The sequence below is a fragment of the Polypterus senegalus genome, chromosome 16, assembly GCF_016835505.1.
Source record: "Polypterus senegalus isolate Bchr_013 chromosome 16, ASM1683550v1, whole genome shotgun sequence".
NCBI lineage: Eukaryota > Metazoa > Chordata > Cladistia > Polypteriformes > Polypteridae > Polypterus > Polypterus senegalus.
Window position 1 is genome coordinate 4,224,878 of NC_053169.1, and position 114,053 is coordinate 4,338,930.

General features: G+C 44.8%; 1 protein-coding gene across 5 annotated transcripts; it reads right to left on the bottom strand.

Moving 5' to 3' along the window:
- Positions 1–7,430: 7,430 nt before the first annotated feature.
- myom2b (myomesin 2b) lies at positions 7,431–107,409 on the bottom strand. 5 transcript variants are annotated; one of them, XM_039738746.1, is made up of 39 exons: positions 107,307–107,409; positions 89,530–89,663; positions 88,716–88,853; positions 85,918–86,053; positions 82,292–82,449; positions 77,866–77,958; positions 73,781–73,869; positions 73,644–73,694; positions 72,913–73,077; positions 70,856–71,017; positions 70,562–70,703; positions 69,175–69,374; positions 68,129–68,182; positions 67,662–67,789; positions 65,502–65,685; positions 65,243–65,260; positions 62,012–62,186; positions 61,802–61,923; positions 55,998–56,015; positions 54,178–54,365; positions 51,093–51,219; positions 48,055–48,233; positions 47,612–47,726; positions 46,094–46,250; positions 42,083–42,189; positions 40,939–40,983; positions 39,336–39,472; positions 37,022–37,166; positions 36,876–36,935; positions 36,102–36,169; positions 35,895–36,008; positions 34,631–34,718; positions 26,235–26,273; positions 25,542–25,647; positions 22,020–22,183; positions 21,634–21,670; positions 21,341–21,363; positions 20,055–20,110; positions 7,431–8,166 (listed from the first exon to the last, which is right to left on the bottom strand). In XM_039738746.1, the coding sequence occupies exons 2-39, from the start codon at positions 89,640–89,642 to the stop codon at positions 7,795–7,797; spliced, it is 4,473 nt and encodes a 1,490-aa protein (XP_039594680.1). In that variant the 5' UTR covers positions 89,643–89,663; positions 107,307–107,409; the 3' UTR covers positions 7,431–7,794. The 5 variants fall into 5 exon arrangements, with proteins under 5 accessions (XP_039594680.1, XP_039594679.1, XP_039594681.1 ...); XM_039738745.1 differs by lacking the exon at positions 107,307–107,409 and adding an exon at positions 106,594–106,700; XM_039738747.1 differs by lacking the exons at positions 65,243–65,260; positions 107,307–107,409 and adding an exon at positions 106,594–106,700.
- Between the last annotated feature and the right edge of the window lie 6,644 nt (positions 107,410–114,053).

The following is a 114,053-nucleotide window of genomic DNA, read 5'->3' on the forward strand; positions in this document are numbered from 1 at the left end:
GTGACGAGAAGTTGCAAAGCTCTTTTATGAGGTCCGACGAGTTAAATTTGCCAGTATTCTGCATTATGGTCAAAGTACTAAATATTCAGGAACCAGATGGCCTGTCCAGTGTGTCATCAACCCTGGGAAGCAGGTGAGTGTCTTTAACAGTAACTGCACTAAGGTGTTTATAATAAATATAAAATCTGTGGGTACCATCCTGTTTCCTAACTAATTCGACTGGAGCAGACCATGGACTGTGAGTCTCTTCATTAAAATTAAGTTCCAGAAGCTTCTCCATTTCCTGCTTCAACAGAGCCTGCATTGCAGGGGAAACTCCACATGGACATAATTTGATTGGCTTAGCATCACCAGTATGTATCCTGTGGGTGGTCTGGTTTGTTCTACCACAGCTGACATTTAGTCCTCAATACCAGCTTCTAGCAGTTTCCCTCTGAAGTGTATCGTCTGGTGTGGAAAAATGTCCTCGCCCTGTGGAAGGTGTGTGATGGCTGTCTGAAGAGTGTCTGTCTCTGGTAGTGTGACACAATGGGTGACGAGTCTATTGTGTCAGTAGAGGTATCCTGGGGATGGGGACGGAGCTCTGTCGACATAACTGGAGATAGAGGAGTGTGTTGCAGCATGTGCTCCACACTCACCTGAGCTTCGAGTGATGACCAGTGCAGCAGGTAAGATCTGTCATTCCACAGGTATGAGATGTGCTCCTTATTCCTTTACTTTACGTTTAAGGTCAGTAAACTGCTGTGGCCAGTTTCTCACCAGTACAGTGATTAATAGACTGCGGTAAGTCACGTAAGTCAGTCCGGGGATCATTAAGAGCAGCAACTCAGTCAGTTACAGGATCAGCAGCAGGGCCGTCTGCTTTGACTTGTGTGACAGTCACCGGCGTGACATTTGAGGGTCCAGCTATGCTGAGAGCCAGCCGAGCACGCTCACACTGCCTTCCTACTTTACGAGGCTGAGGTCGGCTACATATTCACAGCTCCTTATTCAATTCCAGCCAGCTACTTCTGACAATTTGTGCCAACTTTGTCAAGCTTTTCTTGTCCTAATGTGGGTACCTGAGTCAAAAGGACTGGCAATGTTGGCACAGTACTATATCTAATAAATGGGATTTATTGTGATGTTAAGACTTAAGTGCAGCATTTGACTCCATTGACCGTTCGATTTTACTGCACAGGCTAGAAAATGATGTTGGGCTTACAGGCAGTGACTGAGCTCGCCTGGTTTAGTTCTTATTTATCAAATCGATTCCAATACGTACAGAAATGTGCTGACGGGACTCCATCATTATACACAGAAGTTCAATATGGTGTCCCGCAGGGCTCAGTACTCGGACCTTCACTGTTTTCACTTCACAGGCTTCCACTGGGATCTCTCATTAGGAAACATCATGTTAATTTTCACTCGTATGCCGATGACGCCCAGTTATACCTTTCTGTTAGATCAAATGAAGTTTCTCCGATGTTGTCTTTAATTAGTGGTGTTAGTGAACGACTTGTCTTTAAACACCGATAAGACAGAGATGTTAATTGTTGGAGGGAGTGACGCTGGTCACAACGATATTCTGTCATCATTTAACTCAGTTGGAATCCCCATTCATTTTACTGAATCAGCCCGAAATCTCAGAGTTCTCTTTGACTCTAGCAGGTCATTTAATGCGCATATTACAAAGTTGTCCAAATCAGATTTCTTCTTCTATCTTAAAAATGTTGGGAAATTAAAGTGCTTTCTAAATAAACAGAATTGTGAGAAATGAAAATACAAATACATAACTCCAGTCCACACGTCTTTACACTGGCTTCCGGTTAAGTTTAGGGCCGATTTCAGCATATAAAGCCTTAAATGGCTTACTTGTCTGAACTTATCATGGCTTACAAACCTGAGCTCACATTAAGATCTCAAGATGTCGGTCTGCTTAGGATCCCAAGGGTTAATAAAATAACAACTTTTAGTTACAGGGCTCCTAAACTGTGGACTTGTCTGCCTGCTACTATAAGAGATGCCCCTTCGGTCTCCGCTTTCAAATCTCACTACTTCAGTTCAGCACACCCTGACTAGAGCTGCTGATTTACTGTGCAGACTGTCATTACTAAAATATAAGTAACACGATAGTTTGAATTTGTTACTAACCCTCACCTATTCTGTTCCTCAAATGTGCCATTTGGTGCCACGGCCCACCTGCCAAGTTGTTTTGCCTGCCTAAGATAAAGTCGTCTCTGATGGAGGATCATAGGAATCGTCAGGTAGAGGGGTCCTGTCATTGGATTGGCTGGCCCAGATGTGGAATGGCCAATTTGGAGAGGCAGCTTGATGGCTGAGGTCTCCAAGACTCTAAACAAATCCAAATCATATTATGGGATATCATCTACCGTTAAATTCTGTTACGTACTTGTAATGTTTTTATTTTTATACTGTATTGAGGATTTGTTCTGTTCTGTGTATTGTATTGTATTGACCCCTCTTTCTTTTTGACACCCACTGCACGCCCAGCCTACCTGGAATGGGGTCTCTCTTTCAACTGCCTTTCCTGAGGGTTTTCTTGTCTTCTTAGAGAGTCGAGGCTGGTGGGCTGTCAAGAGGCAGGGCCTGTTGAAGCTCATTGCGGCACTTCTTGTGTAATTTTGGGCTCTACAACAAGAAATTGTATCGTATTGTATATTTGAATGGCATTGTAAAGGATTTAAAAGTGTTGGGCTGCCCCAGTTGTCACACTTTTCTAAAAGGATAGATGGGATTTTATAAAAATGCAGTGACTTAACTCAAATACTGTATTCTACATTTTTTCACAAACAGCACATTAATTGTTGGCTGACATTTTCATGATTTACAAACATTTTACTATTTCAACACAAGGCTGAGTCTCAATACTTTAGCAAAGCCAGCTTTATTCAGCTTGAAACAGGAACAGCACGGTTTATTTATTGCACCCTCGTATACACAGACACAACAATCAGACAGAGTCATGGCCGGGTTAGTGGCCAAGTAATATTGTCCCCTGCATTTTTAATGTTCCTTGCATCACCCATCGACGGCAGGTAATTACAGCACGACCACGATCGGCTCAGATTGGCTTTTGCGGCGGTTCCACAGGCAACTGATAGGCTGCCTTCCACAGACGGGGCGGTCGTGCTTTGGGTTGCTGTGTCCTAAAAGAGCTTAGAAACCTTCCAATATATCAACACAAATATGTTATATGATGTATAAACACAGAGTTCTAGTTTGTCTCTGACAGGAAAATTAATGGAAGGAATTATTAAGGATAAGATTGAGCAACACCTGGCAAGGCCAGGACAGGAGTATCAGCGTGGGGTCAGTAGAGGGAGGTCGTGTTTTACTAAAAGGCTGGAATTCCATGACGAGGCAACAAAAGGATACGATCAAAGTGGAGCAGCTGATATTATTGATGTGGACTTTCAGAAAGTATTTGATGAGGTGCCACATGAGAGGTGGGCATCAAGTTAAAAGAAGTGGCAGTTCAGGGTGATGTTTTTAGATGGGTGCAGAATTGGCTCAGACACAGGAAGCAGAGGGTGATGGTGTGAGGAACCTGATCAGAACTGGCCGATGTTAAGAGTGGTGACCAGCAGGGGGCAGTGCTGGGGAAGCTGCTGCTATTTTTAATATCTATAAATGATTTAGATAGGAATATAAAGGTAAAAGCTGGTGAAGTTTGCAGATGATACCAAGATAGGTGGATTAGCAGATAATTTGGAATCCGTTATATCATCACAGAGGGACAGGCTTGGGCAGATTTATGGCAGAAGAAATTTAATGTCAGTAAATGTAAAGAATTTCACATAGGAAGTAAAAATGTGAGGTTTGAATACGCAATGGGCGGTCGGAAAATCGAGAGTCCACCTTATGAGAAGGATTTGGGAGTCGTAGTGGACTCTGAGCTATCAACTTCCAGACAGTGTGCAGAAGCCATTAAGAAGGCTAACAGACTGTCTGGTTATATAGCGCCTTGATGTGTGGAGTACAAGTCACAGGAGGTGACGCTCATCTTTATAACACACTGCTGAGGCCTCATCTGGGGTCCCGGGTGCAGTTTTGGTCTCCAGGCTAGAAAAAGGACATAACAGCACAAGAGAAGTTCCAGAGAAGAGCGACTAGGCTGAGTACGGGCTACAGGGGATGAGTTATGAGAGAAGATTAAAAGAGCTGAGCCTTTATAGTTTAAGCAAAAGAAGATTAAGAGGTGACCTGACTGAAGTGTTTAAAATGATGAAGTGAATTAGTCCAGTGGATTGATTTTAAAATGAGTTCATCAAGAACACGGGGACACACTTGGAAACTTGTGAAGGGTAAATTTCGCACAAACATTAGGAAGCTTTTCTTTACACAAAGAACGATAGACACTTGGAATAAGCGACCAACTAGTGTGGTAGACAGTAAGACGTTAGGGACTTTCAAAACTCAACTTGATGTTTTCTTGGAGGAAACAAGTGGACAGGACTGGCGAGCTTTGTTTGGCTGAATGGCCTGTCCTCGTCTCGAGTGTTCGAATGTTCTTGTATGTCACAGAAATGTCTCCATATCTTTACAGTTGTGAATGTAAAAGGCTCTAAACTCTCGTCCTTTTGTTGTTCATCGTCACCGTCTTTGTTGTCTTCTAACTTTGTAACTGTGCCCATAGCATCTTTATGCTCCACATCTAGTACTGAAAACTAGGGGGTTGGTGGCAGGACTGGCACGCCAGCCACTGTAAAAACACAGTAGACAAGACTCCTTTCTGCTCTCCACGGGAGTAGCTCTGCTGCAGCCACCCATAGGAGGTCTGCTCACATTATGAAAGTGATGGGGAAAGCCCTCAGGAGCCCCATCTCCAGAAGAGTCAAAACTGCCAGAGAGCCAATGGGAATCGGAACTGATGTGGCGCTGAGGTGTCGCCCGCTGCACGACAGTTCTTGGGTCTAAATTTGAGATGGTCCAAGTGGAACTTCTTGTCTCTCCAGCATGACGATCATCTTCCTTTGCTGTTAGAGGACCTGTGTAAACTCCGCATTTCAGTGGCGGCACTTTCTGAAGTGTGTAGACCAGGGACTGGCCAGATCTCTGTAGGTGGGTACACCTTTTATTGGTCTGGTCGGTCTGATGGCTGTCATAATCTGGGAGTAGCTGTGGCAGATCGGCTCCTTCCGATGGTGTCTGATGTCACTCCTTTCAATGAGCGTATTATTAGACTCAGATTAAGGATCTATCTGGGTGCCTGGTCTGTTGTCTCACTGTCTGCACCGACTATGGTGAATGTGAGGGAGACATTTTATTCACAACTTCACTCGGTGGTTGATGGTTGCCCATGAGGTGACACTCCTCCGGTTATGGGTAACTTCAATATGACCACAGGCACTGACAGGGCTGGCTATGAGGATTGTGTCAGTCCCCATGAGTCTGGTGACCATGGTGAAAGTGGCTCCATGTTCCTTGACTTTGCAATAGGACAGGGGCTGTGGTTTGCTGGACCCTGGTTCCAGTACCCTGAGCTGAATCACTGGACTTGGTACTCCAATAGGGTGGTGCGATGAAGGAGATTGATCACATCCTGGTGGGCACATCAGGTCTGAAGATCCAGCTTAGGTCCAGTAGGCTATCACCTACTAGGAGAATGAGGCTGGGCTTGGCCAGTTTGTGCATGCAGTTTGTGTAAGGAACTTACAGACTTGAGTGTGACTGCCAATCTTATTCTTCACATGATGTAGGAGGACCCTCATGACAAGACCCTGAAGGTTGCTGAGGGCTGTGTTGGTGTTACTGGTGTTCCCAGAAGGAGGTGTTTCATCTCATAGGGCACTCTGGATATCATCAAGAGGAGTTGCAGCGCATGGCTTGATGGCACTTCTGGTCTGTACCGGGAACTGTGAAGGACATCTGTGAGGGCTCTCAGGGCGTTTGTTAGAGGAATCCATGAGCAAGTGACACGCCATCTGTGATCCAGCGACCCACATCCTGCTTACAGGGGAATTGAAGCATTACGTATATCTGAATCTGTTCTTCAGTGAGTCACAGCCAGGATAGTTGGTGGAACGGTCCTTACGGATGACACTGCAGTTGTGACCTGCTGGGCTGGCTACTTTGACCAGCTGCTTAAAGCTGATCCCCTGCTAGGACGTTGGATATTTCTGGGTCCACGGTTCTTGAAGCTGATCCTCCAATGACCTGTGAACCCCCCAGTCTCACTGCAATCACCCTTCCCTTTCCAGATAAGGACATCAGGTCCTGTTTTCCAGTCAGTTTGGATGATGCTAGTCTCCCAAATGGAAGTAAAGATTGCTTGCAATGCCAGGAGGACAGCTTGACCACCAGCCTGGAGAAGTTCACCCTGGATACCACAGATCCCTGCAGCCTTCCCTACCCTCAGCTGGATCACCACCTGTACCATCTCAGAGACTTGAAAACATGACCTGAAGACTGTTGACTTCAGTGTGAACTCATGAGAAGAGACAGCAGGAGGTTGCTAAGCCTGGAGACATCACCATTGCCAAAGAGAAGACAACCCAAATATGGTCAGACAGCAGTGAGAGGAGGAAAGCTGAGGTAGGAACCACCAGCCTTCAAGTGTAGCTGATGTGCCATCACAGAATGAAGAGGAGGTATTGGCTTGTTCAGCCACAGCCGATTCTGCTCCATACCCAAATGAGCCTCAGCTGGGTGAATTCATTGTCTACTTAGACAGACAGAGCCATCATGATAAAAGTCTTGTGATGACTTACCTGAACAAGCCACCAAGGAGCTATCCTTCCATGAGAGGTTGCAGGTTTATTTCTGACACCATAATATAAATGGTGCCCTACCACTGCCCGTTGTCAGACACACAAGGACACCTCTAAAATAATGAAACATGGCGGCCGTTGACCGTCGACCCGTCACCCGCTCTTCTACTTCTCTCCCTGATCCTTTGGTCTGCACACTCCTCTTTGTCATCATCTAAACCACTCTGTCTTTTGGAGCCTGTCATCCCTGTGCCCTCGCTGTCCCCCTGGGGTCTACCTGAAGTCTTCCTTCTCACTCCCACAAGTCAAGTTACGGTATGAAGCTGCCCGTCTAATTTTGATGAGACATTACGTAATTAAGAGCACGTCTTTCTTTATTTCCTTAAACCTATAACATTTTGGAGCGGCAGGACATTGGTGTCACTGACGATGATCCATTTAGCGCAGTATCAATGTTCTCCCGAGTTTATTACGCTTCACATCTGGAGGATATGAAATTGTTAGGCACGTCTTGTGTTGAAGCTGTCATGTGCCACCGATTTTTGGTCTCCTTGGTCTCATTATAATTAGATGGTACAGATGCCAAAGGAAGATGAAGGTGGAGGTGGTTTGGAACAGTGTGGGCCACCAAGTCTCATCTTCTGCTATTGAGCGGACTCATGCCAAAGATGGAGCTCCAGAATTCAAGATGGGAACAAAACATGCAGAGACAAGAAGAGTGATCTCTAGACTTTATTAGCACCAAGCAAAAAGGAAACGGGACAAACAACCTGTTTAATGGAGTCATCCATGACTTAAGCAGGTGGCAACACAGGATTTTCTACAAAGCGGCAAACACCTTAAGACTCGCTTCTCTACTAAAGTGCGGCATTCAAACTTTGGCAGCTTCGCCTTGTGCCATATCTCAGCAGGATGCACTATGAACTAACGCGGCCGTATGGCGGACACCAGTGGTTCGCTTTTTCATTACACATAATAAAGACATGGCGGGGCACAATTTTCTTAAAGGATCATTAGACTTTTCATGGATGTCTCTCCAGAAAATGACATCCAGTTAAATCGACTTTGCTCTCATCGTTGCTTATCTCCTGCCAGCTCTGCCCATCCTCGGGGGTTCAGGCTGCTTGGCAGCGGTCTTAGCAGCCGGGGCTGGGGCCGGGGCTGGAGCTGGAGTAGGCTTGGGCATCTGGCCCAGTTTCGGAGGGGGCATTTCTTCTCCGTACTTGTACACACTTACAGTGACGTCCACCGTCTCCCCACCATATTTGTTCCTGACATTGATGCCATATTTTCCAGAATCTTCTGTTGACACTCCCTTAATGGTAAGGCTGGCGTATTTGCCCTGTTCCAGAGACACGACAAAGTGATCGTTCAACTCAATCTCCTTGTCATTCTTGTACCAGACGACTTCAGGCGCGGGGTCTCCACACACAGTGCAGGTCAGACTGAGGGTCTGGAAAAAAATTAAAATGGGTAAGCATACGGATCAATCATTGTGTAAATTACTGACACCAAACGTTTACAGTGTCGCCACAAACTCTCAGGGTCCGCAGTGTTGTGGAATGACCCACTCAAACCTTAGAAGTTCCTTAGGGGACATTTCAGAATCCTCAATCTCCAGAACCAGACAAGGAAAAAAGTGAAAGTTTATTCAAATCGCAATACAAGTGACATCGGCGTGAAGACACCTTCAAAGGTAACGTGTCTCGTATGCGGACTTGGAGCAGTTTACTGGATTTCATTTGAAACTGATACATTTGGCATTTTTGCCCTTCAGTCTTCACCCGATAACCTATTATGTCAAAGTGGACAGTTGTCATCATCTTTATGAAAACTCAAAACCTAGAATTATTGAGACTCTTTGCTGTGGGACCACAAACTGAGCTTGGGTACCTCCTATTTGCTTTAACTGTCCCTGAGATGTTCCTAGAACTTGACTGGAGGCCACTTGTGGCAAACTGAATTGACAGGACATCATTCAGAAAGGCACACATGGACCTCTGTAGAGAAGGACTGTCAGGAGAAAAACCAAACCATAGAGTCCAAGGGACATTCTGAAGACCTCTGTGATCAGTTTGTGATGAAGGCAAGGGGAGCAAACCATTTGTACAGCCTGGAGTGTTTCCAGGTGCACAGTGGCCTGTGAAATAGAAAAGATTGAAACCACTAGGACTTGTTCTAGAGTCAGCTGTCGGGCCAAACAGAGTAACCAGGCAAGACAGGCCTTGGTCAGGGAGTTGACCAAACCCAATGGTCACTCTTATCAAGCTTCAGAGGTCCTCTGCTGAGATGGAACAACCTGTCGGAAAGATGGCCATCTCAGGAGCACTCAATCAGTCAGGAAGACCAGCTTGATGGAAGCCATGCTTGAGTAAAAGGCATTGGAGTTTAAAGGACTCTGAGAGAATGAGGAAAAAGATTCTGTGGTCTGATGAGACTAAAATTGAACTCTCGGATTCCAGTGAAGACCAGAAACTGCGCATCACCTGCCCAACACCACCCATACACTGAAGCATGAGGGTGGCAGTGTCACGCTATGAGGGCAGGGAGACTGGTCAGAAGGGAGCGAAGGACAAACGCAGCCAAATGCAGAGAGGCTTCAGAGTGCAGGCCACCTCGGACTGGAGTGACAGATCCACTGGACTAATTCCCTTCATAATTTGAAAGACTTCAATCGTGTCACCTCTCGATCTCCTTTTTGCTTAAACAGTAAAGGCTCAGCTCTTGTAATGTCCCCTCACAACTCATCCTCTGCAGCCCTGGACTCAGCCTTGTTGCTCTTCTCCCAACCTTTATTAAGCCACAAATAAAGTAATAAGATCCTTTTGCAGCAAGAGAGGAATACGTATGCATTTCTTTCTGCATTATTAGTGGGTGGCACTGGTGACTGATTGGTCCCCTCGTTGAGAGGCGCCCTCCTCAGACGGTGTTTTGTGTTCACGAGATGCCGGCCATCGTACGACTCCAAGTGTACTGAAATAAATAAGATGTTTGTATCCTTTGACCCGTTGGTTTCAGCCTTTCAGTTTAGGAAGACGAGTCTCCACTATTTAGCCCGCCAGGCTCTTGTAATTTGCATTCCCAGGACATGCTGTGGTTCACCTTGACACTAAGAATTATGGGTGGTGATTTGGACTGTGTGGACTGGCACTATAAAAGCATGATAAGATATAAAAAGAAAAAAAAAGCTTCTGTTTCCCTCAACCCACCTGACAGGCAGACCCGACCATCCAGTCTGTCATTTTATTAAATCTTACTGGTACTTCCTCCCACAAATTAGTTAGTTTAATAAGCAACTCGCAGCGCTTCAGGGGGCATGTGCAGCTCTGCCCAGTGAATTTCCTGCCCTGCACCACATGCGGCCCAGCATGTTCAAGCTGCATTCTGAACTGAATGAAGGAGGTTTGTGAATTTTTATTTCATCGTGCTGTAGTGTGTCATACATGGCAGTCACAGGAGTGCCTCATGGGTGACGCGTTGGCAAAAACACAGCAGAGGAAGAACGAGTGTGAAGCCCTGCCATCATGCACTGCCATTTCAATTAAAATGGAGGAATGAAACCCTAGAAGGTGACTGGCATCACTTCTGGCATTAACAGCACCAGCTCCACCACAGCCAGCTCCCATGATGCTTACACCGCCGAGGTCACCGCTCATTACCAGACCTGCTTTTGGAGAGGACAGACCACCACCTCAAAAACTCAGGAAATAGGAACCATGACTTCATATGTGGCTTTTGGAATTGTGTCCTGTCACCTTAAATGTAGTTTTGTTCCTTATTCTCTGTGGGTGGAGCTGCAATAGGCGGGCCACCCTGACATCACCACCCCCGAGCCCTCCCTCTGGCTATTTATGTCCACTGAGAAGGCTCAGGATTTGGGAATCATGTGTTTGTTGGAGTGTTTTTGTAAGTGTCGCTGTTTCTTACAGGACTTTCAGTATATTTTTAAGGGGCGGCACAGTGGCGCAGTGGGTAGTGCTGCTGAATCACAGTTAGGAGACCCGGGTTCACTTCCTGGGTCATCCCTGCATGGAGTTTGCATGTTCTCCCCATGTCTGCGTGGGTTTCCTCCCACAGTCCAAAGACATGCAGGTCAGGTGGATTGGGGATTCTAAATTGTCCCTTGTGTGGGTGTGTGTGCCCTGTGGTGGGCTGGCACCCTGCCCAGGGTTTGTTTTCTGCCTTGCGGCCTGTGTTGGCTGAGATTGGCTCCAGCAGACCCCCGTGACCCAGTAGTTAGGATGTAGCGGATTGGATAAATGGATGGAATGGATTCTAATATCTCAATATCATACTTGGACATGTTTACTGTGGGACTGCTTGTTATGTAATTCCTTTGTGCTTCTTTTTGCTCTTTTAGGCCTTTCTTTATATTTTGCTATTTTTGTTATTACATCTGTCATTTATAAAGTTTTTTTGTTTGCTCTTTTTACCACAAGCTAAGGGTTTATGGTCATCCCTCCTCTTGCGGGGCTTTTGTTACATATTGGTGATATTCATTTGCTGTTTTGCCAGCTCTCTTATTTTTGGGCCAGTTGCCACTGAAGCCAGCAGGTAACTTTAGGGTCTTGGCTGAGTTAAGGTGAGGCTCTTAGAAGATCTTGGCCTTCTTGAGTAGCAGTTTTTGGAGGCCTCACACCTATTCTGGCTCAGTGGAGAACTCCATATCGTGACACTGGTACTAAAAAGCCCTGTCACCAGTCTGTGAGAGACATTCATATCAGAATTTCATTCCACATCTGACAATAAACTTGAACTTGATTTTAAAAAGTGAACTCAATGGAAGCGAAATGAAGTGGGCTGCCAGCTGCTCCCAGAATTTAACATTAACAATCGGCACTAAGGAGAGTCGGAGAAGCAAACTACGACATTCCTATTGGAATTTCAAGAGAGACACCCGAATCCTTCAGAGATCACAAGATGAAGTATTCGATGTAAATGAGGGCCTCCTTTGGGTGGAAATGGCCTGAGGGAGCCCAAACGTTTGTCATTTAAAAAGACCCCTTGGTGTCACTTTTGAGTCCATTTTTTTTAAATAAATCATGGATGTGTTTTGACTTTTTTTGAAAAAGTAGGACTAGACAAGAAAGTTAGAGTGTAATTAAAGTGTGAACTGGAAATGTACACCTGTGCCACGGAGCAATACGCCACACACAAACATCTGGGGAAATTAAGGAGGTGCGCATCACCGGCCAAAAAATTCTTACAATCCTCCCCGGAGTTGACAGAAGCCAGCAACTGTCACATTCGGTTTAATTCAGCCAGCCTGCCGACGGAGCTTGGAGGAGCGAGCCTGACGGGACTCAAAAGGCACAGTGCAGTGTGTCCTGCATAATCTGCATTCCTAAAGCCAACGCCTGACCTTCCGAGGCACATGCATGGAAATGCAGCATCTGGAGAAGGGAGCGAGAGGAAAATGAAAAGTCCTTTGGTACTCGCAGGGCTGCCGGGTTGGTGAGGCGTGTGTTCCAATTTGTCGTAATTGCGAGGGTTAGCAGTTGCTTGCTTGCTTGTCGCAGATGAATACACCAGGCAATTAATAATTTATGGAGTTTTTCAAATGTCTTTTAATAACCGCATCTAACATAGAAAGAGGGACCCCGCAATTCAGCTAATGAACACAATAATCTGTTTGAGGATATTAAAAATCTGTAGACGTGCACTGCGTCTGAAAACGGGTTGTTCTGTTTAGGAGTTGGGCATCTGAATTGTAATACTGACTCGAAACTGTGGCTGACGGGGATATTCATGTGAATGCTGAGGCGCCGTACACGGGGCATAGAAATGGTTGAGTGGTCGACAGCTCCTTTGTCGCGTTTTGTTTAATTCTTTTCTGTTATATTTAAGTCAATTCAATTTATTTTTGTGTAAAGCCCTTTACTGAGCGTAGGCACAGAGCGCTGTAACAAGTTCACCGCTAAAATGCGATTACAAACTTTACAATCAGGCAGGAAAACGAGGTTTGAAACTAATTAACATAGACAGTGCCCAGCACTGCCTGTCCATTAATTGATTATTGAATTGAGATGGCCAGTTGACAACAGAAGAGCGGAAAACAAAAACTCAGTCAACCTCTTGGGGGCCAAGAGTAGGCAAAGTCAGAAACACGCAGTGCTGGCGACCCAGTAGAGTTCATGCCAGGCTCTCTAACGTGATGAAAGACTCTGTTGTATATATAGCGCCTTTAGAAAGCAGCCACCGTCACGTTTTGTGTTGTTGCAGCTTTGTCTGAAAATCATTTCAGTTCATTAACTCTCCTCATGAAGCCAACACTTCAGTACCCCCAAAAAACAGGAGTTTAGGAATTTTCGCTAATTTATTAAAAACAAAAACTGACCTAACCCACTGGCACACCTCAGCCCCTTTGGCAGCCACTCTAGCCCCGAGTCTCCATGGGTCTGACGTGACAAGCTTCACACGCATGGAGTAGGGAATTGTCTGCCATTCTTCTCTGAAGATCTCCTGAAGATCAGCCATGTTGGATGTAGACCCATAGGTGGACAGCTGTTCTCAGGTCTCTCTTGAAACATTCAAGTCTGGGCTCTGGCTGGGCCACTCGAGGACATTCCCAGAGTTGTCCCTAAGCCACTCTTGTGCTGTCTTTACTTTACTTTGTCCTGATGAAAAGTGATCCTTTAGCCAAACCAGGGGTCAAGATAGCTCTGAGCAGGTCCTCATGAGGACTCTCTCTGTACTTTTCTCTTTCTAACTTTCCCTCAAACCTAACTAGTCTCCCTGTCCTTCCTGATGAAGATCAACCCCACAGCACAATGAAGTCATTACTATGCTTCACCGCCTGGCGCTGCCCCATTTCCTCCAGATGGGACACTTAGAACTGAGGCCAAACAGTTTAATCTTGGTTTCATCAGGCTAAAGAGTCTTATTTGTAAGATTTTTTTTTGTAAATTCCAGGTGCGCCCTCGTGTGTCTTTTACTGAGGAGACGCTTCTGTCTGGCCACTCTGCCAAGTTCAGACTGATGGAGTGTCGCAGTGATAGTAGACCATCCAGACGTTTCTGCAATCTCCACACCGGTTCTCTGGAGCTCAGCTATAGTGACCATCACGTTTTCTCCCCAGTCGTTCCAGTAAAAGTCAGAGTTGTTCCAAACTCTTTCCATTTAAGAATTATGGAGGCCACTGCGCTCTTGAAAACGTGATGGTGGATGACCTGTTCTGTAGAGCAGATGGTGTGGCTACACCTGAGCCAAATTTTAAGTGTCATAGCAAAGGCTCTGAACACTCGTATCAGTGGATGTTTCTGAGTTTCAATTTTTATACATTTGCAAAATCTCCTAAAATCCTGTTTTCGCTTTGTCATTTGGAGGTATCAAATGTTGATTGGTGAGGAAAGGAATTAAATGATTTTAGCACAGGACTGTGAAATAACAGGATGTATAAAATGTGAAGTAGTTGAAAATTGCACAGATACACTGCTGGGAGTGTGCGCTGAGTGACAGGACGTATACTGTGTATATAATGAATACACACAAATATATTGTAACGGGCGGGTGGCCAAGACCAGGGGAAAGGAACTTGCACAGGGCAGTACCTCCTCCGGGACAATAGAGGGCAGCCCCCCAGCTTACTGTGGTGCCACAGGTATGGAACATGGAAGCTCAACCCTGCTAGGGCCTGTGGTCACCATAGAACAGCTGAGCCCTCCTCTGCACCTGTAAGTACGGCCAGAAGGAGATGGCGGAACACCAGGAACACTTCTGGGTGCCCTATAAAGGGAGGTGGAGGACAAAGCTTGCGGGAGGAGTAGTGGAGGTGGACAAGAGACAGAAAACAGAGAAAGGAAGAAAGTCTTTAGAGTCACTGTGCTTATTGTACTGTGCTGCATAGGTGGGAAACGAGACGAAAGCGATTCCCACAGCTGAATTAACGTGTGTTGTGCTGAACTTGCATCCTGGTGTCTGTTGTGTTGGGTGTTTGGGGAGCTTCACGCCCCCTGGTGTCCACAATATATATATATATATATATATATATACATATGGGAGACAGCTAAAGGGCTCCAAAGAAGGTCATTCCCAGTTGGACCAGGGGAGGCAGAGTGCACTGACCCTTTCTCCTTTTTCCCCACAGATTAAATGAATGAAATTCCGCCTTTAGTGACACTTCTGGTTTCACCCCTGAAGACGTCACTTCCTCCTTATGCTTTTAAAACCCACCCTGTCTGTACCAAAGTTCAGTTCTGCTTTGAACTCTTGTCTATAAAGACCACTACAGTCGACCCTCGATATACGACCGGCCTGACATGGGAACAACTTGGTTTACGACCAAAATTTTTGTTTTGAATTCCGACCAATGTCTTGTGTTACGACCCGAATGCGGTCACGTGTATCCGCTTGTGCGATTCTAAACAAACAGCCGAGAGCGTTCGCAAGCGCCAGTCAGAGCCCAGATACATGTGTTTGTGGACGTAATTTCGGTCTGTGCAGTGATTTGTATAATTTATTTCGATAATTGCTAAGGAAGGAAGAGAAGGTAACGAAGGTAAAGAAAGCGATCACAATCAAAATGAAGAAGGAAATTGTGTGGAAATATGAGAGTGGTGTTCGTGTGACCGATCTCGCTAATATGAGCAGCATGTCGAAATCCACCAACTCGACAATTTTACGAAGAAAAGATTTTTATAAGGAAGCTCCTTCCAAACAATAACCATCATCCATTTCATTCTCCTTCTCCTCCCTTCCTGCAAGCCAAAGATGTCAACTTAAATGGTGAGCACAGTATGACATTGTGTTTCTGGTAGGCTACGCACTTTTTATAACATTTTGATTAGTACATTAGAAATATTATTGGTGTTTTAGGTAAATTCTGCACATTATACAGCCCTTTTTTATTATGAAAAGGTTAAGTACGTGTTGCTGTGGGAGGTTCAGAACATATTATGGGTATTTCCATTGTTTCTTATGGGAAAAATAGTCTTGACTTGCAACCAACTTGAGTTACAGCGAGCCCTCGCGAACAAATTGAGTTTGTAAGTCAAGGGTCCACTGTATTTTACAACCCCTTCTTCAATTTTGCAGCCATTTCAAAGTATACTGCAGGCTGCCCCAGACCTCTATTTGTGTCAAGGCTTGGTTATTTCTCACAAATATATATATATATATATATATATATACTACATACTACTATATAATTATATACTAGAGTCAGCTCTGTTTAAGTGCATGGCCGTGCGTACCCTTAATAGGAGTGCAACATGTCAGTCCTGAGATCTGACCGTTCAGGTACTCCACCTACTAGCCTAGTCAAACACAATAAAACATTCATAAAAACAGACTACGGTGAAGAACAGAGTGGATACCCGTACACACACACACACCACACACACTTTAACTGTTCACATGTCCATGAACTGTACCTGTACGTCCCCAGCCTTCCCTACTCTTTTTCGTTTTCTGTCTGGATTGCCGTTGTTCTGCCAGTCTTGCAATTTCGATTCCTTATTCTTGTAAATCCGAGAAGTCTGGCTAGGATGAACGGCATAATGTTTCGCGACAGAGACCTGACTCTCCTTGTTGTCAAGTCTGTATAAGACTTCGACACATTCAGCCAGAGACAACGATTTTTGCACACAGGTAGACGAAGTTGACGCCATAGTCAGAAGTCACAACAGCTAACTTATCACAGTTGAGTTGTAAGGCTGATCCGTAATGTCATTCGTTGCTGACAGACTTTTGTTTAACGCATTGGCAGTTCTGAGACGACATTTCCACGTACATAAGAACACGCTGCTAAACGGACTACAGTGTACACCTAGTTAACTGCACTGTACACTCAGTACAGTAACGGGATTGGCCGGTCACAATCGATATCGCTGTTTGACTAGTGGATGTGAACAGGCCATGCAGTGAATGTGGCTGAAGAGAACAGCAATGGGATCAATAACGTACGTGCGCTTAAGCGGATTGTGTGCTTATCTGAAGTTATTGCCCGTTTACTTGACTTTATACAAATAGAAAGTGTGTAAGTTACGTGTGGCTAAGCGCAGCGTGCGCTCAACCGACATGCACTTAAGTGGAGTCGACTGTATTTAATGCTATAAATGAACATTTCTATTGTGGTGGATGGCCGGCCATTTATCCCGGCCAATACCCCCAAGCCACCAGGTGGAGCCCTCCTTGCAGTATGGCGGTCCCCAGAAGACCAGCAGGGCATCATGGACAATGGAGTTTTTATACGCAGCCCTGCTGGATGCCGTGGGGGCCACTAGGGGATGCTGCAGGGAGGAATAATGGATATTTTCCCTACGGCCCGGAAGCACACGTGGACAAGAGGAATGACGGGCTTCCGGGGTGAAGAAAAGAACTTGTACCTGACCCGGTAGTGACTGAGAGTCACATGGACTGGGGATTAGGAACACTTCCGGGTCAGGAGATATAAAAGGACTGTGGGAGCTCCCAGACGGTGAACTGAGCTGGATGGAAGGGTGGCAACGCGTCTGGGAGCTGGAGGATTGGTTTATTGAGTAATTGTGTGAGTTTATAGGAGTTTAGTGGAGGAGAGGGTGTTCTGTACACTGTGGAGATTTAATAAAGTCAATATGAGGACTTTTACCTGGTGTTTGGAGTCGTGGGCCGGGGTTCAAGGGAGTGAGAGCGCCCCCTATCTACCACACTATGTATATATGAATACATTTCAACACTGGCTCTTGTTCCAGTGGTTCAGTCACATGAATCCCCCCGTCCACCTCCTGCCTGGGGTCTCCTGGTGAACTTCGCGGCCCGTTCTCGGATGGTGAAGCAGTTTTCTCCTCCTAGATGGCAGCTGATTGGTGGTATTTTGCCTAAAAGTTTTTTTTGGTGTCCTCATTTTCCATTCATTTCATCAAATATTCAGGGATGTCTTTCAGCTTCTCCAGGGAGTCGTTCCCTTTTTGACAACACAGAGTCGTCTTTCCGCCAGTGGGCTTTTCATCAGCAAAGTTTACAGAAATGCAGAATTCACAGCGGAGGTCCATGGCAGCTCTGAAATGTTTTCTTCATTTGTTAATGGAAATTCTTCTGGATGCGTCCGGGTCTCTGATCTTTGTTCTCAGCTGAGGGGAACTGGCATCCCCTTGACGTGAAGTTTTTCACAACTAAAATTTGTTTTGGGCCCCGAGTTCGGATTCTTTTTTCTTGATTTTGTTGTTGCGTTTTTCTTGTGCTCTTTTGCCGTCAGATCTTTGGATCGTAATTAGTGATGAATGAAGCGGCTGAGGTTTGAGTCACATTGAGATTTGTGAAACTGACAGTAAAGTTGGTTCTTCAGGTGATTTCCCAGTTGCAAAGCCCACATCTCAGTAAGACGAGTTTTCTGGGCTTTTAAAGTTGTTTTTTTTAATTTGCTTTCACTCGTTGTTGAATATCAATAAGGACCGAGCACGGCAAGGGGGCTGAATGCTTTCCATAGGCGGTGTCATTACACGCCATTATTGCTGTCAATTGAATAGTCGAGCCACCTTCACAAAAAAGATGAGATATCCAAAAATGTGATAAGTGACTCTTTGAAGGAACTAAACAACACAACAAATCCCCCCGACTTTCAAATCGGTTCACTCGGCCTTTAGACAGGCTTGAATGTTACTCCACACCGACATTTTCTAATTTGGTTTCTTTTCTGTTGTTCTTGTGTGATCAGATTTTTTACTTACAGTAAAATAAAGCATCGACACAACACTCGACAGACTAGAAAACGAAAAAAAGAGCCCAGACTAGTAGTTAATGTCAGACTAAGAGTGGGCCACCAGTGTGCCCCCCAGAAGCCATTGTAGTGGGAAAGGAGGAGAAGACAAGCTGAGACTTGGAGGGCCAGCCTTCCATCAAATGGGACGCACTCATCCATCTGTTGAATGGCAGTAAGGGGGCAACGATCTGAGATGGGCAAAGTTAAGAAAAGTAGATGCCCACTGATTAGGACAACGTGGGGCTCCTACTGACTCAAAACCATTGCCAGCCTGGCTGCCATAAAGAAAAGCTTTTATTGGGCAGGTGAGATGTAAGCACAGAAAAATCCAGAAGAATGAAATTATGTAAAATGAAAGGTACACAATATGGCCAACAGAACATGGACCCCTGTGGTGAAGTGTGGCCAGGGTCCGAGGCAGTGCACAGTTTTCAAAGACAGTGGGTGGAGATGTGCATTGGCAGGAAGCTGAGCAGCTCTACAGGGCTTAATGGAGACCCCAAAAAGTGGCTTCTGGTTTATTATTTGGGTATGTAGATGTGAGGTTTGAATACACAATGGGAGGTCTGAAAATTGAAAGTCCACCTTATGAGGGGGATTTAGGGGTCGCAGTGGACTCTAAGCTATCGACTGACAGACAGTGTTCAGCAGCCATTGAAGAAGGCTAAAAGAATGTCAGGTTATATAGCGCCTTGACAAGTCACAGGAGGGTCTGCTCAGCCTTTATAACACACTGGTGAGGCCTCATCTGGAGTCCTGGGTGCAGTTTGGGTCTCCAGGCTACAAAAAGGACATAACAGCACAAGAGAAGGACCAGAGAAGAGCGACTACAGAGGATGAGTTATGAGGAAGATTAAAAGAGCTGAGCCTTTACAGTTTAAGGAAAAGAAGATGAAGAGGAGACCTGACTGAAGTTTATAAAATTATGAAGGGAATTAGTGCAGTGGATCGAGATGGTGACTTTAAAAAGAGTTCATCAAGAACACGGGGACACATATAAAGGTCACAATATGAGAAGGACTTAGGAGTCATAATGGACTCTAAGCTATTGATTCTAGTCAGTGTTCAGAAGCCATGAAGAAGGCTAAAAGAATGTCAGGTTATATAGCGCCTTGACAAGTCACAGGAGGGTCTGCTCAGGCTTTATAACACACTGGTGAGGCCTCATCTGGAGTCCTGGGTGCAGTTTGGGTCCCCAGGCTACAAAAAGGACATCACAGCACAAGAGAAGGTCCAGAGAAGAGCGACTAGGCTGATATCAGGGCTACAGGGGATGAGTTATGAGCTGAGCCTTTACAGGAGACAAAGAGGAGACCTGACTGAAGTGTTTAAAATGATGAAGGGTATTAGTGCAGTGGATCGAGACGGTGACTTTAAAAAGAGTTCATCAAGAACACGGGGACACAGTTGGAAACTTGTGAAGGGCGAATATTAGGATGAGAACCACAGACACACGGAATAAGTGACCGAGTATTGTGGTGGACAGGAGGACTTTAGGGACCTTCAAAACTCGACTTGATGTTTCTTAAATGAATTAAGTGGACAGGACTGGCGAGCTTCGTTGGGCTGAATGGCTCCTTTTTGTCTAAATCATTGTAACATTTCTAATTTAAACCAGTAGACGTTGCAGATATTTCCACTCTGACAATATTTAAAAGTCTTACCTTGTTTTCCATAATTGTGACCACATCAGGCAGGCCGCCAATGACTTTACCACGATCTGTGAATGATAGAACAGACGACGGTTATTATGGCACCCAGTGCACAGCATCAATCTGTTTCTATTGCTGCCTACTGGGCCCACCAACAGGAAGGCATTACTATGATGGTGGTACAGTGAGCCAGTGGTGGTCCTGCTGCCTCTAAATAAGGAGACCAGGGTTTGTGCCCCAGGTGGTCTCTGTGAGGAGTTTGCATGTTCTCCCCGTGTCTGCATGGGTTTGATTTGAGTGCTCCAGTCTCCCCCCACAGTCCAAAGGCATGCTGGTCGAGTGGAGTGGATTGGCGATGGATGCTAAACTGGTCTGTGTGTGCATGTCCAGTGATGGTCTCGCACCCTGAGCAGGTGTTGTCCCTGCCTTAGGCCCAGTGCTTGCTGGTTAGAAAGATGGATGGAACTTATTTAGAATTTATTAAGCAAGCACTTTTAAATAAAGCAACTTTGCATAAATCCATAAAGACTTGTAGAATACAGCGAAGGAATGAGCGACTCAGATCACTCAAGAGTGGAAGCCAAAGGAAAAGGTTGGAGTCAGGCGCCACCATAATTGGCCTGAAAGGTGCAGTAGGTGAGGGGCTTTGAAACGCTGGCATGCCAGACGTGCTGCCCAAGGGCAGTGGTCTTAAAAGTTATTAGCTGAGTCACCTGGCGTTGAAAAAGTGGACATTTTTTGTTTGAATCAAAGACCTGCAACTCCCCATCATTCATTGGTCAACTTCAATCGCATAGCATTGTGGGGATTACAACGTCCTCCATGAAAATATGATTCAAATTTTTTCTCGGCCACCACTACAAAGTACATGAGATAAATAATATTTAAATAGAGTGTCATTTACAGGTGGAGTAAGGTGTCAACACTGGACTTCCAAGGCAGCATCGACCAAAATATCAGTAAAACAAAATGCCATTAGGTAACAAAAAAAAAAAACACCAAAACTTTGAAAACTTCATGGGAACAAAATAATAACACAGAAATGATCTATGATATTCAAACCCCTTGAAAATGCAAAAATGATTAAATGTGAAATAATCATAACGCCCTTCAAGCCAGTCAGCAGGACAGAAACATACAATGGCCTGGCATCACATGTGTATGTGGAAAAACACACGGCGACCGTACACGTCTGGAGATGGCAGGTCACCATGTGGGAGTGGGGCGTCAGGGTCAGGTGAGCGTTAGGGACCACCAGACACAAATCAATAGAAGAAAATCACAGGGAATCTACTTACTCTTTTCAGCGAATGCAGCCTGCCTGAAAATAATAAAGCATAAAATAAAAACACAAATTCAGATAAGATAAAGCTGATTAAATCACTTTGATTAACAGAATTCTTGATGAAAAGCTTATAACGGCAAAGTTAATACATAATAATAGGAATGACGAGGACAGTAGGAATGAGAATAAAGTAGTAACAACAATAGTAGCACAATGAATACCACTACTACCAATAAGATTATTAATAAACTCATTTGCATAAGTACTCTGAAGAAAAGTAAGGAAAGTATAACACATGACACTCACTTCAGTCTCTGGAACTCTGCGTAGGCGTCAGCATAGGCTGAAAGGCATAAAGAAATTCAACATGTCACCGGGCAAGAAAGGGAAAATTCATAAAGTTCACGTGCATCTGCTCTGGTTTATGTTTTTTTTTTTTTTTGTATCTTCTGCAAAAAGCAAAAATTTCCCCTGGTAACATATAAAGTTTTTTTTTTCTATCTATCTATCTATCTATCATATAGTGCCTATCTATCTATCTATTATATAGTGCCTTTCATATCTATCTATCTATCATATAGCGCCTTTCATATCTATCTATCTATCTATCTATTATATAGTGCCTTTCACATCTATCTATCTATCTATCTATTGAGTGTGGCACTGCTGTGATGAAGACGGTGAGAGGTTACCTTGTCCAGACAGATCAATCGTCCGCTTGTATGACTGCTTGCCATCCAGGATTTCGATGGTGTATTTTCCTTTTTCTCGGTCTGTTGGCTCACAGATCTGTAACCAGACCATCTCTGTTGTGCCGCCAACTCTCATCTTCTCAGAGGAGGAAATCTTTGATTCCCTAAAGTAAGCAAACAGATGGGGACATTTCAGTGATGAGCACAAATGTGCAGGATACGTCACCTGAATTTCTTGGTCATTTGTCCCCTCCATACCCAGCAGGACATGTGCACACTGGTGAGCCCTGCTGTGCTGCCTGACATCTCCAGGAGCCTGAGCAGGTTTCCATTTTTGCCACATGGCTGTTATCTACACCTATTATCTGTATGTCTTTGACAGGCCGGAGAGAGTGGTGACCTTACAGCAGTTGTTCTCAAATTCTGCTCCACGGACCACTGGTCAGGTTGTTCTTGGGCTTGAGTTTGGGTTCTTTAGTCATTTCTGTTAGAAGAATGTTCTTGGTGATGAAGTTGAATAAAAATGAGCCTGAAGTCGCCCTGCTCTGGCCATGGAGGATCTGTCTGACTGTATTGCAGATGATACCATCCTTTTCTTGTACACAATTCCTTCTCACTCTGATTCTGTATGGCTGTGGTGACTGAGGCTTTTCTTTCAAAGTGTCTTCCAGCTCAAAGTCTCTCTCTCCTGTCCAGCCTAACCCCTTTACCACACAGGACTTGATGGAGACCTCAGGAGCCAACCCCTGGCATCAGCAATGCCTTGATTCCACCTTGAAGACTTTGAAATGTGCGCCTAGCAAGGTTTGAATGTTAGTCTTGTAATGCAGGCGGGCAGAGTCAAGCACTTGGTAGACACTGTGTGCCACTCAGGCCTGAGAGAAGATACCAGGTGACAGGTGAAGTCCTTTGGGTAAAACCAGCAAAAGGGAGCCAGCATGGTAGCTGATACTGTAGAGTAGCACTATGAATTAGAAAGCAACACAGAAAGAGTCCGAGGGGCAATGCCAATGTGACAGAGTTCAGTGTTTGCCGAGTTTTATCTTTGTCTTTCTTAAGGCACCTTCCAAAGACCATAACAGCAGGAAGAGAGCAGGCCCTTAAATGGAGGAGGTCTTTCCAATAAACAACCCTGTCCAGGCCGACTAATTCACTTCACAGCTGCAGTATTTTCACATGAATGCATGTAGAAAAAGAAATGTGTTAATCGTAACATGGAATTCTGCCGTAATAAATGGCTGTGCGCCACAGGTGGTCCTCCGTATCTTTGACTTTGACAAAGTGGTCCTTAGTCCAGAATACTCTGAGAATCGTTGCCTAAGGACACTGAAGATCTACCTTGCAGTTTAAGACCTCTGGGCAGAGAACTTAGTACTTAACTTTTTATAAAATGCCAGAACAATATGTCTGTGAATATTTATACAGAGACATGTGTAATGGACGACCGGCAGTTCAAACCAGCCGGGACGCCCCTGGAATTAGAAGGATAGGGGAACGCAGTTGCTTGCCAACACTGCTTCCCTCAAAACACTAGATGGCAGCTTCCCTGGAGTGCAGTGGTAGCCTGGATTCCCGCAGGGCACTATGGGACATGGAGTTCGGACACTCAGCCCCGCTGGGTGCCGTGGGTGCCGCCAGGAGGAGCTGTCAAAGGACCTGAGGACATATTCTCTCATTGGAGCCCAGAAGTACGAGGTAGTTACGAGGACAGAAGCTCCAAAGTACTTCCGGGCTGAAGAAAATCCCTGTTCTTTATTAGACCAAGGAAGTGCCAGCCAGTCACGCGGTCGGAAGGACAGAAGCACTTCCGGGTCAAAGACTATTTCAAGGCGGAGTGGTGGCTCTGAGGCTACGGATCTGTACTGGCAATTAGAAGGTTGCCGGTTCGAATGCCGTAAATGCCAAAAAGGGACTCTGCTCTGATGGGCCCTTAACCTGCAATTGCTGAGCACTTTGATTAGTGAGAAAAGAGCTACATAAATTCAAAGAATTATATTATTATTATTATTATTAAAGGACTGATGGGAGCCGGAGTTGGGAGGGAGTGTGACAGCTTTCTGGGAGGTAGAGGAGAGTATTGTGTTTAGTTATTGTGAGTTTATTGGTGATTAATGTGGCTGGGGTGCTTTGGAGGCACAATCTATTACAAAAAGGAGAAATGAAATTGCGTTAAACCTGTGTCCAGTGTGTTTGTCTGTTGGGGAAAAGGTGAGAAATAGTGAGCAATAGTGCCACCAAGCGTCCACTCATTGACGCCTGTTATAGGCCTGAAGCCCCTCTTTTCATGAAGTTCATATCTTAACCCTGCTTAACCTCCCTGATGTAAACCCCAACCATCTCTCCAGTTTGGAATTCTATGTAAAAAACGGTTAACCCCGATTTTCTCTTGGGTTAAGTCTAACTAATGCTTGGGACAGTATCTTGGTCCCATCTAATGGCTCAAATAACGTCCTACTGCAAAATAAATCATGAATCATTGCTACTCTATGGTAAGTCATCAATATTCATGAGTGGGGTGGAGCCATCAACCAAAACACACAAGGGCATATTAACATAAAGCAGTTTAAAACAAACTAAAGCTGAGGCATTAGTTGAATCAAGCGATAGTGACGACAGTGTCAATGACAGTCATCAGACGTTGACAAAGATAGTAAAACGTGAATAAGGCGCTATATGACTGAACCACCTGGTGAATTCGGCTGCGTGTAGCTTCAGCATGGCAAAAACACAAAATGACTGCAATGAAGTTAAAGGACAAGACAGATGTCAGCCCCTAAGCACCGGCCACACTGTTGATGTTGTGTCAGGAGGAATGTGGAGGTCACTAAGACTTGGGCTGTGGAAGCCCACAATAACACAATGGGTGGTGTCCATTGTGTGAATCAGTCACTGACATTCTGCACTCACATGATAGTGTGCAAATACACTTCTACTGTCCCATCTGTGACATCGGACTGTGCGTTGGTGACCGTAGCGATACATGTCACCTGGAGGATGTGCACCAAAGTGGACCCAGGACAGGCCTTTCCTACTGGACTTATGTTGATGTTTTGGTATTCACGTGGTTCTCTTACATATTCTAAGATTTTTTTCTTGTTGAAAAAAAAAATCAACTGTTTTGGCTCCTTTTTATGGAGGTAAACACGACGCTCAGGAGGCTACGCATTCAATGAAACCCCTGGGTTGGCACACCAGCTGACTCTCTGAGATAAGAAAAATGCAAGAATCCCACTCAAGTTATTGTTAAATCTCCAATCTTAGCAGAACACAATAACGAAAGATTAAATGAGTGTTATGCAAATTACAAAATGCCCAGGAAGGGTGTAACTACAAGGCTCTGATAACAAGGGCAATACCACCCGTGAGCGTGAGAGGGCGCCATCAGTAATGCATTCTCATAACGTCCGGGAATGCGTCTGCTTTGTTAACTGAGGTATAAAACGGTGAGATGGACTACATGGTCATGAACATCCACACCTCGTACCAGTCACTGTCACACCCAGTGTAGTCATTGTCACCTACTTGTGATACCAGAGGGTGCGCATCTCCTCCGTGTAGTACTTCATGCTGCACTGCAGCCGGATTCCTTCTGGAGTGCACTGGATCTTCAGCTCGGAGGCTGTAGAACCTGGAAGATGAATTTCTGAGGTTGGTATCTGCGGGTTCTTTTAGGCCCCGAGGGCTCCTCTTTACAATTTCCTTCAGATCCTCTCTAACATGAAGATGAACTGCTCGATGGCCTCTTTCTATGTGTCATTTAGTGGCCACATCTACTTCATATGAAGACATTCATCTGTTTTCTTTATTTATTTGACATTCTGTGAGGCACTCACTGTCCAGTCTAAAGTGACCAGTTTGGACCCTGAAGTGGTGTAACTAGAATTTGAATGGCACTCGTCTAAGAAAAGCAGGAGGTCCTCCCTTAGGTGAAATAAACTCAATTTAAAAAATGACCACAACTTGAGGAAACACATTGAGCATATCAGCTACATGAAAAGTCAGCAGTTGTGGTTACGCTTTATGGAGTTGTGGGAAGGAGAACATCAGTAGTCTTTTCATTTTGATGTCAAGTGCACAGGCACATTAAAGATAAAGCCATATCTTCACGGTGGGCCCCCCAGCCCCATGGACCCCCCATCTGCACTACCTATGGTTACATCATTGGGACAGTGAAGTCAGTGATATGCAGTGAAGAAGATACAATGGAGGACTTACCAGCTACCCTGCTGATGCCGTTAATGATATCTTCAAACACTGAAACAACAGGAGAACACAGAGTGAGAATGAATGACGATGGCTCACCGCACACGTGGCTTTTGTCCCCTTACATGTCACACTTAACCAGCATGCAGAAACAAATACACAAGAGCTTTCTATTATCCAGGCTGTTTCTGGTTACTGGGCCTTCTTGTTTGGATCTGCCCACAGCAGTAGACTCAAGACAAGAACTGGCAATGCTGAGGGTGCCACCACTTCACTGGGCACTCACCAAATCACACTCTCAACCAATCAAGCAGACCATGGAGGAAAGTTCAGGTCTCATAAGATTCTTACCTGCACTTATCCCATAGACAAGCGGCAGTAGTAAAAGACGAACAAACGACGATGAACACCAGACATGGAAGGTGCACTCATGGACAGGCCAAGGAGTAAAGACGAGCCAACAATTGGTGTGGAATTGAGTTCACGGTCTTATAAAATACATAAAGTGGAATTCCTGGTGCTCAGTCCCAGTCTGGATGTGATTTCCTGAGCTAATTCTGTAGCATCTGTCTGTTAGGGTTTACTATTTCAATAAAGTTCTCTAGTACAACAGCGATCGTCATCACTCTGGGATTCTGTCATGTGTAGACATTTTGTGAGAGGTGCGTTGTGGTTGTTCTGGTAGTTTGGTGCTCACTTTGTCCACTCTGATACCATCTTGGCGATTGCAACCCTAAAGATGCATCAGAGACAGAAGTGATATTCACAGTCACAGAGCTGGCAAATCGTCAGCCTCGTCCACAAGAAACAGGAAAGGGCGGGTGCAGGGTAACAGGAAGTGCTGAGTTACTTCAGAGAAAAACAGTAAAGTGCATAAGAGTTTGCTTTGGGGCGGAAAATGTGTTACATTTGATAAAAGCACAGATCACCTTATACTGCAACTACTGAAAAACTATGAATTCTGGGTGTTGTAAAATTTGGTGGCGATTTTTTCTGAGCTCTTTTCACTAAGATTCTTCCTACTGTCGGTTGTTCAAGTCACTGAGTCCAATTCTTGTGTTTATTTGTTTGTAGGATTGAGTTTTTTTGGTAGCTGAAAATATTTGCATCTTTCCACCCTTTTTTTGTTGCAGTGGGTGTCACCATTTCTGGATTCCCATGGCCAGTTGTTAGGGGGATGCAATCCCAGAAGTCACGCAGTGCAACACTTTATGACCCGGCATTGCAGATCCATCTGTTAAGGTAGCAAACTAACAAAATGACTGGCAATAGTAACCAGAAGAAGAGACGAGATGCAGTCAAACCCAATGAGAGCAGAGAAGTCAAGCACACCATGACTAATGTCAAAACACACAATAAGACAAGCGAAGGGTGAAAGAACTGAACGAATTAACAGGAATTTTAAATTATCTGGGCAAACACAAGTTTCTGTTTGGTATCCATTGGCTTGGATAAGAAGTGAAACAGTAAAACCGACTACCTGCTGCACCGTCAAGTCTGACTTGTGTCATTCTGCTTAAGAGTCATATAAGACTTGGTAATCATTAACAAATATTTTTTTCCGCTAATTAAAAATGAATACTTTTTAGATAAAATTAATAATGACAAGGTAAAGAACTCCCAGCTGTTAGTAGCGTGTGGCATCCCTAGTAGAATTACCGGCATTTATCAAAATGGTTCTCCTTCTTTACCATCCAGTCACCCTGGAACGTCATAACTACAAAATGGGACGAGCTGCGGGATGAAACGGTTTTCAGATTTGCAGTCAGCAAGTGAAATTTGTTACAGAACAGGGGAAGGAATCCCAGTAGCAAAATGCTTGTTGACCAGTGTCTGCAGACCTGAAAACGCCCAATGACGGTGAGAAATGCACCATCTGAACTAGGAGGGGACAGAATGATTATTAGCAAATGGGCCAATGTGACGCCATTTTCAAACACGTTTGAGGGCAAACAATGAAAGCCTTCTCGCGAGTGAGTGCTTACTGGTTCTACTGATCTTCACGGTTAACGACTACGGCTTTGGGTTTGGTAAACGACAGGGTGGACTTTAGGTGACTCAATCTCAGCCACGTTTTAGACGTTTCATCTCCTGCTTACAGCCGTTCACTCCCACTGCTCTTGTTGTGTAAGGTACAACAACAAAAACGCACAAGCGTGAACAACGGAGCAAATACCTTGGTTTTCTAATCTCTTTTTAGTGAGTCTGGAAAGACGTGATTATGAAATCACTTGCAAAAGGAATTTTAGCATCACTTTCACAAAACTCGCAGTGAAATGAAATGCGCGGCTGCTGAGTGACCCTGTGAGCCGCGGATGCTCAGTGTTGTCGTAGCTCGGTCTCTGAATTATGTGAAATATTTTGCAAGTTCTGAGCTCTGTTCTCTCTTTTGTGAATTGTTCTTTTCAATATCGTCAGGTCGACTTGTTCAGGTATCTTCTTTCATGAGGTAATTGGCCTTCACTGAGTTTGTATGTTATGATCCGTTTCTGGTAGTTGTTGTCTTTTTCCTTTTCTGTTTTATGGTGGGACGTATGGGTGCTGCAGCTGCCCCTCCAGTGCTTTGCTGAAGGATTTGAAATTCCTGGTTTTTATTATTATTATTATTATTATTATTATACGATTTTATTCAACTTGCCTTCTCTATTTGTCTGGGTCAAATTTTGCAATCCATTTTTTACCCTCTTTTTCTGATCTGATTCCCTTCAGACTACACATGCATGTTGATCTCTGGTGACAATGCGATATTTCATCAATTTTTACCCAGGATTTGTACATTAATTATGTCAAATTCAAATTTCTCATTTCCTTATACTATGCTTTTAATGATTAGGATATAGCGCTTTTAGCCGACACACATATATATGAGGGCAGCACGGTGGCACAGTAGGTAGCGCTGCTGGGAGTAATTATATTTTTAGATTAGATTAAATTAAATTCAATTTTCTCAGTAAGGAGACCTGTCTGGGTTCACTTCCCGGGTCCACCCTGCGTGGAGTTTGCATGTCCTTCCCGTGTCTGTGTGGGTTTAGTCCAAAGACATGCAGGTTAAGTGCATTGGTGATCCTAACTTGTCCCTAGTGTGTGCTTGCTGTGTGGGTGTGCCCTGTGGTGAGCTGGCGCCCTGCCCGGGGTTTGTTTCCTGCCTTGCGCCCTGTGTTGGCTGGGATTGGCTCCAGCAGACCCCAGTGACCCTGTAGTTAGGATATAGCGGGTTGGAAAATGACTGACTGACATATTTATGAAAAATTTGCAGTGTTGGTCAAGTGGTTAGCATGTTGGAGTTTTGATCAAAAGGTTGAAGGTTTAAGACCAATGTAGACAAATGAATTTAAAAACTAGGACCATTTAAAGAGTTAATTGTCTTTACAAAAGCTATTCTAACAGCAAACTGTTAATGGCTTAATACGAAGGGCATATCAAGATCTCCGTTGGTGTCTCATGTTATCCCCTGAAGATGGACTTCATTACCTTTCTTGGATACGTCTTTCTGTCAACAGTAATTTGGCCGATGGCAGACCAGCCGCTGTTAGCGTTTGTAGATAATCTTCATGATATTGTAAGTTGATGTTTTCATCATCACCACCAACTGTTTCAGCAGAGTCTATTGATACACATTTAACCAATCTGACGTGTAACCAATCAACAGTTTTCCTGTTAATTTGTTTGACTTCATCGTTTCTCGGTGCTAGGATTGCGTGTGTCCTCATTTCTCCTGTTGATAACCCTTCTGGATGAAATTCTTCAATAAGATTTGGGCATAACACGTCTTCCTTAATTGGGAACTTAAAGGGAGGAAAACATAAAAATGTATAAGAGCTGAGAGAGCAGGAAGTGTGTCTGTCAAAAACAGTCACACCAATGAGACGTGAGAGGGCCGTGGGGGCGGGACTTGAAGAAATCTCATGGCCAAAGTCTCGTCTCGCGGGACTTGAAATTATCTCTGAAAAAGTCGCATCTCAGGATTTCCTTTTATAATAGAGAGAAATAATTTGATTAAATGATATTGAAGTTTTGTCTAATTACTTCAATCTGACCGTTAAGCAGCACTGGCCACGCGGTTAGAGTGTTGGACATCCAATCAAACAGTCAAAGGTTCGAGACTAATGCACAAAAACTAATTTTTTTAAATTTTACCAATTCTTTCATCATTTATATAGAAATTTGGCGATATACTCGTTTCACTGATTTAGCTGTGTTGGGCTTTTCAAAGAATAATTAAAGGTTCGATTCTCCGGCAGACAAACACACATTTAAAGTACTTCACACGTCTGAGGCTAGGATTTTCTGAAATGAGAAATAAATGTGAAGGACTGTTACACTTGTTTCACTTCAAGATCAGAGGTTCAAGGTTTTCTAAAGTGCTAAGGACTGCGTGGCATTAGGCTGGCTAAAAATATACTAAAAAAAGATTCTCAATTGACACAATTTTATTCAAAAATGCACTAAAAAGTAAACAAATATTTTATTCTAGTATTAAGATTTTGTTGGTCATATGGGATGAAAAATACAATTGTGGGGCACCCTTAAAGGAATTCATTGAATTAAGCAGTTATATGGGACGGCACGGTGGCGCAGTGGGTAGCGCTGCCGCCTCACAGTTAGGACACCCGTCTGGGTTCACTTCCTGGGTTTGCATGTCCTCCCCGTGTCTGCGTGGGTTTCCTTCCACAGTCCACAGACATGCAGGTGAGGTGGATTGGTGATCCTAAATTGTCCTTGGTGTGTGCCAGGTGTGTGTGTGCCCTGTGGTGGGCTGGCACCCTGTGTTGGCTGGGATTGGCTCCAGTAGACCCCCATGACCCTGCAGTTAGGATACAGCGGGTTGGATAATAGATGGATGGATGGAGTTCTAATTATGTGATCTTTGGCTCTCTTTGTGATTCCCCACTTCCGGCTTCTTCTTTGGTTTCTCCTTTCTGGGTTTTGGTATCTCTGGTTTCAGGTTTAAAATGTCTGCAGTTTAGACTTTGGCTTTTTGAGTTGTTTAGGATTCTTTGGGCTAATTTGCATATTTGTTTGTAATTTTCCTGAATTTAACCCTTTGAATTGTGATTGTTTAACTTCAGTTTCTGGTTATTTGAATTTTTGGAGATGTGTGAATTCCTCCTGATGCTCTTTCTTTAATTTATTGTTAGAGAGGCGGTGGGTCCAGGCATGCATGAGGGTATTTATGATGTTAGCTGGTGGAGAGTGATACGCGTCTACCACTTTATTTCCATGTAGAGTTGTCATACTTTCTAATAACTGCACAGAATCAGTCGGGATGTGTGCGTGTAATGACAACAAGTGATTTCATTTGTATTTATCTTATATTACCCATTTGTTATACGATTAAAAATGACGTTCCTTGAGTTGTAAAGTTTAGCATTTCTGTTAGATGAATGTATGCCTCAGTGCTATGTACAGCAATACTTAAATATTCATATTATGACGCCCATATAGCGCTTTACTTGAGACGTCTTGCTGGTCTTTTATTGGTCGGCTTTGCGCCTTCAGCTGTCAAACCGCAGACCCATTCGTGAATCACACCGCCATCTAGCGGACCTTCAGTGTAAGTTACTAATGGCGTGCGCTCTGAAGAATTCCTTCTGAACGCTTGGACGTCACGTCAGGTTTGTTTCCAGCTCCTGCTGATTCACCAGTAAGAGAAACGACATACCGCTCGACTCGTCTTGACCTCCAGCTACGCAACACGTCGAGCTGTTTGGGGCTCCCTCTTTGTTTTTGTCCATCTAGACCCAAAATTCCCTCGTTTTTAGGCCAACGCATTTTGAGCAGGAAATAACACCCTTAGGATAAAAAGTAAAGCAGTCGGTGTCTTCAGCAAAAACGAGCAGAAGGACTTCAAGTTGTGCAGGCCACATCAACCCACCCCAGGGGGTCACCTCCGAATGGGCCAGTAATATTGGCATGTGGAGTGTCGTTTGTATGTTGTCTTCAGGCTGCTGATCATGAATATGATCGTATGTTTGATATTTAATTCCTTTCTGGTGGTCGTAGCCCTCTAAAAGTCACTCCCAGAAAATTATAAATGACACATTTCAAACACAGGCATGTGGGGTATTGCTTTAAAGGTCACAGACTCCAAATATGATGCGATTTTTAATTCTTTACTAGGGACCTTGCCCCCTGTGGACCTCCATCAGACTGTGACAAATGACAAAATTCTAATACAACTGACCTGAACCATTTAAAGAATGGTGGCTCAGTGGTGGCACTGCTGCTTCACAGTAAGGAGACCAGGGGGTCCTCCCTAAATGGGGTTTGCATGTTCTCCCCGTGTCTGGGTGGGTTTCCTCCCACTGTCCCAAGACGTGCACATTATGTGCATTGGCCCCAGTGAGTGTGTGTGTGAGTGTGTGTGTGTGTGCTCACCCTGCGATGGACTGGCGCCCTGTCCGGGGATTGTGCCCTGTGCCAGCTGGGTTAGGCTCCAGCAGACCCTGTTCAGGACAGAGCAGGCTATAAAGTGGTTGCCATTGAAACATATTTGAAGTATGTAACACAACTCTTCTTGTTTATCGTGCGCGTCTGTCTCATGAAGTGTGTCATTGCATAACTTAACGCAATTCAGATGTCTGTTAATTTGTTTTGATTTATTTAGAGGCCTGTGAGGACATCACAACGCTACCCTCCCGGACATCAAGAATACTTTTAGGATTCAACCACCTAATGGATATGGAGACAGACCGTTATGACATGATGGGACGCAGCGGAGATAACATCCATTCACAACCCGCTATATCCTAACTACAGGTCTGCTGGAGCAAATCCCAGCCAACACAGGGCGCAAGGCAGGAAACAAACCCCGGGCAGAGCGCCAACCCACCGCAGGGCACACACCCACACCAAGCACACACCAGGGACAATTTAAGACCACCAATACACCTGACCTGCATGTCTTTGGACTGTGGGAGGAACGGAGACAACATGCCAGACAAATGTCTAAAGCACAAATCGAGCCTTCCTTTTGTCAAACTGAAAACAGAAAGTGAACTGACAGTCAAAGTAACGGAGTTGGAGTCAAAGGGAAAGCAAAGGTCGAAACTGGGAGGAGCAAAAACATTTAAAAAATCGGGAATGCTCTCCCATCGACTTCCTCATAGACGCAGATATGGGGATGGATATTTGAGGAGTAAACCGCATGATTATGATTATATTTTTATATTATGTACATTATAGAACTATACACAAAAATCAAAGCAATTCTCTCTCTACATATCTAAAATCCAACGTCTGTCTGTCTGCTTTTCACGAGAGAACTTCTTAACGGGTTGCCTTCGGGTTTTTTCTCTATAATTTACTTGAACATTCCCGTTGATTTTCAGAGTATCAGAGTCGCTTGCGGTACCGATTTATTTCCGCTCATCCGAGAGACACGCCCGCCGAGGGGCGGGAGGGGGCGTGGCCCTGCTTACTCACGCACCATCCTGGGGGCGTGTACCTTACATCCACTTAGCTGGCGCACGAGAGGATTACTTTACGGATTTAAATGGGTTTTTATTTTAGAAGTTACTTGAACATTCCGGTTGATTTTGCGATTTCTCTCATCGCGCTAAGAATCAGAGTTCACTTGCAAATCCGCGCGAATCCGAGACAAAGGGAAGGCGGACGAAGGGAAGGCGGAAGCGTGACGTCAGGCGTGGAGAGCTGGGCGGGGCCTCCTCACTGTCCTGTTTCACTTCTACGCGGGCGGAAGTGCGGGAGGCGGCTAGTTAATAATATACTGAACACTTACTATAAAAGTAAAGTTAAATAAATCGAACTCTGCAGCTGCATGAATGCAAAAAATCGAGAATGTGTTCAGGTAAAGCAGCACTTCAGGTTACCGGAAATAGCTCAAAAGCTGCTAGAAATCTACGTTTTGTACCGAATGCTTGTATGCAAAATTTGGTTGACCAAAGTGAAAACGTCCTCAGGTTATCGCGTTTACACACACACAGACCTAATTCTAAAAATGGTATTTTCGGACTCAGGGGGTCTAAAACGTTGAGATTCATCAAAATCTCGAAATTGAATTTTTAGAGGATTCCAATTCTTCACAAAGTAAAAAGGAAAAATTCAAACTCAGCAAAATGTCATCTAGAGTTCTTCCAGCAGAGAATCTGAAAAGCAAAGAAAACGCAAGCAACGCCTGAGTAGCGATGGGATGCGAGGACGGCCCTTTCATTCCATACCACCGATGACGTCACCTAGTGGGGTCGTTACCAACACACAAACACAGCCAATCAAGGCGCTCACTGAACATGGCCTTGAAAATGGTGGGGTTTGCTGGGTCGTTCACTCCATCCACGTCAGTTAGCTCGCCGACCCACTCATTCAATGCTGTGAGGTCCTCACGTCAGCGGCCAGCAGACTGTGTTGTAAATCTCAGCTAATGTCAAATATCAATCAAGCAATCTTACCTGCACCAGAGACATCAAAGATGGATATGTCCTGCCCTCGGTCATCAGCAATAGTTGCTTTGTAAATTCCCTGATCCTTCTTTGAAAACTGAAATGAAAGATCATGAAACAATGAGCACTGAAGGAGTTCTTTTATTTTCTAAACCTGCTTCATCCTGACAAGGGTCTCCTGGTCCAGACCAGCCCTGCAGGAGGCAGCGTTCTCTTGTAGAGCCTACACACTCCATCAGTCACCGCGATGAGAAGCCGTGTGCAATCAGACTACAGAAGACTTGAGGAGGACAAGGTGGTGGTCTTCTGACGTGCTAAAGAGCCTCAGAGACCATTCAGGGGGAGGACGTACAGACTGAACTGGTCTGACAATACGGCGGCGGTGGACAAGAAGGGCTTCCTGAGGAGACTCGGGTCTATTGATGCGCGCAATGAGTTGCTGGAGATGTTTGACAAATCCATGATAGCCAGTTGTCTCCTGGAGAAGCACCATCAGTTCAAACATCTCAAACTGCCTGAACAAACTCACCAGGAACACCGGCTCCATCACAGGACTGACTCTGGACAAATTGGAAGCGGTTGTGGAAAACAGAAAGGTGGCAAACTTGGATGGCATCCTGAAAAGTGCCCACCATCCCCTCCAGGAGGCGCTCTCTTGGAGCACATTAAGCCACAGGTTTATTCCACCTTTTGGGATCTTTTCTCAATGCGTCCCAGACTAAATGGTCACAGTCTGAGTTCATTTTGCTATTTGTGCATTTATTCATTTATTTATTTATTTGTTTGTTTGTTATTAATACATTTATTTAGCAGATGGCAAGCATGGGCTGGTTCAAGGTTTCTTATTTTGCCCAGAGGCCAAGAGGAAAGACAAGGCAGTCCCAGTCACAGCCAGGAGACTGACTGGCACAAGGTGCCAACACCGCAGTGTATATGTTGGCATCCTGGAGGGGATTGACACTTTGACAGAAGGGCAGGGGAGGCAACCTGCTTGGCCTATTTGCTTGCCCAACACACTAGAGGGCAGCATTCCTGGGCTATGGTAGCCATACGGACACCCGCAGGGCATGCTGGGAACTGTAGTGATACGGGTTGTAGGTGTGATTTCCTCCCTTCATTGAAAGACCGGATGCTAAGTTGATCAGCCACTCTTGTTTGAGCCCCGTGTCTGTGTAGGCGCCCAACATGGCTGGGTCTGATTTCTTTCGTTGCTCCCAATGGCTCTGATTAGAGAGGACAGCTTGTTCACGAAGTGGATGATGAAGCGGCTTACCTGGCAAATGGGCAACTTGCAGGTTCCGTTCTGTAAGTTCACAGGCTCCTCGGGTATGATTTGCACATTGTCCTTATACCAGTGAAACATCGACTCTTTCTTAACGTTTGCCACCTGAAAGCAGAGAACAAATAAAATAAAAAAGGACACTTCAGGTGTAGGCGTACTGGACATTTCAGAGTGGTGGCACCTGTGGGCCTTTCGTACCTTGCAAACCAGCATGACTGTGCAGTCTTCTTCCACGTGCCAGAAGATGTATTCCAAGAAATGAGGTCCTAAAAAGGAATAAAAACAAAACAAAGGATAACATGAAATGGAGCAGGCGAGGTGGGTCTGCACGTTCAGTTCACGTCTTCTGCGTTCTGCCAGGTTATGTACACGTGCCCTGTGACACATGGGTGTCCCTTCCAAGAAGGATTCTTGTTTGGCAGCCTTCACTGGTGACTTAGATACGAAAAACATGATTTGGACGAGGGGCTCCTGACAGTCAGGAGGCTGGAAATGTTAAATAAAGTGAGAGCCTGAGACCACCCGGGCTACAAACTGGCTAAAGTGAAACGGCGACACCTCGGGTTGACAAGTTTGAGGTGAAAAAAGAGGAGCAACGATAACACAGACTGAACACGCAGACGACACAACTGTACGGCTTTCTTAACAAAATGAGTAAGATAAGAAAACAGGGCAAAAAAAAGGATTCTCCTTACAGGCCAACAAATCCCAATGCACCACCGTAAGACAAATCCAATAAAGTGGAATACCAAGAAGAGCAAAACTCCATATGCCCGCTCCACTGCTGAGCCTTATAAAGGCAGAAGGAGGAGACCGCAGCAGTGATGTCAGAGTGGCTCCGCCTCCTGGGGCTCCACCCACACAGTGCACCCTACAGATTGCCCATTGGTCGCTGTGTCCATCCCTTTATTGTCTTGACCCACTTGTGGGCATCCAAAATACAAAATAAGGACTTTGAGGAAAATGGAATACCTTGTTTCCGGAGATATTCCCTCCTTTGGAATTCCGCTTCCTCCAAGGCTGCTTTGAAAACTGAAAAAAAAGACAGAAATGAAGCTCACATCAGGACAGAGTCCTACACGCGGCCCTAAAGTCCCCATGCAGGCCTGCAGTCTTACCGTCTCCGATCAGAACCAGAGATGACTGGTTCTTGGCTTTGCCATCTTGGATCTGAACTGTGTAGGTGCCCTCGCTGTGAGCCGTGAACTTGTCCATAACCATCTCGATAATGCCAGTGGAGTGGTCGCATTTAATCTTATGACTCTGCGGATACACACAGTATCACCTGTTTTCAAAATTACACAATTGCACCTTTCATTTTTAATTTTATGTTTTGCCAAAGCTACATCATACATCATGAACAGAAGTCTGGACAAGATCAAGTGCGCTCACACAATCAGTGATGAGCAAAACTGGCCAGTTTCCATTTACACAAAGTTCTGTGAAACCAAACGTAAAATTAGTTTTGCAGGAAGAGTTTTGCGATGGTGACATGTGAAACTTACTAAAAATGTTTTTTGGAGGTGTGAAAGACTCGCTTTGGGGGCTGAAAATTGCGCTCCCTAAAGCTGTGTTCGCGTGTTTGTGTTCACCTGCATAATGCGTGTAAAGCCGGAGCCACGTTACTTGAATTGTGGTTGGCGGGGATGTCAGACTTGATGACTAATTTGCTGATCTCTTCGCCTGAGATATGGCAGAGCCTGACATAAAACACGGCAGGGCGGTGGTGCGGACCTGGTGGTGCAGTAACGACGATTGACCGCTCTAGCCTGTCACCCGTTCTCTCCTTGACCCACTGCAAGTCAGTGAAGGAGGCAGTAAACAAGGCTCTCTGCGCCATCTTGTAACATTTACACTCACTAGCTACTTACTGTATACCGGGATCCTATTTGTGGATTTCAGTTCTGCGCTGAACTCAATCAGAGCAGATTTTCTGTGATCTGCAGTTACAGACATGGAAAAAAGTGTATGAGGGCGCAAAACCAGGCCAGGACTTCCACTGGCCAGCCCAGAAGAGACTCACCTCTTGGTAGCGAGACCCCAAACTTGTATCTGCAGGCTCTGGCCTGCTCAGGCCTAGTAATGGAGAGCTTGCTTTTAAAGTCCCAAATATTACAAATGTCTCAAACTGGGAGAGAAACCATAAAACTAAGGGGGGGCAACAAATCTTTATTAAATAAGAATGTATTAATAAAGGGAGTAAAATAAGGAAAAAGGGATTTGTCTAAAAGTCAATCTCAATCAAGTAAATCTCCATACACAGTCCCAGGGTGTGACAAGTGGCAGTTTCGCTTTCCAATCAGCCAATAGCGTGCTGCCTGATGGAGGAGACGGTGGCCATGCAAAGCCTTTACAAGTACGGCGAGTTCAGCTATGATCTCAGCCCCCTTATCGTTCTTTTGTCCATTCTACTGCGGTACATAAAACACGAGGCATCAGAAACACCAGCCGCTCTTCTTTATGCCTCGTCGCTTCATTCACTTCTGGCTGAGTGCTCACTGGATCTCGGCTCCTGCACGCAGTGTCCATGTTCTCCCCGTGTCTGCGTTGGTTTCCTTCCACAGTCCGAAGACATGCAGGTCAGGTGGATTGGCGATCCTAAAATTGTGTGGGTGTGTGTGCCCTGCAGTGGGCTGGCGCCATGCCCAGGGATTTGTTCCTGCCTTGTGCCCTGAGTTGGCTGCAGCAGACCCCCATGACCCTGTGTTAGGATATAGCGGGTTGGACAATGACTGACGGACTTTTAAATTGAATTAATATGTCAGCTATCTATCTGACAGACTTTTCTCGTTTATTCTGTACCTCTACCTCATGAAGTTATTCGTTCCGTTTCTTTGCTAACTAAAAAGATTACAATATGCCAGCTTTCGAGGCAACTCAGGCCCTTTCTTCAGGCGAGACGTAAGACAGAAACTGAAGTGTTCTGTGTTTCTATCCACACCAATTAATTTTTTACATTTAAGATTTTTCATTTAAAGATTTCCCATTGTTGTTTCTTGTCCTAGTGTGTGGCTATAAACACAGGAAACTTCAGTTTCTGTCTTACGTCTCGCCTGAAGAAGGCGCCTGAGTTGCCTCGAAAGCTGGCATATTGTAATCTTTTTAGTTAGCCAATAAAAGGGGTCACTTTGCTTGGCTTTTCTCTACATTCATAATGGCTAACACGGTACAGCACCCAAGTTCTGTTTCTTTTGAACAGCATTAGGGGGGCTTATGTTAATTCTGACTTTTTTCCATTTGTTTGATTATTTTGTGTTCGTTTTTGTTGTTTTGCTTCCACATAAAGCTACAAATTGAGAATACGAACGTCACCGCGATCCCTGGCTGACACTGCACACGTCTAACAGCCGGTCGACTGACTGGCCCAACGGTGCCACAGACGGGAAGCCAGAAGATGGCCAGGGATGCCCTGAAGTAGCAGAAAGAACTCACCTCACTGTTCGACACCTCCAAGTCATTGATAATGAAACGATAATTAGCGGCAGAAGACAACTTCTCAGCCTGCAGCCAGAAGCGAACTTGTCCTCGTTCAAAAATCTCATAGGACAGTTCGGTTTTGAGAGGAATCACTTAAAAGAAAAGAAGAAAAGTAACACGTGAATAAGTGGATGGAGCTGGAAGGTGCCCTGCAGTATATGAGGAGAGCAAAGGGTCTATGAAGCAAAGTTCAGGTAAGAAAGTCACAACACAGCAAGCACACGTATTATGAAAGGAACCAAGAACAATAAAGGGAGTCAGAGTCTCACTGTCGTCCTGCCCTCATTGTTGTAGCAAAACGAGAGTAGAAATAAGTCACGGAAATAAACGACAAACTGCTGCAAAGAGAGCACACTGGCCACTCAGAGCCTGAGTTTGAGCCCCTCATGGCCAGACCACCAGTGTGACAGTCAGTGGGCTCCAATCAGATTCACTTGTAGCGACTGTTTGCATTGCCTGCATATCCTTCTTTTTCTTCTTCTTCTTCTTCTTCTTTCGGCTGCTCCTGTTAGGGGTCACCACAGTGGATCATCTTCTTCCATCTCTTCCTGTCCTCTGTATCCTGCTCTGTCACCCCCATCATCACCTGCATGTCCTCTCTCACCACATCCATAAACCTTCTCTTAGGCCTTTCTCTTCTAATCTTACCTGGCAGCTCTATCCTTAGCACCCTTCTCCCAGTATACCCAGCATCACTCCTCCGCACATGTCCAGACCAACCCCATCTCGCCTCTCTGACTCTGAGCTGACCCTCTAATGTCCTCATTTCTAATCTGTCTGTCCATCCTCGTCACACCCAATGCAAACCTTAACATCTTTAACTCAGTGCCACCGTCTCCAGCCCGTATGACGTAGCTGGTCTCACTACCGTCCCGGTCACTCTTGCTGAGACCCGTCTGTCACCAGTCACCCCTGACACTCTTCTCCATCCTGCCTGCACTCTCTTCTTCACTTCTCTTCCACAATCCCCGTTACTCTGCACTGTTGATCCCAAGTATTTAAACTCCTCCACCTCCCCTCATCCTCACCATGCCACTGACCTCCCTCTCATGTATTCTGTCCTGGTGGTCCTACTGGCCTTCATTCCTCTCCTCTCATATCTCCACCACTCCAGGGGTCTCCCCACCCTGCTCCCTACTCTCACCCCAGGGTTACATTGCCACATTGCCTTCCTGGTTATCTGAGCATGTCTATTTGTCGTTTAATGTTTAACTCCAGTACTCCCAGTGAGTGACAGTAAGGACTGTGAACAACGCAGCGCCCGTGATGGCGTTAGAGACAATGGCGTTCATTGCCTTTCACTGCTGCTAGGGGTGTCAAATGCCTACAAGTCACAAAGTGTTAATGGGACTCGAGACAGTGGGGACCAAGCAACTGGAAGTGTGTGAAATTTAACGATCACAGTGTTGACCTGAAATGGGCAGACAACTCCTAACAGCAAAAAGACAACACACTGGCCAAGGCAAGGCAGAGGAATGCAATGCAATGTCCCATCAGCCACGCGGCTGGCGAGTGTTCAGCGGCACAAAGACGCAGGTCAGCCATTCCATTTACTTACAGGGGTTTCTTATCTCGTGGCTGAGGGCCATCAGTTTTTCCAGTTCTAAAGAGACAAAAAAAGAGAAGGATTGAAGGCATTAATTAACAATCCAGTGGAACAAGCACAGCATGGGCTGCCGCTCTCCAACAGGAAGGTCCTGCACCAGCTGGTAAGCCCTCACTTGGATTTGTCCGTCATGACTCACAAATGTCACACTTAGGACCACAGGGCTCGGGACTGAACCCCTGATAAAGAAGCTCGTGTCTGACTCCAGCTTGTCCAAGTTGCCTTCACCGCACACAGCAGGTCCATTTTGTTTCTTACAGCACCATTCAGGGTCAATGAACCTCCATGAGATCGAACAACGCCAGGTCAACCCACTGCCCATTTCTGTACCCAGCAAGTGAAGGCCCAAGATGGGAGTCCTTGGAGCAGACTTTGTGTTTTACAGTCCAGGCCAAGTTTTAAATTGTGTTTAGGAAACATCAAAGTATGGATATGAAACTTTCTGTGAGAAAACGGAAGACCAGGAGATGAAAACTGTAGGCACAGGAGGACGGGACGCGTTTTCTTCTGAATGTTCCTTATTATATTTCCAAGGTTTTGAAGACCAAGGAATTCATTGACTGCTTGTATTTTATTTTGTTTTTTTTTTTTAACGTGTTTTCTAAGATGCTGAAAACGAGTCACAGTTATGTGAAAAAGTAAGTGCACCCCATGGACAATGCGGACTTTTTCAAGATATTTAAAAGGGCAAACATCAGATCTTCGTGAAGGTCTACAGATAAAGTTGGGTTTAATATTTAAAAAGACAAGAGAAAGGGGGACAACCAGATAAGAAAAAGATGAAGGTGCTTTACTGGAGCAAATGATGCATCGACTTGTAATTACGCTCATAATCTAAATGAGCAAAAGTGCAGATGTGCCATGTGGAAAACGTTAGGGCGCCCCTCCACTCAGCAGGGCTTCACATCCATCAAATTAGAATCAGCAGTGAGAAAAGCACTAGATAAATGTAAAGAACAATTATTATTGGGCTTATGTGTTGTGTTTGATTGTCTCTTCAGTAACATCAGATGCGATAAGAACAGCAGATGATCACGTTTGTCGGCCTTCAGCCATCAGACATGTTTGCTGCGTCCCGAGGGATCTGCTCACTCACCTTTCTCTTCGAGCACATAGCTGGCTGACACACCTTCGGTGTCGGTGACGGCCACAGAGTACGTCCCCAGGTCCTCCTTATCAGGGCATTTGAAAATGATTTTAGATCTGAAAGAAATGACAGAAGAGTCACCCTGAAATATCAGAAGGTTGGCACCCTACTCGTCCCCTGCCAGTCTGAGGGTTTTCATATTTTATGGAGGAAGACATTTCACCACCCACACTTGATTCTGACAGCTATTAAAAGGGAAAATAAAATGTTTTGACAGCATATATTAGTAAACTATTATGAAATGTAATCCCAGGCTAAGATTATAACGCTAATTACGAGTACTAACACAACGTGAAGGGTGTGCCCGTAATGCTAAACGTGTGGCTGCATCGGGCAGTGACAGAGACAGAGATCTGCTTCTGCTCTCACACCGGCAAGCTGATGTGATGGAGACGAACTTCTCAGTGCAGCGCCAGACCACTCTGGGGGCTCACCGTGCGGAGATGTTTAGGAGTTTACAAGGGGAAGGCCATTGAAGCCCACTTTTAATGATTCATCGCATGAAAGACCAAAGAGAACCTCCGCTTGGGACATTGGAGGAAAAGTGTGAGGTTGATCTGGTCTTTGCAGTCCAATGGTAAAGGACGCCCGCAGCCATCTTTCGTTAACGGTTGTTGCAGTTTTAAGCACCGTTTTCTGTCCTTGCAAAGCTTTTTGTTTTCTCCAAAAGAAAAAAATGCAAAAGGTTATACTGCAGCTTACTGCGGTGGGCTGGCGCCCTGCCTGCCCGGGGTTTGTTTCCTGCCTTGTGCCCTGTGTTGGCTGGGATTGGCTCCAGCAGACCCCCATGACCCTGTAGTTAGGATAGATGGTCATAGCTTACTTGGCTTTACGTTCTCAGCAGCTAGATAGAACTTCTCCATAAATGGCACACTGTGGTTTTGGGTCATCTTCACGTCCAGTCCACGTAAAGCCATAGGTGAGGTCTTTAGGGTCATACGTTTAACTTTAATTGGGGGTCCTAGTGGTTTCTGCACAGCCTTTTCCAGCATGTGGCCCACTCCCAGATTCACTCCTAACAGCAAACTTGGCCATTTCTGAGACTTTCACTGTTGCATTTGTGATACAGGCTGTCAGAAAATGATCTCCTAATAAAGTGTATGATGGCACATGTAGAATTATCAAACGAGGTGATTTCGAATCTGCATCTTCAAAGTTTCTTTTATTAAAGTAACATTTAGTCATTCACATAATGCCAGAGCCAGCTTGTGAGGATGCAACTTCAAACGTTTACGCCGGACATCGAGTCCCGTCGAGCGGGGCGTCTGTAACTCTCGTGATGAATTCCTGACGACTTGTGTGGACTGCGAACAAAAGCCCCTCAAATGCGCTTGATGTTGCAGAGAAACTGGAGATTGAGGGAAATGGAAATGGAAATGTAAGTGGAAATGAATCATCTGAATGTGAGACAACTCCGGACCGGCCCTACCGAGGAACGCCACTAGGGGGCAACAAGAGGAAACCGGACAGTCGTTTATGGTGTTGCCATCCTGCACAGATTAAGATATTTGTTTGAATTAAATGGGCTTTGACCAGTTGGCACCCTCACTAATTTACGACTCTCTCTGCCTTATCACTCGCCCTGCTACAACATGCTATCAAATGTCACCTCTTTCTTCAGACGCTCGAGGCCACCCTGCTCCTTTCTTGTACTCCACACTTGCAGTTTCCTTAAACTTCTCATTCCAGACATGCAGATGTGCCTGTTGGCCAGTAAGATGAGTAAAACGTGTGCTACTACCTGCCACCTCACGGGGGTACAAGGGGGTTTTACTTTTAAGAACAACTGACATGCCGTGTTGTTGTGCTTTGGGTTTGGATTATTATAACAAAACCACGCGTGACTAAAGGTAATATGGCTCTCTGGACAATGGGACAGCATTGGCATTTCTACACTTGGTGGTGCCGTTTAATAATAGACAGATATCATACAGATAGTCTTTGGAGACCCTGCAGGAGTGTCTGGTGAAGTGCTTTTTAGAACATCAGGACACTCTGGACAAGGACAGGCCATTCAGCCCCACAAACCCGCCAGTCCTCTCCACTTATTTCTTTCAAAAAAACATCAAGTCGAAGTTTGAAAGTCCCTAAAGTCCTGATGTCCACCACACTACTTGGTCGCTTATTCCAAGTGTCTATCGTTCTTTGTGTAAAGAAACACTTCCTAATGTTTGTGCGAAATTTACCCTTAACAAGTTTCCAGCTGTGTCCCCGTGTTCTTGATGAACTCGTTTTAAAGTCATCGTCTCGATCCACTGGACTAATTCCCTTCATAATTTTAAACACTTCATTCAGGTCTCCTCTCCATCTCTTTTAAAGGGTCAGCTCTTCTAATCTTTCCTCATAACTCATCCCCTGTAGCTCCCCATAATCAGCCTCGTCGCTCTTCTCTGGACCTTCTCTGGTGCTGTTATGTCTTTTTGTGGCCTGGAGACCCAAACTGCCCCCAGGACTCCAGATGAGGCCTCACCAGTGTGTTATAAAGCTGAGCAGAACCTCCTGTGACTTGTACTCCACACGTCAAGGCGCTATATAACCTGACATTCTGTTAGCCTTCTTAATGGCTTCTGAACACTGTCTGGATGTCGATAGCTTAGAGTCCACTACGACTCCTAAATCCTTCTCATAAGGTGGACTCTCGATTTTCCGACCGCCCATTGTGTATTCAAACCTCACATTTTTACTTCCTATGTGTAATTCTTTACATTTACTGACATTAAATTTCATTGTCCACAGATCTGCCCAAGCCTGTCTGTTGTCCAAGTCCTTCTGTGATGATATAACGGATTTAAAATGATCTTCTAATTCTCCTATCTTGGTGTCATCTGTAAATGTAACCAGCTTGTTCCTTATACTCCTATCTAAATCAATTATAGATATTAACAATAGCAGCATTCCCAACACTGCCCCCTGCTGGTCACCACTCTTAATGTCACCAAATTCTGATGAGGTTCCTCACACCATCACCCTCTACTTCCTGTGCCTGAGCCAGTTCTGCACCCATCTACACACCACACCCTGAACTGCCACTTCTTTTAGTTTGATGCCCACCCTCTCATGTGGCACCTCATCAAATGCTTTCTGAAATTCCACTTCAAAAATCTCCTCTGCTCCACTTTGATCGTATCCATTTGTTTTTGAATTCCAGCCTGTTAGTGAAACACGACCTCCCTCGTCTGACCCCACGCGGACTCTTCTGTCCTTGCCAGGTGTTGCTCAATTTTCTCCTTCATAATTCCTTCCATTCATTTTCCTGTGGCGCCCGTTAAGCTTACTGGCCTGCAGTTGCTCTGATCTGCCCGCTCACCCTTTTTATATAACGGGATGATATTTGCCATTTGCCAGTCCTTCAGAATCTCTCCAGTGCGCAGTGACCTCCTAATAATATGTGTTAAGGTGCTTTATATCTGCACTCGCTCGCCTCCTGTAGCTCTCTGTGGTAAATCTTGTCTGGTCCTGGTGATTTGTTTCATTTCAGCTTATTTAATCTCCGCTGCTCTTCTCTCTCTACGATTTCCAAATCCCTCAGTACCTCCTTAGTAGTCCACTTCTGCTTGTAAAGTGAAGGATTTAAAAATGAGACGTGTACAAATGCATCGGCCTAGCTTTTATATTTCGTTTTTTAAACCTGCCACCCCGATGTGACCCTCTGCTGATGGGGTCAACATCACCCCCGATAGTTCGAGGACCCCTGCTCTAGGGTTTCCAGTTTGCTCCAAAGCATTCCGTCACATAGACTGGAAACACTAAGTTGGACCCCCTCTGTGTGTGGATGGCCCATAGTGGACCACTTGGGCTTCACCCCCTTTGAAAGTTTGGATTTGTGTCGTAATGTAGAACCAGGAAAAGAGATCAACACCAAGAAGAAGCACCACAGCCGAAAGGGCCTCTGTGTGTTCATTTCACTGCCGAAGGTGGGCACACATAAAGGAAATGGCTACCACTAGGGGGCACACTCACTTGTCGCCGCTCGTTTCAATGCTGACCCTGGTGAAATCAGTAACCTCTTCATAGGACTTGCACCAAACAAACTCAGAAATGTCCGTCATTTCCTGACACTCAAATGTCAAGTAGATATTCCCTTCTTCATCAACACCACTTGAAATTTCCTTGGTTCCTAAAAAAATAAATAATTGTATTATTATTTTAAGAGATAATGAATTCCTTAAGTAGTAAAAAAAAAAAAACGGAGGCCTGACAGTATGGCTTCACTGTGCCTTGATGACCCAACGGTGTCTCAGCACAATCAAGTGTCCCGTCATCAACCATCAAGACTGTAAGAAGCCCATCATCTTCTCTCTGGCATTAAATAATCTCACGCGAATGCCTCCATGAGACTCTATGAAAATTGTCACACATGCGCACCAGAGGGTCACCTTCCTAGCCCACCTAAGATATGCAGTACCACTCTGGGGTGAGAGGGGGCACTGACACTATGAGTCTTGTCTCCTTTTTCATGCACAGTGCAGAGAAACTGGCCATTGAAGGAAACGCAAATGTAAATGACTCATTTGAACCTGAGAGCTTGACGGTCAGCGACAACTCCAGACCTGCCCTGCCTAGGAACGCCACTAGAGGGCAATAGGAGGAAATCAGACAGTTGTTTATGGCATTGCCATCCTGCAATTCTAAAGCTATGTTTTAAATGTTTGGGTTGAATTAAATGGGGTTTGACCAGTTGGCACCCCAACTAATTTGCTCAATTTGCTCTGCCTTATCACTCGCTATCAGATGTCACCTGAACTCTCGGGCCACGTCCCTTTGCCTTTTAATTCGATTCCAGCTTTGTTATTGCGGGCAGATCTCATGAAAAGCGCGAGTCACACTCATAGCAGAAAAGGACATGCAAGGAAATCCAAACCAGGAATTCATAAAATAAACAGCCAACACTTTGAGAAGGTTATTATTATTTTTTTTTATCCAAACACAATGGAATACGCATTGCCCGGGTATACAATGTGTTGGGCTAATGATGTCATACGGGACCAGCACCTTGACAGGAGGGTCACAAATGGTGATGCGTATCGGAAAAGAAAATGTCGACACAGAAACTAAAATAAATCTTTCTGTTTGCGCAGAGAATAACCTCAACCCTGAGGGACTTCATAGAGAAAAATACAATTTGCAAAAGGAAAAAAATGTGAAATAAAGCAGAATAATAGCAGCATGTCCATAAACCAAAGCATCAGCTGGTAAAAACATCCAATAAAAGAGGGAAGACGTGAAGAAAAGTGAAGGAGGCTGAAGCAGCCCAGTGCGGCCCCGGCGGCCTTAAATAGAGAGGGGCGGGGCTAACCGCTGCTGCATCATGAGGCCCCGCCCCCACACTCAACAAATTTCTATTCATTGGTTACTAAACAAAATATGCAAAATAATAAAATGCAAATTCAGAACCCCAGGGATTGCTATAACACAATACAATGAGCTCAGTGAAAGGCGCTATACAAAAGTAAAATGAACGAGCAGAAGGGAGCACACCTGGCCTCTCCTGGACAAAGATGGGCTCAGAGACTTCAGATGCTTTGCCTGACCCTGCTGCATTCACTGCCCGCACTCGGAAGACGTACGGCTTGGCTTCTTCCAGATTTGTAACCTTCAAAAGACAAAATCAATACGTCTTATGAAAGGACCATCAGAAGGGGCATCACAAGGTAAGAACGATGATTCAGAGAAAATCCTAAAGTGAAATCTAAAATGACGTGTTACTACACAAAACTACGAACAAGTCACCCTGACCAGATTTTAAAAGATAGCCTTTCAAATTATGCTTAAAAGTCTCTATTGTTGTAGAGCAGGGTGTCAAATTCAATTGTATTGAGAGTGCAATTTTGGTTTGGGACCCCCTAGAAAATTAATTTGATGATTGCACCCTAAGTAATGGCAGGTACTCGTAATCGATGGACTCATCGTCTTGTGTTTACCTTCAGGTAGCGATGTGACGTCGCCTTGTTGTTCACGGTGGTCCACTCCTCTTTTCCAGCCTCACAAATATCCACATAGTACCCAGACACTGGACTGCTTCCGGAGTAAACTGGAGCTTTCCACTGGATCACCAGAGACGTGTTTCTGATCTCACTAAACGTCAAATCGTATGTCGGCCCTGTTGATGGCAAACAGTAACAGCTGACATTTCATTATTTTAAGCCCACAATCGCTTGTACAGTTTGTCTGGAAGCAAAATCAATTTGTAAAAAAAGACAGAAAAGCAGTTCAAGGCGTTCCTTAGAGGTATGGCTGTCAGGAAGCGAGGCGGAAAGCAGCAGTCACGGCGTCTGCATCTGCCAAAAGTGAGAGAACAAGAAAAAAACACGTGTAGTGAACCCCTGTGGGCTTAGTGAGGCACTCGCTGGGAATGAAAGATTGATGGGCTGATGGATAATAATGGAAAATAGGAAATGGAGACATCAGGACATGAAATAGAAACTGAAAGAGAAAGAACAATGAATGTCAGTCACGGGGCTTTGTAGTCCTTAACAAGCTGGCATAGGCGGGGCCACCGCTAACCACGCCCACCAGCACCTTTACTGTTTTCAAGGCACAGCAGAAAGCGACTCGTCACTTCTCACAACCAATGAAGGAAGAAAACAGAATAATAGACAAAATAATATTAAATACGACTTCCAGCTTTACTGAGACCCTTGAGCTCGCCTTCGTCCGGCTTGTTAACTTTTGATTGTGCAACTGATTTGTTTTAGTGTCAGTTGTTAACAATTAAAGAAGACAGAAGTGTGAATGGTGATTAGCACAAGCAAGTCAGAACTTCACTGTTCTCTGAACACAGGACATCTATCTATCTATCTATCTATCTATCATATAGTGCCTCTCACATCTATCTATCTATCATTATATAGTGCCTTTCACTCTATCTATCTATCTATCATATAGTGCCTTTCACTTATCTATCTATCTATCTATCTATCTATCTAGTAGTGCCTTTCACTTATCTTTCTATCTATCTATCTATCATTATATAGTGCCTTTCACTCTATCTATCTATCTATCTATTATATAGTGCCTTTCACTCTATCTATCTATCTATCTATCATATAGTGCCTTTCACTTATCTATCTATCTATCTATCTATCTATCATATAGTGCCTCTCACATCTATCTATCTATCATTATATAGTGCCTTTCACTCTATCTATCTATCTATCATTATATAGTGCCTTTCACTCTATCTATCTATCTATCATTATATAGTGCCTTTCACTCTATCTATCTATCTATCTATTATATAGTGCCTTTCACTTATCTATCTATCTATCTATCTATCATATAGTGCCTTTCACTTATCTATCTATCTATCTATCATATAGTGCCTTTCACTTATCTATCTATCTATCTACAGTATCTATCATATAGTGCCTTTCAAATCTCTCTATCCTGCACTCTGTACATGTGACTATGACTCTATACTTATGAAAAATGACCCCATAAATATTCTGATGTTGCTAACTTTACTTTGGAGGAAGACTTTGAAGAATGATGTGATAATTTACGGTGATGCGGCACTGATGTTAGGCCTCGGCTCTGTGATGCGGGTCACATTTGCACGGCGTGCGCCACGTCTCCATACGGTTCTGTCATTTTGCTTTACGGCAGGTCATCCTATTTTGTTTTTCCCTTCTCTGTGTTAACACCCTGTAAATGGTGCCCACTGCCCGCAGGGTAAAGACTTACTTGCAACAGGGACCCTCAGGTGCTGAAGTCATTTGGGCCGCAGTTACCTGAGAGGACTACACAAGACCCCCAGGGGCTGCTCTAATGTTGTCTTTTGGCGCTGCTTTATTTTTTTTTTTTTTTGTTGAAATGTTAACTGGTTTTTTTTTTTGTTTGTTTGTTTTCTTATTTTAGTTTTTAGTTCTTTAGTCTTTAGTTTTAGAGCTTTACAGTATTGGATTTGCTAGTTTTGAGTTTGGTAGACTCCATCCATCCATCCATCCCTTATCCATCCCGCTATATCCTAACTACAGGGTCACAGGGGTCTGCTGGAGCCAATCCCAGCCAACACAGGGTGCAAGGCAGGAAACAAACCCCAGGCAGGGCGCCAGGCCACCGCAGGGCACGGTTTGGTAGACTCCCTGCACTCTATTTTTGTTCTTTTAATTCTAAACTTTACTTTTTCTTATTTTATTTCTTGTGACCTGGGGTTAGACTAAGGTCACCATCCCTCTTGCATGTGGTAACTTCAGGAGGCTGGCATCAGGATTGGCATCCTAGTGTAAAAATGTCTACTCTGATAACTTGTTGAACCAGCAGGGATGGAAGAAGAGAAAGAGAGAAGAATTTCTTTTTCTATTTTTTGTCACTTGTTGATAAGTTTTTGAATTATTTTTGAAACTGATTTAGTTTACTATATAATACAATGGTACTGTTTGTACGTGTATGTGCGTGTCTGGCCCAGCCATTCAATCTAATTGGTCAGTTTGTCTTTGGTGAGATGATCGACACAAGACATGCTGGGCAGGAGATGCTGAGACACACAAGGAGCAATAAAGGAGGAATGCTGAGAGTCGCCTTCAAAGTCAGGAGGCATTCACTTGAATCACAGTGGGTTATGGAGGCCCGTCTACCGTCGGCGCCAGTCAAACAGCGGGCAGTCTGAGAGGCAGGCTTTACAGGACCGTGTTTGAGAAGGGGTTCAGACACACAAGAATACTGAAGAAAGGCATAGGAGGAAATGTTGGGGGTACATGTAGGCCAAGAGATATCAAATCCCCCTTATTTTTAAATGTGTTAGACAGGAAACGTGGCCCAGTGATTCAATTCAACTTTGATTTTGGGAAGGGTTAGGGTGAGGGCTGCCTTACAGATTTGGCCTTCCTGTTTAGAGAAGGTTGGGATCAGACCCTGCAAAGCACAACTCTGAAAGCAAATAGATGTTGCTATCCATGGGTGAGATTGGGGCAATGGCCGGCACAGTCAGGGTAAAACACTCAGCCACACATGTACACACCTGGCTCGGGCATCGACCAGGCCTCACACTTGAAGTGCTCGCTTGTCTCGGAGGACATTCCCAGCCCGGTGACGTTGGCAGCTCTGATGAGGAATTCATAGATGGAGCCCTCTTGTAGGTTTTCCACCTGTAAAAGACAAGACAATCGTCACACTTTGTCTTCCTACCGTGGTGGGTGCTGATGCCCTAACCCTAACCCAAAATGTAAAGGAGAGCCGCTGACTCAAAGCGAACAGCACACTCGGCACAGCGGCAGCCACATGTTGGAGCTCATTTACACTGTCGTCCTCCAGCATGATGGGCGCTGTATGCAGTGAAGGTGTGGACTGTCATAGTTCAGTAGGTTGGGTTCCTTCAAGAATAATCAGAGATCAGGTTGTACTGATGTCCTGGGCCACAAGGAGGCAGCGTCTTATGATGGACAAGGAGCTTTCAGAGTAACCCTTGACTCTTGGTAAGGAATGGACAGTGTGCTGATTAAGAACCTGGAATCCTCGCTAGACATTCTTGTTGATTCATATTTTGAAAGCTTAAACCTCATGGAATATCACCAAATGTGGATCTAAGAAATATTCGTCATATCTGCCTGGGTCTCTTAACACAGAAGAACAACATAAGAAAGGGCAGAGCAGACTCTTCTCTTCTTAGGAGACTTCCTTCAGTGTGGGTGATGTCACCTTTTACACGTTCTACAGCTCAGTGACGGACAGTGTGGTGTGCTCTGCTGGTAACGTCACTTCAAGAGAGGACCACCGAGGTAGGCTCAGTTTTGGGACGTCTTCTAAACCCACTGGAAGGAAGTGGTGGAGCAGAGACAAATGAAGACTAAAAGGAGTGCCATCAAGAATGACTCAGCTCATCCACTCTCTGACAGACCAACATGGAGGACTTTCAGCCAGACAATATACGTGTCTATTATATAGTGCCTTTTCTGTCTCTCTAACTGAAGGGGATCACGTCACCATTTTGTGGCTTTAGTATTACGTTAGTAAGTTGCTGCTCCAAAGAGGCCCAACATGCCACATCGTGAAGGCTCCCCTAGAAGACTCAAAATGTTGCTGGAGCTCCTTGTCCGAGATTACGGACTGAACAACATTAGTCTTGCACTTTCAGTGCCTTATTTTTCTGGGTAACAATTCACAATATCCCTCTTCTTCTATTCCTATTCACTTCACAGTTTTATCGTCTTGGTTTTGCTGATAATCCTGTCCTTTTCTTAATTCTCGTTTAGACTTCATTAACGGTTTTGTCCTCTGGTTTTCGGTCACAGGGTTTCTTAACTTTTAGATATCGACTGTCGTCACAGTTTGTCAAAAACGCGCCCATCTCCTGCTCCGCTCAAACACTCTTGTGTGTTGCTCACAATTTAAATCGTCAGAAGAGGTTGGCTAGAGCCAGGGCCGTCTTAATGTATGGGCAATGTATGGGCACTCTGGGCAGTTGCTTATCTATGCTGAGTGGTTATGTAAGGGGGAGTGGGGGGGGTCCCAATGCCCTGCTTTGCCCAGGGGCCTATAATGCTGGCTAAAGCTACAAACGCAGGTTGACCAGGCCCTTGTGCATGTGGTCTACACTGTGGTCCAGCTGGATACTCACTGAGGTCCAGTCTTAGGAGATAATATTATGAAATGACGTTTGGGTCTGTGTTTGGGTCTTTTCGATCGGGTAAAGACCACTCTATTTTGATGTTTTAAATATCAAAGAATCCAATTTCATTATCAGAATTCTGATTCAGTATTTCCTTTTGATTTTGAAATGGGCCAGACGCCATTTTGTGACATGTTGCCAAACTGTTGCTAGGGTGCAGCAGTGGTTGCTGGTTTGGGGGGCTTTGGCGTTTACAACCTCCCAGAACAGGTTCAAAGGCTGTCAATTACTGTACAGCAGCTCCTCATCTCATTTTCCAGAGGGAAGTGTCGCTCCTTTGTGTCAAACGTTGATTATTTCGAAACCTTTTTCTTGTGTTTTGTGTTGTCACCTTCTGCTTTGATTTTAGACCCTGATTTTCACTTTTCCTTGAGTTTCTTTTTTCTCCCAGTTTTGACGCGTTCCCCACTTTGACTATGTCCCTCTCCCAGTTTCTAAAATCTTCTGTGCTTTCAACCGCAGCACAATAGATAAGGCCCAGGTGGTCCAGTCAGACACTCGTCCTTCAGATGAATTCCTCATGCTGGTTGCTCATTGATTTAAACTCTTATTTCTAAGCCTTTCAATGATCTGCCAGTAGGTGGTCCTTCACAATATTTCATCACAGAGGAGTGTTAAGCCCACCATGTTTAACACAGAACTCACTTCCACTTCTTCTTGTGCATTTCTGCTAAGCGTACCGGGGGCCTGGGCCTAGTGGCCCCTCAGTCCTGTGCTCCATTTCCTTGTGTGTTTCTGGGAAAGTCGATTCACCTGCCGAAAGCACCACAAAGACCTGCCTTTTCCATTTGGGTCCAGGCTGCCTGGGGTGAGGCCGACTAGTGCTATGCTGGTGTGTTTGTGCTGCTGTTCTGAGGTCTAACAATTGTGTGTCACTATATCTTGACAATAACAAATTCAATGTATCCAATCACTACAATGGGGAAGGAACTGCAGGCTTGATTCTCCCTTCACTTTGTGACTAATGACTTCAGTGGTGCCCTTCAGTGTTGAAAGATTACAGAACCCTTGTCAGTGTCCTGCCAATCAGCTAAGAGCACCACATGATAAGGCTTCGCTCACAGGAAGTGGTGTGACTAGAATTTAATGGACCCTTGTGCATAAAAATAAAGGATGACCCAACATGTGACATTAAGTAAGCTGCATGAAGGATTAATAGTCATAATTAAACATTATGGGGTGGTGGGAATGATGACACCAGTAACCATTTTATCCCAATGTAGACACACTTGTTAATAATAAGGACTTGGAGTCACTGTGGGCCCACCAGTCCTATGTCTCGTCTGCTCTGCCTAGAGCTGTGCCATCGGTCATAGGGACTCAGTATATGTCCTCCTGGACACGTCCATTAGGCTGCATATGACGTTTCACAGTGCAGAATGGCCTGTCTACCTACTCGCTAAACACTCTGCTCTACAAATACATCACTTGGGCTCACCTTGTAGATCCGCTCTGTGATCGCTTCGATGTTGGTCTCCTTCCAGCGCAGCTGAGACGCCTCACGTTGATCGATGTAATAAGCGTTGACGGAGGCGCCCCCAGAGAAGCGTGGGTGTTTCCAGCCCAGCGTCATGGACTTCCCATCACAGTCCAGCAGTGTGATGCCATAGGGTGAAGATGGGCTTGCTTCAGGGAAACACAACAAAAAGAATCAGCCTTCAAATTTCTAATACTCAAAAGGTCATTAGAGTAAAAAATGACAGAAGTGCACTGCCTTTCAGCCTGATACATCTAATATTAACTGCCAGTTAACAGTTCATCTGAAATTAGGGTAAGTGGGGCAATGCCACCTCATCCTCAAAAGAGGGCACTGATGCGCAAACATTCTTCCCGAGATCGCCGGCTACCACATACCCAGGACAAAGGTTTAAGAAGAGAAGCAGATCTTGTAAGTGCTGCCCTTTAAGGTCTTCATCATCTCTCACACACACACAGCCCACCACCTTCCACATCACTTCTCAAGGTAACTCGTCCCCTTCTGACAATGTCTCTCTCTCTCTCTCTCAGGCTCCACCCCTTGACAATGTCTCTTTCTCTCTCTCTCTCAGGCTCCACCCCTTGACAATGTCTCTCTCTCTCAGGCTCCACCCCTTGACAATGTCTCTCTCTCTCTCTCAGGCTCCACCCCTTGACAATGTCTCTCTCTCTCAGGCTCCACCCCTTGACAATGTCTCTCTCTCTCTCTCTCAGGCTCCACCCCTTCACCCATTGACAATGTATCTCTCTCTGTCTCTCCCTCTCAGGCTCCACCCCTTGACAATGTCTCTCTCTCTCTCTCTCAGGCTCCACCCCTTGACAATGTCTCTCTCTCTCTCTCTCAGGCTCCACCCCTTGACAATGTCTCTCTCTCTCTCTCAGGCTCCACCCCTTGACAATGTCTCTCTCTCTCAGGCCCCACCCCTTGACAATGTCTCTCTCTCTCTCTCTCTCTAACTCTCTCTCAGGCTCCGCCTCTCTAGCAGTATTTTTCCAGGTCTTAGGACCCACCAGAACTTTCATCCTAACAGCATCACCAGCCAGTACAGTTTCAAAGCCAGTTTTACAAAAGTCTGCTTCATGTCTGGGCTGCAGTTACCTGAGAGGACTACTGAAGACACCTGCCTGCCTGCCTACCAGGACCTCCTGGCTGTGGCACCAACTTTCTTAGGCCGCTCTTGCAGGCCTTGAGAGAAGATGGACAGTTTTGAGTCTTTGTTTTGGGGTCCCGTTTATTTTTTTTTTTAATTTGCACTTTGACTTTGCAGTTTCTTTGGTGGATTTCTCTTTTTCCAATTTTTGTTATTTATAATTTTTAGAAAATGAGAATTTTAGAATTTCTCTGTCTGAATTCTTTTGAGCCTTATTCTTATTTGTTTTTTGGTTGTTTTAGTCTATCAGGATCACAACATATTTCAATTCAAATTGAAGGCAGACTGTAAATGGAGGGGGTCTGGGCTGGGGTTCAAACCCAGGGGCGGCAGTGCCAGACACCGCTTCACAATTCTGTACACAATTAGAGGTTCATTTTGTTTTCACTGGTCTTACTAGCTTCTCCCAATCATTGTAAAACATAACTGTAAAGAAATGACACTTTATATCTGAGTGGCTAGAAGACATTTGGTGAATTGTGACAAGCCAGCATCCAGTGAACATGCCAAGGTGGTGGGCAGCAGAGGCCTGTGCGGTGGGGACCAGTGGCTGCACTATGTGATGTGAGACCAGTGCTGTGGGTTCATCAGACGCACCACCACGAGCAGAAGCAGGGAACGCAATACTTACTGTGGGGGATTCCTCCACCTGCAGGGTACAATCAGACAGAATTAGAAACCTCGTCCTCTACTTGGACAGCCATGTGACACTTACACTTTTGACAGGTGACTTCACTTCATTCATGGCCATGTCGTGACTGCTGACATTTTCTATACAACTCCAGGGAACTACAAATGGCTCAGAGAAGCTTCAGTGACCTGCTGACCTGCCTCTCCTCACTCGTGTGATGGCTGTCCACGGTACTCTGCATGATAGTCTGATACGGTGTAGAGCTGTTGAAACATTTCTGTGTGTCACACATGTGCACAAGGGAGGCAGCTAAAGGGCTTGAATGCGGGTAATTCCATGCTGGACCAGGGGGTGGCGGAGTGCACTGACCCTTTATCTCTTTCTTCTGCAGACCAACTACGTGAAGTTCCACCTGGACCTGATGACACCTCACTTCTGGTTCTGCTCATACCCCACAGTTTCCGATGACCTCACTTCCTCTGGCTGTCTTTAAATCCGCCATCTTGTTCTTACCCTTTGGTTGGACTGTATTTTGAACACACGATCCTCGGCTTACTTGAGGCCAACCTTCAAGAATACGGCGAGGGTACCCCAAACCTTTCTGTTGTGCGCTTTGCTTCATTTCACGCAGTGTATAATTCACATTATAATCCAAGGTTAGAATGAATGGTCAAAGGCCAGACAAGATGTGTCCATCCCTAAGGACCAGGATGTAGTATGGACAGACACTCTCGACTTGACAAGATATGCCGTTCAGCAGACACCTTAGTGATTAAAGCTTTCAGACCAAGCCATCCATCATCAGCACAGCCACTCAGTTATCTGCCAGTAACACCGAGGGGTCTGGAGCCCCTCATGACCTTAATGAGTCGAGCGCCATCGTTAGAGAGGGGGTAGGGTGGCGACTGACTGGGTGACCCACTACCATTACAAACAAATGGCATCTCGCGACCCACCAGCTTCACACAGAGGACCACAGACACGTGGAGTATGTCACCAAACAGTGTGGTTGACAGTAGGACTTTAAGGACTTTCAGAACTCAACTTGATGTTATTGTGGAGGAGTTACGTCATTGGGCCAAAATGTCCAGATTGTTGTAATGACTACTGATGAAGTAAAGAACATCAAGATGGCGTGGCTGCAGACTCATGGGTGTGCTGATTGGGTTACACCATAAGCACGGCAGGTCACTGGGCCACCGGTGTACAGCTTCATGGACACGCAGTCTCAGCCACAGCAAAACGTTTCAAAGCCTTTCCTGTACGGACCTCGCGGTCATCCCAAGAACTTTAAATGCAGCCAATCAAGTGCTCCTTGTAGAACTGTTAGGACTTATAAGTACAATCACCCCACTGTAAACTTGCACTACAGTTATAATATCTCACAACCTGGGCCACTTTATGAAGCGTATTTACATATGATGACGAGATCATTTTTAAGGTGAAATGCAGCAAAATATGTTTATTATATTATACAGATAAAACTTGAACTTCATTTAAATAATCTATATTCTTCACTGGGAGTGTCGTGAAGGATAGAATAATTAAACATGTACTACGAAGATATTTCAATGTTCTTTAAACGTTTTGAAGAATCGGCGCTAAGCTTACAGATGGCTTAACTTCCATTACTGAGCTGATTGTGTGGCGATCGGTTACTTGGGAAAGAAAAGCAAGGACTGCAGTGACGGCTACGCCAATATATATTGAATATAAAACAGAAAGAGAAAATAACAACACAGCTAAAAACGCAGCGACAAATTTCGACAAAAGATAAATGCTTGTCATGAGCACGAGGCTCATGAAACTCGTGTTTAATAACGTGCTTTAGCTCCTATCATCATGAAAATGACATCACGTATACATCTCAGTATTTGAGTTATTCAGAGAGCTGTAATATCACAAATGTCATGGACTCTGTGACCAGTTGGAGGAAGAGAGCCGGTTTAAGAAGCAAGTAGTGATTCACACACACAGAGCACATACGAGTAGAAGATCAAATACAAAACAAAGCATTTAACATGCGACTTTAATTACGATGTGATTTGAGAAACTGGTTAATTAAACGATTTTAAAATGAAGTTTATGATGTTCTACTAAATGACAAAATAAACTACGTGATTAAAGTGAAAATGTCGAGATTGAAGTTGACATTTCGTACTTTTCCCCACCGTGTGCCTTTTTCTCTGTACCCTAATAAGCTGTCATGTGACACTCAGACAGTGGGCTACAACTCTTCTTTTCACGGCGACTTTGATATGTGACTTCTTTTTATTTCCGGCACTGTGCGATTTTGTGAATGTGAGCTTTCAAGTTTCTCCAACACGCTATGTCACTCGATCAACTTCCTTTTGTTGATTATTCCTCGGTTTATTTGAACAAATTGTATGTTTTTCCTTTGCCTCCACTTGGTATTCGCTGAAATTCTTATATTTTCCCCGTGCTTTTCCCATTGTCTTTTCACAGAAGGCTGCGCTTAAGGGCGATTTATATTGATTTGCATATTCAAAGAGGCGTAATTCTGGGAGGAGTTAGGGCGTTACAAAATGCGCGTGCACGAGAGTTAGTTTTCACGCTGATCGGGATTTATGTAGCGGAAGAACGTGGAAGTTGGAGTGCGCACAGATTCCTGCATCTGGATTTTTCTGTGCGTAAGCACATTTTCAGCTTTTGTGCTCACGCCATGTTAGAGTGCGAGTTCTACGCACGCCGTTATACGTGAGGCCCCAGGTTTGTTAGGTTTGTTTTAATGCTAATTATTAAGATTCTTTTGTGAATTGAAGGCCTCTGTTTGCCAGCTGATATAAATAGCCCAGTGCTTGTGTAAGTCACGTGGTTTATTTGCTCCAATCATGCTCACTGTTGGGCGGCACGGTGGCGCAGTGGGTAGCGCTGCTGCCTCGCAGTTAGGAGACCCGTCTGGGTTCGCTTCCCGGGTCCTCCCTGCGTGGAGTTTGCATGTCCTCCCCGTGTCTGCGCGGGTTTCCTCCCACAATCCAAAGACATGCAGGTTGGGTGGACTGGCGATTCTAAATTGGCCCTAGTGTGTGATTGGTGTGTGGGTGTGTTTGTGTGTGTCCTGCAGTGCGTTGGCACCCTGCCCAGGATTGGTTCCTGCCTTGTGCCCTGTGTTGGCTGGGATAGGCTCCAGCAGACCCCTGTGACCCTATTCGGATTCAGCGGGTTAGAAAATGGATGGATGGATGGATGTTCACTGTTATCTGTGACTCTCCCTCATTAATATTCTGACAGGATGTGTGAGCGTCGTCCTCGAGCTTTCCAGGTGGTGCGTTTCTGCGCAGGTTTGACGTCAAAGTCAAGTCAATAGCTCCGGGACGACCTCTTCTAGGACGACGTTAAGAGAAGCAAACCCGTTACGATCTGAGAGAAGTCGCCGGCCGTTTGTAATGGAGGACTGTCTTGCCGTGAGTTGCCCAGTTCTGGTTCTCTCTGATGCAGGCTCACACTTTCCAGGGCTTCATTTCTTGTACACGGAGCTACAACTTGAACACATTCGCTGATTTCACATCACTGCATCCGCAACGTGGCCAGAAATGTCCCAGAAGAGCGTGTGAGCCAGTGGTTATAGAGATAATGGTGTGTTTCTGAGGGGAGGATGTCTAATCTCAATGGACGACAAGAGTCTTGGCGCCCGCCACTCCGCTAGCACACTGATAAGATGACAATGTGAAGCAGGCCGGGTATGCAGGGCCTGCATAAGTCAGGAAATCTGGCAAAGCTCTCACGGAAAGTATTTCACTGCTGAAGTCTTTCCACTCGACTTCAGTGAAAGATGTCAGAGGGTGAGGTGGGGCTCACAAGAATGCCAGCCATTGGCTCGTTTATGTGGTAAAGGCCCAGCTGCCCTCCATTCCTGTCCAAGAACACTTAACTGGGGGGCCGGTAATCACAAGGCCGCCTGCCATTCAAGTCATGTTCTCTCATTTCTTCTGCCAAATGTCGACTCGCCAAATCGCAGGTCAGGGGCTCGTCTGCTCCTCCCGATTTGAACACACAGGACTCCCCGAGTTTCAGTCCTGGCTTTGTTTGTCTGTTTTGTTGTTTGTGGTCCTGTTGATTTATTTCTTTCTCTTGGTGGTCTTTTTTGCTTTGCGCCTTCCTCAACCCTAACCCGTCACCTGTGGGGGAGGAGCGAAAGCTTTAGGTTCGTCAAAAATTCCGATCTCCGGTTTTCTACGGACCTCAGTGTTTTAGGATCCCCTGATACCTGTAAGAGCAGCCTGGCCGGGACCACCCGGGATTGGAAGAACTGGGGGAAAGCAGCTACTTGTGGACACTGACGCTAGATGGCAGCTCCCCTGGAGTGCAGCGGTGCCCCAGATTCCCACAGGGCATCCTGGGACTTGGAGTTCGGTAGCTCAGCCTTGTTGGGTGCCATAGAAGGACTTGGGGAGTCAGGCTTCCATTAGACTAGGAAGTCACGAGGACGGAGGACCCTGCTTAAAGAACTTGAATTCTCCATCTGACCCGGAAGAATGGCAGGTCATGTAGGAGGAAGAACAGAAGCTCTTCCAGGTCGAGGACCCAGCAGGTGAACCGGAGTCGGGTGGATGGTAGGCGAAGCTTGCTGGGAAGTGTGGAGGAGACAGACAGGCAGAGAGGGAATTGTCTTTATTGTTGTATTCCTTGCCTGTTTTTTGTGGCTGTGGTGCTTGGAGGGCTTTGTTTAAGGAAGAAGAAGAAGAATTCAAAATACTTCTTGGTGCTCTCACCCTGCGTCCTGCGTGTCTGTCTGTTGGGTTTAAGGGGCAACAGTGCCACCTAGCGTCCACATACTGAAAAGATCGATATCTCGATGATGGGTGTCTGTGTGTGTCGCAGTGTCTTAGGACGGTCAACAGCTAAAATGGCGGAATGGAAAAGTAGCAAACTCGAAACTTCAGCCTGTTATGAGATGACGACAAGCTGATGGGTTTGTGAGCGAAATCGTGCAAGAGAAAGAGATCCCTCAAATACAGTAATTGTGTAATTAATTATGACTTCTTCTCATCAACTGCTATCGTAAGGACCTCTTATGACCAGAAAGATCAGCGTCAGAGTGGTAAATAATTACTGAAATGTTACAGAACAGCTCGGGGAACTTGGTCCTTAGGGTGCAAAGCCTACTGACGTTCACGTCCAAATCTTTTGTTCTGTACTTTCTGCCCTTAATAATGTCATTGACAAAGGTCACGACCTTCGAGGACACACCCTTAACTCCGCACTAGCGACAGAAGTGCAAACAAACAAACAAACAAACAAACAAACATGTTGGCGAAAACAAATAATTTAAAGAACCGAAATGAAGCCGTCAATGCAGAAGCCCAGAAATATTCACAAAGGATAAAGACAAGACGAAGGGGGCGGCTGTTTAAACCCACCGCTCCAATTACCAGCAGGCGGCGAACCCAGGGGGCCGCGCTCCCCAAGGACAGGAAAGGTTACCTTGGCAACCAGACGAAGCTGCGGTGCACGCAAGGCACACGAGACAAAAGAAATAAAATTCAAAAATATAATGGGGCTCAGATGAGAGGGGGAGAAGGGATGGACGTTCATCCTTGATGTCAGAATCCTGATGGTTGGGATGACGCGACACGACAAGACAAACCACGGAGGGAAAAATAAAAACATTTGCTGAAATAAAATTGAAAATAAAATGGAGATTCCGAAACGTAATCCTAATAATTAAAGACTGCTAGAGACAAAGATACCACTGAAAAACGAAGGATCTGAAAAACAACCGACTGAGTGTGTCACATGGTGTCCCAATAAACCCGACGCTGACCGTCACTTGGGAGACTTACTGAGCGCCGCGTGCACCAAGATGGCCGTCGACTCCTGGGAATTCTCGCTGAAGCCCACGTCATTGACCGCCTTCACTCGGAAGATGTACTTCTGGCCGGTGGTCAGTCCGTGAACCACAAACCTGCAAGGAAAGAAACCTTTGAGGGTTAACAGGCGAGTCAAGCGTTGGTCACACTGGCGTCAGAACAAAGACAGAAAGAAGTGCCCACCGGGTGTATTTGACCGGCTTGTGATTGCACGACTCCCACTTATTGGAGCCCACCAAGCTGGAGTCGATGTAATAACCAATGAGGCCTTCTGCTTGCTTGGGGGGGTCCCACTGGACGACCACCGATGTTTTCGTGTTCCTGGTGGCCAGAATACGGCCGGGAGCTGAAGGAATACCTGAAGAGATGGGAGAAGGGACAGCGTTACTGGGCAAAATCCGGAATGAGTGATTAAAGTGGGGAGCCAAAAATATAAGAAAGAAAGCTGTGAGGTGTGCGTGAGGGGGCGAGACATCGTGTCTCTCATTTGTCGTTATTAGGACACTTTGAAATTGAGTCGTTTAGAATTCAAAAAATAACAACTCAAATGAAGAAAACTGCTGTCTGAACGCAGCCTGCCCGGCATCACTTGTTTAATCCACACTCTGTCATCGGCTGAACTCAGTCAGGGGTTCACTAAACCAGAAAGATCAAATGGGGGCGCCTCTGACAGAGGGAGAGAAAGAAAGAAAGAAAGAAAGAAAGAAAGAAAGAAAGAAAATGAGAAGGGAATGAATACAGGGAGCACAAGAAAGAGAGAAAGAAAGAAACAAACAAACAAAATGAAAGGAGGGACAAGTAAAGGGAGCACATAAAGAAAGAAAGAAAGAAAGAAAGAAAGAAAGAAAGAAAGAGCGCAGCGCAGGCAGCCACACAGGAATTCAACTGAACTTCATTTGGATGCTAAACAGCAGCAGAAAGTCATTCAGCAGGATGGCCGGACGCTTCAGTGGACAACGGAAGGCGCAGGTCAATAAATAAATAGAGGAATACATAAATAATACAAGAGAAGAACAATTAGAGGGGCAATTGACACTGAGATGAACATCGGGTGACAGAGTTGAGCAGAAACATGTCAAGAAAACACAAGTGAGGTGAGGGTGACAGAGCAGCAAATGACCCTGACATGTTAAAGGAATGAAGAACTAATGAGAAGACAAAAGAAAGAAAAGGATAGACAGACAGACAGACAGATGTGAAAAGCGCCATATGGAGCCATGAAGTCACTATATAAGACAAATAAGTTTAAATGGCACTGAAGAACAGAGAGATGGGACAGGCGCTATACTGTATGCAAGATAGCAGGTTAAATGTTAAAAAAGTGCTGTACAATAAATAATGTGGAACAGTGCTGTATAACGAGGAGCGAGAGAGAGAGAGAGGAGGTAAGGCACTATATAGCAGATGTGAAGGCATTAAACAAAATAGATTCATGGAAATGGCTAGAAAATAGATGAGAAAAGTATTTAATAAGAGACAGATGAGTACTGTATAGTAGATGAATATGCAAGGCACTATATTAAAGAGTGATAGATCAGGGAGGGGCGGCATGGTGGCACAGTGGCACTGCTGCCTCGCAGTTAGGAGACCCTTAAGGGTTCGCTTCCCGGGTCCTCCCTGCGTGGAGTTTGCACGTTCTCCCCGTGTCTGCGTGGGTTTCCTCCCACAGTCCAAAGACATGCAGGTTAGGTACATTGGCGATTCTAAATTGTCCGTAGTGTGTGCTTGGTGTGTGGGTGTGTGTGTCCTGTGGTGGGCTGGCACCCTGCCTGGGGTTTGTTTCCTGCCTTGCACCCTGTGTTGACTGGGATTGGCTCCAGCAGACCCCCGTGACCCTGTGGTTAGGATATAGCAGGTTGGATAATGGATGGATGGATAGATGAGGGAGACTTTATTAGATAGATAGATAGATAGATAGATAGATAGATAGATAGATAGATAGATAGATAGATAGATAGATAGATAGATAGATAGATAGTGGAAGAGGAAATATATTGTGCGGCAGTGCCACCCACTTACCCGCTGTGACCCGTTATCATTATAAAGAACAGGAACTCGTGACCCATTGGCAGCTACCCGGAGCTTGAGAAGCAGTGCATTAGATGGGCGTCGGAGGCCCCTTATAATACAGACAGATAATCCTGTGCGTTGGAAGACGCTACATAGGAGATGTGCAGGCAGGACTGGAGGGAGAGACATCTCCCATATCATATTTCTCACATTTTTAATTTGCATGCCACTATCTTGTATCTATGTGTGTCAGTGTGTATATAAGATTCAGATAGGCAGATGTGAAAGGCACTATATAAAAGGCGATAAATACATACCTGGAGGCAGTTTATGTTTTCTTCGTGTTCCCAGTCTGAAGCAGAATGGCCTGCTAAAGCCCCGCTGTAGTCAGGTGTGTAAGTCACCCTTAGAAAATGTCCAATGCCGATGTCTACTTTGGGTTCAAATCTTTTACATGGCATATTTTTCATGCCTCTGCCCCTTTTACACATTTTGTTGAAGGTTGTTAGTGATGTGAAATTACAAAAGCATGCATTGTGATGGGGGACGGGGGTCCCAGACTGAGTCCAGCTCTCAGCACTTCCTAATCCAGGTGTCCATTGCTGCCATCACTTCTATTTGTGTCACTGGATGGCATCCCCTTGCCCCTTATCATTCCTTCTGGACATGCCAGCAGTGTGTGTTTTGCCCTTTGTGTGTGTTTTATGATGGTGTCCTCCTGAATTCTCTTTGATATTTAATTATTTTTAAGGCAGCCATCCTTGTGGTCCTGGCATAGAACAACAATGGACATTGAACTATAGTGTGTGCTGCCACCCAGTGGCCATAGAAATGTACTGAGACAGCATAGGATGTAAATGAATGAGCAACAGCCTGGCATATTCAGATTAACCCTAAAGCTACCAACCACACAAACTGCTCTCCTGTGCCTTTGGGGTAGAGCAGACTGTGAAAAGGCGCTATATAAAGAAAAGTGTGCTGTTAGCTGTAGAAAACTGGAGGACACCAAACAAGCTAAAAACTGAGTGTCACATAACTTATATATATATGTGTGTGTCTGTCTGTCTGTCCCCACCAAATGCTGCACAGTTTCCCTATGTGTATGGGCGGCGGGGCACCATGGGTAATGTTTTATTCTGAAATGTAGTTGGGGCGCCCACCCCGGGCACTGCCAGGCACCCCTGCTAGTTAAAATCTAAAAGAGAAATTGAAATCTTCAACAGAGTTAAGAGTGAGTGGGGCAGAGTAACCAGTCTGTGGCCAGCCTGTGATGAACTGATGGGCTTCTGCGGGCCCCCCAGGACTGAGTTTGAGGCCCCCCATTTACACGTGATATTAAGGTGAGGTCACTTCAGTCAGTGAACAAAAGCGCTGAGTGAGTAAACAAAAAAAGAGACATTTTACCGGATGAAAGTGCTTGTCCTATAAAAGAATAAGCAAAGAAATGCGTTTATTAAAGTCTAAACTCACAGGATGGGGTGCTGCTTGTTTGTCTGATTTTTTCAATGTATTTTTTTTATATTGTTAAAATCACTAATTTGCTCTCTGATTAGGCCCAAGACCCACTGATCCCTTCCATAGCAGGCTGGCTCCCCCAACACAGGCCTTCAAGCATCCCAGAAAGACAAAGAAAGAACCGGAGAAGTAAGTCGGCAGATCTTACCGTAGACTTCCTGCGCCTGAATGGGCTGGGTGGCCTCCGACGGCTCGCTCATGCCATGCTTGTTCGCAGAGAGCACACGGAACTGATAGCTCTTGCCTTCTGCCAGGTCAAAGACGGCGTAGCGCGGGGATCGGACCGGAATCTGCGTGTTGACTCGCTGCCAGTTACCACTGCCAACCATGCACTGTGAGAGACAAAATGGAGGGCACAGAAGTTAAGACTGCAAGCCCACGTGAGCTCCCTATAAAAGGTGCAGCATGAAGGATTGATTCATTGATTGATTCATTGATTGATTCATTGATTGATTCATTGATTGATTCATTGATTGATTGCAAGTCTCCCCACAGTTTACACCCGAGTGTAACCCGTTAGCCTCGGTGCTTTGAAAGGCGCCAGTAAATAAAAACTGACTGAGAGATACAGCGGATTCATAAAGCATTCAGACCATTGACTTTCTGCCCAGTTTATTGTGCAGCTCTGCTACCAGCTAAGACAGGTTTGAAAGCCTGGTCATCCATAGAGGCCTCAGCATTCATGTCTGCAGTGCACTGGTATACGCCATTTGAGATGGGGTTTGTAAAGGCACCGTTTGTGATGCGCCATCTGTTGGAATGACAGAGACATAGCAACTGGACAGACACACAGAGAGAAACACAGACGTTTTATTAAGGTGGATGGACACATTGGCCATTTTTGAACACATAATGGCAAAGTCAAAATGTTTTAACAAATGTACAAAAAATTCAAATTCCCTCGTTCAAAGTATTCCAACTCTTAATTCCCTACTTTGTACTGTAGAAGCCCCTTTGGCAGCCTGACTAAGTCTCAACAAGCTTTGCACCCCTCGATATTCCTTTTCTTCTTTCAGATCCTGCCAAGTTCCGTTGGACTGGATGGGAGGCGTCTGTCAGCTGCCATCTTTGGGTCTCTCCACCGGGGTGTAAGTCACTGCCTTGGCCGGGCCACACAAGGACACTCAGAGACTTGTCCTGAAGCCACATCAGCAGTGTCCTGGCTGCGTGCTTGAGTTCACTGAACTGTCGTCCCAGTCTGAGGTGACGGGCACACTGGAGCAGGTCTTCTTCAAGAATGTCTCTGTATTTGTCTGCATTCACCCATCCTTCATTTCTGACCTGTCTCTATGCCCCTGCACCCCCATGGCATTACCCGGCCACCACCATGCTTCACTGTAGGGATGGCATTAGGCAGGTGATGAACAGTTCCGGGTCTTCTCCAGACAGAATGCTTGGAATTTACCCAAAGGGTTCAGTTTTCCGTCTGAACAGGCCAGGGAGTCTTTGTCCTCAGGCTCACAGAGTCCTTTAAACTCTCACATGCCTTTCACTCAAGAGTGGCGTCCATCAAGTCACTCTACCACAAGTGCCCGATCGATGGAGTGCTGCTGAGAAGGTCGTCTCTCCGACAGGTTCTCCCATCTCCACATTAAGTTCTTGGTCACCGCCCTGATCAAGGCTCTCCTTGCCCAGTGACTCCAGGAAGGGTTTTCCATTTTGTAAGCATTGAGGCCGCCACTGTGCTCCTGAGAACACTCCAAGCTTTAGAAATGCTTTGAGCCCCTTGTCCTGACCTGATTGTGGAGATCAACAGAGAGCTCCTTGGACGTCACGGACTGGTGGTCGACCTGAGAAGTCATGTGATTGTGGGACGTTACATACACAGGTACACGTGTGCCTGTCTAAATGACGTCCAGTCAGTTCAGGTGACCACAGGTGGACTCCAATCAAACATCTCAGTGGGAGTCTAAGCAAAGAGGATGGACCTGAGCACAGCTTGGAGGGTCTGAGTACTTCTAGGAAGGAGACATTGATTTTGACTAAACGTGCAAACCTTTCTGAGAGCCTCAGTGGGTCACTTTGTTATTGGTTCTAAAATGAAATCGACGAGACAGTAAAGGGAGCAGAAAGGAAGAAAGAATTTCTGAATCCCCTGGATATAAAGTAAGGACCAATTGACTGCAAACTGCAAATCTCTCCTCAGTTTACACTCCGGTCATTTCTCCATACTCCAGCGCGTCATTGTTAAGACTGAAGCTGATGGACTGTAAATGGCCACCACAGTTTGTTCGTCACTCTCACCCTCCCCACTTACTTGCCCACTAGCTCCATGTTTTGCTCCCAAACGGCCCCAAAATGAAGGTACCTTTTCCACAAAGTATGTTAATGGCTCTCGTCCTCGGGGAGATGGTGGATCCCAGCTGAGAACAACGAACGTCTTGCTGGTCTCTGAAACGTGAACGTTGGTGGGGGGCCCAGGAATCTTAACGTCACCTGTGGGAGTAACACGGCAGTTATTGATCTGCACGTTTAATTAAAGGGTCTGAATGTCTGTAACGCCTGACTGTGGACGAGGAGTTTGACAGACAGAAAACTACAAAGTGTAAGTAATGAAGAGCTGACTCCGACTACAGCGCCCTCCAGAGGTTCCTGCCTGAAGTGACACGTCACACAAACAGAGTGAGCTCCAAACGTCGTGTCCTCTTCCTGTTCTCATTCCTTCCATGCGCTCACTTTTTAAACATTTTTCATATTTAAACCATGGGACCCTCTGCTATGGCTGCTCTTAATTATCAAATTTCTTTTCTAATAATAAGAAGTAAAATGACTCACCTTCCAGATCATCTTGATAAATGACAATCTGCTTTCCTCTTTCCAGATGGATGACTGAAAAGAAACAAAAAATAAAATGACAAATTAGCGTCCATTCAGACTGCACGTTAAGCAGACAGAGCCACGTATTCAAAATCTGTTTTTTTAGGCTGCTAAGGGTGAGGCCTGCTTACTGGAATCCAAACCTTTTGTGTGTGTGGGTTTTATTTTTGGATGGTTTTCTGAGGTTAGCACTTCATTTCCCAACTTTTTGGAATCCCAACAACAGAGGAGGACTGGAGATTATTAGGTGGCAGGCCGCTGGTCAAGAGGAGAGGCCAACCAAAGAGCAGCAAACCTCTGGGGCAAGCGCAGTGCCATTTAGGTGAAAGGCATAATGAGATTAAATTCATCCACCATCAATACAATACAATACAATTTAATTGTTGTATAGTAGCCCAAAATCACACAAGGAGTGCCGCAATGGGCTTTAACAGACCCTGCCTCTTGGCAGCCCCCCAGCCTCGACTCTCAAAGACGACAAGAAAAAACCCTTGAAGGGGGGAAAAAAAATGGAAGAAGCTTCCAGAAAGGGAGTTCATAGAGAGACCCCTTACCAGGTAGGCTGGGCGTGCAGTGGGTGTCATAAAGAAAATGGGGGTCAATACAATACAATACACAGAACAGAACAGAACAGAACAAATCCTCAATACAGTATAAAAATAAAACATGTTAGAAGTACAGAGTAGAATTCAACAGTAGATGATATCCCATAATATGATTTGGATTTGTTTAGAGTCCTGGAGACCTCATCCATCAAGCTGACTCCCCCATTTGGACATTCCACAGCTGAAATAGCGCTAATCCGATGAAAGGACCCCTCTTTCCCACTCCTCCGTTCATCTTATGAGTTTCTAACACGTTACTATTAAAGTAGCTGGAAACTGTTTCACAATTCTTTCCTCTGATGCTGACATCGCTCTGACATTTTTCTCTGTATTCTACACACAAGGCCACCAGGACCCTCTAAAGCTGTAAGACCCCCCCAGTCAGCTCCCATTACACACCCTGTAGTCTTTCCAAGTCAGCAGGGTCCAGAGCAGCAACTGCCTCTGAAACCCTTGAAGGTCGGCTGATTCCCGACTTGTTCACGGCTCTCACACGGAAACTGTAGGAGCGGCCTTCAAATAAACCATGGACGGGGTATTTGCAGATTTTCACCGGTGAATCGTTGCACTGAATCCAGTTCTCAGTTCCAACTTCACACCTGCAATGATTAATAGAAGCAATAAGGACTTTATATAGAAACTTGGCGGTTTGCCCCCTGCTCACTTCGCTTGCCAACCCCACCCGGCCTGCACTTCATGCCAGTCACTTCATGTCTCTGCTGCTCGCGTTGTGAAGAACGGGGCTGAACGCACCCCAAGGAGACGCGGTCGCTCCTCCCAAACCCCCTCTTAAGCGGAGACGCAATGGGACACAAATACCGTTTTTTTTTTTACCTCCTCTTTGCTCGATCAGCTGCTGCTGTGCTGCGTGATCTTCATCTCACACAGAGCTTCAAAAATGTAAAAGCCTCTACAGCAGTTGTCCTACTCTTTGTCTTTTATTTCCGGCCCCGGGTGTTTGGTTAAATCTCTTGGCACACAGTCTCGTCTCGCGGGATGTTAGTTCTTTACATTTTTTAGTTCATAATTTAAAAACGGACTAAGAATCTGAAAGTTAAAGTTCGATAAATTATGAAACGAATGATACCAAATATATACAGTGGGTACAGAAAGTATTCAGACCCCCTTTAATTTTTCACTCTTTGTTTTATTGCAGCCAATCATTTAAATTAATTTTTTCCCTCATTAATGTACACACAGCACCCCATATTGACAGACAAAGAAAAAGAAATTTGAAAATTGTTGAAGATTTATTAAAAAAGACAAACTGAAATCTCACCTGGTCCTAAGTATTCAGACCCTTTGAACTCTCAGTATTTAGTAGAAGCCCCCTTTTGAGCTCATACAGCCAGGAGTCTTTGATCTCTGGGCTACGACTAATGAAGATTGAAACAGCAGCATACATCTTGATGAATAAAATTTGTCTGATGTGCGATTTTGTAATTGCAAAATATGAAACACTACAATAAACAACCAAAATAAATCTAAAAACCCTGAAAGACAACTGAATAATACAAATCATTTTGTTCCTCTGCAAATTCAGTTTTCTTTTGCTCATCACCAGCTACGACCCTTGCCAGTTTTTGGCTGCTCCTCTTTGTAGGTCCCTAACAATTATCCATTTCTTGGCCTATTTGGACCTGACCTTCCCTCAAATATCCACCAACCTGCTTAACATTTGTCCAGAATTCCTGGGCGGTGGGCGCCTAACCCTCACTGCAGAAGGCACCCCTTGAGCTGGACTGGAAATGCCAAGAGGTTGCCATGAAAACCCAACACGACTTACCTGTCAACAAAGTAGCCGATGACGGGGCTCTCACTGGTGGTGTTTGGAGGCTTCCAAGACACAATCACGTAATCCTTATTGGCGTCATGAATTTTAATATCCATGGGGGCCCCTGGAGCACCGACCACTGTGGCAGCAGCATCTGCAAGGCATCAGTAAGAGAAGATCAACAGTGGTCCTCGTTTAGGATGTGGGACATGTGGTGGCATGGGTCCTCAGTGCCATTTAGGTCAAGATGAAGGAGGGGCCGATGGTAGCACTCTGTAGCCCCCCACAGAACTTTGATGAACTCACCTCTCACAAAGATGTAGGCCCGGTGTTCAGTAACTCCACCCTTGGTGACCATGCGCAGGGAGTAGAGACCCTCGTCGTCCTTATTGAGATGAGTCAGCGTCAGACGAGCCACTCCTGCGCCGTACTTAATTTCTGCCCATTTAGATTCTCTGATGCGTACATCTGAGAAAAAAGAGACAACCAATTAGACCTGGAAGACAGACGGCTTCACTCAGCACTGATGTCACATCTCTGTTGGGGGGCCACATTTATACACCCGTCCAATTCTGTTAGGATGCATGTTGCATGTTTGCTGTTAATCCAATAAACTTCATGTCACTCCTGAACTACTGCTGTGTCCATAAGGCATGTCGGATATTAAAAGGAAGTTCAGCCAATGAGAAACAAAAATCCAAGGAATTAAGAGGGGTTCCCTAACTTTGTCATATCACTGTAAATTAATTTTTTAAAAATACATACGATCATATGTGAAAAAGAATGTTTTGTCAATCTTTTGTATAACTACAGTACATTTGGTGGCTTCATTTGTGGTTCCAGTTGTTTGACTAAAATAAGTAGTTTGTTTCTCAGACACAGAAACTGCCTTTTTTAAACAGAGCTTTTAAACATGGACTATATAATAGATAGATAGATAGATAGATAGATAGATAGATAGATAGATAGATAGATAGATAGATAGATAGATAGATAGATAGATAGATAGATAGATAGATGAAAGGCGCTATATGATAGATAGATAGATAGATAGATAGATAGATAGATAGATAGATAGATAGATAGATAGATAGATATGAAAGGCGCTATATGATAGATAGATAGATAGATAGATAGATAGATAGATAGATAGATAGATAGATATGAAAGGCACTATAAGATAGATAGATAGATAGATAGATAGATAGGAGTGGATATGTGAAAGGCGCTATATAATAGATAGATAGATACTTTATTACACACGACACTTTTCACAGCGTAACGCACACACCGTACAGTCCTTTTGTTGTACAAATCCCTCTTCATTCATTCATCCCAGAGTCTTGAAATGACAGAACATCAGGTTTTTGTCTTTTATAACTAATTTCAGGGCAGTTTAGAGGTTTCTTTTATTGTATCACGGCCTGCACTGAACACTTGGTTTCCATTTCCATGTCAGTCACATATACTAAACGTAGGTGAGGGTGCGAACGCATGCCCTGTAATTAATTTTTTTTTCTTTTACTGTATTTCAGTTCAATCAGAGTGCCATTGAAAGTCTTGCTGTAGGTCGCCGACCCCTCTTATTACCTTTTAATTCAAACCAAGCTGAGAGTTCTGGCCCCAGTGGCTTGTGGGTAGTCGTGTGACAGACCGACAGGCCGACAGCCCTTAGCATTTTCTATACCGTACATTGTACGAGACGGCTGGCAGCTCAACCTGATCGGGATGCCCCGGATATGGAAGGATGTGGGAAGGCAGCTTTTTTAGGGCACTGCCTCCCTCAAGACGCAAGGGAGAGGCTCCCCTGATTTACCGCGCTTCCCCCAAACCCCCACAGGGCATCCTGGGACTTGGAGTTCAGTATCTCAGCCCTGCTGGGTGCCATGGGTGCTGCCAGGGGGTGATGTGAATATACAGGAGGTGAGGTTTTCGCCCAGTCTGGAAGTGCTGGCAGGCCACATGAGTGGAGGCCCAGACGTACTTTCGAGTTGGCCAAAGGGGACTGGACTGACCTGACAGAAGCGAGTCGGGAAGAGGTGGCCACGCTTACTGGGAGGTGCGGAGGAGAAAGAGAAAGAAAAGGAATCGTCTGCGTGTTTTGCGGTGCTTTATCGCCTATTTACTTGTGGCTGTGGTGGCTGAAGAGCTCTGTGGAAAAAACCAACAAACAAATAAACAAATTCCTGGTGCTCTGAACTCGAGTCGTCAGTGTTTGTCCATTGGGTTAGAGGAGCGACGGTGCCCTCTAGTGTCCGCAAAACGTAAAGATTTCCTCCACGCAATGCCAAGTTGATTTCTGAGAGGACATCAGCCCACAAGCCCAGATTCCACCATTGATTAGATAGCACATCAGGACTTACCATCCCGGAACCACTGAGCGTCCGGCTGCAGGTTAGCCAGATTTGGACTGATGATCATTTTGCAGATCAGGGTGAGTGTTTCTCCTTCACTTCCAAAAGTCACGTCAAAGGCCTCCATAAAGTCGATGTCGATTTTCGTGTAGGCAATTGGTGGCAGCATAGGAACTAAGGAAGAAAAAAAGCAGATGAGCACCGACTGAGTTAGGCTGAGCTGTCCTTGGAGATGCCAAGATGGACTACACGGCTACCACGTGGGCGTCATTTTAGGGAGCTTACTGTATTGTCAGGTGTAATTCATCCTTGCCTGTGTTAATAATCAACATGTAAAACATTATGTGTCACTGATGGCATTCATGACTGCATCACCATGTGGTAACTGGACTCTGCTGTCGATGGTCCACCTGGCCAGCAGCTACATCAGCCAGTTACAGGTTTAGGGGGTCACCAGGGTCCCGTTTACAGAGGCCAGTGCAACTCTTCTTTGCGTCTGCTAATCACCATCTGCCACTGATGCCCTCTAGTGCCCCTGGCTGGCAGCTCCACTGACCTCAAGCATTTGAAGTCTGTCACTAATACCCCTCGCCACATCGCCCCCTAGTGCCCGTTATTTCTTTACAGGGTCATCAGTACAAGTGTGCTAACTGGCCCACCTCACATCGGTTCACTGGCGCTGTTTCTTCATCTGGACCAAACAGAAATCTCGACCGCATGAGGAATAAAGACGCACTTACGCTGGACAGGCAGCAGCACGGAGTGATAAGGCTCTTCTTCCCCTCTGTATCCTGTTAAGAGTAATGGGGGCAAATCTGAGCAGGAAAGCACAATTCTGAACTCACATTCTGCGTTTACAGGAGCACAAATGGCCTACTTTTTACAATCACCGCAGCGTTGGTGGAGGCCTGGCCGTGGACGTTGGTGGCGACAGCAGTGTATTGAGCCGTGTCGTGAATCGAGCACCTAGGAGGAAAAGACGATTTGTTACACACAGCATGTGAAGGAGGTGACACACGTCAACGTCACAGCAGCAGCAAAAGTGGACAGGAGACCACCTGGCAGGGACGGGTGACCCCCAGTGGTGCATCTGGGAGGACACAACCTGCGTGATCCTAACTGAGGTGCTCACATTGTACAGCCATATACATGTATAGAGTGCAACGTCAAAGAAATAATGAAATAAATCGTAGGACTGGAAATCACTGACTCTCTGCGTGACCCCAAGTGAGCCCAGGCAGGAAAGAAAGAAAGAAAGAAAGAAAGAAAGAAAGAAAGAAAGAAAGAGGATTGTAGAACTGCAAGTGTCTAACAAGTTGAAACAAACAAGAATATACATCTTATATAGTGCCTTTCACAAAAAACGTAACACGAAAGGAAGACTTTAGAAAGTTCAGTGTCCAAAAATATAATAAGTGGATCGATCAACACCTTTTGTAGTGCCTTTCAAATGCGTGAGCATGGGAGGCAGTCGGGGGCTTCACTGGGGGTCAGACTCGGAGTCAAGGACTGACGAGCAGAACTGCACTAATGCCTTGTCTTCCTTCTTCCACAGACCACCAGAAGGAAAGCCCAGCGAAGACCCCGCACACTTCCGCTGTTGTGACACGCCCTCATTTCCGCCTGAGTCCCCGCCCCTTCCTGTCCTGCACCAATAACCCTCCTGAGCAGTCCCAGTTTTGACTACTCAGTCTCGAAGTTCATTTTGTTTGCTGCCAACATTATACGGGGTGGTGCCCCCAAATTTTCATCTGTTCTCTCACAATAAAGTACCGTACAGCAGTGGTTTGCAAATTGTGGGGCGGACCCCCCTAGCGGGGCACGAAGTAACAAAAAGGGGGGTGCAAAGATGTGAAAAAATGAAAACAAGAATCAAAAATATGAAAAATCCATCTGTTGAAACCAAAAGAAATGAACTTAAACTGCATTCTGATACTAGAAAAAGAAATAGAGAGTTAGAGAAATGTCGATAAAAGTTAAGTAGGTAAAATAAAATACGCATCTATGATATATCATTAATTAAAAAAGAACAAATCAGTATTAGTGGGCTCCGTTCAAAAAACGTTAGGGGGGCGCAATTAAAACTGCTATAAAAACTCGGGTCGCAAATACTTAAAGGTTGAGAAACGTTGGACTACAGAAAGAGAGAAAGAGGAAGACAAACTGTTAGAAGTGTCAGTGTTTAAAAAGGAAACTGAATGAATCTGAATCTTATAGAGTGCTTTCAACAATAAAGGGAATAAGACCGACTGTACAAGTACAAGTGTCTGGAAATGGACAATAAACGTATTCACTGCCATTTTATATAGTGCCTTTCACAATGACTAGAGTAATGAAGAGTTGTAAAGAAAGATTGCAGAAATGGCAGTGTGTAATCTACTTCTTATATAGTGCCTTTCAGATCATGTGGCATAAATACTGTAGATGGAATAAGAAAGACTCAGTGAGGAACTGATCACGTAATTAATAAAAATATCAATCTCTATTTTATAGAGCGCATTTCACTAGTTATGCAAATAAAGAAAGAATGTTGCAGTGACAGTTTTAAAAAATGGAATAATGTGTCAAACTTATATAGCGCCCTTCACCACTAAGGTCACTGAAGGCCTGACAGTCTTGAATTCCCACTTCATATCCCCTCCAGTCTTTGATTTCTCTGATGTCCAGTCGTGTGTCTTTGTGTCCTCGGTGTGTCTGGACAGCCTCGTTATAAAGAAAACAAAGCTGCACATAAAATACCGCAATGGAATCCAAGGAAACACATAAGGATGTCATAGGCCAGGTGTCACCTGCGGGATGTCTGAAGTCTCTTCAAGTCTCCAGTTGACAGCCTGGTAATGTCTGACCGTCTTGTGGGCGCAGCTGTTCTTACACTAGGAGGGCTGAACGTGTTCATCTGATGTTCTCTAATTCATTTTTTTTAAATGAGGTTATTTTTGCATAGCAAAGTTCAAAATGTCATCGAGTACCGGGAATGGAGTTTGGTGGGCTTGAGGATGTGCCGTTAGGTTGGCAGAGGTGAATATAAACCATTAAAGAGCTTCCTATGTCATAAAAATAAATAGTTAGGGGAGGAAAAAAAAGGGCAAGTCCTCCTGCTGTCACCCTGACAAGGTGACAGCCAAGATATTCTGAGGGGCTTCAAGTGGCCTTGGATCAGATGACATGCAGCTCAGCAGTTTGGCATGGACAGCTGGCGACATCCAAAGATGAAGGCCTTGATTCTCCCTCTTTTGTATTACCAGTGAGTACATAATTTACAAATAATTAATTATATAAATATATCATCATATTTCTTTAATCAGTGTCAGTCTGATGAATGTCAGGCTTCTAATCCCAGAAGTGCCAAGTGCAATGTGGGAGCCAATGCTGGGCGCTGGCACACTGACACAAAGGGCCAGCAGAGAAATGCCAATGAACCTAAAAAAGGGACTGCGGTAGACGTGCTGAATACACACCACTGGCTCAGTGTCCATGTGGAGTCGGCGTGTACCTCCAATGATTAGATAGATAGATATGTGAAAGGCGCTATATGATAGATAGATAGATAGATAGATAGATAGATAGATAGATAGATAGATAGATAGATAGATAGATAGATAGATAGATAGATAGATGTGAGAGGCAATATATAACAGATGGGCACTGTATAGTCATCTTCTCTCTGGTGCTGTGCCCACTACACAGAGGCCAGTCTGTCGTACAGCGTGTGTTAAATTGCTGACATGCCCTCCCTGAGGTCTATTGGGCCCACTGCCATGCCAATACCAGTGCCAGTGCCAATGCCAGTGGGCAGCTTGAGCCTGTCTGCTCTTTAGGCCTCTAACCAGGCGGATAATTCATGAGCGCTCATTACTGTGCCTGGCACTTTGCATGAGACTCCAGCTGCTTCCATGAAGACCCGCCACTGTGCATTTAATTACTCTGCCACACTTTGATTTTTTCTCACAGTTCACAACTGTTGCTGCATCAGAAGATTCCAGTGGACTGGGTTGGCATGCAGTGTGACATTGCGGCTGAAGAGAGGAGTGGACATTTTAGCGATCCCTCTTTCTAGCCCGACAGTCACTGTGTACTTTTCATCGCACTGACACGGACTTCTGATGTGCGACTTGTCGGTGTTCCTGTGAGATGCTGTTGTAGGTCACACAGTATGAAGCACTTATGTGAAGGACATTGTGCCCTGTCTGCCATGGTCTTTCATTCTCTTTCCTCCTTACCCCCAGAGGTGTTGTTGGCTAGTGTGGTAGCACTGTTGTCTTGCCGTAAGTAGACCAGGGTTCGTGTCCCGGGTCCTCCATGTGTGGAGTTTGCATGTTCTCCCCGTGTCTGGTGGGTTTCCTCCCACAGTCCCACATGCAGTGTTTGTGGATTGGCAGTGCTGAATTGTCCCTTTAAACTGTGTAAGCGTGTTCGCCCTGTGATGCACTGGCACCCTATCCTGGGTTTGTTCCTGCCTTGTGCCATGTGCTGGTTGTGATGGGCTCCAGCCCCCAATGACCCTTCCCAGAGTTAAGCTGGCTTAGAAAATGGCATCGCATTGATGGCCGTTCTGGGGCAGATCTACCATCAGAGAATCTCAAGTGTGCGCTCAGGGGCCCGTGATGCCAAAGGGCATTTGTATCAGTTGCGGTAAATGACCAGGTGTCTGAACGCTGCATTGTTAAAAGTACAACCAACTCTCTGTGAGGGAGCTAAGTCACCCGGGGCCTGTGGGGGTCTTAACTGGGCTTTGTGGGTGCTCTGCATGTGACATTTGGGGGTGTTGCTGTTATTCAGCTAACTTAAACTGACTTCATTCAAATTGAGGAAGGAGGCTTTATACAATTTCCATTTCTATTACGACTGACTTAAATATCTTGGGTGTCACATTAAGAAAGATTTGAATAGAAACGAGCTGCAGACAGGACAGCATGTGGGACGGTGACTTGTGAATGCCAGCCCCAAGAAAGCCACATTTACCTGTAGATTAAGAGGCTATGAACTCCATATTTGCTCTCAATCCTGTACTTCCCAGGTTCACTTGTCTGATCGATTATAACGTCATCTTTAAACCTAAAAACAAAAAAAACATAAAATTAGTCAAAGTGACGTCAGGCTGTCCTCCTCACCCAAACTGAAAGCTCCCGATGACACTGCAGGTCCAAGGATGTGGAAGGCCTCACTTTAATTATTATACAGTGTCACACAAGTGTGCCTTGGGGACAGCTTAAAGGCTCAAGTGGTGGTATTCCTCGCCAATCCACAGGGTGGCGCTGTATTCCAATGCCTCTTCTCTTCCTCCCTCTGCAGACCGGATGATTGACAGCCTCGTCACCTCTGAGGTCACTTCTGGTGCCCACCCACCTTGACCCTGCCATCTTGGATAGTCCAGTCAGAGGCTTGTGTCCTTTTTATTATTTTTTGCCTTTACAGTTTATGGGGCCGCTGTGTCAGCCCAAATCTTTGTCTTTGTCTTGTTCTCTTTTACAACAGTCATTAAAGGATTCTGTAAAGTTCTTTCAGGTGACACTGCTATGGTTCAGGTAAACTTTGGCTTCTGGTCTCTGTTTTCTTTTTATTTAGTTTATTCAATTTGGTTTTTTTCAATGCACTCTAAATGCTCTTTGTTATTTTAACTTCATGTATTTTGGGGTCTTACCTGACTAATTTACTGTCCGCTGAACCCGAGGGGGGAGAGCCCCCTGACGCTGTAGCTGAAGGACCCAATAGGAGGCCAGTGCTGAATGAAGGCCAGGGGTGTTGTGCCTCATCCAGGTTGTATAAATTGGCTTAAGTATATTTTACGGTTTTCTGTTCATTTTTCTGTTCTTGAATTTTGATTTTGTTTGTATGTCATTTCTGTTAATATTTTATTTATTATTAATAACTAGCTAACATAACTGAAATACCCGGCGTGCCTGGGAGGAAAATAAAGTGTTTTTTTTTTAATCGTTTGGGAAAAATATAATAAAAAAACTTTAAAAATAAAACTAAATTAACAAACAATGAAGACTCACTAATGTGTTCTGCTTGCGGCCTTGTATCTGTTATGTATGTCATCACCCAGTGGGCACTCAATTTAATCTCAAAAGCAACAGGGCGCGCGGTGGTGGCGCTCAAACATAACGAGTGCTGGCAGTCACCTCCAGTTCGCCCTCTGGTGGCCGTTCATAGAAGACCGCATGATCAAGAGAAAGGAGGGGGTTACGGCTGATGTCACCCTACAGTATTTTTAGTCGACCAATGAGAAACGTGTAGCAAGTTTCATGAAAATCGCTCCAGCCGTTCGGACGTGATACTGGAACATGAACACACACACACACACACAGTCATACACTCATATGAAAAAGTCTGGGAAGCCCTCTTGATTCTTTGGATTTTTGTTTCTCATTGGCTGAGCTTTCAAAGTAGCGACTTTCTTTTAATATACAACATGTCTTATGGACACAGTAGGATTTCAGCAGTGACACGAAGTTTATTGGATTAACAGAAAATATGAAATATGCATCATCACAAAATTAGACAGGCCCCCCAACAGAGATGTGACATCAATACTCAGTTGAGCCTCCTTTGACCCTCCAGATGTTGTCCTCCTGTAGCCTGTGACGAGTGTCTGGACTCTGATGTTGGTATTTCTGACTCCATTCTTCATACAGAATCTCTCCAGTTCAGTTCAATTGATGGACAGCCTGCTGCAAATCATCCCATAGATTGTCGATGATATTCAAGTCAGGGGACTGTGACGGCCATTCCAGAACATTGGACTTCTCCTCTGCATGAATGCCTTTGTAGATTTCCAACTGTGTTTTGGCTCATCGTCTTGTTGAATATCCAACCCCTGCGTTAGTAACTTCAACTTTGTGACTGATGCTTGAACATTATCCTGAAGAACTGGTTGATATTGGGTTGAATTCATCCGACCCTCGACTTTAACAAGGGCCCCAGTCCCTGAACTGGCCACACAGCCCACCCACAGCATGATGGGACCTCCACCACATATGACAGGAGGTAGCAGGTGTTTGTCTTGGAATGCGGTGTTCTTCTTCCGCCATGCAAAGCGCTTTTTGTTCGGACCAAATAACTCCATTTGTGTCTCATCAGTCCAAAGCACTTTGTTCTTAATGAGTCTGCTTGTCTAAATGAGCATTTGATACAACAAGCGACTCTGTTTGCGGCGTGAGTGCAGTAAGGGCTTCTCTCTCATCACCCTGCCATACTGATGTTCTGAATTGTAGAACGATATACAGATACGCCATCTGCAGCGAGATGTTCTTGAGGTCTTTGGAGGTGATCTGTGGTTGTCTGTCACCATTCTCACAATCCTGCCTCTTCATGTGCCGCTCTTTTATTTTTCTTGGCCTGCCAGACCTGCTGAGTTGGTTTAACATCAACTGTGCCTGTGGCCTTCCATTTCCTGATTCCATTCCTTACAGTTGAACCTGACAGTTTAAACCTCTGAGATGGCTTTTTGTGTCCTTCCCTAAACCAGGAGACTCCACAATCTTTGTTTTCAGATCTTTGAGAGTTGCTTTGAGGATCCCATGCTGTCTGTCGCTCTTCAGAGGAGAGTCAAAGGGAAGGAAGCACAACTTGCAGTTGACCACCTTAAATACCTTTGACCACTCGTGCCTGGACACTCCTGTCTATGAAGTTCAAGGCTTGACGAGCTCATCCAACATTGAGCAGTGACAGGCATTCAGATCAGCACAATGACAAGGGGACCCACATTTGTGCACAGCCACTTTTTCACATTTGGTTTCATTTCACACAACTAAATGCTGCGTCACTAAACATCTTTGTTCGTGAAAACCCGCAGTACTCGTAGGAAATGAAAGACGTACCACTGTTACCTTTATTGTTGAAAGGAGAGTCATTTATTAGCAGGCTGAGAGGGGTCCCAAACTTTTTCATATGACTGCACCTTGACTATTATATATTCTGACCCGACATTTGCGCTATAGACATATGAGCCCCGACAAAATAGCGCCGATTAAAACACGCCATTAAAATCGTGCCGACAAAATCACACAAGTTTCATTAAATATGAATTACTAGTTTAAAGCACTAGGTTGTTGTACCGTGTTAGCCATTATGAATGTAGAGAAAAGCCAAGCAAAATGACCCCTTTTATTGGCTAACTAAAAAGATTACAATATGCAAGCATTCAAAGCAACTCAGGCCCCTTCTTCAGGCGAGATGTAACCTGAAGAAGGCGCCTGAGTTGCCTCGAAAGCTTGCATATTGTAATCTTTTTAGTTAGCCAATAAAAGGGGTCATTTTGCTTGGCTTTTCTCTAGTTTAAAGCATAAATAATAATGTTTATTTTAGAAGTCAATGTTATGAGACGCGGCATGTCATCAGCACGGCACGTAGATGGTCCTTAAGATCACGCCCTGCATATGTAGGAAGAATTGCAGCAAGACGTCTTGATAGTTGAGCGTATTTAGACTGCTGGTAATTCTGCTTTGTATACGACGCGTTATGCCAACCCTCGACCGAGTTATTTGTTTGCGGCATGCCATCAGCAGTTATAACAGTTATAATCTATCACATACTGTGTACATAATGCGCACGTACGTGTCCCACTCTCTTGGCCTGTCTCGCTATCTTGTCGTGGCGATTTTGACGGTGTGCATTGGTCGAAAACCAGTTAGCAGGTTTGTCGGCGCTCATTTGTCTATCGCGCTTTTGTCGGTGAACCATTATATATAGATATATATATAGAGAGATTTTCACACTGTGCATTTCTTCTTTGTCACCTGCCCTGTCACCTGCCCTGTTCCCTTGATGTGGAGCCTAAGGGGGTGTGGCCTCCCTGGCACCACAGCTGAAGATCCGCCCACGACCTGTGCTTGGCAGCCTCAGTCCACAGAGTGCCACTGGGTTTCGTGGACTTCAGATGTCTGTCAGCTCTAATTGGAATTTTTTGCTTTCCTTGATTATTAATATTGAATTAACGGACCGTCAGCTGGCTTTGTTTTCATTGGGTTGCATTTTTAGGCCCACCCTTTTGTTGTATTTTTTATTGTTTTATTTTGCCACCTGGGCAGTCACATTTTACAGGGCAGTGTGAGAAGCCTCAGGCCCAGCAGCCCAGCATCTTCTATGGGCAGACCCGTGCCGAGGGGCTGTGCTGGACTTGCACCCACCTCTTTGATGGAGGGTGGCTGCTGCACATCTGACACTATGGACTCACACCATAAACCTTTTTAAAATGCACAGCTCACTTATCACAACTTGGTGGTGAACACCAGAGGACGGGATACGTGGCGTTTTAACCAAAGTTGTCATGTCAGCCGTTCGAGAGCTGGTGATACTTTGGACAGCACAGGCCTTTGGCGAAGCATTCAGAGCCGCCAGGTGTCGCCGCTTGTGTCACTTTACTTTCCCCCGTCGGCCCACTCACCACTTAACAATGGGGCTGGGGTATCCCTCCACTGTGCAGAAGAGTCGTACGGGCGTCTTCTCCCAGACCGTGTGGGACCTCAGGCGGACGAGGAAATCGGGGGCGCGGCTCATCGATTCCTCATGAATGCGTCTCTCCAGGGCCATCCGCTCTTCCACCTCATCAGGGAAGACGAAAGCAAAGCAAAACAGAGAAAAATTGAAAAGAAACGTACAAAAATGTGAATTGAAAAGCACACAAAGACAAAGATGACCTGCCTTTACTTACACACGGGACGTAAGAGACACAAGTAGAAGGCTAGAGCTAAAAGAGGGTTTGGGGGTCGAGACTGGAAAGTGGTGACAGAAGGAGCTGGTCTGACACAAACAGAACCCTCCACCCGGCCCATGTCTAACGTCTGTGTGCTTTGTAATGGCGGCTGCCAACATTTTAAATTACTCATGGAGAACAGAGATAGCAAAGCTTATAATACAATGAGCTACAAAAATGAACAATGGCAAATAGTATAAAAGCCACACGTCAGGCATCCCGTCGAATGCTCACAATGTCCAAGACGCTTGAGTTTTTAGCACAAAGGACCGTTGAAGTGATTCTTTCAGACAATCAGAGTAGTGCATGAACTGGACGTCCATTCAAACAGGTTCAGATGTTGAGACGAAGGCTCACTCTGCCTCTCATTCGTCGGTGAAGCATCCCGCCAATAAAAAGGTGGCCAAGTAACAGCCGGCCAGTGAGCCTTCACTCCTAAACACACGGGCTCTTTAATGACGCTGACTGGGCTGTTATCTGCTACTGGTATTTTAGTGAACGTGTGTTTCCATACGAGAATAACGACTGACCCTGCAAGACTATGGTGACGGGAACTTTTCAGATTAAAGTGATGTTGCAAACTGGTGTCCAGCAGGGGGCAGCTCAGATACAGTACATAAACAATCTGGACATAATCCAGGAGATTTTACTAGGGGCCGTCACCCCCCCATCCCCCCATTGCTCACCTCGCTCGCCAACCCCAATCCCCCCGGCCCGCGTTACACGCCAGCCACTTTGCGTCTCTGCCGCCCGTGTTGTGAAGTGGGGGGCTGAACGCACCCCAAGGAGATGCAGTCACTCCTCCGACACCCCCTCTTAAACGGTGACACAATGGGACACAAATACCATTGTTTTTTTACCTCCTCTTTGCTCGATCACCTGCTGGCTTGCTGTGATCTTCATCTCGCCCGGCGCACTTCTGTCATATCACCTCTGTCCGTATATTCGATCTCTTTTCACTTTTCCCTTTTCGTCTATCGCATTGAATTTTGATTTCGTGTTTGGAATTCCATCGTGACAACGCCACGTATAACCGCCCGTGAGTGAATATCGTTTCTTTCTCTCTACAAGAAACGTGTCTGACAATAGCATTCACACAAATGAGAAATGATTGAACCGCGTGCGTGGTTATGTGGCCAGGACGTTTCCAAATCTCTGCATAAGCTCTTGTCTCGCGGGGCTTTGTAATTTTCTCTCCAGGGATTTAATCTTTTATTTCTGGTGGATACGCATCTTCATTGGGAAGAAACACGACTTTTCCCTGATAGAAACACGAATTAGACGATCTACAAGTCTCCGACTTTTAAATCCAAACAATATATTTGATCTCTTTTCACTGTTCCATTATTTCACATACATTATTAATAATTTCCGATTGTTTGAACTAATGTGATCTTTACTATCCTTTTTTTGGAGATTTTCAAATTTTTGTACTTCCATTATCTCTAACCTGCTCTGCATGTGTACCACGCCAACGTTTTTGAATTCTTTACGACATTCTACTTGGTCATCTACTCTTTGTCTTTTATTTCCGGCCCCAGGCCTGGTTAAATCTCTTGGCACAAAGACTCGTCTCGCGGGACGTGAAAGTGTCTCACTGAGAAAGTCACGTCTCGTATTCTTCCAAGATTTTCTTTTATAATAGAGAGATATAATTTATTGGATTAGGAATTTGTTAGTTTTTGTATACCCCTTGGGGTCGGAGTGCAGGGTCAGCCATTGTGCAGCACCCCTGGAGCAACTGAAGGTTAAGGGTCTCACTCAAGGGCCCACCTGAGTAGGAGCTCTTTAGGCAGGGATGGGGATTCAAAGTGGCAACCTCTCGGATAGCAGCGCACGTCAAATGTGCAGATGATACCAAACTTTATGAAGGAGAATCAGATAAACTGGTACAGTGGGACGTGGGCAGCATACAGACTCGGGCAGATTTGTGGCTGTTGTACACAAAGGAAGTAAAAATGTGAGGTCTGAATACACAATAGGTGGTCTGAACGTTGACCTGACATGATCACCTTACAGACAGTGTTCACAAGGGGCTAAGAAGGCTAACAGAACGTTTGGTTATATAGCGCCTTGATGTGTGGAGTGTGGGTCCAGGGAGGTCATCCTTAAGTTATATTAGATAGATAGATAGATAGATAGATAGATAGATAGATAGATAGATAGATAGATAGATAGATAGATAGATAGATAGATAGATAGATAGATAGATAGATAGATAGATACTTTATTAATCCCAAGGTGAAATTCCTATACTCCAGCAGCAGCATACTGATAAAGAACAATATTAAATTAAAGAGTGATAACAATGAAGGTATAACAGACAATAACTTTGTATAATGTTAACGTTTACCCCCCCGGGAGTCACATAGTGTGGGGTCTCCTCAGTCTGTCAGGGGAGCAGGATGGTGACAGCAATCTGTCACTGAAGCTGCTCCTCTGTCTGGAGATGATCCTGTTCAGTGGATTCTCCATGATTGACAGGAGTCTGCTCAGCGCCCGTCGCTCAGGTGAAGCCCCACTCGCGGTACTGCGTCCAGTTTTGTTCTCATCATTACAGAAAAGACATAACAGCACTAGAGAAAGTCCAGAATAGAGTGACTACGCTGATTCTAGGACTTCAGGGAATGAATTATGAGGAAAGATTGAAGGAGCTGACAGAAAGTTGGAGAGATATAATTGAATGGTTAAAAAAATATTAAGAGAATTGGTAAAGCGGGTCCCTATTGTTACTTTAAAACAAACAATCTCTAAAACAAAGAGTTGGGGACACACAGACTGAAAACGTGCTTAGGGCAGATTTTGCACTAATGTTCTAAACTTTTTCTTCACACATCGAACCACAGACACTTGAACTAAGTGACCAGGTCATATGGTGTTATGCAGGACTTTAGAGACCTTCAAAACTCGACTTGATGTTATTTTGGACAATCTCTGAAAAGGATGGACAAGCCTGTTGGGCTGAATGGCCTGATCTCGTTGTGATTGCTCAAATATTCCGTCAAGCTGTTATTGGTCATGAACACTCAGCTGCATTGTGACTCATTATTATCAGAGTTGTGGTTGTCCTCCATCACAAGTGACTAATTAAATCTCTCAAATAGCATCAGGTTTCATTTTCTCGTTACTTCCTGAAAAGGACAATCCCATTACTGACGACTTTACTTCTGCCTCACTCTGATCTCCGTTACACTCCACCGGAGTTCAACACACAGCATGTTGTAGGAAGTTCCATTTGCAATTTTGTGGCTCTGTGGTGCCGCATCTCCGCCCTGGCACAGGGCTCCTCCTTTACCCATCAATTGAATTCGACTCACCATCCTCTGAACAGCCAGCTTGTCCACTTGCTGGCGTGTTGCCTCTCTCGCCTCATGGACTTCTGCCTCCAAAGAAGCCAGTTCATTGCCAAAGTGCACCACCCTGCGCTGGTACTCCTCTTGTTCTGCAGCAGACCTGTAGGAATCCATGCAAATTGTCAATTCCGATGGCACACATTATCATTAAAATGGCCCAAGCATTTCAGATCAGAAAAGAATTAACAAAAATAATAAGCTGTGACCACACTCTGGCCTGGTGATACTGGGCGTAGGGGTCGCATGTATTGTGGCTCAGACAGGGCACAGTTTATTAAACAGACTTTTGGATTTCATAATTCATAATGTGTTTGGTTCTCTTGTGTGTCAAATCTTGGATCTTATTTTGCTTTGGCATTATTGATTAATTAAGTATGCCAGTATGTGTGCGTTTGTGCTAATGTACTCCTGTCTAGTTATGTGCCCTGTCCCCTTCAGACAGAGCATCGTGACAATCAGCAGCGTTGAGCAGTTTGCTTCAAGTGTAGTGAGTACTGATGTTCTTTTTTTGTGTTTTTTCCCAGATATTTTTACTATTTGTGTGATTTACGGATTGGATTTGTTTGCTTTAGGTTGCTTTTTGGGGAAACCCTTTTTGAATATTTTCTGTCTTGTCTGTTTTCTTTTTCTTTTTTATTTTGGGGTTTTCTAATTGTTATGGAAGCGTTGAGATATCCAATGATTATTGTGAGAGCGATAAACTGGGAGAACGTGGGCAGAGTGTAGTGGAAGAGGGGCAAAAAATTAGAAAACATAACCAAGTAAATGGGCTGAGCGCAAAACGCATGAGTTGATAAAATGAAAATGAGAAAATAAAGAAATAATCCTAATGCTAGGCCTACTTGAAATAAAGCTAACCTTCCATGAAGGGAAAGCAACAAACAAAATGTGTTTATGCACCAGAGGATGTGAAAAAATGGACACCCCATCATATTTACATCATGGCATAACAAACCCCATCCATCGTGGTTATGTAACCTAAGAAAAGCTTCTGATTCTAATTCTCATTTAAATGAAATGTAAACGGTTGGTAATTGACTCCTAGTGCAAGTCCTAAATATGTATAAAAATGAGGGTTTTATATTCAATTGAAAGGTCCTTGGTTTTGTTTTTGTCCAAAATACCCGAGGTTTACCGTTATCTTCTCTTCTAAAGGACATTTCTGAATATTTTTATGAGGTTTCTGAACTTTAACCCTTAAGCCGCCTATACTGAGTTCCCAACGCCGGAGCTGATCAGCCCGTGTCGCACATTCGTTGAGCAGCCAGCTCATGACCACTGGCGCCCCCTGCAGCACTGCAGCCTCACTGTGCCCGGGACTGAGCCGCTGCACTAGACTGGCCTGTCAGCGTTGGCCTCTGTGTGCTCGCGTGCAGCGACTTCAAGCTCAGTTGGCTCGGTGATTTACTGAATGTCACCGATGGCGTCGGTTGCACCTCGTACGGTATAATAATAATGGATTGTTGCAGTAGTTTTTTAATAGTTGTTACAGTTCATTGTCAGTGTGTAAAATGATCGTTTGCTGCAGTAATTTGTGATGCTCTTTGCATGAAAAAAAAATATGCGTTCCATTAAAATTTCATCTTTCCTTGGTGAATTGTAACATTTCCTTAAAAAGTGCAGCAAAAAAGTATTTGGTGTCCAGGGGTGCATTAACCCCCCCAGGTATGTGGCAGTTTAAGGGTTAAAAACCTTAGCCTCGATCGATTTAGGCCTTTGCAGGATGAAGCCTGCCATTTGAGTTTCGGGCTAGACTGCCAGAGGTGAGGCCAGCTTTTGTCTGCTGGTCTACTTTAGAATATTTTGAGGCCATTGTGTGTGTGGCAACTTACAGGAGTCTTGTTATTATGGCATCGCCCCCTAATCACATCAATATGAGAGATGATAAAACTAAACCACAAAACCAAATTCTGCAAATCCAAAAAATACTAATTCATTAGAAAGGAGAGTTGTCCCGTCATCGAATCTTGTAGGCATCACCAAGAAGAACAGGACAACATTCAGTGGATGCAAACTGCTCTCACCTTGATGACGCCACCATCAGACGAATGCTGAGTGCATGGTGGAGACAGCTGCCCACTCGTTTCATCTCACAAACATCCACCTTATATGGAGTCATAAGTAGAACTTGGGTCTCGGCATTGCTTGTAAAGGTGGAGCCCGCTGTCATTTGATCTGTCATGTGTGGTGGTGCTCCAGATATGGCTATGGCTTGGATGACTTCTCATCATTGACTGACATGTGAATTCTGCTTTGGTTGTGAACATTCCATAGAAAGATGCCTGGTCAACTGTCCATCAGCTGAGGCTCATGGAGAGGGAGAGAACATCCTAAAGCAAATGTGCAATGCAATCACTGAACAAGGAGGACTTTGGTGTCAAACGCCAGACCTGAGTCACATGATGGATGAAGTAGGGACTCACAGACAAATGGGACCACATCCTTTACGCAGTTGAGATAGACTTGCCCACCAAGCTAGGAGGTGGTTGGATAAGGAGCTAGAAGGGGGCTTTTCTCCTTCAGATGACTGAAATAAGGACCAGTATGCTATCAAGAGTTCTGTTGTTAGGGTCAAAACCTAAAACGGGTCAAACGTAAGGTGCAAGGAATCAGATATGGCAGAGTAGGTCAATCCTTATCCATAGAAATGTTTAAAGTAACACATTCTTGGGTTCTGTGAAGACAGGCCCAAATATTTGCTCTTAGACCCCCCTTGGATTTAAAAAACAATCATCTTAATCCTAATTTTTCACAAAGTATACCTTGTCCTGAAAGGTGGCACGGTGTATTCCAGCTGCTCATCTTCAACAGAGGTCCTGTGTCTCTTGGTGCCCACCTGAGCTCTCGAAGCTTGAGAAGTGGATGCTACTCGGGAAGCGCTGGATCTCGATGACGCAGTCCTGAAGTTAGACAGACAGACAGACAGTCAGATCATTGGTGGGCAATGGAGGAAGGCTCGTCTCTTCTGACACTTACCATCCCACCTTCTCTCAAGAGGGGAAAAACGTAGAGCAACTGCTGTGGAATTCCCAATGGAGTGAGACACTACTGGGGAAAGTGGGATCAGATCTTTAAGAAGTCCCACTATGTTATTGTGATGGCCAGAACAAGCAGACAGTAACTGGGCAACTCTGTTCACCCCATAATGCACTTCACTCACACCAATACTGGAAGGAATTTGTTTTTGAATTCTTATTCAACCTACCCGGGCGGTCTGCCATAGGTCACTCAGTGCCATTTGAGCCGATGGGCAGTATGGGGTACCTATGAGTCCAGAAATGGTGTGTCCCTCCATAGCAAGATGTGGAGACTTCAGGAAGTGAAGCCTGTGATGCCACTGCCCGTTGGTAGTGAACCAAGAGAACAGCACTGCATCATGGGCCAGCCCTGTCTGTCCCACATAAAGGAGCTGAAGCCCCTGCCATGTCCCATATTTGGTAGAATGTGACCTCTTGTTGAAGAGGACACTCTGGGGGGTCTACTGACGTGAAAACAAACGTCCAAAGGGTCTCCTCTGTGTCTCATACACACATTGTTAGAGTAACGATGTTCATAGCCCAGCAGGTAAGGTCTCACCTTGAAGATGACGCTGAATACTCCTGCACCACGTAGCGGGTCTGAGTGCTGCGGTATCCCTGGTCATAGTGCTTAAGCTTCCGCTGGTAAAATGGCAAAACCTTGGCTGCCATGGCTGTGACACTTCACCAGACCTGTCAATGAAACAAAGAGTCTTTTCAGCCACTGGTTCCTGATCAGAGGCGACTGCTAGGAAATACCAAGCGTGTCATCAGATGGCTCCTTTTTATTTGCTCTTTCTGTGTTTTTCTAAATAAGGTCACACGTGCCAGTGTAGGGAGCGTCTCCTGCGTCGATGCTGAGAAAACAAGGCGGGAAGATTGTTGAAGTGACGCCAGCACTAACCTCTGCTTCAGGTCCTGTCCCCGAGTGGAGGAACACCCACAGGAAGTGCTGTGATGTCACTGCTGGAGAATCGTCTGTAGCCCCGCCTCTTCCGCTTCCTGCTCTATTTAAAGAACTCGCGGGCTGGTCCTATGAGGTCGCAGCTCTGGACGGCAGCTGCCCTCTTTGTCTTGTATTTCGTATTGACTTTTTCTTTCTCCAATTGGATATTAAATGGGGCTTCCCACCGGACCCCAGCTCTTCATGCTGTGTCAATATCTTCGTTTTTACAATTTTATTTTGTGACTTGTGCAATTGTTTAGACATGTCTTCATGAATGATTTTGCACACATTATTGGTGACTGTTTCCATTACCTGTTCTCTGCGTTGTGTTGCACGTAAGGGGCGGGGACACTTGACGCCACACTTGAGGCCCCGCCCCCCAGGGCTATCAGTTCAACGTCACCTGCGTCTGACACTGGTGTGTGTGTCGGACTGGGATTGTGAGGGCCTGTTTGTTGTTTAGTGTTCATCGCCTGGTGGGCTTTTCTATATCTCAGTTTATCTGATCATTAGTGATCGCCGTCTGGGTGGGTATCTGCGAAGGCGTTATTTAATTCATTGTTTTTGTGTTTGTCGTTTATTCAATACATTCTCTCTCATGTATCTGATGTACCTGCCGCGTTACGGGTCTCTGTGTGTACTGTAAGTGTGTGTGGGCCGAGTCAAGGCTGGGTGCCCTCCTGATGCCCTCTAAATACAATAAATAAACCACCATTTCCAACAGAGTGAATCTGAGTGCCTCACAGCTGCTCCAGTTTCACCAGTATGAAAGTACCAGCACATATGTTATTAGCACATCCGCTCAGCAGCAAAAAGAAATTAGAGAGAACAATAGGTGCCTCTGTTTGCCCCCTTTATGGACAGACTGGTGGGCATTTTAGCCTGCCTCCTATATTAGTCCTGGAGGTCTCATAGCCCACTCCTCGACTTTAGATGAAGATGCCTGACTTTGTGTTGGTCTTTCTTGAACACTAGAATGTCTGATTCCCTAAATCTTAGTACAGGGTGTACGGCTTTGGAGAAGTGGGTGCCTGGGGTCAGTGGTGGGATTAAACAGAAGCTGGAGTTGCTCCATCATTTCTTTGACACCCTGGCATAAGGCAGCATTCAGTGAAACTCTTGTGTTTTGCAAAGTAGGTGAAGTCCTGCAATGGACGGTAATCTCCAGGCAGCGGGCACTTCAGAGATCTATAAGCCATGCTGGGATGACCAAGGTCTTCCTCCTGCTGACTCTTGTGCCACAGAGCTGCACTTGGCACTTCATCCAAGGCTGACAGTCACTTTTGCACTATTTACAATTTCACATCCAGATTTTAATTGTATCCGTCGTTCCCATGAGAGTGGGCACCGTGACGGGTAGCGTCAGCCATAGTGTGGGCATGTGGCTTTTGTTGTTTACCATCAGGGGACTCATCACAGGGCAGACTTACAGTAATTGCCTGGCATGGATTGCTGAAAGTCTTCTTCACAGTTTCTGTTCACCTTTTTACTTCTGCTTGGCACTTCTGCTCTGTACATGTGGGAGACCATCCATGCTTTGATGGCAGAGCTCAGGAACGGGCAGGTGTGCCCAGCTGCAGCTCTGCCCCACACACACCTGCCTCACACCTCACCATCTGTGACCGTTTGTGGTCTCTGTGGACTGCATGGGGGCACCGTGACTGCTGAGAATGGCACAAATTAGATTCATTTTTATGAAGCCAGCAAACTCCTTACTCATTTCAGACCTGGGCAAAGGAGACCCCTCAGCAGTGATATGTAGGAGATGTGGAGGCGAGTAAGTGGGATACTTTCTTTTATTTCATATTATTAATATTAAAATTTCACTTTTTATGCATTTGTTCCTGCTTTGTACCTTGAGCCAACTGGGATAGGCTCCGGCGCCCGCAACTACGAGAGAGACCCTGTTTGAGACAAAGCAGTTTATAAAATGACTCCTTATGCGTATGCAGTACTTTTTAACTGACTTTGTTGTATTTTCAGTTATACGGATTCTGTTTCAATGCATTGCTGACCTACGTGGGCAGAGTATAAGTAGTATTATCAGACAGAAACTGTCAAATGGATGATTGATGACCTTAAATTATGACTGATGAAACATGATGTGTGAAAATATGATTTATGAAAAATACTAATTATGAAATATGATGTATGAAATTAAGTCCCATCCCAAAAATATGAATTATGAAATGTACCTCCACCATAAATGATAAATTATGAAATTTATACCCTCACCCCCAAACTATGATACTTATGCCCCCCACCCTGACACGTAATGTCATTGTATAAACAGCAGATTCAGAACTAATAATTTAAAAATACACTCCTCTGGCTTGTAACACATAATGTGGCCCTTTACACTCCTTTGTTATATCTTGATAAGAACCTTATTTTAATAAGTGTCTGCCTGATAATTACTAGGACTTCATTTCATACATCATATTTCCTAAATCATATTTTCACACATCCATTTTTCTTCAATCATAATTTGGGGCGGAGCTTAAGGTCATCAATCATCCCTTTGACAGTCTCTGTCTGACATCACTGCTTACTGTGGAGCTTCATGACATCACAGCGGAGGGTCCGCCCTCAGACTTTAAATGTGGGGCTCAGGCTCAGCGTCTCCTCCTGATGGGAGCCTTGATGGTGGAACTGTGGACTGAAGTTTGGGAAGATTTGTAAAGACATCTTTTTGAGCATTCGTAGGTTTTATTTAAAGATTTACAATAATTTGGTTTTTGACAGCTCAGGTTTGCCGTCGCATTTTTGATTCACCTTTTACTTTAATTATTGTTTAAATTTGTTGAATAAATTCTTTCAACAAAGATAAATTCTTGTCTATGCCCAGAGGGGACTGGGCGGTATCATGGTCTGGAATCCCTACAGATTTTATTTTTCTCCAGCCGTCTGGAGTTTTTTTGTTTTTCTGTCCCCTGGCCATTGAACCTTACTCTTACTCGATGTTAATGTTGATTTATTTTTTTATAATTATGTCTTTCATTTTTCTATTCTTTAATATGTAAAGCACTTTGAGCTACTGTTTGTATGAAAATGTGCTATATAAATAAATGTTGTTGTTGTTGTTGTCATTACGTGTTTGGTTTAAGTCAGGGTTCCTCCCTTGGCTTGTGTTTAAATTCCTTTTTTAAGTCTTTAATATTCATTTTAGATTCAGTGATAGCTATCATTTACTGTATGTTAATATTGTTACTCATATATTTTGTCTTATTGTGTATACTATTTCAATTTTAGCGATTTATTATTTCGTTTCTGTGTGCATAATCTTGTTATATTTTGTGGGTGGACGCCCCTAATAACTCATCAGAAGGAACCGCCCCCAGCCTTAAAAGGGAAACTGGAGGCGGGGCCACGAATATCTCACCTCAAGGGACCGCCCCCAGCCTGTAAAAGTAAGCCGTGTAAGTGGAGTAACGACATAACGTACGAGATTTCTTACAAATAACATCGTTGTCCAGCATTGCCACAACATTCTGCCTTTCCCGGGATGTGCCTGCTGATCTCAGCCTGAACGCCATCTTCTGGCAGCTCCTAGCCAGCTAGCACAGCTCATGAGTAATCCTGGTGAAGTTAGGAGGAGCTTCTTAAATTAGGAAGATGCTTTTACTCGTCCTGCTAAGAGTAGGACCCAATCGGAGTCCCTCGGTGGGTAAGAGATGAGCAATCGGTCGAGTTGAGTGAGTGAGAGCGTGAGTTTGACGTGTGTGATTGGTGAGAGAGTGAGTGAGCCTGGCAGTTAAGTGAGTGACAGAGTGACCCATGAATGAATGAAGCAGTGCATAAGTGAGCTAGTGGGCAAGGGGGTGACTTACAGGAGGGCATTATTGAGTTACTTGGGCTGCCAAGTCAGTAAGCAAATGAGCTGGCAATGCAATTGAGTGCATAACACGGCTAGTGAGTGACTGGGCGATTGAATCTGATCTACGAGTTCCATGAGCCATCACGTAAGTGGGTGAGTGAGTGAGCCATATTGGCATCGGGGAAGAAGGGCAGGCCCTGTAGTGTGGGTCAAGTGTCATGGGTGGTGTGACAGCTGACTCCACCACAGAGAGCAGGCCCTCTGGCGTGACCCGTGACCACCCAGGCAGGAGACTTCTGCCTTGTGACACTTGTATCTGATGGCAGAGGTGGGTGACCCCACCACAGACGAGTGTGCTGACACACTGGAGCAGAGCAGCAGAGGTGGGCTATAAAAATAAGGAACCGTGATGGACCACCACAGAAGTCAACTAGAGCGTCTGCTTTACCATATCCATGTGTGAGTATTGCTGTGTAACTAGGAGTGCCATTCTACTCCAATTACTTATTATATAGTGCCTTTCACAACTGCCATTTCACACATTTTATAAAAGGCGTTTTAATGGAGAGAAGACTACAGGAGTCTCCCTCCACCTCCCTTTCTCCTTGCTTGCTATTCCTCTACTTTCAGGGTTATTCCTGTGCTCTCCTGTCCAGGTGTTGCCTTCTAGCGTTGGCTCCAGCTGCCCCATGACCCTGCCCTGGATGAGTGGGTTCTGAAAATGGACGGATGGTTGGGTGGACATTATTCCTGTAATCATGACAGGTGCCACCAAGAGTCGTCCATCCACCTAAAATCCATGCAGTGTCAGACAGAATACCAACAGGATCAAGGGGGAGAGGGGGCCACTAGGGGGCAGAAGACCTGTTGTGTGGAGCTGAACACAGCGGGCCTCTTAACACTGGGCACTCTTAAGGTGCAACATCTCCTGGAGCCTCTAGGGGTAGAGAGAGCATCACTTCAACTAGAAACTTATTTCAAATGGTGCATCACCTCGAGCAACCCACCCACAAGTGTATATGATAAAGCTTTGTGACCAAAAGGGGGCACACCTGGGCTGGCACCAGAACTAAAAAATACCAAGGAGACCAAAATGGTGCATAAGAAAGGATTTAGTACACAATAATGAGAATAATAGAAGGATGAGAAAGGTCAGAAATAACAGAGAACACTGAAGAAGATTCAGCCCCATGTTGGCCCACCTGCCAGCCATACTGTCTCCTCCTGCTCAAAGCTCCCCATTCTCCCTCCAATGGCCTCCCTTTCTCCTGCCCGTCCTTTGACTCACGACTTGGACGTCACCTTCTGCGTGGCTGCTTTCTTAGTACTCATCTCCGAAATCAGCAGTTGTGTCCTAACACTGGCTATGATTTATGTAGCAAGTGACAAAAGAAGACAATAAAACGTTTTAAAAGATTCAGTTTATTTTATTCCTAAACCACTCGCCCCCATCTGCTGAAGGCAATGAAGAAAGTGGAGCGCTACTTGAGTGCCCATGCGCGTTCTACGAGCTCCGAAGTTGACGTCAGACACACATGCTCGTTCCCGCGCCTGACTCGCGCGCTGAACGCGGACGAGCGCCGTGTACCGAAAGTGGTGCATTTCGAGGAGAAGCTGATCACGTGGTTGCCAGAATGCCGCACGAAGGGCTTAATGTGACACCCACAGATCATGAAAGAACAAAACGGTCTTTCAAAAGTGTCTGAATTGCATCTGTTCGTCATGTGGGTCCCACTCTCGAGAATATTTACACTCGCCCTGCCCTTTTGGTTCAGGGGTCTGACCACCCCGCCACCCCACAACGAGGTAATCATTCCAGCAAAAGCTTAGCCATCAGTTCTTATGTCAGCAATGGCCTGGGAACTCCGGGAACCGCCCGGCTACGACTTCCCTAGTGACCCTCAGGTTCCTGGACTGATAACCCTTCTCTTAAAGGGCAAGGCCAAGCCTGATCAGGCCAGCCCACCTAACCACATGGAACCTTCCTTGCCACATTTCCTGCCCAGCTGGCAATACCTATATATGAGGCCAGTCACATAACGCCCACAACGTCGGTGACGAAATGCCCGTATAAAACGATACGGTTAAGATTTGGTTGGAGGACTCGGGGGGGCTTTTCGTGACTGATGTTGTGGGTGTTCCGTCAGCTACGTCATAGCTATCGCGGGCCGCAGGTGCTGTAAACGCATTTCGGCAGATCCGCTCCTGCCCCCTGGTGAATTTATTTAATGACTGCACGTACACTTTCCTCCCCACCGGGCAGCGCCGGTACCCCCGCACATGCTTTTTAAACTAGAAAGTAGACTTTCAATTAAAATGCGATGCAGTCAGGATGTTCCCCCAGGTCTGAATTTCATTTTACGAAAATAAATGAAAACAAATACGCATGAATAAAAAATGAATGTAATATTCTGATTTGAACGGTTGAACAATAATGATTACATCTTCGCACACAGCAGCATTTAACCTGACATTTGCCTTCATGTTCTGCGGTGAAACGCACCTGTAAGGTTTTCTTATCTATCTATAATTTATCATTTCTTCGTCTTGGATCGTTTTTTAGCGGCTGATCGTAATTAACCTGCCTGCTAATTAGCCCGTACTTAACCCCCGCTTTCCTTTTGCCGCTAGCTGGTTTCTGTAGTTAATAAAGCGGCGCGATCCGATGCCGAGGCGGCGTTTCCATCCAAGAAGCTTCGCGCGGCACCGAGCTGACCGGCCATACCCGTTTGAAGCCAAGCGCGAGCTCAACGCAAATCGCGAGCGCGCGCGAGCGCAGTCAGGGACCAAAGCGCATTCCTACTTGTTGCTGTCCGTTCGATCAGCGCGTTGACACTTTCTAGTTAAAGTCGCATACCTAACAATTTCACAGCAAAGGAAAGTCACACTCTGCCGATGGAGGAAGAGTTTTGTCGGTTATTGTGGGCTTTATGATGCAAAAAGCAGAAGGCTGGAGAGTCAGACCCTTGAAGCAAAAGGGAAGGGAAGGCGAGTGTAAATATTCCGGAGAGTGGGGGACCTACTTGACGAACAGCTGCAATTCAGACAGCTTTGAAAGACAGTCTTGTTCTTTGATGATCTGTGTGTGTCATATATTAAGCCCTTCTTTCGGCATTTTGGCAACCACAATACCAGCTTCTCCTCGAAATTCACCTCTTTCGATGCACGGCGCGCGTCCGTGTGCAGCGCGCGAGTCGGACTTGGAAACGGGCGTCTGTGTCTGACGTCATCTTCGGAGCTCGTTGGACGTGCCTGGGCACTCAAGTTGCGCTCCACTTTCTTCTTTGCCTTCAGCAGGTAGGAGCGAGTGATGCTGAGATAAAACAAACTGCATTTTTAAAAACGTTTTTGTTTCGTTCTTTTTTCACTTGCTACATAAATCATAATCAGTGTTTGGACACAGCTGCTGTTTTTGGAGACGAGTACTAAGAAAGCAGTCACATAGAATGCGGACAGTAGAATAAGCCGAAAGCCGTACCCAGAAAGACAGCTCAAGTGCCACTAACACGGGAAGGCTCTCAAAATCGCAATTTTAATCACAATAAATTAACAAAAGGAGAATCGGGCATATGGCAGTTAAGTTCCATTATCGCAAAGCAAACAGCTGCCAGGTACTCGCTGTGCAATCTGTTCGTGCATACAAATCAGCCATAAATCAGGCGCCTCAGTCACACCCCTGCTGCTAAAGGACAAGCCGAGCTGGCATCTACAAGAAACGTGAGCCCGGTGCTAGAGATGAGAGGGCACTGCCCCTTCACGTGTGGACTGAACGAATTTTGAACACTTAAACTGTACTTTAAAAACAGATGTGTGTTGTCTGTCATACGCCCCCCATTGCTATCAGGAATAACAAGGACCCTAGCGAAAGGCCAAACTTGAGAAGAATCAGTCAGGAACAATGAGGAGAGAGCAACTGCCTGTGGCTACTATTCCCTTTTTGGTGGGTGTCTTGCTGTTGTCCCTCCAGGTCACCTGTTGTCACTGTCATTTGCACCAAAGCAGGTGGCATTAATTCACAATCGCTTGTGCTTCCTAACTTGACAGACTGATGTCCTTGAAGCTTCATTGACTTGGTGTTTGAAGGGAACACCTCATGATCTCATCTATCTATCTTTAAAATTATATATTGCCTTTCATAACTATCTATTAAATAGTGCCTTTCACATCTATCTATCTATCTATCTATTATATAGTGCCTTTCATATCTATCTATCTGTCTATTATATATTGCCTTTCCTATCTATTTATCTATCTATTATATAGTGCCTTTCATATCTATATATCTTTTAATTGTATAGTGCCTTTCATATCTATTATATAGTGCCTTTCATATCTATATATCTTTTAATTGTATAGTGCCTTTCATATCTATTTATCTATCTATTATATAGTGCCTTTCATATCTATCTATCTATCTATCTATCTATTATATAATGCCTTTCATATCTGTTTATCTATCTATTATATTGTGCCTTTCATATCTGTATATCTTTTATTATTTTTAATTCAATAGATCTGTTGCACAGTGACAAGTGACGTCTTTATTCATCTTGACCCACTCTGACTAAATAATGATCTTCCTAGGCTCATTCAGACATAAATAAGAATTGACAGCTATCGAGTATTAAATCATCACATAGATTGCGAGTGTTACCAGGAAAATTAGAAATTTAAGGTAAACAGCACGTCTTGGTCTAAGGAGTAGCTGGTAGTGACCCTTTGTTCTATGATACCATTTGATTATATGTACTGTATGTTTATCACTTTTTCACATTTTGATCTGTTGCAGCCTTGTACTAAACTCATTTAAAATAATTTTTTTCACTCATCAAACACTCATTTCTAACTATAAAGACATTTTTGCAAATATATCTACTCTGTAATAAAACGCAGTGGTCTGTGTGTCCCGTCCCTCAGATCAATCTGATTGGTCCGGTTGGCTCCAATGATACAACGAAAGAGGAAGTGCGAGTGTGAGACACACCAGGAGGAGTAACGGCAGACGTTGAGAGAAAATGACAAAAATAAAAATGGACAAGAGGAGAGAAAGGTGTCTCGAAAATAAAGAGAGAGTCTGAGAAGAGGACTTTACAGGGATGTGCTTGAGAGAAGGAGCACCAGTGGAGACACTCAGATACACACAAATACAGAGGAAATGTGCTGAAAGTACACATGGGTATGGGCACAATGGGCACTGACGGGGGCCCCAGAAGCATAGGGGCCCTCAATGTTTCTGATGCCTGGGTGTCGGGGACCCAGGGCACTACTTTGCCCGGGGGCCAATGATGCTGTTAAGATAGCCCTGCATGAAATGATTCTGTTACCCGTCTTCATCAGGTCCCAAGGCCAGTTAAACATAAAAACAAATATCCCATTGGCACAGGTATTGAGATCCTTTGTGACACTTGACATCTGACTCAGGTGCATCCCACTCTATTGATCATCACAGAGATGTTTTTACACCTACAGTAGTTTGGAGTCCCACTGTAGTCAGTGCCATTGACTGATTAGGACTGGCACACATACCTGCCTGTTGAAGTTTCACAGGTGAGCAAAAACCAAGCCATGAGTTCAAAGGACTCACCAGCAGAGCTGAGGGACAGGATTGTATTGAGGCGTAGGTCTGGGGAAGACAGCAGCGGTGACGTGCCCAAGAGCACAGTGACCACCATAATTCTTAAATGGAAGGCCTCTTTCTAGAAGTAGCCATCTGGCAAAACTGAGCAATCGTGGGAGAAAAGGGCCTTGGCATTAAGAGAGGAGAACCTGATGGTCACTGTAGCAGGGAACCTTTGAGGAGATGAGAGAAACGTTCCCAAGGACAACCACCAGTGCAACATGGCACTAATCTGGGCATTATGGAAAAGTGGGCAGATGACACCTGAAACTTGCCTGGAGTTTACAAAAAGGCCCCTAAAGGAGTCTCCGAATGTCGCTGCTGGCAGGTGTGGCAGGATCACGCACGGGTCAAATGTGTGCCGAAAGAAATCTCTCAGTTCAAAAGTGTTTAGTGAAAATTCAAAAGCAAACAGTCCACCTAAGAATAAAGAAAAAAGGTTGTTACACGCTATCGCACACACGCGCTCAGGGGACAATCAAAAGGCTTGATCACACGTGAAAGAACAAAGGACGTGGGCCTGGACTGAGGTACTAATGCTGTTCTCTCCTTCATTCCGCAGAAAAACAACCGAATTAAACAGTCCTACCGGTCATCACATCCCGTCCATACAAGAGACTCCTCAGCCAGCTCCATGGACTCACCACACTTCAGGACTTCCCCGACAACTTCAGTTCCTCAGCTCCGTTCCTGACGTCATCTCCGGCCACTTTGATCAACGTCAGCTCCACTATTTGACGCATTTCCTCCCTGCTAATTGCACTTCCTTTTCTGTTTGTATAAAAGAGTCAGGAAGGAACTTTATGTTGTTGAATGTTTGAGCTGGATTTTGTACTGGACACTACAACCAGTATACGGGGAGGATCCCCAACTCTTAATCTGTGTTTCTGTCCTCTTATTTTATCACAGATTGGCGTAGTCGGCAGGATTGACTGTTTGACAAATATCTGAAGAACAGGACCTCAATACTGTGCTCAGAAACAAATTGACGGAGCTGGAGACGGTAAAACCGCAGCTAGGAGAGACCCATACACAGTTGGCAGAAACAGAAGCCCAAGTTGCTGCTCCAGGACCCATAAAGCCGGAGGCCACTCGACCTCCACCCCCTCTGCTAGTTGCTTTAGCAGAGGGGGACGACATTGAGTCCTTTTTCTTATTTTTGAGGGCACTGCTGTGCGTAATCTTTGGCCGAGGTCGGAGTGGGTGAACATCCTCGCGCTGTACCTGAAAGGTGATGTGCAACAGGCTTATCATGATCTCCCCGAAAAGGATGCCGCTATATATGACACTCTTAAGGCAGAGATATTGAGACACTATAGCGTCACCTTGAATTAGCAGAGGGGAAATGCAGCGAATAGTGGAGCTGATGTTGATCGTAGTGGCCGGAGATGACATCAGGAGCAGAGCTGAGGAACTGAAGTCATCAGAGAAGTCCAGAAATGTGGTGAGTCCACAGAGCCGGCCGAGGAGTCTCTTGTATGGATGGGATGTGATGACTGGTAGGACTGCTTAATTCAGTTGTTTTTCTGCGGAATGAAGGAGAGAACAGCATTAGTGCCTCAGTCCAGGCCCCTGTCCTTTCACGTGTGGTCGAGCCTTTTGACTGTCCCCTAAGTGTGTGTGTGTGACAACGCGTAGAATAAAAAGCAAAAACGGAAAAAATGTCTCTTCTCTAAACTTAGCTTGTTCTTGTTAGACTTTGGTTATTTTCTATAGTAAAGGATGCTTTACTTCACCTTGAGGATGTTCTAAACGTACGGCACTGCGCGTTGGGTTTCATGCTATTGGGCAGGTTAAGGCGCAGCTTAAAACAGAGTGTCTTACTTACGGCAAGGCAGGTCACTAACTGAGACTAATGTGTAGTCAGAGGGGCAAGAAACAGCTAGAATCTAGCAACTCAACTCAGCTTGTGGGGTTATTAAAACATCCCATAGACTCTGCACTCATATACGGCGTAGGCCAACAGTTAATATAAGTTAAGTAACTAGAAAATGGCTCTTACACAGACTATGGGGAACAAGATTCTCTGGTCTGATGAAACCAACACTGAAATGTTTCTTGACGATTCTCAGTCTCACATTTGGAGAAAATGAGGCCCTGCTGATCACAATGGCGGTGAAGAAGATGAGTGGAAGGGGCTGGGAGACCAGACAGACTCGGGGAGACTTGTACAGAGATATCCATATTTAAAACCTGCACCTGAGCTTTCTGGGACTCAGACTGTGCTGAAGGTCCTCCTTCCAAAGGGGACAAAGCAAAGACAACATAGGAGTGGCCGAGGGACACCTCTAGGAGTGGCCCAGCCAGAGTTGAGACTTGAAAACCCATTTGAACATCTCCAGAGAGACCTGGAAAAGCTGCCCACTGATGGCCTCCGTCCAACCAGATAGAGCCTGAGAGGACCTGCGGACAGAATGACAGGGAATCCTCGACACCAGCTGTATGAAGGTCGTCATGTCAGAGCCAAGAAGACTCCAGGCTGGAATCAACCAAGGACTCGAAAAAGGCTCTGAATTGTTGTGCCAATGGGATATAAATTTGAAACAAATTCCAAATCCTGGTTTTCGGTTTGACATTCTGAGGTGTTGAGCGTTGCTTGATGTGGAAAAAAATGAATTGCAATGATTTTAGGTCAACAAAATGTGAAGACAGTTAAGGGGTGTGAAGACTTTCTGAACGCACTTTACATACGAAAAATCGATTGGAAAAGACAAACAATGTAACGCGTTTTGACCTCATGGCACATTGAAGATGCCAGCAGCGCCTCACACTGCTCACCAGGGACAAAGAGCAGGACCGTCTGCCACACAATCTCCATGGACTCTCAGCAGGGGGCACACGGCCTTCAGCAGCGGTGAAGTGTCTACAAAGTGCTTCAGATAAGTGTCTTCTCTTTGGGGGTCCTACCTTACATGCTCCTCACATATACATATATGCAGTATATACAGTACACACACACACACACACACACAGTTACCATACATACCATAACCAGAAGCTGACATTCATTGCTGGTCCTGCTTTAGTGAAGGACTGAGCTGCCATCTAACGTGACCTCAGGAGTATCATAACGAGCGAATCACCACAGTTCAACTTTACTTCATCTTAAGTTTCATTAGGACATTAAATGGGGATTTTCTGATGGAGCCCCAACTCTTTTTTGCTGTTCCCATGTATTTTTACAATATTTATATGACTTGAACAGATCTGGTGGATTCATCTTTTGTTCATCTGGAGCCACTCAGACTGGACAAAGAGATTTCTAAAGTTAAGCAGGCATAGATGAGAAACAACAACTAGAGAGCAGCTCGTCATCCTACGCACTGTGGAAAGAGCTGGAAACGTAAAGTAGAGAACGTATCCCGGGGTCAAACCTACGCCATGCTTTAGGTGAGACTGGCAGTGGTCTTCATGTTATCAATGTCACTGTGGGCCTTGCCAGCTTTATTCCATAGTCTGCAGCCTTGTACTGGCAGTAAATGGTTGTGCACCAGCGCCACCTGCTCTGATCTTCAACGGGGTCAATACCCCAACCTGTTCTCCCATTTCATTTTTGTAAATCATTGTGATTGAAACTCCAAGGGGACCCCCTACCTGATCATACAACGTACGTGTATCAGGGTGTGCATAACTCCCCCCTGTCTGATAGTATGTACACATATCAGCTCAATTAAGAAATCGTGTAAAATGAAATCTGCAGTGCAATGGGAGATGAACCAAGAAGCCAGAGAGGCCCAGCACTTACTGGTTTCCGGTTCACACACTGAGTAACTGTATTGTCACACATGTGCACATGGAGGCTCAGGTGATGGTTATGCTCCAGCAGTCCAGTGGGTCGAGCTGTGTGGTAACGTTCTCTCTCGTCAAGAGACTGACAGCTCCCCCTCCACTAACGTCACCTCCGGTGTCCGTCCACCTGGACCCGCTTCTTCCTGCCCAGCTGCCATCTTGGGCAGTCTTCTCATGTCTGAGAAGTCTCAATTATGTATTTTCATTTAAATCACAGGGGTGCCCCACTGCCTCCGTTTATCATCTCAGAGTGACGTATTTGGCTGGTTGGGGCGGGGCCAAGTGGACGGACACAGGAAGTGACATCGGTGGAGGAGGGCTGTTAACCTTCAGGTCTGCACAGGGAAGAAAAGAGAGAGACCGTCATCACACAGCGCCACCCCCTGCAACAGTGGAGAATTACCATCACCTGAGCCCTTGAATTGTCTCCTACCTGCACGTGCATGATAATATCCGTCCATCCATCAATTATCCAACCCGCTATATCCTAACTACAGGGTCACGGGGGTCTGCTGGAGCCAATCCCAGCCAACACAGAGCGCAAGGCAGGAAACAAACTCTGGGCAGGGCGCCAGCCCACCGCTGTGCATGATAGTATATATATATATATATATATATATATAAATATTTTTAAAAATACATACAAATAATTCCAGCCCTAATGACCTGTCACATGATGCTGGTTATCGAGGAGTTTAAACTTCTAGCGCTCTCCACACCGTGATATGCTCAATGGAAGCTGCAGAGACCTCAAATCAGAAAGCTTTTCCATTCTCATGCACTTCATGATCACTGGTTTGCAAACAGCATTAGGTGGCACTGCCAACCCCTGGTGTGAACATAGAGAGAAAAATGTAAAAAACAGGCTCAGAAAGTCTTGCCTTTTTTTGTTTAAGATGGGTTGAGTTACGCAGGGCAGGCCTGCATCTCTGCTGAATGGCTCTTCCAAATTTAACTGAGCCCCATCAGCAAGTGGAACGGGATCGCCTGAATTGGCACAGGCACACCACACTTAAATGCCTCACAGACCCTACAAACTCAAGTGCTCAGGGGGTCAAACACATTACCAAGTCTGAGAAGACTCATTAACACACGAATCCCTCCAAAGTGAGAGCCTGCATGAAACGGAAACGGATAAATGGACGGGGCCATTGGGGGATTTTCTCTGGGCCTCATGCCCCTCCATGCCACCAGACTGGCGATCGGCTAACATCCCGTTACAATTCACTCTCACAATTGACCCATGGTTAGCCATGCCAGCTCTGTAAAGCACACAAGCAGGCAGCAGTGCCAGACGTGTCTGCTTATCTTCTAACTGGACATTTCTGAGAGGCAAAATGCCAGACTTTTATCATTTCAAACGGCCGAGAGCTTCAACAAGTGGATGGAAAGGCAGGCCTTCCTTTTAAGAGTTTAAAGCAGCAGCCACCACCCTGCTGCCATTTCTGCTTCTCCCATTTTTTTTCTTCTTAATCCAGCAGGACTTTGGCACCTTGTAAGGGTGGCCGCATATCACTTTCACCTCAAATGTCACCCCTGCCAAGGACACTCGCGACAGGGAAATTAAATGATGCGGCCAGACATTCCATAAGGAAATGCCAAGATATACCTAACCCTCCGGAGCTATACCACTGCTGTAAGTTGCACATATATATATGTATCAGATAACACATGTAAAACGCATAGAACTTAAAATATACAGCGGCGGTTTGGCGATTCACTCGACTCCATCAAAGCCAGTTAGTTCAAGTCAGGGTCTCGGGGGGCTAAAGCCAGTGACAAGGACCAAGGGCTTCATTTACTGCCATATCATACACATCTCGAGCCAGGCTGTGAGCTCAGGAGAACGAAATTCAGAGCAGCTAAAAATAAGACAACGCCCAGCAAAGACATGCACAATAAACTCGAATATGCATAATATTAGCCATTTAACACCAAATCACCCTGTTAAGCCAACACTTAAATAATCGACGTGGAGCTTTAACGTGACAAAGCGTTCGTGTCACACGGAGAAGCAGTTCAAGTCCTGGTAGACAAGCCCGTCTTTAATGTTACAGCACAATACTGCAGTTATTAATAAATCGTGTCATTGTAGAACTGTACATGAGATTCATAGCAACGAGATCATCGCTTATTTGAAATTCTTAATTGTGTGACACCTCTGACATGTTAATAGTAATACAATACCAACAAGAGACATTCATTATAACAATATGGGGATTTATACATAATATATAAGTACCTTTTAAATTCAACACTTTAATGCATTACAATAAAGTGTTAGCATAACGTGGAGAAGCAGTTATTGGCTTTAATCCACTTAGCGGACACTTTAATCCAAAGTGACGTACAAAACAGGTCAATTTAATGGCAGGCAAACAAACATTTAATGTTAAAGCACACTAATAATAATAATAATACATACTGGATATAGCGCCTTATCAGAGTTATTTATAGGTAATTTAATTACAAAACAGTACATACATATGAATGTGACGAGATCACCATTCTTTTAAATTGCACAAATCCCTTTTGCTTTATGGATATACTTATCCTTTACCCTGAAATTAAAAACACCACGGATCTCAATTTTAATGTGCATGACGATCAAATGCAGGAAACACGGCGAAGAACGGGCACACTCTTCCTAGTGAAGGTGCCACGGTGGTTCTTCAGAGTGATACCATAGGGGAGGCATTTTGGTTCCCACATAGAGGTGCAAGAAAGATTGATTGATTGGATTGATTGATTGATTGGATTGATTGATTGATTGGATTGATTGATTTATATCTGTAACAGGCGCCATGCTGTTAAATCACCGTGAATTGATGGTCCCAGGTTTGTGAAATACCAGTGGGTCCTCGTTTTAAAAGGAGTCTCGCTGCATGCAGTAGCTCAGGTTAAGTCGGGGTTTCTTAATCTGTTATGACCTGCAGCCCTCCATACATTAAACGATTTCTCTTTTTTCTGCATATTAGAAGATTTTTTGAAGCACAAATAACTCATTTCACAGGTAACGAACCCGTCCCAAAATGAAATGGCGTCTGGTCAAGCAATCCGAACCCACACAACCCAATAAAGTATCATAACGTGCCATTAAGGAAAGAGTAGAATTAGCAGCACCTGCACTGTAAAGAAATGCATGCGTGCCGTTGTATCCACGCGGAGTAATCAATAAAACAGCATTCCATATTAAACGCCCCCTTCCAACTTTAAATGCGCTGGAATTCTATAAAATGCCGCGAATCTCCAAAAACGGCTCCTTGGTCGTGGCTGGGGAGTCCCAGCGGGGTCTGGGTCACCGAAGGAGCGGGCGCCTCCTGCGAGGCTGGCTCTGTAAATGTCGCCTGCTCGTGTGACAGACCGCTCTAGAGAAGCTGGCCACTTATTCCTATTAAATACAAACGGGGAGATCTAAAGTGACCCCAAAGAAGTTTGATGAAATGACACTTACCGGCAGAGAGAATGAACGACGGTAGGGCAGAGAGGAAGATCAGCCTTATCTTGCTTATGCCGCTCGGGAGCCACTTGCTGAGGAAAACAAAAATATTATCCCGCGGTGAAGGAATGCGCCTCTCCATCCATCCCATTTATGGCGACACCAGTTACTATATATAGCCTTTACATCAAGCTTCCTCTTGATTTTAGATGTTCAACCAGAGTATCTCAGCAGCGACTTTGCAGATGTGGATTCTTCACGGCGCTCGCGTTTACCTGAAAGCCCTGCAGTTTGCAGCGCGCATTTATGGGGATTCCTTTCACATTTCGTAGACTCGATTTAAAATATCATTAGGCTTGGAACGATTAAAATATCGCTCATATAATCAGGACAATGGCTAAATTAACAAGTATATTTCATACTAATTGCCACGTGATGAGCCCACCTGCCTTCATTACATTTCTCCTATGGAGAGAGTGTGGCTTTATCGGATGAAGAGATCAACACCATTCAGACAAAAGTGTGTACAAAAAAGCGACTTTGGTGGCACTTTTATTACCCCCCGCCGTGGGCTTAATTGAAGATTTATTCTGACTAACCCATTGACTGTCTGTCTATTTAAAATATGGACACGTTGCATTGCATTCTCAAAGACGCTCATTGTTATTACACGCAAATGGTGCCAAACTTAATTTTCCAGTTGAAAGATTCATCTTAAAAACAATCACCTCCAGTTAGCAAGCAGGGACAGCTGAGGCAGCTGCTCGGTCTGTAGGAGCTTTCTGAGAGTTACACGCCGGGTGATGGAATCCAAATAGTTGCGATCTCTGCCCTCGCGTCTGCTGGCCTCTTGAGGAGCTCCTGTAAGCCTCGGGGGAAAAGCTGCTGACTTGGCGTCGTTATATGCGGCACTGTCTTCATGTCACAAGGGGATCGGGTGGCAGCGAATTCATCTCCCACCGAGCGCTGCCAAGTCTTCTGAGCAGGCGCGCACTTCGAGCGCCACGATCTGCAGGCGCGCACTTTTGTTTCAGCTTCAAGAAGTCCTCGTCGTTTTGAAAATGAAATTCAGGGACAAAGAGTTCGAACTGAATGATGTGTTACCACCGCGCGGGCGATTGATAAAAACACGACCCCGCAGACATAAATAAAGTTCTATCTGTCACAGGTATACTTGTATTTGCACCCGTCAGTACAGAATGGATTTGCCTAATCCGGCTTTAAAGTCTCATGCACTCATCACTCCGGCCACGGGGTTTGGGGTGTGTGTGTGTGTGTGTGAATGGGGTCGATGGGGGGTGTTGGTTTTATATTGTATAACCCGAGTTAGAACTCAAGGTCTACCAAAGCGCAGCAGAGCCTCCTTAAACCCGCTTGATCCAATCCGGCATTTATTCATTGATTGATTCATTCCGGGGGGATTTTTTTTGGGGAGGGGGTCTATCTTTGCAGCACTAAACAGGAAACCGTCCTAAGCACAAGGATCTGTCAAACAGCACACTCCCGAACCCGCTTCACACGATTCTGGGTCGCAGAGATGGAGATGCTGCATCTACTGCGACAGCAGCGGGGGAAAGCAGCAAACAACCATGTCAGTCCATCAAAAGCTGAACTCACGAACACACCCACTGGTCAGTTTAGACCCCCGTTGATCTAACCTGCACCTTCATGGAAGATGTGGTAGGAGAGAAAGTGCAAAAACCACAGACAAGACGTCCAGGCTCGGCCATCGAAACTGGGATGCTGGCAGAAAGGCCTTGACAATCTAATAAATAAAAAAAAAAAAAACGAAAATCATGAGGAAGGCGCTCCCTAAACTGTTTTTGCTCCAGTTGCAATTTATTCATAGTTCGTTATTTTAACATACGAAAAATTAAACTCCGGAATGAACCAATACGTCCATTTATTTGTGCACTCAGTGCTACTGTCACCTTGGAAGTCATCTCCTCCCGCAGCTATGCGTTTTGTTAGACTCCGTTGTCACTGCTGGAAGAACACAAGAAATCTGTTTCTGGAATAGCAGGAGCTTCTCTGCCACGTTACGTTTTACGCAATAAGCGTCTGGAAATCTTTGTTCTTTCATAGCATTTTTTAAGACTTCGGGTGAATACGAAGGAGGGTCACAGCATCAAGAAACGCGACGACGGCTCCTTTATAATATGTGCCGGGGACTGGCAAGTCAGAGGTTTTCTTTCTTTGTAATTCTTTTGACTTTATAGTCATTCTGATGAGTGTTCAGTATGTACAGTACTTATTTTTTTTTTTACCTAATTATGAATTTATCCATTTAAATAGATTTAAAAAGTCGAATTTCCCCCTGGGACAAAGTTCTATCTATCTATCTATCTATCTATCTATCTATCTATCTATCTATCTATCTATCTTATATAGTGCCTTTCCTATCTATCTATCTATCTATCTATCTATCTATCTATCTATCTATCTATCTATCTTATATAGTGCCTTTCCTATCTATCTATCTATCTATCTATCTATCTATCTATCTATCTATCTATCTATCTATCTATCTATCTAGAGTTAGTCGCGAACACTAAGCGCGTCATGGCTGGGACATTGTCATCATAGATGATCCACGTTTGGCGTTATCGTTCACGTCTTCTCGCCCCTCCTTGAACTTCTTAAGCCACTCAAAAGACCCTTCTTGACTTTTTCATAACATCCTCACCAGACGCCCCTTTTATCAGCTCCGACGTCTCAGTAGCACGAGCGACACCACACGGCCGTTCCGCGCAATACATTCTCACATCTTGTATTTCGCTCTACTGTATTGTAGAAAGGTCCTTTCCCAAATTAACATGGGGAGTGTTACAGGATTATAGACCTATAAGATATATTTATGAAGGCAGACCGCCGCTTCGACTAGTTTTTCTAAATCAGTCTTTTATCATTCCACCCATTCTTATTTTACATTGTGCCAATAACAACATTCACCATTCAACATAGCAAAAATAACAAACTTCTATTACTTTGTGCACATGACTTGAACTTATCAACACTTTAAGAGTCAAAAAACAAAAAAAAAAAAATGTTGATGCAAATAAAGTGTCACGTCTGTGCATTCATATTCATGTTCATATTATTTTCCCAGGTGCCACTGGGGCTCAGATTCTATCCCAGCAGGACTGGGTGAAAGGCAGGTCCATTCTGCAGATGGGATGCCCGTTCAGTACTGGAAATGCTAAGCAGCTCAAACTGGAACAGTTGTCATCTGTCTGCCTTACAGGACTTATAGCTGCATATTTAAATCCAGTTTTAGGCAAGGTATAAGATCAGCATCATCACACATACAGACTCCAGTGAAGTTCTCAATTGCATAAGGTAAGCATTATGCAACACCTCACCATTCTTCAGTGTATGATTAGTAATTATAATAACTGCCTTACCTTAAAATGTCTTCCTTACTGGAAAAACACACACACACACACACATATATAATATATATATATACTGCGGTGGGCTGGCGCCCTGCCTGGGGTTTGTTTCCTGCCTTGCACCCTGTGTTGGATAGGATTGGCTCCAGCTGACCCCCGTGACCCTGTATTAGGATATAGTGGGTTGGAAAATGGATGAATGGGTGGATATATACATACAGTATACATATATATTAGCATTTCTCAACCTTTAAGTATTTGCAACCCGAGTTTTCATAACAGTTTTAATCGCGCCCCCCTAATGTTTTCTTAAAGGAGCCCACTAATACCAATTTGTTCTTTTTAAATTAATGATATATCATAGATGCATATTTTATTATACCTACTTAACTTTTATCGACATTTCTCTAACTCTATATTTATTTTTCTAGTATCAGAATGTAGTTTAAGTTAATTTTTTTTGGTTTCAATAGATATATTTTTCATATTTTTAATTCTTTTTTCACATCTTCATGCCCCCCTTTTTGTTACTTCGTGCCCCACAGTTTGAGAACCTCTGATATATAGTGATGGATGGCTGAGGACCTTGCCCCACTGGGAGGCTTGGAGAAGCAGGGGACCAGGAGAGGGACAATTCCTTTCCCAGGATGTAAGAGGGCAGCCATCCTGGATTGTGTGGGAGCCACAAAACTGGAAGGCTCAATCCTGTGGGGATCAGTGGCCACTGCCAGGGGGCACCAGAAGGACTAAGGAGCCTTGGACAGCAGCACTTACCGTCACACCAGGAAGTGCTGCAGGGAGATCATCAGGGAGCACATGTGAGTGCATTATAAAAGGGGCCGCCTCACTCCATTCAAGGAGCCGGAGTCGGGTGGAAGAGGACAGAGCTTGTAAGAGAGGAGTGGAGGTGGCAGATGGAAAGTAAAGGACTGAGTAATCATGAGAATATTGTGGTGGTTGGTGTTGTGTGTGAAGAAAAGAAGAACAAAAGAGTGCTTTTTGGACATGTGGCTGTCTCAGTGTCTGGGCTTCTTTTACAATACATATATACAGCAGTATAGAGAGAGAGTCAATAGTAACACAAGTTAACAATCTCAGACCTGCTTAATCCAGTTCAGTGCTGCTCAGGACTGGGGCCTTTCTTGGTAGCGTTGGGTACGAGTCACTCCATCAGTCTCCAAGTTACAATGAGCTCAGGGTTCCAGGGGCACTGAGCCTACATGAACAGGAAAGCAAGAATCTTAACTTGTGAAGGATGGCTCTGTGCTGAAACCCAAACTCACAGCTTTTACTGCGGGTGGAGAAGACTTTAGATACTAACATGGAAGCATAAGGTAAGTGCCAACTGGAGACTTCATGTCTTGTGCCTGCTGGGCTCTTGGTTCAGAAAATGAAAAGCGTGTGGAGCTTATTTCCTCGTGTCTACAGGTGGTCATTCTCCTGGTATTCCAGCATTTCTTCCATATCCCAAAGTCATGCGTGTTACGGTTAGGTGGCAACTCTACAGTAAGTTGGCCTGGTTTATTTTTGTTTTTGAGTGTGCCCTACATTGGATTGGCGGCTTGTGTCCAGAGCTGACAGGATTGTCACCAGAACCCCACAAGATTAAATCAGATAAACAGTTTAATAAATGGATGCAATGTTGAAAAGAAAACTGATTTTAGGCAAGATGTGGTAATCACAGGATAACAGGGGCCAGTATTATCATAATTTATAGTTGGCACTTCAGAAGGGCACACTGCTCACATTTCACTGAGAGGAACGGTAAAGAGTAGCTAAAGACTACATTAGCAAGATATTTCTTCTGGCCCTTGGACTTTACATGAAAACTGCAGGATCCCAAACACCTTCTAGTGATGTCCAGGAATCTGATTGGCATGCCTGGATTTACATCCACACAAACCTATTCTTGTAGCCCTCTTGGGCCTTGACATATACCTAAAAAAGTTAGCTTTAGATAAGCTGATGACTCTAAACTGGCAAGGCATACAGTATGTGAGCCTGTGTGATTCTGCATTACAGTGGATTGAGGGCCTCAATGTCTTGGATCTTGAGAGACCCCTAATGCTAACAGGACAGACCCTGATTTATCACAAACCTGTAATGGAAGAATGAGACTCGCAGAATGTATGGATGTCGACTACCTGACTGCTGCTGCCACTGACATTGGCACTAGTGCTGCATTCTGATTGGCTGCCAACACAGGCACAAGTCCGTCTATTTGTTTTTAAGGTTCCTCTCCTCCTCAGTTTAATTACTGACAAAGTTCAAATCTGTTATTTTATCTGTGTGAATCAAATGAAAATCTTGTTTAAACTGCTACACACTTATCTCCTCTAAAAGGGTTCTGGCTTTCTTCTTCCAGATTTGAAGTGGTTATCACTCCATTTTCATTTTTCTTCTTGCTTCCTAAATAGAAAAACTGAAAACACACCTTCACAATTTGAATGAAAAGAAAAACCCTAGCGTAGCTACAATATACTGTAATGACACCTCAGCACAAGTCTCACCTCTGCCATTCAGCCTTGGCTCCTCAAAGAAAACTGCTTGGGCTCGCACTCAAATGCTACATGCTATCTCACTTATTCAGTAACAGTAATCTAAAGGCTGCTTTAACTTAGCCATTTCTTGTTACACACTCATTACAGCGTTCTTTTTCTTCACACAACTGATGCATTTGCACTTTCCAAGACCTGCTTTAATTTCCTTTAATTTCCCCTTTCCACCCTTTCCCATTTAAAGTTCTGTGATGTACTAAAACATCTGCTGTGTGTCTTCAATTAAAACTGCCAAATAACCCTTTGCACATTCTCTTAACAGCTTCTGCCAATTTAGGCCAGGTTTCAATTATTTAGTCTCACTCTGTGAAGATGCCTGCAAAGCTCTCCCAATTAAGGAGCATGATCTCCAGTTCTGCAGAGTGGCTCACTAATGGAAATAAGTTTTGAAATATCAGTTTATCAAGTCACACGAGGTGCACTTCTCTCCATTATCACAAACATCACAAAAGTGCAGCTGTGTAGTTGTCTTCTAACTCTAGATAGATAGATAGATAGATAGATAGATAGAGTGAAAGGCATTATATAAAAGATAGATAGATAGATAGATAGAGTGAAAGGCTATATAATAGATAGATAGATAGATAGATAGATAGATAGCGTGAAAGGCGCTATATAATAGATAGATAGATAGATAGATAGATGTGAAAGGCACTATATAATAGATAGATAGATAGATAGATAGATAGATGTGAAAGGCACTATATAATAGATAGATAGATAGATAGATAGTAGATAGATAGATAGATAGATAGATAGATAGATATGAAAGGCACTATATAACAGATAGATAGATAGATAGATAGATAGATAGATATGAAAGGCACTATATAACAGATAGATAGATAGATAGATAGATAGATAGATAGATAGAGTGAAAGGCGCTATATAATAGATAGATAGATAGATAGATAGATGTGAAAGGCACTATATAATAGATAGATAGATAGATAGATAGATAGATAGATAGATAGATAGATAGATAGATGTGAAAGGCACTATATAATAGATAGATAGATAGATAGATAGATAGATAGATAGAGTGAAAGGCGCTATTAGATAGATAGATAGATAGATAGATAGATAGATACATAGATATGAAAGGCACTATATAACAGATAGATAGATAGATAGATAGATAGAGTGAAAGGGCTATATAATAGATAGATAGATAGACAGATAGATAATAGATAGATAGATAGATATGAAAGGCACTATATAACAGATAGATAGATAGATAGATAGATAGATAGATAGATAGATAGATAGATAGATATGAAAGGCACTATATAACAGATAGATAGATAGATAGATAGATAGATAGATAGATAGATAGATAGATATGAAAGGCACTATATAACAGATAGATAGATAGATAGATAGATAGATAGATAGATAGATAGATAGATATGAAAGGCACTATATAACAGATAGATAGATGATAGATAGATCCCCTGGCAGCACCCCAGCTCCCAACTGGGCTGCTGAGGACTCCATCTCCCATGGAGCCCTGCGGGAGGTTGAG

Excerpts from the sequence above, each read along its gene's own strand:
- myom2b (XM_039738746.1), bottom strand. The coding sequence starts at position 89,642 with ATGGCAGCCAAGGTTTTGCCATTTTACCAGCGGAAGCTTAAGCACTAT. Across the intron at positions 77,959-82,291 it reads CCCAGCCCCATTGTTAAGTG|GTTTAAAGATGACGTTATAA; the intron begins GTGAGTGGGCCG and ends TTTTGTTTTTAG. Across the intron at positions 40,984-42,082 it reads CTATGTGCTCGAAGAGAAAG|AACTGGAAAAACTGATGGCC; the intron begins GTGAGTGAGCAG and ends TTGTCTCTTTAG.